The sequence below is a fragment of the Schistocerca piceifrons genome, chromosome 3 (genome assembly GCF_021461385.2).
Source record: "Schistocerca piceifrons isolate TAMUIC-IGC-003096 chromosome 3, iqSchPice1.1, whole genome shotgun sequence".
In the NCBI taxonomy this organism is placed as follows: domain Eukaryota; kingdom Metazoa; phylum Arthropoda; class Insecta; order Orthoptera; family Acrididae; genus Schistocerca; species Schistocerca piceifrons.
Window position 1 is genome coordinate 888,914,033 of NC_060140.1, and position 144,179 is coordinate 889,058,211.

The following is a 144,179-nucleotide window of genomic DNA, read 5'->3' on the forward strand; positions in this document are numbered from 1 at the left end:
AGTTCACAGCAGCCTTGGGGTTCATGACAGCTTCACGCAAAAAAAAAAAAAAAAAAAAAAAAAAAAAAAAAAAAAAAAAAAAAAAAACAGGTCCAAAGACTTTCTGGCAAGCCTAATTTTGTTGGTGCATGCACTGAAAAAAATGTAACGCCGTTTTGGACCATAACTGCACCATTCACCCTCATTACCTTGGGAAGGAACAGACGTCGAGGAAGGAGACGACACACACTGATTGAAAAAGTAAATAATGTAAAACATGAACGCAGCAACTCAAGAAGCGAGAGCTCGTTGCCGTGGCCATTTTAAGATCTATTCTAGTGTGGACAAACCAGCCAGATGGCTGAATCACTGGTTAATGAATATGCCCAGTCTTTATTATTTTCTCGGAAAAAGTAATGTACGGTGCCAGCCGTGCCTCGGTGGTGTATGTATCTCTCTCTCTCTCTCTCTCTCTCTCTCTCTCTCTCTTTCTCTTTGCTCCTCCTCTTGCCCCTTATCAGGCACACACTGCGTGAGACTGTGGTAGGTGCCGCTCGGCTGACCTTGAGACTCCGCAGGAGGGATACCATTCACAGAGGAACAGCTTCGTCACGACACTGTGGCGTGCAGCCTGTCTGTTGCCTCACGAAACGCAACAGAGAGCAACACTGCCATACTCTACGGCCTGTAAGTACTCCAGCACACTTGCGCTGTGACAGGTACCTTAAATAACAGGGAATACTTGGATGTGTCAGTGTGTCCGTCAAATGGGTATAAAACGCATCAAAAGCTTTTGGTGCCTGGCCAAAATCGACAGGTATCTCCACAGGCCACAATACGCTTTTGGTAACATTTATCAAGAGGTGGAAGACATTCGTCGTCCTCAGCTCCAGTCACTTTATTTATTCATTCGTTCGTTCACACACTTTGCTCCATAAATTCCATCAAGATTAGTAGTTTCACGCACTGATGAATACAGCCACTTTCTTTCAGAGGGGATGCCACGCTTGACATAAGGAAAGGGCCGAGAGAGGGAGTGTTATAACCTTCAGATTTTAGTGATACCTTAATAAAAAAAAGGAGGGATGGATCTAATGACTAAAAATTTCCCTTGATACTTGATATATAATTAAATTGGGCGTAAGTGCTAAACAGGCGCGGCCTAAATTAATTAATCATCTTAAAGAAAAAAAATAGGATCAATAAAATAATTTCATCCAATAACTCACATTTACAGCAAACTAATGCGTCGAGGTTTTTCTATAACGTATCTGTTGACGAGATCAGCAATGACAGTTTCCGTAGGTTCCTCGTTCCCTTCTCTTGACACATTCAAACAAGCATGATGTGTATCCTGACCCATCCTATTTCTTAATTTTGTCAACACCCTATTCACTGTGCTGAATGTCCTTTCTACACTGGAACTGGAAACAGGAATGCACAGCTCACTTTCAGCGAGAGTCCTTAATGCTTCGTACCCCATTTCAGCCCTCAAGATAAAGGATGGTAAACGTGCTGAAAGGCTAACAAATAAACATCTAAACATGAAAGACGAAATTTTTGGTTTATTGTGAGTAACGTACGTAAAAAAACGCAACTCTGCTATAACAGTGTCAAAATTCTTTTCAAGTCCAAACTCACACACAGTTATTAACAGTCATTATCACTAAATACTTGAAGTGTTTTAAAAACCTGTAAAATATGAACTTAATTCAGTCGTTTTCACAGCCTTATCATTGAACTATTGCTCAATTTCATTAATCTTCACAAATTTCCTTACGTTCTTCATAGTTTGGTTCCAGTCCTTCATGAAAAAAATACACTTTTAACTTCTGTTGCGTCCACTTGTGACTTTTTAAATTTTATTTAGTGTTTCGTTTTCTACACTTCACTTATCAATGCACCTGTCGTCTCATTGTATCCTAGATGGCGTTGTGTTGCAGGAGAGACTTGTTTGCATTCGTCATCTGTCTGTCTTCAACGTGTCCATTGTGTATATGTAGTACAGGTTCTGAGTTAACTGGAAGTGCTCCACGTTTCTCTTCACAGGACATCCACAACTCTTATTCATTGCCAATGATGATGAAGTGCTCCGTTCGAACATGGCAGGACATTCATTCTGCGAGCAGGCAGACATGATTTTTATGTACGACTGCACAAATGGTAATGGACACAAGGCTACACAGCTACGAGACCGTAGCACCACAGACTACTGACCAAAGAAGACCATGTGTTACTCGTACATCTGGCCAGGAAGAGCATGTTCTACAGGATGTCGATGAAGAGCCAGGCATCAGTGCAACACAAGCGGCCATGCCATGTGGTACATCTCCAAGTTCAGTATGGAGGATAGCTACTTCATGAGCATGTCAGGTATGCATGTCATCTTCATGTGCAGTGCCTTAGCCTTCCGATCACCCACCACAAGAGAACTTTTACCAACGGGTTGTTGCACAAACTGTCAATCCATTGTTTGTCTCTTAAGTTTTGTTTACAAATGTGGCTACATTTGTAGGAGATGGCAAATTTCCACAACCAAACACTTATGGGCTGATCACAATCCTCACACTATATTACAGGCTAGACATCAGCATTAATTTAAGATTAATGTGTGGGCTAGAATTATAAGCAACTGCCTGTAGGGTCATATGTCCTACCAGCAAGTCTTGCATGTGCTATCTATAGGGACTTATTCAGTACACCGTCCAAGAGGTAATAGAAGATGATGATAACAATGCATGATGCAACTCATGCATACTTCAATCTCCATGTTTGAGATGCAATGACTGGTTTCTACCACAACAGGTAGGGAAGGACCAGTTCCATAGTCTGCATATTCCCCCCGATCTCAGTCCTGTGGATCATTATCTCTGCAGTACCTTAAGACACTTGGTCTATGCAACATAACACACGGATGCAAAAACTCTTGATTGATGTGTCATGGAAGTCTGCAAAACCGTTCAAAACAGTATGGGAGTATTTGAAAGGGTGCAGCAGTCCACGATTCAGTGAATGCATGCACCATGGTTAGAAGCAGAAGGAGCACTTTTTGAGTGTTTATTATGAGTTTGTGTGTTGATGAGTTTCAATGCCCTAATTTATAAACTTTCAGCACTAACTCGAAAATGGAGGATTTGTGGACATATGTCTGCACGGGCATTTTTATTTGTTTTGGTGGAAGGAACCTGTCCCAAACGTTTATAAAGGTATTTTTTACAACACCCCGAAGTTTGTACAAGTATACTTGAAACACCTTCACACACACACACACACACACTATCCCGTTGCATTACTGTAACCATGTGTCAAAAGTCTGAATAACCCTTTTTCGCAACACACACCACTCGAGACATGCAGGAAGAGTATCAATGAGGTTATGGAAGGTATCGTCATGGATATGGAGCCATACTGACTCCAGTGCCAAGACCAGCTGTGTTAGGCTTCTCGGGTGAGAATCCATGGCGTGTGCAGCCCGATCGAAGCGGCCTGACGGATTATCGATTGGGTTTAAATCCAGGGAGTATGGTGACCATGGAATACGGCAAATTCATCCTAGTGCTGGCTGAAGACATATGCTTCTTGCCCCATTTCCAGATCTTCTTCTTCTTTGACTGCTTCGCATTAATGAGAACCACAGCTCCTTTCTTCGAACGCCATCAGCTGATTTCTGATGACCGGAATACAGCGTGATGTCTCGTGGCTGTAGTTCAAGACTTAGTTCTGATAATAATTCTTGAAGGCCGTCAGAGATTAGACCTAAGTTGAGAATGAAATCAGCTTTAATGATACCCTTCAATGAACCTTCATATACACCTGTCAGTTGACTACCTACTTTAATCATCTTTTATAGCTGTGAAGTTTTAAGATTTTCCATACTGTTGACACTCTTCTGACATTCGACACTACACATGTGGTGCCCAAGATTCAGTCTATTTTCAAAATTTCAGTTTCAAGTAGCTCTGCATGCTGCTTTAACTCGCAAGCATTCTTCGGTGACTGGTGACACACTGAGTATAGCTTGTCTAAAAAAGACCTGAAGCAGAGAGCCTACATACAGAGTGAGAGTGACCAGTGCTCCTTTACAGGCTTCTAGGGCTAACAGAAATGGGGAAGATAGTCTATTGAGCAATGTGATGGATGTTTCTATGGTCACACAACCACGACTCTTTGCAAATCCAGGGTGTTCCTTTCTGTTTTGTAGCTTTGAAAGTCGGCAGAGGCCAATTCAAAGCACCGGCACATTGAAGATTTATCACAAATAATTCTTTCTTTTTTTACGAGATCTTAGCCAAAGATTTTTCAAACTTTTTGACCAAACTACTTCATTGGAGTTACATTATCATAAAATTTTTCGTTGTAGTCGCTCGGGAATGGTTGCTGAGTAGTTAATTATCTGTACAGCGGCATCTAATTTAATGTTGGTGGCGAGCACATAGCTTGAAAAGAAAGACAATTGGAAATATTTGTTTGTGAAACCGTGGATAGCGAGAAGAGCTCAAAGTGTCCACCAGAATTAGCACCATTAGCTAAACGGCGAGGACATAACCACGAAATCATTTGATGATGAGCGAATAAACTTCAATTTTCCCTTATGAAAGTAGCCCCCACTTTCGTAAACAAGATACCCATTCAAAAAATATCATTTCTTAATTTCAATCATCATAATCGATGTTTTTGGAAGGCGTTTCCTGGGGATAATTAACTTCTACTGCCGCCACATACCACAAGCATCTACCATTCAGGTTCCGCTCACAGAAGCCGCATATGGAGAAAAAAAAAAAAAACGCCAATGACAAATCGAGAACTGAAGTAGACTACTGACACGCAGACAACCTTCAAACAACTAGAAGATAGTCTCATCTGAGCAACAATCCTGGCACACCTACTTCCCCATGCACAATTAACAACGGAAGATGCGAGCGACCCTGCAACCACCGCGGTATTCCAACAAGGTGCAGCAGGGGCCCAACAGCCGTTTTCTTTTCTTTTTTTTTTTCCCCCTCGGATACTGACTCCCTCCGAGAGCAAATGGTCAGCCCACAACCATGAACTCCTCACAGTCCACGAGACAATCCGTCAGTTTAAGGACCATGTGGAAGGCAGACCATTAATCATCTACATGGATCATTGGCCACCAGTGGAATCAATTCATAATCCATTGAAAGACTTGTGCTCCAGATGTTTTCACCACATCGGCTACATTGCACAATTCACAAACAACTTATGTCACCTGAAGGGTGCAGACAAAGTCACTGCTGATTATCTAACACAGATTAATGCTATCTCCACACAAATCGATTATAGCGAATTTGTGGAAGTACTAAAGGAGGATAAATGGCTCCAAGACCTACAACTACAGATCTCAAGATTGAACACCACCTATGATGTCTCACAAAATCGAACTTATCCCTTAGTACGTCAGCCATTATGCTAGACCATTTTTGGCTAGTTACCCCCACTTCTTACCAATGGCATGACCTATCACAGATAATTTTGAGTGGCCAAACATCACATAACACTACAAAGAGTGAGCACCCGCAAAGTGGGATGCCATGCACAGCCACCACACAGAAAATTTACAATAGCAAAAGAACATTTCCAACATGTACACCTTCACCCAGTGGAACTCCTCCCTGAATCTGGCGTTATCAATACATACTCTCATTCACTGACAGCATAACGTGATAGGTAGAGACCATCCCACTATGCAACATATTGGCAGAATCAACAGCTAGAGCATTCATTGGCACTTGGATTTCCTGAACTGATGCCTGGTTCCATAAGCACCAACTGGGGCTGGCAGTTTACTTGCATCCTGTTTAATGAACTTTTATCTGTGGTACCCACTGTTATCAAACTACTGCTTACCATCCACAAAGTAATGGCCTTGCAGAATGGTAGCATCACACATTAAAAGCCGCTCTTATGTGCCACAGAGGAAACTGGACAAAGGCTTTGACATGGGTGCTTCAAGGCATACACAATGCCCACAAGAAGGAACTCTGTGCATCCCTCATCAATGCCTTATACGGCAAACTACTTGCTCTTCCTGACAATTTCTTGCTTCAAGTGTCGCCAGTGGAAACCACTGAACTTCCTGCATTTGTTACAAGAGTGAAAGAACATGTCACATGTTTTAAAATCCCTCCGCCACAACCACACATCACTTCTAAAGTTTTCATTGATGAAGCACTTGTAAACTGCACTCATGCTTTGCTGTGATACAATCTGCTCCTTACTAAGGCCCGCACAACGTGCTAAAATATAGCGCACATTGTTTGACATACTCCTCAACAGAAAAACTCGCACAATATCGGTAAACTGTTTGAAAGCTGCGTGGATGCTTCAAGACGATCCACCCACCGTCAACCCCCACCAATCTCCACGACAGTGCGGCCGGTCACGTCGTACCCATTGCTGACTTCCTGGTAAAGCTCGAAACTGACGACTTCCATATCGATGGCCTGAGCATCAAACTAACTGACTAATTCCCTGTCAACGAAGGTCAACACTCCGAATGCAGTGAGTTCGTCAGCCTCCGCTTCACACATTCTTACATACTACTCAATGATGTTAACACAGCAGTCATCACACCAAGGCTATCTCCTTACAACTTTCTCACCATGGCCATCCCCAGAACACCACAACTTCTGCTGCTGCAATGAAGGAGCACAAAGAGTACCCGCCACAAGCCAACCCCGATGTAACTCACCTGCAAGCTGACATCTCACCACAATCTCACTATGGTCGCACTCGGCATCTCCCTGCATACCTTCAAAACTATAATCTTCATTACATGCAACCACCTTCCCTCAGAGCTGTGCCCTACGAGGTGGGGTGGGGTGGGGTGGGCTCTGTGGGGACACATGTCATGTAACCTCGCTGACTATCGATCTGGCTAGACAATAGTGGATCTCTGGTATTGTCTGTGAAGGTTTAGTGAATTCTGTGCTTTCATATATCCTTGAACCGACACACGTCTTATTGTGTACTGGTTTATGTAAATGAAGTGTGTTCTTGTAGCACATTGTGTTTTATATCTATTATACCATGCCTATACCACACACACACACACACACACACACACACACACACAACAAAGATTTTGTGACTTATCAAACGGGAAAGCACTGGTAGATAGACACAATAAAAAAAACACACACACAAAATTTCAAGCTTTCGCAACCCACGGTTGCTTCATCAGGAAAGAGGGAAGGAGAGGGAAAGACGAAAAATATGGGTTTTAAGGGAGAGGGTAATGAGTCATTCCAATCCCGGGAGCGGAAAGACTTACCTTAGGGGGAAAAAAGGACAGGTATACACTCACACACACACACATATCCATCCACTCATATACAGCTGTATCTGATGAAGCAACCGTGGGTTGCGAAAGCTTGAAATTTTGTGTGTTTTTTTTATTGTGTCTATCTACCAGCGCTTTCCCGTTTGGCAAGTCACAGAATTGTTGTTTTTAATATATTTTTCCCATGTGGAATGTTTATGGTGGGTGGGTGGGTGTGAGAGAAGCATTTAAAACTGTTTTTGGAAATAGCTGGAAAATTGCAAATCCGATTAAAAAAAAGAGTTATAATACAAACTGTTCATCACGAAGAGGGCATCCCATGACAACAAACTCGACCCTCTGGCCCAACCCCTAGTGATGGGAGGGGGCTTGAACTTTGAAGTTTTAAACAGAAACCCCTTTTTTATTGCAGATTCAGATTTTCCACGAAAAAATAGGCAAGTTTTGTATATAATGTTGCTTTCATTACATGATAGATGGCACTGACAACAGAAATCAAAATGGGATAAAAACCGTTGAAAATAGGTAAGCAAATATTCAAAATAGCGATCATTTTCTGAGATACATTTTTTACCATTCAAATTACCGTCTATGAAGCAAGGATTTGATCGTGCATCACAGTCCATGGTCGGACTCTTACTGTAGGTTAACACTTCCTGTTTCAAGGAAGTAGTCCGGAGTGCGGATCTGGTCATACCGTGAACTGTGGACAAGGGAAAAGTAGCGCAAAGTGGTCGCTTTCCACTTTACTTCAAGCATTCGAACTGCAAACATCTCTTCCTAATTGTTCTACGATGCTGATTATTGCAGGGAGAATAGATATGCTTCCCTCTTACTTTCGAGTCACACAGGCATGTAGAAGATTGTCTAAGACATGTGAGCCTGTTCACTGATAGGAATGTTCCTTCTGTAGTGACTCATAGCAGTATTATCCATCTGTTTATTGAAATTGAAAGTGTTCAAACCAAACACAAGAATCTGACCATGTGCTGTGATAAATGAAAATGCTGAAATGAATGTTTTAGCTGTAGTTGTTCCAAATCCTCACATTAGTTCTTGGCAAAGGGCACAAGTTTTAGGAACTTCGCAGAGGGTTTGCCCATACTGCATGAACACAAATTCCATCCACATCACTTGTCGTTGCATTAAGAACTACATGGGGACGATTTGCAAAACTGCTTGAATCTTTGCAGTTGTATACAACTAGCAGCTTATGATACTTTTATTTCACAGATACTTCTCTGATGAATCAACTGTAATGAACTGTGGTTAACTGAACCGCATTATCAGTCAGTGGAGACTCCCTGTTGGTTAAGGCAAGTCGAGTACCAACGTTAGTGAAGTGATGATGTTTGGTGTGGTATTTTAGTTACTCGGATAATTGACCTATACCTTACAGACAGTAACGTAAGGATGACTCACCAGCGGCTAACCATGGGGTTGGAAAACCTTTAAAATATCCTGCATTTCAATATTACCCTGCAAAGTTCGGCTATCGTCTTATTCAAGAATTTTATAGAAAGTGATTATTATGATTGCCTTCAACTGAACGAGTATGACAATGAAAATATTTTCAGCACTGAAGTCATATTTTCTATCTGAAAACAAATGCCAATTGTACTGAAGCAGCTTTTTGATGGTCCTGTGTCAGAAGTGTGGTCGCATTTTTCAAGTAACTGGGCATACCTCTTTCACACTGCTATAAATGATGTGGGACAGCATGTTATCATGGTAGATGCTTTTAAAACACTTAAAGGCTCTATTAGCCTTAATAACACACACAGAACTAGGAATGCTGGAGAGTCAAGGCCAAGTTAGCGTTTCTGATTTTAGGAGGCAAGTGGAAGCATTTTATTCCACTTGTATTCAATAATACATGGAAAGAGGAACTACACCTGAAGTGAGGAAAGTGGTGTAGGGACAACAACACTGTACAGATCGAGGGAAAAGATGTTTTATTGTAAAAGCTTCTACATAAGTATTATCCTAAAGAATTTCAGGCTTACTCCAAAGTCGCAAATTAGAGGAACCACCAGAGTTGCAGCAGTCAAATAAATGCACTGAGTTAGGACATTATTAATAAACAGATAAGTCTGAGTTTTGTGTACTGGCCAAGAATGAAAGTTACATGGTTTAAAGGATTGAAGTGTCGCACCAGTGTTTGGCCGGTGGTAATGAACTACTTCTGCATCGATTTCACTGAACAACATCACAGGGCAGAAATCCTCATCAGCCAGATAGACCAGGAGCTAGGGGCAAGAACGCATATTCAGTACGAAAGAACATTCATTCAGAAAGCCAACGCTGAGGAGCACACTGCCCAGCATCTCTGAAAGCCAAAGCTGTGACACCTTCCAGCACTGGTGGGGCAGTTGGAAGAGCTGACTAGACTAGAAAACTGGTCCAAATGAATTTACCATTAATGAAGAAATTTTACTCTCAGTAAAGTATGTGCTATTATGAAACTTGCTGACAGATAAAAACCGTGTGCCGGACCGAGACTCAAACTCAAGACCTTTATCATTCAAAGGCAAGCAGTCTACCGACTGGAGTTTGGAAGGTGAGAGATGATGTACTGGCAGAAGTAAAGCTGTAAGGAGAGAGTCACGAGTTGTGCTTGCATAGCTCAGTCAGTAGAGCACTTGCCCACAAAAAGTAAAGGTCCCAAGTTTGGGTCTTGGTCTGGCACACAGCTTTAATCTACCAGGAAGTTTCCCGCCGAATTCGCCATAGTTATGGCAGGGTGCACCAGCCTGTTGTGGTTTCTGGGGTAAGAATGCTGCTGTTGGAGAAACACTAGCCAGCCAGCCCACATACATACAATTTACGTGAGACCCTCATTCTCAATGTTCCTTGTGCACAGAAGGAACCAGGTGTATGTGGTATACTGAATGACAAATCTGTGCCAGCTAACGACTACGAGATGGAGACTGTTACAGAACAAGATGACGCACCACCTGCACTAGTCTGCACGAGGTTAACTTGATGTTTTCGCACCACTGGGCAAATACCTTCTGCTGTCAGCCATCTCTCTGTTGGGCTTAAGAGTTCAAGCCTGGGTTAGGAGCTAAATTGTCACTGTTCTTTGAAGTGTGTGAACCTACACTGTTGCTAACCATGGCTGGAGAAGGCACACCCATTGTCTTCAGTCATATCAGGCACCACAGTTTAAACACAGTCCATGTTGTACGCTGTGGCCATGAAGCGAATGGTCAACGAGGCGTTGCCTCTCACATCCACCAACAGCGGCACACTGCCTTACATCAGCACTATGTGGCTGCACTGATACCACCACTGCCATCATTAGTGTACGATGCCTGCCTGGTGCGAAATGGTGACACCTGCACGACAGGCAACTGATGCTTGCTATATCACAGACGACAACAACAACCTTCTCTCCAGCAAAAATTCAGTCCCTGTAACCGACACGAATAACTCCTTTCTTAATCAGGGCCGGTTTACTTACACTTCACTGTTCAATATGTCATCACCACCTCCACAGCCCATATCGACAGGGAAATGGCACTCGATCGCAACATGCCATTAGCCAATTTACCAACCTCTGTAGGGATTACATCCTGGCCTCTACAGTAGTATACAAAATTCAAAAGTTGCTAGCTGCTCAAAATGTAACTTAACCAGCTACTCTGCAGTAACGTAAAATAATAAAGCTCGTACAAGACAGTACAAGTTACCTATATTGAGGATTAAGAAAATATACTGAATGATGCTGTATCCCAGGGAAGAAAAACACTATAAAAGTATCTGAAATGACTGAGTGTTATACAGGGTGTTACAAAAAGGTACGGCCAAACTTTCAGAAAACATTCCTCACACACAAATAAAGAAAAGATGTTATGTGGACATGTGTCCGGAAACGCTTAATTTCCATGTTAGAGCTCATTTTAGTTTCGTCAGTACATAGTGTACTTCCTCGATTCACCGCCAGCTGGCCCAATTGAAGGAAGGTAATGTTGACTTCGGTGCTTGTGTTGACATGCGACTCATTGCTCTACAGTACTAGCATCAAGCACATCAGTACGTAGCATCAACAGGTTAGCGTTCATCACGAATGTGGTTTTGCAGTCAGTGCAATGTTTACAAATGCGGAGTTGGCGGATGCCCATTTGATGTATGGATTAGCACGGGGCAAAAGCTGTGGCGCGGTACGTTTGTATCGAGACATATTTCCAGAACGAAGGTGTCCTGACAGGAAGACGTTCGAAGTAATTGATCGGCGTCTTAGGGAGCACAGAACATTCCACCCTATGACTCGTGACTGGGGAAGGCCTAGAACGACGAGGACACCTGCAATGGACGAGGCAATTCTTCGTGCAGTTGACAATAAACCTAATGTCAGCGTCAGAGAAGTTGCTGCTGTACGAGGTAACGTTGACCACGTCACTGTATGGAGAGTGCTACGGGAGAACCAGTTGTTTCCGTACCATGTACAGTGTGTGCAGGCACTATCAGCAGCTGATTGGCCTCCACGGGTACACTTCTGCGAATGGTTCATCCAACAATGTGTTAATCCTCATTTCAGTGCAAATGTTCTCTTTACGGATGAGGCTTCATTCCAACGTGATCAAATTGTAAATTTTCACAATCAACATGTGTGGGCTGACGAGAATCCGCACGCAATTGTGCAATCATGTCATCAACACAGATTTTCTGTGAACGTTTGGGCAGGCATTGTTGGTGATGTCTTGATTGGGCCCCATGTTCTTCCACCTACGCTCAATGGAGCATGTTATCATGATTTCATACGGAATACTCTACCTGTGCTGCTAGAACATGTGCCTTTACAAGTATGACACAACATGTGGTTCATGCACGATGGAGCTCCTGCACATTTCAGTCGAAGTGTTCGTACGCTTCTCAATAACAGATTCGGTGACCGATGGATTGGTAGAAGCGGACCAATTCCATGACCTCCATGCTCTCCTGACCCTCTTGACATTCATTTATGGGGGCATTTGAAAGCTCTTGTCTACGCAACCCCGGTACCAAATTTAGAGACTCTTCGGCTCCTATTGTGGATGGCTGTGATACAATACGCCATTCTCCAGGGCTGCATCAGCGCATCAGGGATTCCATGCGACGGAGGGTGCATGTATGTATCCTCGCTAACGGAGGACATTTTGAACATTTCCTGTAACAAACTGTTTGAAATCACGCTGGTACGTTCTGTTGTTGTGTGTTTCCATTGCATGATTAATGTGATTTGAAGAGAAGTAATAAAATGAGCTCTAACATGGAAAGTAAGCGTTTCCGGACACATGTCCATATAACATATTTTCTTTCTTTGTGTGTGAGGAATGTTTCCTGAAAGTTTGGCCGTACCTTTTTGTAACACCCTGTATATAATACTGATTGTACCCAACCAGTAACATACAATGGAGGAATATTTTGTGGAGTATAGTTTTACGTATAAACACGTCTCTTTACAAAATTCAACTGAAGGCTTCAAGATTAAAGTTAAGTGTGTAACTGGCTAATAAGTCGTTACTGTAAATTAGTCCACATGTTTTGATGAATTGAAGCAACATACAGATAGATTATGTAAAGTTATTTTTATGGTGTGGCTACACTTACCGAATTTAAGATTGAATAATGTGTGTGTTCACTTTGGAGCAAGGTTCAAGTAGCTTCCAGACAAAGTACCCTAACATTGGTGTCATAACAGAAAATAACAGTTTTCAGGTTCTAATTGAAATGAATAATTGTTGTAATGGTGTACATAAAAAGATGATATTAAACTAACATATAAACTGAAAGACCAATAGTTCAGATATTGGTAATGCTGAATATTTATGTACATTTCTGTAATTGTGGTGACATCATCTGTCTAAGTGGGAGATTGTGGTGTAACAAATCACTAGGCAAGGTGTTTTGTAATCCTACGACCACCTAGCCGACAAACGATGGTTGTGCTAGTTAAAACCATATATTTGTTCTATAATTTAAAACAGAAAACTTTGTGGCTTTTTTGTCACCTTTTCTGCATGTAACACTTGTACAAATGGATGTCGTATCTCTTCAAAGTGGGACCCTGACTGCAGTATTATCATGAGTTGCTGTTAACTGTGAGGGGTTTGTGTCCTAGTTTGGAGTAGTGTGGTGTGCCACTGTCATAATGCATTAAAATATCACAGCAGAACAGAAGACGTCTAGAGGACTATCAAAATAGTCATTAGTCCATGCACAATCTGAAATTGTACATAAAAACATGTTCCCTGTTACTAAATGTTGTAATACAGTAAGTGATTGTACACTGGAATATGATATAACACTGTTATTAAAAGAATTAATTCATACTCTATTCTAAAACACGAATATCGTTAAAGTTCATAAAATTCAAAGGACAAGCACAGCTACATCAGTAACGAAATTAATCAAGGTTCTCCAGCACAGTAAAGAAGAAAGTTTTATCGCACATGCAGCCATTCAGAACTTCAAGAAAATTACAAATTTGAATCTGAATGCAAAAATATTTACAGGGGAATGCTGCAAGGAAAAAGTTGTTTTTACAAGTGGCTACAGCACAATGGAACATTTGCAAGTCGTGAACAAAATTATAGAACAGAGCAATGAGCATTGTTATGTACTGGGGTCCAGTACTTACAGATGAAACAGCAGTCAACTAGCCTGGGAGTGATAACATGTTTATTCAGGACATAGTTACAGGAAGATACAACACTTTGCAAGTAACCACCTCGGGAGTTACTATATGACACTAGTAATTCCATTGTAGGATGCTGGAGCACTAACAGTGAAGCGTAGTCCAAGGCCTACGCCTGCGAGGCCATGCACCAGCCTAAGTACTGCTGTGGCAGAGGTATACAGGATGGACTATTTTCAGGCATGTGACTTGCAGAGAGAAACAGTCCTGTGCTGGCTGTGTCTCCTGTTTTTGATTAGAATACCACCAGCAGTGGTGGCATCCTGAGTTCTCTGTGATAAGAAGCTGTACTGTTATTGGAAGTGTTGTGGTCGCAGCTGGCACGCAGATGCCTGTGCAGGAAGTACACGACACCTGTGGTTGGACCACCCACGGTATGCAGGAGCGCATGTGGCTGCTCTCCTAGCGGAGTGTGGGTGCAGATACTGCCAAGTATCATGTACTAGCTAAAAAATATTCTACAGTCAATATCACATGAAATATTCCTTTATTTATGCAACCCATTTCGACAGACTTTGCTGTAATCTTCAGGACTTAAAAATCTTTTTGTTGTAAAATGTGTTCATTTTAAGTTGAACTTCACGCTGAGTTGTCAAATGGATGAATGTACATGACACTTTTACAACAAAAAGATTTTTAATACCTGAAGATGACAGCAAAGTCTCTTGAAACCGGCTGTCTTAAATAAAGAAATATTTCATGCAATCTAGGCTGCTAAATGTTTTTCCGCAAGTAAAACAGATTGCACCATCAGTATTTTCAAAATGAGAAAATTCAATATTATTTACTACTTTGTCTGGGATTAATAAATGTAAAGGAAACTTTTGACTCAGTTTTACCACAATCGGTTCTACCAGTCAAAGAGAAACAGGCAATGGTTTACCTATATGAGTACACTAAAATGCTATGCTTCCATTACATTGCACCAGAATACTGAGAAAGTCAGAATTTAAAGAGGAATCAGACAAAGATATTCCATTTCTTCTCAGTTATTCTTAGCAGTCCTTGAGTGAATTTGCAGATTCTTAAACTGTAAAAATGAGGAAAGAATATGGGTTAGCAGAACATGTCTGAACTAGCTTTCTTTTGCAGATTACATTTTACTGTTTGTCTCTATTGTATATAAACTTCAATAAATTCAAGAACTAGGAGCAAGTTTGAAAGAAGGCTCAATATTAATTGCAATAAGAGTAAAGTAACGTATAAGGAACATATCGAAAAGAAAAAGGCAAATATTAATAATGAAGGCACACATCAGTAGATGAGTTTTTGTATTAAGGGCCTTGATGACAATGTCTGAAAGCGCTAAAAATAAATAAACGAACAGAAGAGTAAAAATGGTGTGAAGTGATTTTCGCAACAAAATAGGGTTTTCAAAACTAAGCTACCAATGCACCTGAAATGGAAAGTTTACAATCAGTACAGTCTAAAAGGTTCTGACTTGTGACAGTGGCATATGAACTTTAAATATGAAAAGCAATAAAAAACTAGGGATTCATTAATGAGAAACAGATACGTGTATACTGGGAAAGAGAGGAAAGCCAGAAAAAGAAAAAAAGGCATCAGGTGACAGAGTAACAGAATGACATAATTCTGACTATGATCGAAATTTAATGGAAGTGGTTGTGAATGAAGACAAGTGAATGGCTAGTAGGTGGGATAAATAAGTGTTTGGCTGGATTCTCTGAGAAAAGAAAAGGTTGAGATGGCAACCAAATGGGAGGTGGGTAGATGACATTAGAAAACATGCAGGAACAACATGGACGAACAAATTTGAAACTATCATGCACTGAAAGGACTATAGCAGACTTAAATTAATTGCATGAAACATCTACTGCTCAAATTTTCAGAAGAATTCCTTTTGCATGCTCTTTTCTGACTTACATTTTCTTGGACACTGGAGCAAAACAATTTAGTTAGTACTGATGTAAAAAATCACTATTTTTATTTATATATTAAACATTTAATGTATTTTATTGTTATTATTACTAAAACTGTAGGCCCTTGTTGAACTCTAAATGCAAATGTCACAGTATTTTATATTTGTGTCAGGAAGGGGTAGAGAGTAACAAATGGTGCCCCCCCCCCCTTCCAGAACCAAACCATGGCTCCATGTCTGGTCAATGGACAATGGTGAATGACTTAAAAGGTAAGACAGAACTCTAATTCACTTGAACAACAAAGTGGAAGTGGTTGTTGAAGAAAACATTTATAAATCACTTCATGTGACTTGGATGACACTGGAAACCTATTTTAGGATGGCCTTTCAAATACCTGTTCTCTGGTTCAGTCAAAAACCAGGAAGTTGAAGCTTTGTTACTGTGTGGTCCTTACAAGAGGATTTTACTGCCCAATTCAACTGAATATGAGAATGATACTGATATATTAGAAAGTGATAATACAAGTGGACATACACTTCATTGTATATTAAACACTTTTGACTTCACAATGGAATTGCTGGCCGCTCTACCCTTGTGGCACAGCAGAAAAAAATGACTGATTGAACTCCTTGCTATTAATTACAGCCCAAGCACTGAATCTTGTTCGTCTATGAGATCCAGAGTGCCATAGACACTGACATCGAGGTTGATGGCATGCCCCTTGACTTCAGCAAAGCATTAATTACAATTCCATAGTCTTACTTAGTGAACAAAATATGAGATTATCGAGTATGAGAGCAGATTTGTGACTGGATTCTTAGTACACAGAACTCAACACACAATTCTTAGCGGGACACGGTCAACAACTATGATAGTAACTTCAGTGATATCACAAGAAAGTGTTATTGGGCCTTTACAATATATACTAGTGATGTGCTGGATAAAATCAAAATTCCATGATGCTGTTCATAGATTATGTTGTCTACAGGAGTAGCTACGCCAGAAGACTATAGAGAAATGAGATAGGCCTGGACAGGATCAATAATGGGTGCAAAGACTGGCAATTGTACTGATTGTAATTAAATGTAATATATTGCATCCATTACTGTTCAATTACACTATTGGTGTCAAATCGTTGGAAGTGGTAACAATGATAAAATACCAAGGAGCAACCAAAAAGAACAAATGAAAGTGGAGTGAACATATAAAACTAATATTCATGTGAAGAATTTAAAAAAAAAACTGTAATTGATCTACGAAACACTTGGCTAACAAAACATTATATCCGGTTACTGAGTTTTCTTTAGTCAGGGTTCCTTATGAGGTTGGATTAACAGAAAAAGGCAGAGAATATGCAATGAAAGTGGCAAATTTTGTCATGGGAGCATTCCAGTAGCTGACACTTATTTTAACAAAGACATCACTTATCACAGAGATGTGTACTGTTTAAATTCTCAGAGCATTCATTTGAAGAAGAGAAGAGCATCACATTATTTCCCCCCACGTCTCACAAGCTGACCACATTGAAAAAAAAAATTGCAAGAAATTACAAGTCATAAGGAGGTTTATCAACAGTCATTCTTCACATTCAGCATTTGCTAATGGAACCGAGGAGGAGGGGAAACAGTGGTACCACAAGTCTCCTCTCCAACACAGTGGAAGACGTCTTGAGGAGTATAGATTCAACTGTAACATTAACATCCCCTCCAACTGTTCAGACACACGTAAAGAGAGATGATATAGACCTCTAATAGTTGGTTGGTTGGTTTAAAAGTGGGAGAAGGGACCAGACTACGAGGTCATCGGTCTCTTGTTCCTAATAAAACAGTGCCACAAGTTTGAGAATAAAACAGATGAAACATATAACACAAAACGGAAAGAAAGGAAAAGCCACAAGAACGAAGGGAAGGCAACAAACACTAAAAGAAACAAAAGAGGACAAGAAAACAGAGACACTACAAATAGAAGAGAGTAAAACATGAAAGCAGATTACAGTGGCTCGCCAACCATGAGAATAAAAAGGGGAAGCCAGCCACTCAGCAACACATTGAAACCTCTACCCTAAAAGCATTAGGGTGGAAGACACAGAGGGACAAAGGACATGCACTAAAACCTATATAGAAATATAAAACCCACTCTCACGGATAAAACGTAAAACTAAAGCTGCTGTGGAGGCATTGTCGCCCAACACCGAAGGCAGGGTGCTGGGAAAGTTAAAATTCTGTCGCAGAGTGGCTAAAAGTGGGCAGTCCAGCAAGAGGTGGACGACTGTCATTTGGGAGCCACAGCGACACTGAGGTGGCTCCTCGCGACGGAGTAGGTATCCCTGCATTAGCCACATATGGCCAATGCGGAGCCAGCAGAGGACAACTGATTCTCTGCGAGAGGCCCACATGAAAGACTTCCACACATTCATAGTCTCCTTGATGACACGCAGTTTGTTATGCGTGCTGTTATGCCATTTCGTCTCCCAAAGCAGGAAAACCCTGCGGTGTAAGACAACACAGGTCAGCTTTGGAGATGCCTATCACCAGAAGCGGTTTCCGCGTCGCTTTTTTGGCCAGCCTGTCGGCAAGTTCGTTGCCGGGGATTCCGATGTGTCCTGAGGTCCACACAAACACCACAGAGCGGCGGGACTGTTCCAGGGCATAGATGGACTCCTGAATGGACGCTACCAGAGGGTGGCGAGGGTGTCACTGATCGATAGCTTGCAGGCTGCTCAGTGAGTCAGTACACAGGAGAAATGACTCGCCAGGGCATGAGCATATGTATTCAAGAGCATGAGATATGGCCGCCAGCTCTGCAGTGAAAACACTGCTGCCAACTGGCAAGGAGTGCTCATGAACATATGTGAAGCCTAACGTGACCATCAGCCATTGAGCCGTCGGTGTAAACCACTTCAGAGGCCCGGAACATGTCCAAGAATCGAGAGGAAGTGACAGTGGAGAGCGGCGGGGTTAACGGAGTCCTTAGGGCCGTGCAAAAGGTCCAGACGAAGCTGCGTACACCATGGAGGCGTATGTGAATGGGCCGCAAGCAGAAGTCATACAGGGAAGAACTCCAGTTTGCAAACCGCAATCGTTAGCGCCAATCTGGGCTGCCGATGTGGGAGATGGACTGCCACGGGTGGGAAAAGAGGACGGTTTTTCGGATGTGCAGGGGAACTATGAATGTGTACTGCGTAACTGGCGACCAGTTGCGCACATCTGATCTGTAGTGGAGGGACACCAACCTCCACCGGTACGCTGGTCACCGGACTAATCCTAAAAGCTCCTGTCGCTAGTCGAATCCCACAGTTGTGCACAGGATCGAGTAAATGCAATGCTGAAGGCACTGCCGAACCATAAACCACACTCCCATAGTCAATTCGGGATTGGACAAGGGCTCTGTAGAGCTGCAGCAGCGATCTACACCCCAACTGGTGTTGCTCAGGCAATGGAGGTCATTGAGGTGCTGCCAGCACTTCTGCTTAAGCTGACGAAGATGAGGGAGCCAAGTCAATCGAGTGTCGAAAACGAGTCCTAGGAACTGATATGTCTCCACTACAGTGAGTGGATCATCATTAAGCTAAAGTGTGGGTTCCAGATGAACGGTATGACACTGACAGAACTGCATGACACAAGATTTTGTGGCTGAAAAATGGAAGCCGTGGGCTAGAGCCCATGACTGCGCCTTGTGGATGGCTCCCTGGAGGCGCCGCTCAGCAACAACATTACTGGAGCAGCAGTACAAAATGCAGAAGTTGTCTGCATACAGAGAAGGTGAGATGGAGGGCCCAACAGCTACTGCTAGACCGTTAATGACCACTAAAAATAGAGAGAGACACTCAATACAGAGCCCTGCGGGACTCCATTCTCCTGGATATGGATGGAACTATAGGAGTCACCAACTTGGACACGGAAAGTACAGAGCTACAGGAAGTTTTGGATAAAAATCACCAAGTTGCATCGCATTCTTAACGTAAGTCAAAAAAGATGGCAATCAGGTGTTGCCGTCTGGAAAAGGCTGTTCGGATGGCAGACTCAATGGTCACAAGATTATCAGTGGTAGAGCGACCCTGGCAGAAGCCGCCCTGACATGGAGCCAGCAAGCCACATGACTCCAGGACCCAACCCAACCGCCGACATACCATACGTTCCAGCAGCTTACAAAGAACATTGGTGAGGCTGATGGGCCGATAGCTATCCACATCAAGAGGGTTTTTACCAGATTTGAGCACCGGAATGATGGTGCTCTCCTGCCAATGCGATGGAAAGATGCCATCGCACCAGATCCGGTTGAAGATGACAAGAAGATGTCACTTGTAGTCAGATGAGAGATATTTAATCATCTGGCTGTGGATGCGATCAGGCCCAGGAGCTGTGTCAGGCAATGTGCAACGGCTCTGAGGACCTCCCACTCTGTAAATGGGACGATATAGGATTCACTGCAGCGTGTAGTGAATGAGAGGACGTTCCCTTCCCGCCGTTGTTTGAGTGTGCGAAAGGCTGGGGGTAATTTTCCGACGCAGAGGCTCGAGCAAAGTGCTTGGCAATCGCGTTTGCGTTGGTACATAACTCGCCATTTATGGTAACACCAGGGACAGCTGTTGGGGCCTGGTACCCGAAAACACGTTTGGTCTTTGCCCAGACTTGGGAAGGTGATGTGTGGCACCCAATGGTGGAGACGTATCTCACCCAACACTCCTTCTTCCGTTGTTTGATAAGGTAGGGAGCGTGGGCACGGAGCTGTTTAAAGGCTATGAGGTGCTCCAGAGAAGGGTGTCACTTATGCTGCTGTAGAGCTCGCTGACACTCCTTAATTGCTTCAGTGACTTCCGACGATCACCAAGGGACTGCCTGATGCCTTGAACACCCTAAAGAGAGAGGGATTGCATTTTCTGCAGCAGAAACAACTGTGCTAGTCAGCTGCTCAACCATCACATCGATTTTACCGTGTGGGGGAGATTGAGCGGTGACAGCAGAGGTGAAAGTTCTCCAGTCCGCCTTGTTTAAAGCCCATCTGGGTAGGCGTCCGTGTGCCTGACGCTTGGGCAGTGACAGGAAGATGAGGAAGTGGTCACTAGCACACAGGTCATCATGTGCTCTCCAGAGGATAGATGGGAGAAGTCCTGGGCTGCAAACTGATAAATCAATGGCCGAGTAACTACCATGAGTCACACTGAAATGTGGGGCGGCCCCAGTATTTAAGAAGCAGAGGTCGAATTGCGACAGTAAAGTTTCATCATCTTTGCCTCAACCAATAAGCACAGTACAAACCCACAAGGGGTTATGGGCGTTAAAATCTCCCACAAGTAGGAAAGGTTTTGGGAGCTGTTCAATCGGTGCAGCTAATACAATCAGGGGTACTGCACCATCTGGAGGAAGATATACATTGCAGACATGTTCACTACAGACTGAGTTTAGGACATAAACACAAACTCTAGCTGACACTTGATTATAGTCACTACGGTTCCTGTAACATCCCTTATAGCCGTGGAGGGCAGGGATCCGCATTGCTGGGAACCTGGTTACCTGGAGGGCAATGCAGATAGCAAACGTAAAGCTTAACAGTTGCCATAGCTCAGCCAGGCGGTGGAAAAAAAACTGCCGCAATTCTACTGGAGGATGACATCGTGATACTGGGAAGGCATGGAACATTCAGTGAGGCAGTTAACGCCTCAGAGTCACCTGCTGCCACCGATTTATTGCCTGAGCAGTTTATATCCATTGTGTCTGAGGGTCCGGCGATATCTAGGTCATCTCCACCCCGTCCTCAGCTGCAGAGCTTGTAGGTAGCAGTGGTGTGGGTGCCACCGCAATTTCCTTGGTCTTAGGGGTTTCTTTTTGGATTTCTCTTGCTGCTCCTTGGGTTTCCCTGGCTGGGAGGACTTCACTGGCTCAGTCTTCGGGACTGAGGATGAGTGTGAAGCCGTAAGACCAGCTGCTTTTGGGCTCTTCACCTGCTGGCGGGTGTCGTCTTTCCCACTAGAAGAAACCTGGGGAGGGAGTGACTCGAGGGACCCCTTCCTAGCGAGAGAAGCTGAAAAAGACTTACGCTTCTCCAGCTTAGAAGTGGGGACGAATGTCCCCGATGGTTGGGGGGGGTGTTGCTCCCGAAGTAGGTGGTGCAGGAGCAACATGGAGGGAAATGCCCCCCACCGAGGGGGCAGGCGTAGTCTTCCGGCTCTGAGAGGTGACCTGGGTTGGCGGAGCTGATGGTGCCAGAACTATTGTAGCAGCGACATAAGACAATGTCATATGCATAGGATGTAAACGTTCAAGTTTTCTCTTAGCCTCAGTGTAGGCCAGTCTGTCCAGGGTCTTGTACTCCATGATTTTCCTTTCTTTCTGGAGAATCCTGCAGTCAGGCGAGCAAGGAGAATGGTGTCAGTTGACACAGATGGGAGGCGCCCCACCTCCCATCTGGAGTATGGGGATGTGATGGGCGTCCGCAATCTTGGCATGTGACGCTGGAAGTACAGCAGAAGACATACGGCCGAACTTCCAGCACTTAAAGCACCGCATCAGGGCTGGAATATAGGGCTTTACATCACATTGGTAGACCATCACCTTGAACTTCTCGGGCAATGTATCGCCCTCAAAGGCCAAGATGGAACCACTGGTAGCAACCTGATTATCTTTCGGACACCGTTGGACACTCCAGACGAAATGTACACCTTGCTGCTCTAAACTGGCACGCAGCTCATCGTCGGACTGCAAAGGAAGGTCTCTGAAATATGATACCCTGGACCATATTTAAGCTCTTATGGGGCATGATGGTTACAGAAACATCCCTCAGCTTGTCAAAAGCGAGTAACTCCTGCGACTGGGCAGAGGATGCTGTTTTGATCGAGACTGACCCAGATCTCATTTTGGACAAGCCCTCCACCTCCCCGAACGTGTCCTCTAAATGCTCAACAAAAAACTGCGGCCTCTTCGTCCTGAAAGATTCCCCATCAGCTCTCGAACATACAAGGTACCGGGGCGAATAAGATCTGCTGCCATCCTTAGCCTGACGGCTAAGGATGGCAGGGGAGGGAAACGATTTGGGGTCGTACTTCTGTGCACAGAATTGAGCTTGTGATCACTTAGAGACTGCTGGCGTTGCACCACCAGCAAGAGATGATGGACTACACTTCATGGCGTGTCATCCGCCCTGATGCCACCCACTCCGACCAGCGGCCCCCCCACGGGGGCCACCCAGCCGCAGCAAAGGCCACCTGGCAGGATGGCCTCTGCCGGGATTCCCAATGCCCCAGGGGGATGGGCATCTACACCTTGGCATACGTGGGGAGTTAACAGCGATCCCTGTGTGGTCAGGGGCTACAACCAACAGGGTACATGGTGGCCCCACCACAACGGACTGGCTACCGTGCTGGATATCAGGTGCAATGAAGTCCATGGTCATCGTCGACGCAGAAATCGACACTGCACAGTGCATGGTGGAAAACACATCCAGGAAGGTGTCCTTGCCCAAGAGATGGAGAATGGGCAGGACTGCAATGCGACAACGAGTAAGTGGGCTAAAGATCTCAATGCACGATGGACACGATGCACCTTGTAAGGCGGCCTTCCCCAGTTGGCTCGCTCTTCGGAAAAATTTTTAAGAATGGAGGTCAAACCCAACAGGGGACCATCACATGAAGGCCGAAACATGTGAAACTCCTTTTAGTCACCTCGTACGACAGGCAGGAATACCTTGGGCCTATTCTAACCCCCGGACCCGCAGTTTCAAAAAACATAGGGGTTTGATGAATCTGTGATGGTTGCTTTTGGCGCTTTAATCGTTTATAGGTTCGTGGTTGATATTACTAACCACACCACAAAGGTTCAAAATCTCTGTAATCTGAGGCTTATACATGACTATCACATCCAGCTACTGCATGGGATCGATTTGTGACCAACAAAGCAACCACAATGAGCTTACATTGTTTTGTCAGCAATTGGTAGCACTTATTCTACTTTATAGTCAATAAAGTTACCACAGAGATGTCTCAGTTTTCAGTACACAGATTGTCTCATAATTTTGCTGGTAAGCCTTTGCATTTACAAAATGAAGTCGATCTATTATTTTATAGTGTAATGTAAACATGGTGACATTAATCTACCTATAGTTTCACGGAGAAATGATGTGTTTTTTTTTTTTTATTTTCCTTGAGTTTACATAACATTTCATTTATAATCAAATACTTTTTGCAAAAGTTATGTTATTATGGTAACTCAATATTTACTTGACACATTTATCAAACTCTTCTGAAATACAGCACTGTGATCAGATTTTATAGGCAATTTTACACGACTCCCACATTAATATAGAAAGGTCAACCTTTTGTGGCAGTTAACCGAATAGAGCACGGGAGGCCGAAGAAGTAATTTTCAGTCACTACGTTTACATGAGACACATCTTTCAAAAGACAAAAACTGAATTTCGGAAACCATTTATTGCTGTCATGTTTACATGTTAAGATCTGAAGCGGATTTGCTAGCCCAGTTAAATATGGCACCTGGTAAATAACTTGTTAAAGTTTCTAATTTAGTCAGCACAACTGCTATTGCTCTTCAATTAGACAAGGCATAAACAGCTTCAGTCAGTCCATATTAACTAAAAATTTTTGAAAGTGAGATGAAACCTGACTGCCCAAGCACGTTTCAAAACCAGCTGAATTTACATGCGAGCGAAAATCAATTGTGGAACTGTAAAAGCGACAACCAGAAGCAGATTTCCAGAATTGATTTTGAAGTGTTTACATAACCAACCAGAAACGGTATTGGGAAATCAGTTTATGAAATCCAGTTTTGGGAGCCCCATGTGATCGGGATGAGTGTAAGGATTGCATTGAATTTTGTTGATAAGTCTTTACAAAATTAAATTAATTTATTATAGTGTAATATACACATGTTAAACAATAATAATGCCTACAGTTTCACAGTATCTAGTGCAAATTGCTGTGAAATGAGTCTTTTTGTCTTGTGTCAGCAAAAATATGTTGTTGTTGTTATGGTCTTCAGTCCTGAGACTGTTTTGATGCAGCTCTCCATGCTACTCTATTCTGTGCAAGCCTCTTCATCTCCCAATACCTGCTGCAGCCTACATCCTTCTGAATCTACTTAGTGTATTCATCTCTTGGTCTCCCTCTACTATTTTTACCCTCCATGCTGCCCTCCAGTATTAAATTGGTGATCCCTTGATGCCTCAAAACATGTCCTACCAACCGATCCCTTCTTCTAGTCATGTTGTGCAACAAACTCCTCTTCTCAACAATTCTATTCAATACCTCCTCATTAGTTATGTGATCTACCCATCTAATCTTCAGCATTCTTCTGTAGCACCACATTTCAAAAGCTTCTATTCTCTTCTTGTCCAAACTATTTATCGTCCATGTTTCACTTCCATACATGGCTCCACTCCATACAAATACTTCCAGAAACGACTTCCTGAGACTTAAATCAATACTCGATGTTAACAAATTTCTCTTCTTCATAAACGCTTTCCTTGCTTGCTATTGCCAGTCTACATTTTATATCTTCTCTACTTCGACCATCATCAGTTATTTTGCTCCCCAAATAGCAAAACTCCTTTACTACTTTAAGTGTCTCATTTCCTAATCTAATTCCCTCAGCATCACCCGACTTAATTCAACTACATTCCATTATCATCGTTTTGCTTTTGTTGATGTTCGTCTTATACCCTCCTTTCAAGACACTGTCCATTCCGTTCAACTGCTCTTCAAAGTCCTTTGCTGTCTCTGACAGAATTACAATGTCATCGGCGAACCTCAAAGTTTTTATTTCTTCTCCATGGATTTTAATACCTACTCCGAATTTTTCTTTTGTTTACTTTACTGCTTGCTCAATATACAGATTGAATAGCATCGGGGAGAGGTTACAACCCTGTCTCATTCCCTTCCCAACCACTGCTTCCCTTTCATGTCCCTTGACTCTTATAACTGCCATCTGGTTTCTGTACAAATTGTAAATAGCCTTTCACTCCCGGTATTTTACCCCTACCACCTTCAGAATTTGAAAGAGAGTATTCCAATCAACATTGTCAAAAGCTTTCTCTAAGTCTACAAACGCTAGAAACGTAGGTTTGCCTTTCCTTAATCTTTCTTCTAAGATAAGTCGTAGGGTCAGATAAATGTTCCAACATTTATACGGAATCCAAACTGATCTTCCCCGAGGTCGGCTTCTACCAGTTTTTCCACTAGTCTGTAAAGAATTCGCATTAGTATCTTGCAGCTGTGACTTATTAAACTGATAGTTCGGTAATTTTGGCATCTCTCAACACCTGCTCTCTTTGGGATTGGAATTATTATATTCTTCTTGAAGTCTGAGGGAATTTGGCCTGTCTCATACATCTTGCTCACCAGATGGTAGAGTTTTGGCAGGACTGGCTCTAATGGAATGTTATCTACTCCCGGGGCCTTGTTTTGACTCAGGTTCTCCAGTGCTCTGCCAAACTCTTCACGCAGTATCATATGTCCCATTTCATCTTCATCTACATCCTCTTCCTTTTCCATAATATTGTCCTCAAGTACATCGCCCTTGTATAGACCCTCTATATACTCCTTCCACCTTTCTGTTTTTCCTTCTTTGCTTAGAACTGGGTTTCCATCTGAGCTCTTGATATTCATACAAGTGGTTCTCTTTTCTCCAAATGTCTCTCTATTTTCCTGTAGGCAGTATCTATCTTACCCCTCATTAGATAAGCCTCTACATCCTTATATTTGTCCTCTAGCCATCCCTGCTTAACCATTTTGCACTTCCTGTCGATCTCATTTTTGAGATGTTTGTATTCCTTTTTGCCTGCTTCACTTGCTGCATTTTTGTATTTTCTGTACAACCTCTGGTTCTTTCAGTTTATCCAGGTCCCATCTCCTTAAATTTCCACCATTTTGCAGTTTCTTGAGATTTAATCTACAGTTCATAACCAATAGATTGTGGTCAGAGTCCACATCTGCCTCTGGAAATGTCTTACAATTTAAAACCTGGTTCCTAAATCTCTGTCTTACCATTATATAATCTATCTGAAACCTTTTAGTATCTCCAGGGTTCTTCCATGTATACAACCTTCTTTTGTGATTCTTGAACCAAGTGTTAGCTGTGATTAAGTTATGCTCTGTGCAAAATTCTACCAGGCAGCTGCCTCTTTCATTTCTTAGCCCCAATCCATATTCACCTACTACGTTTCCTTCTCTTCCTGTTCCTACTGTCAAATTCCAGTCACCCATGACTATTAAATTTTCATCTCCCTTCACTACCTGAAAAATTTCTTTTATCTCATCATACATTTCATCAATTTCTTCATCTGCAGAGCTAGTTGGCATACAAACTTGTACTACTGTAGTAGGTGTGGGCTTCGTGTCTACCTTGGCCACAATAATGCGTTCACTATGCTGTTTGTAGTAGCTTACCCACACTCCTATTTTTTTTATTCATTATTAAACCTACTCCTGTATTACCCCTATTTGATTTTGTATTTATAATCCCGTATTCACCTTACCAAAAGTCTTGTTCCTCCTGCCACCGAACTTCACTAATTCCCACTATATCTAACTTTAACCTATCCATTTGCCTTTTTAAATTTTCTAACCTACCTGCCCGATTAAGGGATCTGACATTCCACGCTCCGATCCGTAGAACGCCAGTTTTCTTTCTCCTGATAACGATGTCCTCTTGAGTAGTCCCCGCCCGGAGATCTGAATGGGGGACTATTTTACCCAAGAAGACGCCATCATCATTTAATCACACAGTAAAGCTGCATGACCTCGGGAAAAATTACGGCTGTAGTTTCCCCTTGGTTTCAGCCGTTCGCAGTACCAAAACAACAAGACTGTTTTAGTTAGTGTTACAGGGCCATATCAGTCAATCATCCAGAATGTTGCCCTTGCAACTACTGAAAAGGCTGCTGCCCCTCTTCAGGAACACGTTTGTCTGGCCTCTCAACAGATACCCCTCCATTGTGGTTGCACCTACAGTACGGCTATCTGTATCGTTGAGGCACGCAAGGCTCCCCACCAACGGCAAGGTCCATGGTTCATGGGGGGAAGCAAAAATATGTACATAATATTAATTAATAATACGTATTTATTTGCATCTGAAAATATTATGATAAAGTTGCAGGAAAAAAATATGTACATAATATTAATTTCCTGCAACTTTATCATAATATTTTCAGATGCAAATAAATACATCTGCACAAGTTATTTTGTGTTATTATAGTACCTCTGGATTTACTTGATATTTTAGCAAACAGTTTAAAAATAATAGTATTGCACTAGTAAACAGTTATAATCTGCATTCTTGCTTCTACAGGGTGATCAATCATCAAGGCAATGACTTTCACAGCGCGTAGCTGGCCGGTGACACCGGCTGCTGTGTCCATGGTGCAGGTGACAAGAGACCCGCAGTAAATATAGGACTGCTTGTTGCGAAAGTTATTTCTAACACACATAACATAAACACTTAAAAAGAAAAGTAAATTACTTGCATATGTTACACAAGGAGATGCTCGAACTACATCCCTTCATTGTTAAGTATGTGGATTTGATTTGTACACTCTCTCTTTTAATCCCCCCTCTCCCCGGAGACAAAAACTGCAAGGAGTTAAATCAGGAGGAATGAGGGAGCAACATGTTGCTAGTGATGTGGTAACTCTACATCTTGAAATAGGTCATGAGTTTCCTGTAATTAGAAGTTGGCTGTACTCGCCATAGCAGAGCCCTACTGAAGGGTCGCAAAAGCATGTTCTCTGAGTTAAGTAGTCACTGGGGCCTATTATTCTTCCACTATCATAGCACACCAAATTCCTATTTTCTTCTCAAGCAGATGTTCCTCATGCATTATTACGCTTTTCTTAAGTCCAATAAGGGTTATTTGGTGAATTAATATATTTCTCTTAGGTGGAACAATGATTCCTCCAAGAAGAAAGTTAAGTGAGGGTCAATTTCTCTGTCATGCACCCAGTACAAAATCCATTCACAAAACCACATCCTATTTGTAGGGTTCACGTTCACGTTCTCACACTGCAGTTATTTTACTGGGTTGAAATTTCAGTAACTTTGTAGCCATTTGAACAGAGGCATAGCAACTTCCTGTTTTATGAGAAAGATTCTGAACTCCCATTGTAGGAGACCTTTCCACAGTATGTCCAATGCTATACAGAGTTTTGTGAGTACTATATATAGTAGTCTAAGTTTCCTGTCAAGAACACAAAATTTGTTTACCTGTTGATGAGTCATACTCTAATTATGAATTGAACACCATGAAGATCCTCTCGAAATAGTCTCCTTACTGCATGTGCCGATTCTGCATGCACGTATGAATCATACAAGAATACTCTTCGGTAAATAGAATACTTATATTTCCCCACTTCACTTGAAACACTTTCACTCAATACACTGTATTGTGTCGCCTAACAAAGATTTGCAGAAAATCATGCTTGGGCCCTTCTGAGAAAGAACATTGGCTCCAATTGTGAGTATGGAAGAGACATTGGTGCAAATCAAGTGACATTATACTGAGTGCACTATCCGAAAATTACCTCGAGCAATTAAACAGAGAACCGACTCGTGGAGATAACATCTTGGACCTACTGATAACAAACAGACCCGAACTTTTCGACTCTTTAAGTGCAGAACAGGGAATCAGTGATCATAAGGCCGTTGCAGCATCCCTGAATATGGAAGTTAATAGGAATATAAAAAAAGGGAGGAAGGTTTATCTGTTTAGCAAGAGTAATAGAAGACAGATTTCAGACTACCTAACAGATCAAAACGAAAATTTCTGTTCCGACACTGACAATGTTGAGTGTTTATGGAAAAAGTTCAAGGCAATCGTAAAATGCGTTTTAGACAGGTACATGCCGAGTAAAACTGTGAGGGACGGGAAAAACCCACCGTGGTACAACAACAAAGTTAGGAAACTACTGCGAAAGCAAAGAGAGCTTCACTCCAAGAGAAGATCCAAAGAAGAGCGGCGCGTTTCGTCACAGGGTTATTTGGTAACCGTGATAGCGTTACGGAGATGTTTAATAAACTCAAGTGGCAGACACTGCAAGAGAGGCGCTCTGCATCGCGGTGTAGATTGCTCGCCAGGTTTCGAGAGGGTGCGTTTCTGGATGAGTTATCGAATATATTGCTTCCCCCTACTTATACCTCCCGAGGAGATCACGAATGTAAAATTAGAGAGATTAGAGCGCGCACGGAGGCTTTCAGACAGTCGTTCTTCCCGCGAACCATACGCGACTGGAACATGAAAGGGAGGTAATGACAGTGGCACGTAAAGTGCCCTCCGCCACACACCGTTGGGTGGCTTGCGGAGTATAAATGTAGATGTAGATGTAGATGTAGGATGTTGTAGTAGGAACTTCCAGGGACACCAGTGACCACTAAACACAACTGAGTTTTGATGGAGTTCAGTCAAACAGATTCTGAAATTTCCAATATCCCTGTAGTTACCCCATATCAGCAGTTTTCTGAACAGGGAGTGAATCCATGTTATTTTCAACACCAAAACATTTTTACTACCATTCAGTACTAGAGTTCCTGTGAATTTGCGTTCTCCTCCAGGAGTGGGTGGATGAAAATTTTCAATTACTTCAGGGACATAGCACCAGTAAATGCATTCATACTTTATAAGGATGTTAGCTTCTTGTTCGGAATACTAAACCTCTGTCACGTTTAAAATTTAGAAATATTCTGGATAATGAGCTAATGGAAAATTTCTGCTCTAAATCTAAAATGAGACCAACACCGAGACCACACACAGCAATCAGTAGGTCACAATTTCAAAAAAGAGCTATAGGATTCCAAGGGATGCAATTCAGGAATGTGACTGAACATATGCCTACACCAGGTACAGCGAGGAGGTGTGTATTTTGCAGCACATGAATCAAACCTAAACGTTGTTAAGTTAGCACGCACTACTTGCAATGTAGCTTTGTGCAGACATTGCTTTGGACCCTTCCACCAACAGAACAGATTTGGTTATGATTTTGTGCGTATATATTTTGCGTGTAATTTTATACGCATATAAAACAACAAGTAAATCTTTGGTTTCTTCTGTTTACTGCTATCTTATTGCAAGACCCTCTTTTCACAACATGGTTAAATTATCGACCACAAACGAAATGGATTGTAGCCAATATTTTGATTAGCACAAAAATTTATAATAATTAGTACCACAAGATTGTTCGAATCTTGATTATTTTTAATGTATCTGGGTATAATGAATAATGTAACAAATTACATTTCAATGCTATCATTTACAAAAAAAGTTTTGGCCTATAAAGAGTTAAGTAGTGTCTGACCAAACACTGGCAACCACTGAAGGACTTACGACAAATGTAGAAAGTTTTGACTTCTGCTGACAGCGAGGACTGTGGATTAAAGAAAAGTGTACACATGGTACACAATCATACAAATTTGCGAACCCACACACATGCAAATACATATCAATTTGCCAATCTTCTTCCAAATTAAAGAAATGGACAATACCACATGAACTCTCACAAGAAATATGATTGTCTTTCATTTTTCTGTGATATGAAAAATGAGTTTTATTATAATTAAATTTTCAAACTGTAATTTTTACTTATGTTTGTTGTAAACATCATTTATCAAATATGTAAAGATTGTTACTTCAAGAATAATGTATACAAGCATTGTATAAATGGTTAATGTTGTGGGGTTAGGTGGAATAATAACTTCATTATGCAAAGATAAAAGATTCTCTCTGTGATTAAGAACAGCAGCTACAGGAAGCATCTTGGTTATCAAAGCTGGCAGGGCATAGAGTGTGCACACAGTGTTTAAAACTGGGAGGATCCTGATAGGAGTTGTCTTACCAAGAGATTGTGGAAGAAACAGGCTTGGATGCCATAGCATAATGCAGACTTACTGTAAAGTTCACTGAAGGATTGGTAGCACTCGCAGTTGGTATCAACTGGCGTCAATGAATTCAGTGGCAATATTCAAGCAACTTTGATTCAAACACTACCAAGTGTTAACACTGTGTGGAACATGTGAACAACAGTTATCAGTGCTTGGTCATGACTCCCTGCCTCTTGCCTTCATCATAGCAAGGCAATGGATAAGCTCCCAGTGCTACCGTATTAGGACATGGACCACTGAAAATATAATTATGTTAATATATCATAAAAAGTGAACCCTTTGGCATTTCATTTACCTAGAAACATTATACTGTTATTAGAATCCTGCACCTGATCAGTACACAGTGTTACCTAACACACATACTAACTTTCAATCTGAAGTTTTTACCTGTCTCATTAATACAATTTTCAATGTATAATTTCATTTCATGCCTTTTAAGTTACTTACTCAGTCTCGAGTTGCTGAATATTTGCTGTTCAATTGTGATATGTTACTCTATTAACCAGCTTGCGTATAAGTTTAAGTTCTTTTTACACCAATCTTAAAGTTGTGGTGGATGAAGTTAATGTTAAGTCTCATTGAATAAGGGTTACCTAAGTGTGCAAAGAGGTATACATTAATACAAGGTAAGCCATCCTATCTAAATTTCACAATTAGTATTTTTGCATAAACGTAAGAATACATTTGAAATAAAGCAGTTTCGAAGCTTATTAAAATGTGAGCAAACAGAGAAGTTTCAAAGTAGTCTGAGCACTGGTTATCTTAATGCAGGTGATTATTCTTTCTTTATAGTGAAAGAAATTTATGCTGATAATTTATTAGTTCAAAACAGCATGTGCCCTCAAGAAATGGTGACTGTTCTTATCATATATAAATTAAAATATTACGGAGTGAGAGTGTTACAGATCTCCCATTTTAATACACTACTCTGGGTGACAGCTCTAAATGAGTCTTACCCACTGCAATTAGGCAAGACACAAGATGGTCATTTCCAACTAAAACGGGTATGTTCGACAACACAGAGCTACGTTACTTATTGAACGTGAGCAATAAACTGGTAAGTATGTTGCACACACCGTTCTCAGTCACATGTTCTGTCATATTTCAGTGAGAGGGTCCATGTATCTGCAATTTCTACACAATTTCATATATTAACGATAAGAAGCAAAGGCGAAGTAAATTACGAAAAAAATTAAATTTATTTAAGATTCAGAAATACAACACTTAGATGAATGTGATAAAACTATCAGCAAAATTACAATGGAGCAAATACACATTTTACTCTTTTAGCGCATGCAAGAAGAGCAATGATTCTTCAATGTTACTGATAAACAATCTCAAAACAACAAGGTTAACTAGAGTGCTCTTGATGCATGTAATAAAAGACACAGATATATATATACATATATACTAACATACTAGTAACGCGTCAATCATTAAATCCATATCACAGACATTTATCACAATTATACATTCATGTTGCATTAGAAAGCCACATTATCACAATAATCTGCATGCTTACTTTGACTTGTTTATGGTGTCATACATTTATTTAGCTGTTTTCTTTCTCAACATGGGCACTGAATATCGTTATTTAATGTCAGAGCTAGGTACTACTTTCCCTCCCTTCATTTTTATTCACGTTCTGGTCACTCATTCTGAGTGACATTTCCTTTCTGGCTCTAAGTTTCTGTTGGATTTCATCATTTCCTCCTGTGCCCATTCTAGCAGACCGTGAATCTTTTGATGTTTGCTGGTCATCGGTCTGGGCAAGTTTAAACCGTCTGTTAAATGAACTATCTTCTTGTTTTACATGGTCTGAACCACCTTCATGCCTGTATTTTCGAAAATTCTGATTAGAATATCCCTTCTTATATTGTTCACCCAAATTATCAGATGAATAACTATCAGCACTGGAATCACGATTCCTGTTATAACTGTGGTTCCTGTAAGCCTGTCGATTACCTCGTGAGGAGTCTCCATAGCTCCCTCCGTCATTCCTCTCACGATTGTAGGAAGGTCTTTCACGCCAATTACCCCTGTTCCTTGGACTGTAATGGTTTGGCTTATCCTGCCTTTCATAGGAAGGTTCTCGGACAGCTGCGCCCTCTCTCCAATTAAATTTGGTATCCCTTTGAAAACAGTTGCTGGATCCACGCATTCTGTCATAATCTCCATCGCGGTCCTGGAACTGTCTTCTGCTACCACCTCTTCCCTGAATGGATCCTTGGCTTCCAGTGGAATCACAGCTCGAATCGCGATCGTAGGAGCCACGATAGCCGCCTCCTCTTCTAAATTCTTTCTGGCTCGTACGATTTCTTGAACTGCTTCTGAACTCATAATTTGGCCCTCTGCTTTCTTCTTCAGATGGTCTCCTATTCCTAATTGTCCTCCAATCCTTGCTACTATTGTTGGATTCACAGCTAGAGTCACGGCGATATCTTCTCGAGCTACTATTTGATTCACAACTAGAATCTCGACGATTACTACTGTGGTAATATCCTGAACCTCTACCTGTTCCTCTTTCACTTGTACCTCTTCCTCTCCCTCTATAGTCTTGATAATTGCCACGCCCTCTCCCTCTACCTCCTCTATACTCTTGATAATTGCCACGACCTCTCTTTCCACCTCTTTCTCTTCCTCTCGAGTTAGATGCACGTTCTTCTTCTTCCTTCAACACACTCTCTGATTCTTCCAATATCTGCTGACGGTGTGATTCTGGCGGATTATCCAGTAGTTCAGTGCCTTCAAACTTTGAAATCAGTCTCTCATACAGATCTCTTTCTTCAAATGGTACATTCTCTTTACATAGAGCCAGTCGTACCTCATCCAATGCGACTTGAAGGAGATCAAATGGTTTCTTTATAAACACACAGACTGGCTTATATGCCTGGGAAAGAGAGGATTATACATTACTTCAAGATCCAAGACATTGAATGTAATTACACAAATAACGCAACTGTTAAACACCAACAAAAAAAGTACATAAGTAATTCATTAATTTTACTCATTAGTATTTGAATATTTTGATGTTATAAGGAAAGGCGACATTTTACATAGACCAAAATATAATTGAATGGAAATATAATTTGTGGTGATTACCAAAAATTTTCAACAGCATTTGCATGGATGCTGTACTCTTTCTCAAACTGATGTTTGGTTCAATCTTAACTCATCTTAAAACTATTGTTTCTTTTACCTTCATTGTCCTAGGAGAGCTACTGCTCTGGCACTTAAAACCACCAGCATTTTACCAATCATGACAGTGCCACCGTCTTCCATGTTTTCTGCTATCAACCAAACCAGTTTTACCTCCTCTTTCCTGTTAAGGTGAAGGTGACGCCTAGAACAATCTCATTTAATAGCAGCCTCAACAAGCAATCATATTGATGTGTGACCCTACCCCAAGCCCCACAGTAACTCTCTGGACAGATGACTTCATATGAGGTCGATTATAGCGGCTTAGAACAGATATAAATTAAAAATTGGTATACCTCAATGTTGATAATGTTTTTTTTATGTACCATGCCTCTGATCTTGAAAATTGCACCAGTTCAGCAGTGAAGAGAACCCCAAGTTTCTTCAGGTATGCCACATCCAGTTGAACCCACTCACACATCACTGATCATCAGATCCCACAGAGCAAGCTGTTCCATCATTGCCTCAGGATGCACAGCCACCTGCGAGAGCCCATCAGCTCGTCTATGGGCAGCAGGCACAGGTGAAGTTGGCTACTAGCCAGGTGGCCCTCTTCCACCATGTTTACTGTCTACGAGCTGGAACAGCCACTCATAAAACTATCAAACTGTGGGGATTTGATTGCTACATTTAACCTGCTGTTCTAAATAGTTTCAGACATTTTCTATATAATAAAGATTGTATGATTTAGTAGACCAGTTAAGGTGCAATAGGGTGCCTGAGTTTTTCTGAAACCAGAAATAGATGCACGTAGCCTTGTGAACACAGCCGTTGGCATCTTGGAAGATCTGTCCACAGCATACCCATCACGAAGATGAAGACAGAGCAATACTGGGTCACCAAAAATGTTGGAACAGACATCCTGGTTCACCTTCACAGTAACCCGAAATAGTGCTTCCACATCCAGTAATCCTGAAGAGTGCATCCAAATCAGTGCATGAAAAACATCACAGAACTACGCCATCGACACACTGCACGTTAAATGTCTTTTTAAGGCTTTGGTGCACTTGAGGCCATGCATCATTTGAAAAGATGAAAAATCACAACTCTTTGGGTCATACTACATGCCTCCAGTCAACTAGTGTACAGTTTTTGTTTTGTTTGTTCCACCGAAGGCAAGCAGCTTCAAACGCCACTGCAAACAATGGCCATTTGCGATGCGTCTAACTCAAAAATCCATTGCATGCAGTTTCCTTCACAATTCGCACTCAGAACTGGTAGGGGGAATGCATATAACGACAGCAGTAACTGCTGTTGGGTCTGAAACTGTCACTTTTCTCTAGTCCCTGTCACACAGGATCTTTTTTCAACCACTGTTCCAAAACAATGTAACATGATTGTGAATATTACATTTCTTGTACTCACAATAGACAGTTCATATTAAAAGACCAACATCCTGGACAATTTCTTACATTATGTAGTGATGGGCAAACACAACAGCTCTTATAAATCTGCCATTCTGTCACATTTCCACACTCGCCCATGGCTGTCACATAGACATCACTTCACTGATATGATATTCGCCACCAATGGAGAGTCATATGACTGCCTGGTACCAGATGCACACCACATAAAGCATTCCAAAGTGACCAGCTTGCTCTTTTTTAAGGTGGTGACTAATATTGTGAGCTTATTACTTATTGCCACTTCCCAATTATCTTTAGTCTTCTCCCTTCTTAAGACTATCAACAGAGGAGATTATAATGTTGCACATTTTCTCTGGAAACAGTTATTAATACCATCTGTGAAACCAGTAGCAGGTCACATGTAAGTTGAAATGTAAGTTATACGTATATTACTCACCAATTAGAAAAACCTTATCCTCTAGACAAGGCACACATTGGTAACTACCAAACTACACCCGTGCAAATTTAAATTAATTCTAGCCTCAAGAATTTTCGGAGAAAAGAATGTGACAGGTCTGTTATGAGATGGGGGCAGAAAATAACATATCAGTGAGCAGTCGCACTAGGTAGCTGATAACATAAAGATGTAGCATAAATACTGCATAGTAACACACATGATGTTTCAACAGAAGTTGCTCATATTCCTAGAGCTTACGGGGTTCTCCAAACTGTAACCTACTGCACCGTTATTGCTTTGTGGAAACTGGTTAAATTGGAAAATTTTGATGTTGCTGCACCAGAGTCACTGTGGGTCGACTGACTGAAGACACCCACCAACTTCAGAACTCTGTTGTAAAACAGGCAGCATACTGATTTGTCTGGCAGAGCACACACGAGGGAGGATCGGAAAATAACGCAAAAATATCCCCCCTCCCGGTATTGCAGTTTGAATGTTGAAATTTCACGACAACATAGTTTGAAGTTTCTTTTTTTTTTCCACATGGCATCCACCAAGTGAAATTCACAGGAACATGCTTAGCATGTGCAAGGACAATTGTATGGACCACAGCAATGTCTCCAGGTGATGGGCATTCTTCTAACAGGGCCGTGTGGACCTTAGTGATTCGCCACACTCTGGGCAGTTGGTAACAGCTGCAACACTGCAGAATGTCAGAGCTATTGAGGTAGCAATGTTGAATAACAGGCATGTGCAACTGCGAACCTTAGCACAGCAGTTCAACGTTTCGTAAGGTGCAGCGTATGATACTGTTCATGACATGTTGAAATTTCGTAAAGTTAATGTTCACTGGATGCCTACGAAGCTGACAGACAAATGGCAAGCAAATGACATGCTTGTATCACTCAACATATTATGCCACAGAAGGGTATGACTTTCTGAAATGAATCATACTGGCGATAAATTGTGGGTGCACCACTATCTGCCCGAAACCAAGTAAGCTTCCATGGAGTGAAAACATGCTGGTTCCCCAGTACAATAAAAAAAAATCATCAACCTGCTAGGACAGTGCTTGTGGCATTATTCTGGTATATGCATGTTGGGTTATTGGCGGACTTTTCTGAACATGGGACTACTGAGAGTACTGCTGCCTACATTAAAACTTTGGTTAAGTTGCATCGTGTCCTTCATGACAAAACCCACAACATTAATACCAGTGGTGTCAAACTTCATCATGGCTAGGCTCACCTCCATGTCGCTACTCCATTTAATAATAAAACTGCCAAACTTGGATGGGAATTGCTCTAGCATCCACTGTACAGTCTGGACCTTGCACTGTCAGCCTTTCATCGCTTCTGTCTTATGAAGAAACTTCCGACCCACCAACGCTTTGCGACAGATGTGGAAGTGAAATCAGCAGTCCACAGATGGCTATACTGCAACCAAATGGGCTTCTACGAACAGAGCATATGGAAACTGGTACGATGATGGGAGAAATCTGTTGAGAATGTTGCAGAAAAGCAGGTAAAACATGTAAGTTCACTTAAAATTATTGTGCATTATTTTCTGATCTTCCCTCATATCCTGGTAACATTCTTTCACATTCTGTTCAATCTACAATATAGAACTAAAAACAGGCGCAGTTATTAGAACGATACATCTGAGACGGTTATGTAAATGGAGGCATCCTGGGAGATCAGTGGCATTTAATGATACTAGGTTTGGATTCATAATATATTACTTGTCCTCCAATCAAAAAGCATACATTCTCAAATTGAGGATTTCCATCATTCACACCTTCGACTGTTGTTCAAAGGGAGTCAGAACATTACTACAATAAGTGGCATATGAAGGAGTTGAACGAGACCAAGATAATCAAAAGGAACATACTCCAGAAAATTTACTGAGCATACCATCACATTAGTAAACATGAACAATAGGTGAGAGGCACGAACACAAAACTAATGGGGGAAGAACACTTTGACTTTCCGTCAGTAATGTCACCCTTTGTTTTGGTGGTTCTTCAAATACGTAAAAGAATCTCCATAGACAATATTACAGAAGTATTGTACTTGCAAGCCAGTTGCTGCTCATGAGACCAAGGCCCACTTCACTGGTCATGCTCTGTATCCCAGGCAGGAGTTGAAGGTGTATTGGGGGCTTCACACACACATGGGTACAAATACTGTTTATACCTTCTTGATAAGCTGTCTCTTAAACATACAACCTGTATGCAGAAGTGCTTATGAGAATCACTACCTCAGTCTACAAGAACATGTTAGCTTTCTGAACAGACATTTTCAGTACAATATGATTAATACTGAGAACATCGGAGACTGATGTTGCTTAATAATTCCACAAAACTCACTCTACAGAAAGTACTACAATTGTATCAATAGGGCGGGTAGTTGAGTGTTTAATTGTAATCTGGGAAATAAATAAAGTTACATAATCAATTTTTTGCTTATTTTTAGGTACTCTCGTCAGAAGTTATCAGGAACAACTTGATGCTATAGATCAAAAACAAAGGAAATCAGCATAAAAGTTTGGTAGAATGTATCAGAAAAATCAATACTCATATGTATGAAGTGATGGATAACAATTGTGCCACTGTAGCCATGGAAGCAGAACATTTCCATAAATTTTGGACAAAGCAGCAGCAACTGCGGCAAGCAGCTTTGGCTGAAATTAACTCGGTGACAAGACCAAGAGGGAAATGAGTAGTATATATTACAAAGGGTGTATCATAATTAATGGCATAAAGGCGTGCAGTTGTAAACATAGGAAACCAGAAGCAAGAAATGTCAGCAAATGTGGGCTCTGAATGCTTACCATAAGAGCTATGAGTACTTTGTCATGTTCAATACTGTGAAAACAGATTTCCTCTACAGAAAGTGCTTTGCATTCCATATTTTGGGAGCAACTAGTTTGGACCAAAACAAAACAAAAATGTCCAGTTAACATGGGCTCTAAAGCGCACACCTCAAGAGATCTGAACACATGTTCAGTAGAAAAGATGTGTTTCACAGTAGCAAACTTGAAGAAGTGCTCATAACTCTTCAGATATATACTTTATAGCCCGTGCTTACTACACTTTTTTCCTTGTTTTGGTCCATGCTACCATCTCTCAAAACATGCTTACAGTAGATGAGATTTGTTTCACAGTATCGAAGACGAAGAAAAGCTCATAGCTCTTAAGGCATGCAATTTAGAGCCCACCTTTATCGAGATTGTTTTGCTTCTAGTATCGGTACTTTCAACTCTATGTGCTTACAACATTAATTATCGGTATGATATAGGTCTATTCAAAAAATTCCGTAACTTTGTCCACCAAATTTTTCTACACGTATCTTTTACTTATTGTGCATGGTCTCCTTCGAAATACTCTCCTCCACAATTAATACACTGCTCCCAACATCATTTCCAGTTCCAGAAGCAGTATTGGTACGCCTCTTGCTCTTGCTGAATTGTGAAAAGTGGTGTTTGTGAATTTTGGTTTATCTTATCTATCATTGGAAAAAAAAGAAAACTCTCTGTCCTTTGGGGCCAGGTCTGGAGAGTAGAGAGGATGAGGCTGCACAGTGATTTCGTTTTTGTGCAATAGTCACGCATCAACAGGGATGAATGTGCAGGTGCATTATCGAGATGCAAGAGCCATGAGACCACATTTCATGCCGTTTCCATGTCACATTTTCTGGCAGATGTCACAACACATCCTGACAGTACTACCAATTAACGGTTTGTCCCTGTGGCATGAATTCATGATGAACTTATTCTTCAAAGTCAAAGAAAACTATCAGCATGGCTTTGACTTTTGACCTGACCTGACAAGCTTTTTTTGGTCCTGGAAAACCTTTCCCAAACCACTGTGAAGACTGAACGTTGGTCTCAACACCATAACCATAGACCCACGTCTCATCACCAGTTGATTCCCTTAAGGGACATCTCATTCTCATTTGCGCGATCCAAAAGCTCTTCGCAAACTGTGGGGCAAAAGTCTTTCTGGTCTTGACTCATTAGCTGTGAGACGCATTCGAAGATGCTGTGATAGGATTTCATGACATGACCCAACTGAAATCTTACATTCATCTGTAATCTCTCGGAGTCTTCGATCGGCACACACAATTTCGTTGACGTTCCTGACGTGAACATCGTCGGTAGACATAGAAGGGTGTCCTGGATGAGTGTCTGGACTTTCGTCCAGCAATTTTTTAACCGTGTGAACCAACCATGTGAGAATTTGTAACACAGAGTATGGTTTACACACTATCACTGTAGACTTCCTGCATCATCTGGTGTGTTTCTGTAAGCGTTTTCTTGAATTTCATGCAATATTTAATGCAAACACGCTGCCCCTCTAACTCTGCCATCTCAAAATTTGCAAACTGTGTGATTCAAAGTTCTACTCAATACAGCACTGAACAATAACTAAAGATATACAACCATGAAACTTACAGTAGTTATACATTAAACACAGGAGTGTGGAGGGATGCCAACCACATTTTGCTCCAACACACCACTGGCACGAAATTACAAATGCTCCAGAATTTTTTGAACAGGCCTTATACATCCTGTACAATTGGCTCTCCTGCCAACATTCAGCTGTTTTGTAGAAACAGTGGCAAAGGTGGAAACATTCGAAAATTCCATAGGCACGTGAAAAGTGGAATCAGGATAACACTCGCGTCTCTACACTGAACAGGCAGGGGGCAGTGCACCCACTGCACAATGCTCCCCGAAAGTGTGACCACAGGACACCCTTGTGCAAAATCAGAGGCAGACATTTGTCTAACTGGCTATGTAGAGAGAACATCATGTAAGTTTTTGTTGGATACAGAATCACAAGTATCTGTAGCGAGACAAGAGTATATTTGGTGCCAAAAGTCTGAGCCTACCGTGTTGTAGACTAAGTGCTCTATTCAGCACTGCTGCATTTCCGGATGAGGAAAAGGGAGTTCCAGGACTGTATGGAAGTTCTCCCTAATATGGGAATAAACTACAACACTATTCTTTGGCTTCCTGGTTTAACATCATGCTAAGGTCAATCTACAACAGTGCACAGTGGAGCTGGTTGAGACATCATACTTTATGCGTAGTAGAGCCCTTTCAGGGAAGCAAGGACTTGGATCAGGAACAACGTTTCATATGGTATAGTTCACCATTTGTGCAGGAAATTGATGAAAGCCGAATGGTGCACATCAGTGTAAAAAATTTTGATTCTAAAGAGATGAAGCTATCAAGAGCTACACTCATAGCTAACCTAGAAGGGTCAGTGGAGGAACACGAACTTCAGCATAGAACAGTCGATGCTGAGACAGTCTGTCAATTTAACCGTATCAAGGGGAAACATGTCACATCTGAAATGACATAGAGTGGACATGGAAAGATTACTGGAGAAATACAAGGACTGTTTAACCATCCTGGATCACTGCCAACTATGCCACTAGTTCGGCACTGAATTTCCAAGGAGAATGAACTGTCTGTACACAAAAAACCTGTACCGAGTCCCAAACCATCTAGTCATTGATGGAGTTTACTCATCAATATCAAGACACAGAAAAGCGCCCGTCAAGGTTATCCACCGACTTAATGCTAGTGGGTCCTTTCCAAAACATTTAGCTTCCCCTAAGCATGTTGCTCACCTAGAGATTAAGAGGACTTTTTCTGCACCATTCTTGAGACCAAAATATGGAAATTACAATGTCATTCATTGCAAAAATAAACATGAGTTTGCAATTTTAAGAACTGGGTAAAGCTAATAAGCCTCACCATCTCTAGGTGCACTTGAAGATGATGGAAAACAGGGTTCTGGACTAGTTTGACAATATAAATTCTAAAGATAAACTCACTTATTGACACTAAGAAAGAGAGTTATTAATATCAACTTACTCTTAGTCGAGCAGTATCATGCTTCTCATCTATAATTTGTAGCCAATAGGTTACAGCTTCCTTCAGTTTATTTTCTATAAGATAATAGTAGCACCCTATCTGTGATAATGTTCCGACTCTGTAAGGTTCCTCAATAAAAACTTCCATCATTTTTTTAAACAATGGCGCTGGATCAAACTTTGGGTTCGTTTTGAACTCCAACCGTAAATAATCCATGTATGCACCATATGCACCATACTCTCCTGAAGTTTTATATGAACTTTTTGCTGCCTCCAAGTCACCTATTCGCTCAAAATACTTTCCTTCTACATGATGAGCCATTGTGTTGTTTGGCGCCAATTTTAGAGCTTTATCAATGCAACTTTTGGCCAATTTTACATCACGGTATGGAAATGGCAGAGTCAGGAATCCCAGTGCACAACGGATATTAATGTGCGATGAGTCTGGTGCCATCATTAGGGACTTTCTGAAAAAGAAAAGGAAACACAAGTGTGAGGTTTAGAGACTTACTACTATGGAAGTACAATTTTGAGTATCACTGATTTTAATTTATCACCAACTTCACTTGTGACATGAATTCTAAAGAAACATTTCACAACAAATGTAAATTCATTTCTGCACATAAAAAGTAACACAGCAACTGCTGAAAGTAAGTTTATTACATTGCAGAGCAACTAAAGCTTTAGCTAGGATGGGAACATCAGCCTACATGTCACTAACAGCTAGTAAGTGGTATTTCACTGAGCCCCTAGCTGCAAATGAAAACTGCTGATGCAGTGTCACTTTCATTGCAACTGCAGCCCAACAAGCTTGACAAGAGACCATAGTTACCACACAGAGTTTATGTGGCAATGGCTGTGTGACGACTCCCTTCATTGACCTAAAATAACAGCAGCAGATGACACGCTGCACTCGCCAAACATCGGCAGCCAATGAAGCTTCTGTAAACTAGTGAACTACTGCTTTTCTCTAGTATCCATGCTGGTAACTTCCAATGCAGGTATCTCTTTGACATCCACGTTTTGTGGGAGCCACGCTCTTTTAACTGTCACCACCAGCCTTTTGTTTCCCCTCTGAGGAGACAACACGTCCTGGCTGTGGTCCAGGGTGGCTCGCAGAATGCCACAAGGTTTGTGCCCTTAACCACCGTGTCTCATCCGAGTTTATTCTAATGGTAAAGTTGGTTAAATTTCATACTAAGTCTCCATTACCTTAGTTTTCTCACAGACCAGTGAGCGAAAGGATTTCTATTGCATCTCTCGAGATTCATTTTAGAGGCACGTTTCCTCAGAAGACTCACAGTTCTACGAAGTTTGATGCGGGATGCCTGGTTCATCCCCTTGGTAACAGTGCCTGATTACTGAGTGTGTGGAGAGATAATCAGTGCAGTGACACGACAAGTGCTCCCATCGGGTGTGATTTACGGACATTAGCCAGTGGCCCTCCTATCTGCCCCCAAAGCGACAGGTCTTGCACCGTTATTTCAACTCAGTATCCTACAGCCTCATTTTTGGAACTGTAGACATTGGTCCAGAAATATCTCCAGAGTTTTTTTGTCATGTCATTTAGACACTGAAATAAAGTAATGTTTGCATTCTTAGAAGTCAACCCCAAGTTTCATTCCTACACCTGTAGGGTAACTGTCAGCATATTACACGTCCCACTCAGTGTAATTTGTATTACGTTGCTTATTTTCTCATTAGAGTCAGGAAGGAAACAAATGTTCCTTCAGCTGCACTTGGTTCACATGGCTGGTGAGCTCACTGCTTGCTGGTACTTAGGTGCTGAAGCAAATATCTATTATCCAATAGGCTTCTATTTTTGCTGAATGAGGACTAACACAAGACAGAGTGATGGAATTACATTAAAAAGATGGAGGGGATATGCCTTAGTTAAGTCTCTGGCTACCATTTTTGCTGTTCCCATGGATAGTTTTATTCCTACAACTTCGTACATACTGGAATGGAGTGTTAGACAGCCATTACTATCCACTAAGCTCCAAGAGGCTGTTCACACTTAGCCACTTTTTAACAACTATGCTATCTTGTATAGTTCAAGTTGCCCTTGCCCTTTGTGTAACACAGCTAGGTATGTGCAGAACTGATTAATAGGCATGGTTAAGGACAGAAAAAGTAAAAGTGCATAAAAACCACTTTTAAACAGTTACAAACTTCCCAGAATGAGGATAACCTTCAGACTACAAATCCACCAAGGAGGAGGCAAAACTAGCTCTTCCGGAGGCCACATCAAATCACCATCGAAACCAGCACACAATTAATGAAGAGGACAAAATCATCTGCAAATGGTCCCAAACATGATGTAGAGAAGGTCTAGATATAGAATGCTACAGGTGTATAAAAAGTGAAAATCTTCAGTGGCAAGATGATTCCGCAACATTGGTGAGAGCGTTTCAAGTGAAGTATCCAATGATATCAAATTCTCTCACCCATCAATACCAAACAGCAATGTCACAGTTTCAGGTGTCACAACAGATGAAGTCAAAGCTATCATTTATCATGTAATAAACAGGAAGGCTCCAGGCTACACGACCTTCCTGTAAGCATGTGGAAAATTAGGAACCTTGACAGTTTCACATCCACCAATTGGTAATCTATTAGGTTGGTGCATACTGTCATAGCATTTTTGTTTTGCATGTTGCTATTCTGATTGCTATGGGTTTATTTATAGATTGTAATTTTTTTTATTTTATAGTTCACTGTAGCTATTTCAGTTACCATATTGTCATTTAGAGATAGTGAAGGGAGCTTGTGAACGCTAGAAAATGGTGTGCCAAGTGAAGAAATAAGAACATTTCTGACATATCCTTCTGTTTGAGTCCAATAAAAGGGGTAACACGAACGGAGGCAGCCAGAAACATTTGCGCCATGTACGAGGATAATGCATTGGACAGAGCATGGTAACAAAATTGTTTTCTCATTTTAAGCAGGATTGTTTCGACATTTACTGACTCTCCATTTTCAGAAAGGCCTTTGGGATTTGACGAAGATAATTTCACACAATTAATCCACAATGATCCATGTCAGTGTACTCGAGAACTGGAAAACGTGATGAACTTAGATCATTCCACTTGTGTGACCTTTGCATGCATCAGGGAATGATCAAAAGTCAGTTGTATGGGTACCACATGTTCTCACTCAAAATCAGGTACCGCATGTTCTAACTCAAAATCACAAAAACCAGCTGTTGGCCATACGAGAATCTCTGCTTGCTCGCCATAAATTGGCTTATGAACAACACTGACCATTCCTATCTTGTAACATTACTGGTAACGAGAAATGATGTCTTTATGCATCATAAACAATGCTCTATATGGTGATGTAATGTGTATGTGTGTGTGTGTGTGTGTGTGTGTGTGTGTGTGTGTGTGTAGTTTATATGAAAATGAAGGGTCAAGTGCAATGCAATCCTTCCTCCTACATATCTGTAAAAAAAAAAAATCATGAAAGAAACATTAGAGAGATTTGATCTCGCATGGAGTCTTACCAGAAACCGTTCTTTCCGTGCACCAATTGCAGCTGAACAGGAAAGGAGAGAATTGACAGTGGTATACAAAAGACTATCCACTACACATCATAAGGTGGCTTGCAGAATGTTAGACGTAGATCTTCAAAGTTTTGTTCTTCACAATAGTGGCTGAATGTTTGAATTATGATCAAGTAGAAAATTTATGTCATGACAATCCATTGTGTGTAGGGTCCATGCTTAAAATGACCGTTCAAGACATGTTGACAGGCTGGAGAGTGTACGCAAGCCACATTGCCCCATTTGTGGTTGGAGACAGTAGTATGTTCCACTGAACCACCATAACAATGCAGGTACACTTGAAAATGAGCGCGCGTGCGCGCTTCTGTGCGTGTGTGTAGTTTATATGAAAATGAAGGGTCAAGTGCAATGTAATCCTTGTGCTATTCACCATTCTTAGCCTTTCATATCTACATTGTTTGACAAAAATTCACATGTACAAGTTGTGCACAATTAATAATTGGGACTGATTTTCTCAGTCAATTACAAGAAGTCGAGTGATGGGTAATGTCACACAAGGTAGGTGACACAGCTCTGTTACCTCCACATTTTTGGGGTGTGTAGATTGTTCCTGAAGCAAAACTGTGTTTAGTTCTCATGTCTCATGGCAAGACTCTGTGCCACCATAATTTGTTGTAGGGTCCAACAATCACCCGAAGATGTTTTAAGACTAACAAAGTGTCGGACGTCTGGCACCGACCCAAACCAATTACGAGAACTTTCGAACCATAATATTTAGTATAATGTTGATAATAATCCTGTACAATTTGATGGCCTGGTGCAAGTCTTTCAAGCAGGTACCACTTCGGGTGATGTGTGTCCTTGAACTGACAGCACCCTGTGTTCCCAGGCGGTCACCCATTTGAGTACTAACCTGTCCCGGCACTGTTTGTCTTCAGTGATTGGGTGAAAACCAGTATATCGAATATGGGAAGGCCACTGAGTGTGTGCATGATAATGCAAGAGTTTAAATTTAAAGAAATTCACTTTGTGTTGGATTGTGTCTGATTATCTAACAATGTGAAAGGTATAGTGCATGGTGAGTATTCTGTTAGATGAAAGAAGAAACACTGTAATGATTTGTTGTATATTGTTGAAATATTTGGAAACTGATTCAAATCCTTTTTTGTTCATTTTTAGCAAATCAACTCTTTGTATGTGTGTCTCCAACAAATTTTTTGTTATGACTAAGACTCAATTTCAAAAATTCCTGTGAATACATAATTTGCAATTACAAACCAAGTTCATGCAAGTAAATTATGAAAAAAAAGCACCTGAGAGGTCACAGAATGCATAACAATGACAAAACTACACTCTCAGTAGCAATGAAAGTACTTGCTTGAAATGAAAATATGATAATAATGTAATAAAACCCAGTAGCCACGAACCTACTATGCTGTCATAGTAGGAGGAGAGATGATACTCCTACGTGGCGTGTCCCAGGTGGCAGATAGGGAAGTCCTCACCGGTTTACTGGCGGACTTGAGTGAAATAAAATAGCTCTCGCGGACCAAACACACCCTCTGCGGTTAACAACTATAGTTGTAAATCGGAGCTTGCTCCAACTAAGATTGACAACCTTCGAAAGTCAAAAATGGAAAGGTCTTTTAGGAAAAAAATTCCACCGTCCTGCTCAAAAAGGCAGGAAAAGGCTACATCGGATTCGGTGGGTAATCAACTAGAAGACAGCAAAGAATCGGAGCATTTGCAACCATCCAAATGCACACTAAAACACAAAAAGAAGATTAAACATGAGCAAATAAATTATATAGTAACACACAACATAAACTCACTACTTCAGACTGGAAAACTCAAGGAGCTCACAGATGAACTAAATAAACAAAAAATTTTAATAACAGGGATCCAAGAAATGAGAAACACAGTAGAGGACCCATTCGAATCACAAGGATACAGAATTTATAATGGGAAACCAGGACCGAGGGCAATGAAACAATGTCCCCAGTTTGGAAAAGGGTTTTTAGTAAACATAAAAATAATAGATTCAGTAACGGATTTCCAAGCAGTACCACCAAGAATTGCGACTCTAAGCTTTAAAACAATGAATAAAACCTATACAATAATAAATGCTCATGCCCCAACAAATGAAAAAAAAACTGTCTAACAAAAACAAAGGAAGAGGTAGATAAATTTTGGAACCTTCTAGAACAAACTGTGAACAGAGTAAATAAAAAGAATGTAAAAATCTTATTGGGAGATTTCAATGCCCAGTTGGGAAAAGAAAGGAAATATAAAGATATAATTGGAAAATGGTGTCCACATAAATTTACGAACAAAAACGGTCAAAGACTTGTAGAACTCTGCAGAGAACACAAACCTCATATCTAAATCAACATACTTTAAGAGGAAGCCAAGTAAACTTAAAACATGGAAACATTCAGACTGGAGGAAGGGCAAGTGGCAGCTAGACCATGTCTGTATGGACAAAAATTTTCGTAAGGAGATCCACAATGTTAAAGTACTGAGAGGAGTAGACACAGGCTCAGACCATTATATGGTTAAAATTAAAATCAAATTCTCTCCGTTAAAGAAGAGGACCGGAAAAACTAATAAAATAAAAAGGAGGGTTGACCCACATCAGCTAATTAAAAATAGTAAGTACCAACAAATAATGCAAACCATCAAATTAACAGATGATCTAGAACAACTAGTGCCTAATCTTAAGAAAGAAGCAGAGAATCTAGCTCCCTTGAACCCACAAAGGAAACATATATGGTGGACATCAGAATGTGACAAATTCCATGAAGATAGACACCAAGCACGGTTAAAGTTTCAAACACATAAAACTGAAGAAAATGCCATCAACCTAAAAAATGAAAGAAAAAAATTCACACATAATATCAGAAGAATCAAGAGAGGATTTCATAAAGATATTATAAACTCTATAGAAGGCAATTACCATAAAACCAACTCCAGGAATTACTATAAAATCTTTGGGAAACAACTACAACAATATGAGGCCCCTAAACTAATACTGAAAGATGAAGATGGAAGAATGACACACAGTAACAAGGAAAACACAGAAATCATGGCAAAAGCATTAAACAAACTTCTAAATTGCGAGGAACCCAAAGAACCCTTACAAATCAACATAAATACCCCAATAAAAATCAAACCTAACAAACTAGACCCTCCAACTTTCCAAGAAGTATAAAAAATTCTTAAAGAACAAAAAAATTATAAGGCATGTGGAGAAGATCAGGTTTTTGTTGAAATGTGTAAATATGCAAGTGACACAGTCAAGACCTCCTTACACATAGCTCTAACAAAAATTTGGGTAACAGAACGATTTCCCGAACATTGGACCACAGCTATCATCCACCCACTACACAAAAAGGGAGATAAGAGCAACCCAGACAACTACAGAGGAATCTCTCTCCTAGATTGCACATACAAAATTCTATCCAAGATCCTATATGAAAGAATCAAGGAGCAATTAGAACAGGAGTTAGGGGAATATCAGGGAGGTTTCAGACCATGGAGAAGCTGTGCAGAACAGATAATTAGTTTAAAATTGATTATGGCATACTACAAGAAACGGGACAAACCTCTGGCAATAACATTTGTAGATTTTAAGAAGGCATATGACTGTCTCCACAGACCTTCAGTATTAAAAATTTTAAGAAATCTAGGACTACATCCAAAACTAATTAAAATAATACAACTCACTCTAACCAACATCAAATCAAAAGTGAAGTTTAGAGGAGAAATTTCGGAACCATTCCTCATAAAAACAGGCTTAAGACAAGGTGACTGCCTATCACCATTACTGTTCAACTGTGCACTGGAATACAAAATGATAGAATGGTACAAGGACAATCAAAAGATGATAAGAATTGGAAGTGCAAAAGACGATATTAGCTTAAACTGCTTGGGATTCACTGATGATCTTGCTCTCCTAGCCAACACCGTTCAAGAAGCCAGGCAACAAGTGAAATCACTACAAGAAATAGCAGAGAAAGTAGGCCTTAGAATATCATTTGAAAAACAGAGATTATGCTAACTGATCCACCACTTGCAAACAAAATTACAATACGAGAACAGGAAATCAAAATTGTTGATAAATTTAAATATTTAGGCAAAATAATAACATACAATCTAAATGAGAAGCCATCATGGCAGAATAGAATATAAAAACTGAACTACGCAAATTACACTACCAAAACTACATACAACAAAAAAAGTCAATCTATAGATGCAAAATTAAAATACTATAAAACAGTTACACAACCAGAAATAACGTATGCAGCTGAAACTATCTTCAAAACAACTAATACAGCAGAAATTGACAGAATACTAAAAGTAGAAATAATAATAATTAGGACATGTATAAATTAACAGTATAAAATAAATGGACATTGGAGAATAGCATCAAATGAAACAGTATATAAGAAAATAGAACCAGTCATGAGCACAATCGGGAAGAAACGCATCTCATTCTTTGGACATCTGATGAGAACTCCAGAAAACAGAATTAGTAACAAAATAATACAAAAATTGTGGAATAGCAAGAGCGACATTAAATGGATCACAGAAATTAAGGAAGATATAAAAGAACTTCAAATTACAGTAGATGACCTAAAAAACAAGACAGAGGAAACCAGAATACTGCAAGACCTGCAAACCAGACTACAAATGAAATCGAAATCAATAAACGGAGGACAGGAAGAGTGGTCTCAGATGAAGAAAGAAAGAAAATATCTGAAAGAATGAAGAAATATTGGGCAGACAGAAGATCAAAACACCTTTCATATAAGAATAGACTCTAATAATTATATTACCTAAATATCATATTAAGTTATTGTTGAACCAAATTGTATCCCTGTGTAACAACTTGTTTACAACTTTGTATTTTTGACTAGAGTGGTCCAATGAAGGCCATAAAATAAATAATAATAATAACAATAAAAAAACCAGTAGCAGTATTAAAACATTGAGTGACAAGGGTAAGCTGTCAAAGAGGAACAGAAACCACCAGAAACATGGGAAACGCCACATAGAAACTTCTGCGATCCAAACATGGAAAAAAAGAATGCAAATAGCACAGTGCACAATGTCACACCAAGATGCTTTTTCATCATATTCAACATCTGAAGACCACATTGCACCTGAAAATATGATTTCGGATAGCAAATCGCTATTCAGCACATTCCAGAGAGCCTACTGCAGACAGCATTTGGAGTGTTAGTACCAGCTTCAACTCCTTCAGCTTATGTAGGACGTAAATGCATATCAAAGTTAAGACAGTGAAAGTACAGAAGCCATACAGACAAAAAAGAATATGTTTTTTATTTGCTGAGGCACTAGGTCGATAATTCTGTGGTAGTGGTGGATGAGAGAACACCAGTGAAGACAGTAGTAACGTATCAAAGATTATAGGCATGAACCATAGTAAAAATCTGGCACCAATATGAAAATGTCTCTGCTGACAGGTCCTTCTTCAGTTGTCACAGCATCCCCACTGTACATGAAATGTTTTACAATCACAAATATCTATGAAAGTCAGAGACTGCCATATCTGGTGAATAGGGTGGATGTTCCGACAATTTCTGCTTAGATCTCTCAGTTTTTTCAAACCAGCCCTTGTGGTCAATACTTCCTTCTAATAAAAAGAAGTTCTTTTTCTTTTCCATTCCAGGTCACTATTCAAGTATTCTTCATCCAGTTGAATTGAATAAATGTGTAATGTTTATCAGTTACCAATTACAATTTGACCTTTGCTCAGTAATTAATGCAAAAATTTTCTTTTGTATCTCAGAAAACAGTTTTCTGGCCAACAAATTATGTTTTCTGCAAAGGCCGTAACAGCTTCCACTCACTTCCCTCGATTGATATTTTGTTTCTGGTGCAAAATGTTGGACCCATGTCTCATACATAATGACAACTCGGCATACAAATTAAATTAGATTATTGCTTAAATCATCAAATCATTATCTAGAAACTGCTTTTGCCACACTTACATAGAACAAAGCTTTTTTTTAGTTCTTAATGCATAATTTACGATACCCCTTGTTTCTAATATGTACAAGCATCAGAGCTATTTCACATAAAATTTATTTGCCAATCATCAGTAGGACATTGTACATGTAACTGAATTTTTTATCTGTTACTGTAGTTCTGGAACATCCTTTAAATCGACCATCATGAAAAGCGGCACAGCACTCATTCTCTAACTTTTGGAAATGAAGAAGCAAACTTCTTATAAATCTTTCCAAATTAGAACGACTTTCCATCAGCAATAATCTGATTTTTTTTTTTTTAATTTTATGACACTGCATGGTATTTAAGCTTATCAATTTGAATAATAAACAAGTAACATTATAGTACAAAGTTTATATGCCTATTATCTTCGCATATGATTAAGAGGTTGAAAGTATATATCATGAGATAATAGAAATTATTCATATCATTAAGCAAAATTAAAATTTAACTGTGATGTGGGACTGAAATTCAATAGTAGCAAAAGCAAGAGGAGGAGGAACAGCAAGAGAACAAGAACCAGGGAAAAGGAATAAAAGGAGACTCCATCTGGTACAGTTTTGCACAGAGCAACATTTAATCATTGCCAACACTTAAGTTTAACAATCATGAAACAAGGGCATATATGTGGAAGACACATGAAGACACCAGAAGATATCAGACACATTACATAATGGTACAAAAGAAATTTCCAAATCAGTTGTTAAATTGCAGAATATTTACAGAGACAGAAGTGAACTTTGACCTTATTTTGTTGGTTAGGAACTGCAGATTACAACCTAAGAAATTGCAGAAAGATATAAAATAGGAAATTTAGGAAATGGAGCCTGAATAAACTGAAAGAACCATAGACCAGTAAGTGTTTCAATGGGAGCATTAGGCTATAATTGACTCAAAAAGGGGAAAGGAATATATAAGAGAAGAATGGGTAGCTTTGAGAGATGAAATAGTGAAAGCAGCAAAGAGGATTATACGTACACAGAAGCAGAGTCCCTTGATAAAAAGCAATTTATTGAATTTAATTGATGGAAGGAGGAAATATAAAACACAGTAAATGAAAGAGACAAAAGGGAATACAGACAACTAAAAAATAAGACTGATACACTGTGCTAGGTGACAGACTGTGTAAAGTAGGAATGGTTAGAAAAGAAATGTAAAGCTGTAGAATTATGCTTGACCATAGAGGCAATAAATGCCATCTATACAAAAATTAAAGAAACATCTGTCAAAAAATTAAGCAGCTTTATGTATATGAAGAGTTCAGATGGCAGGCAAGTACTAAGCAAAGAAAGGAAAGGCTGAAAGGTGAAAGGACTATGCAGGACTAACCTCGAGTGTGAGGTTGCAAAAGGTCAATGATGTTTATGGCATTCAATACCCTACATATTGTCTACCATGCAACCACAATATTGGCTGCTAATGGAAAAAAAGGGGACAGGACTGGAAGTATCCCAACTGTGAGCACTGCATGAGGTTACAGAGTGTAGCTGAGCTGCTTAACTGACAAGTAACTCACAACTGTGCTAGGGGTGTTGACACAAAGCAGAGCTATGGCAACAATAAACAAAGCAAACACTGCAGTGTAGCTATAACAACAGTTGTCAAAGTTGGCATTTTGTCAGAAAGGAACTCAAGGAATTTGTCAGAGTGATAGAGAAGTAGCAGAGGAAATATTAGCATTTTGGCAAGATGAGTTAGTGGAATTTGTAGTGTTGTATACACTTAACCGGGTGGACAATGCACATGAGGAGCACAACAACAATGACAATATATGCTTAACATATTATGTACATGGAAGATCATTCTCAGCGTAGTGTGTGTGTGTGTGTGTGTGTGTGTGTGTGTGTGTGTGTAAATTGTGAACAGATTTCGAAAAAGATTCAGCAATATGATCATGTAGTGCATAATAAAAACGACGGATATTCAAGTGAGGATAAGGTGCACTTGTTGCAAAAACTGGTATTTACATATTTCAAGGATGCTCAATAAAATTTACAGGATGTGCATGACAGTGTCCTACTACATTACACACATCAACTGTGTACGACACAGCTAGAATTATTGAAAGGGAAGCAGAGAATGGTTATGTAACTTTAAACAGTGCAACATAATTTAAAGACATAAGATAACGAAATTTCAAACATTTACTCAACTCGATGGTGCACAGCATTCTTCAGAATCGGTCCAAAACTTTGTTGATGAGATTAAACAAACTTATCCCACTATTCAGTAAATTTGTTTTCAACTCCAACCAATCGGGATTTTAAGAGGAAATGCATATGAAAAGAATCCTGGAAATTAGAGGTACCAAGAGAGTTGTAACAAGACCAACCAAGGATGGTGAATTGGATGGAATGTTATTTATTGTGCTGTGACAAGTTGGAGATGCTCTGCCCCCTGCGTTTCTTTCTAGTGTGTGTGATCTTGCAAGGACAGTGAGGAATATTTACATCACAGCAAGCAAGTCAGGAAAATGGGTGTAAGAGAACTATAACTATGGTATGAGCACTTCTTTTGGTATATAGTTGGTCAAAATAACTTTCTTTTGTTTGATAACTGGTCTACAAACAAAAACCGTACTCCTTTACAGCACACCATCCCTCCTGAAGTGTGTGACATTGCAGTTGATACCACCTGGAACCACTGAACAAATCCAGCCTATGGATGTCTGCTTTTTCCATGCCTATAAAACATATTATCGCACTACCTGCAGCTATGCATTACAGGGTAGTCAATTTCACGATAAGCTCCATGAAACATTGTTTCACATTCGGTTGCAAGCCATCACATTCCATCAGTTCTCATCACCCTGTTACGACAATACAATTCTATATGCATTCTTTGTGAGTGGATATGTAGCTGAACACCCAGCACAGTTTGCAACCGTCAAGGTGTTCCCTTTGATCTCGATGGTGCTAACCTTTTTTGTTACTGTGGTGCACCATTTTCATTTGGTTTTCATGGTGCAAGTTAATAGTTTGTTTTGAACGTTTCTTGAATGTCAACGATGTCCGAAATGTGATGTCCCCTCCTGTTGCACATAGTGAGTCATTAGCAGCTAATATGTTTTCTATCATAATTGTTAACACAACACTTTCAAATGAGCCTTACTAAAAACTGAACATGCAGCCTCGGCCTCAAACTCGAGGGTTTCCTTGCCAATATGGCACACAGTTTTAATCTGCCACAAAGTTTCATAATACCTTTGTCATGGAACATATAAAACTAAGACACTATCAAACAGTTGCAATGCCTGAAACACTGTGAGCAGCAAAAAAACTTAAAACTCACACGAATTGGGAATCTTGAAAAACTGGAAAAAGTTGAAAGAAGAATTCCAAGTAAAATATGGAATCTTAAAGTAATAGTAGATCAAACAGATGAGTTGTATTTGGAAATGGAAAAGCTAACAGATGTAATGAAGAAAAGAAGACTGCAGTTCCATCAGTTCATAAAACGAATGGATAACAACAGACTAACTAGGCAGATATTTCAACTTACTAAACACTTAACAGTATTTAGAGAAGCAAGACAGAAGGCAAGATTTCAGGACAGAAAGAAGTTTGCAAACGGTGGGAAGTGGACCCAAGATGAAAACAAAAGACACGAAGGATGAAGGAAGTCTGGGAGCAATGAAAATTAAGCACAACAAAAATAAATCAAAGCTGATTTATTGTACCCTCCAAAAGGGTTATTCGAATAAATAAATAAACTGAGTGTCAAACCTCAAATAAAAAAAAAAAAAAAACACCAAGACAATAATCAGAATTCTTTAATTTTTAAAATCACAAAAACTGCATATATTTCAAATACCATTACATTAGGGAAAATAAAGTTCAAATTTTCAAAGCTTATACTTAAGAATATGGAATATAATCTCTTCCTCTTGTAGAAAAACAATACAATCAATAATGCAAATGCTCGAAAATCTCTCATGCATGCGGTTAGATAGATTGGCCACTTCTGAACAATTTTTCCACAGCATAATGTGCTACAATCATCAAGCTACTCCTGACAACTGACATCATGAGCTAGAGAGTGTGGTACACATATCTGCTTCCTCGCTCTCCCCACTCCTAGCCCGTGCAATGTGCTGGTTGCAGTGGCTTATTCCCTTCGACCTCTTGTCTGAGCTTCACCTTTGTCCAGCTCGTTATTCTGCCTTTGCTGCATTTAGAGCATTTCTATTACTAGCTTCCAAATGGGTTTCCTGGCACTGAAGCTGCTCCAAACACACCAAGGACAAAACACTGGGCTTGATGAAGGCAGTGTGAGGTTCACCACTTGATTCCTGGAAGCGATCCATCCTGACCAGAGCATCACCCACTCAACACTTCGTCCAGGAGATATCAGTTCAAGTGCAGCAGCAAGGAGGCGCGGAAAGTACCTACAGCCCACCATCAGGCAGATGACGTCTGTCGGCCGTAGTAACCTGATAATGGTGTCACATTATGACAGTGAAAATTCATCCAGATCAAATACTCCATTTAACTACATGCCCATGAGACTTTCAAGTATCTTACTCACTAGGAAAAGTACAAATACTACTAAATGTATTGAAAGTTATGTCTGGAAATATCCTGACAGCGGCTAAGCGAATCTCTCTATTGTGCTACTAGATGTGTCAAACAAAATAATCATCAAGCCACAAAACATCACCTTGTGACCTGATGGAGATATCATAGACCAAAAGTAGTAGCTCAATAAAGAAAATCACCTAGCAGCTGTCTGAAGTCTCCCAATATGACTCAGAAAACACATTACAGTTCTGGAGCACCTATTGAAAATAAATAGCAAATCAAATGTATTAAATACCTGTAATATTCAGCTGCTTTCTCATTCATGATGTCTAATGTTTGCTTAAAGGGAGAAAGATCATTTCTGTTTAGTGAGTAAACTCTGAAAGCAGTCTCTCTATAGGTCTGTGCCAAAAATGTACAATATCCTGAGCACTGTGACATTTCAACAGCTTTTTCTAATGCTTTTAATTCCCTTTTGTCCGGAATTTCATTAAATGCATTTAATCTCCTCAATCGACGAAGAGATTTTCCAAGCAAAAAGTGCCACTCAGCTGAAATTTAATGCAAACTGAAATAAACACAATGTATACCGCTATTAAATATTAATTGATTACAAAGAGTAAATATTTATTTTAACATACATTTATAATCAATAAGTAATAATACATCTCCATTTTACATGGTATAGCACCAACAGTACTTGCATCCACAAAAGAGAATGTGAGCTCATTCAGATACAAAAAACGAAAAAGCGACTGCAGCAGTATGAACATCAGTGAAGTGTATTTAAAAACCTATACGTGTAAGTGAAACATTAGAGTAATGCAAGCTCCAAATTGCCCCCTTCACGTTGGTTAAGAGGCCATTAGAGATGAAGCTTAGGCTCACGCAAAAAGACAGCAAAGGATTTTAGCCATGACCTTTCCACAGGAACCGTCCTGCCTTTTGTCTTAATTTAGCGTATCAGAGAATACATAACTATGGATAGTTCGGATAAGGTTTTGAGCAGTCAATTACCTTAATCATTTAACCACCTCAGTCAGATAGGCAGATGTCAGATAATTGACTGCGTTCATCACAGTTGGGAATGAATAAATTCAATGTCTTATGTTTCATGGTCCATGGTCTTTAATGCTATTAAATTAAGTCTTTAATAAAAGTGAACATTACTGAGGATCAGAATAATTGAACAGGCGTTTTCCTGCAACTTCTACTCCTTTTCCTATCTTCTTCCCTAGTGACTGATGAAGTGTATTTAGCTACAAATAGTTGAAACTGGCTGCCAAATTTCAACCATTTTTCTTCACACTTGTTCCTCCAATGCACGAAATTCTGATTTCTTTTTCTGTAGCTTGTTATCACATTCAGTCTCCCATGGGACCAGATTTCAAATATTTTAGGTATTTTTACAGTAACATTTTTACCTCCAATTATTTTATTTATTTCTTAGTTTATTTACACATTGTTCTAGTTATTTTGTAGCACTATCCTGGCCTATGAATAAACAAACTTCTTACTATTTTTTCTAAAACTGAAAAAGAACTAATTCTGTCACTGCACACTACATGCTATCCAACTCTGTGGTTTACTGGTATGTCCTAACATTTCGAACTATAATCATTCAATTCAATGAGGATATTGTTATTACCCTACAGCTGACTATCCAGTAGTCTCACTTCCTATTTCACTTTGGTAATCCTCACTAAATCCTAGTTACAACCCCTGAAACAACTGTACTTTTAATGTTCCATATATTACCCCTAAAACATGAGAAACATTGTGGATTCTTCTCTTGACAAGGTAATCCGATGACTGTTGCACTACTTCAATATTTATGGAAAAAAGCCACTATTGCAGCATTAAAATAAAGAAACTATGGCCTGTTACTTCAGTTTCGCAATTTTAGTGCTGTAACTGTAATCGCTGACCTTTAATGGGATGTAGGGGAGGAAATGCAAGAAAACAATGCTGAACATAAAAGCAACAAAATAGAAATAACCCAAAGTTTTTAGTTCACCACTAAACAGTTTCTATTTTCAGGACACAACTTTATTAAATAACAGTAAAATTCACACGGAACAAATTTTAAAATGCTTTTATGCTACTGAGATAATTCTCACTCACTCAGTTTAGCAGAAGAAATTCAGGGACACATAGAATGTAAAATTTGAGGACCATATGCACATGGGCTGCCCCATGAACTACAGACAATAAAGAGGTGGGGGGCTTGCATGGCTCAACAAAACAGAGAACAGTACCATAGGTACAAGAACAATGGAGGAGTACCTGTGGAGAGCCCAGACAAACTTATGGTTCACAATGAGTAGCAGCAGTCTTATCAAGCAGTCATAGGGCAACAGTCTACATGACTGATTTGACTTTGTAACATCAGCCAACATGGCCTTGCTGTGCTGCTACTATAAATGACTGAAAGCAATGGCAAACTACAGCCATCACTTTTCCGATGGATATTTAACTCTATGGTATAGTTCAATGATGATGGCATCCTCTTGGGTAAAATATTTCAGAGGTAAAATAGACCCACATTAAGATCTCTAGGCATAGATTAGTCAGGAGCATGTCACCATTAAGAAAAACAAAATGCCTTCTAGAGATCTTAGCGAGGAATGTTACAACCATCATTCGGGTAGGTGGGTTAGAAAGTTTAAAAAGGGAAGTGGATAGGTCGAAGTGGATTTAAATACGAGAAAATGAAGTAGGGGTAGTGCAGGACTAGGTCTATTAATGAGTAAGAAAATAAGAATGTGGGTAAGCTACATAAAAAGCATTGTTAATGCATTATCATAGCCAAGATAAACATGAAACCAATACCCAAAACACTGAAACAATTTTATTTGGCTACCAGCTCCGTAGGTGATGAAAAGATTGAAAGAATTTCTGATGAGACAAAATAAGTTATTCGGATAGTTACGGGAGAGGAAAATTTAATTGCAATGGATCACTGGGACACCGTAAAAGGAAGAAGAAGAGAAGGAAGGGGAAAATTAGTAGGAGAATGTGGTCTGGTGGAAAGGAATGAAATACGGAGCACCTGAAATAATCTTGCACAAAGCATAATTGAATCATCACTAACACTTGGTTTAAGAATCATAAAACAAGATTGTATATGTGGAACAGACATAGGAAAGTTTCATACTGATACATAATCATAAGAAATTTCAGAAACAGACTTTAAACAATTAAAGGAACAAGATCATAAAACACACGAATAGATGAGGCCTAGAAAAATCCTTTGATATCACAGGAGATACTGAACTTCATTGCTGGAGGGAAAAAAATATAAAATGCAGCCAATGAAGCAAGCTAAAGCGAATACAAAAGCCTAAAATACTTATATGAATTATTTACAGAATGGGAAAAATGGTAGAAGTCGACCTTGGGGAAGATCGGTTTGAGTTCCAGAGAAATGTTGAAACCCTCAAGGCAAAGAAATCTTTTGACAATGTTAACTAGAACACACTCTTTGAAATTCTGAAGGTAGCAGGGGTAAAATACAGGGAGAGAAAGATTACATACAACTTGTACGGAAACCAGTGAGCAGTTGGAAGAGTCAAAGGGCACGAAAGGAAAGCAATGTTGAGATGGGAGAGAGGCAGGATTGTAGCCTCTCCCCAATGTTATTCAATCTGTACACATCGAGCAGTTAGTAAAGGACACCTAAGAAAGGTTTGGAGAAGGGATCGAAGTTGAGGGAGAAGAAATAAAAACTTTGAGGTTGCTGATGACATTGTGATTCTGCCAGCAACAGCAACAGCAAAGGGCTTGGAGAGCAGCTGAACAGAATGGACAGTGTTTTGAAAGGAGAGTGTAAGATGAACATCAACAAAAGTAAAACAAAGATAATTGGTAGTAGTCAAATGAAAACAGGAGATGCTGAGGAAATTAGATTAGAAACGAGACACTAAAAGAAGTAGATGAGTTTTGCTATTTAGGTTATAAAATAATTTTGGGTGTAAAATAACTGATGATGGTCAAAGTAGAGAGAATATGAAATGTATACTAGCAATGGCAAGAGAAGCATTTCTGAAGAAGAGAAATTTGCTGACACTGAATATAAATTTAAGTGTTAGCGAGTCGTTTCTGAAGGCATTTTTCTGAACATTAGCCTAAGTGAAATGTGGATAATGAGGAAGTACTGAATAGAACTGGGGAGAAAATAAATTTGTACCATAACTTGACTAAAAGAAGAGTTTGGTTGAAAGGCACAATCTAAGACATCAAGTAATCATCAATTTAGTATTGGATGGATGTAGGTTACAGTAGTTATTCAGAGATGGAGAGGCTTGTATCATGACAGAGCAGTGTGGAGAGCTGAATCAAACTAGTATTCAGTCTGAAAACCACAACAAAAACAAAGAAACAAGTCATTCATGATGATGTCTGGGATCTGCAAAGGACTTAACAGTATGGTTATTAGTCACTTACCATGATACTCCGCGAACCAACACATGCATTTTGTGAGTAAAGATATAATTCTGTCACAAGAAATGACTTACAAATGGCAGTAAACTGAAAGCATCAACAAAGGAGGGCGTAAGACATGCACAAGTGAGGTTATAACTGTCTTTCTATGTATCACAGGCAATATGGACAAGTATAGGAAGGTAAGATATGGATTTTATGGCTGGGCAGTGGTGTAGCTGAGTGGACTCCATCCCCACTCCCATACCAAGTGGCCAGAGATGTCCCCTCCACATAAATCTACTACTAAAATGCATGCTTTATGTCCAATATTAATATCCACTTTCCCACAGGTAGGTCAAAATCTAAGTTTCTTTTGTTGCATTATCAGCTAGGATTTATGGCACAAACTTGCCAAAACGTAATCTAAGCTGGCCAAAATATTATCCACACTTTAAGTCAATTACAGACCGCAATGCTAAACACAATGTCATGCTGTACTGAGTAGTTCTGAAAAGCATCAAGCAAAGCGGAGACAGGCCGAGCCTCAGCTTCCAAGCGGCCCACACATCATGCTCACAGACAGTTTGGCATGCAGTAGCTAACCCTGATCAATGCTGTAAGTCAAATGCGTATGGACATGCTTCAAAATTGTGGATGACTCTCACGGTCACTGAAGAGAGACACTGTGGATGGTTCTCTAACCATGGCATGCAGCAATGTATGAGGCAGATGTAAACAATATGGAGGTGAGATACGACATCATCTTCGGTTCAGATGTTAATCATCCAATCTTCTCCCCATTTTTTTTAAAGATATGCAGATGCAGATCATCTTCTGGGATTTGTATTAGCAGCAGACTCATTGCAGAAGCTTTCTGCACTAACGGAATCAGCATGATCATTGGTCAAATTATCTACAAGGTTTAGCATCCAGAGGAACACTATGGAATTTAGTATACTGTTGAGGTCATACAGAAGTTCGTGAAAGATGGAGAGCAAAGGATGAGACAATAAGTAATTTTCAGTCACCTTCAAATTACTGAAGGAGTCTGTTTATACTCTTCACGGGTATGCTGCCGGATATAATAGTGTTCACTACACGATATTTCGGTGCTCCATCTTCAGGTGCGATCACTGAGTACACAATCACGCTAGAACTGAATGAAACAGCGGCTCCTTTATACCCTGGGTCCAGGCCACTGTGCCTGCACAATAAGCAGAAGAGCTGCCCCCTGCAAAGCGAAGAATTCCACCGCCGCTGGCAGTAAACTGGTGAAACTGATAAATCGCAAATTAAAATGCATCGGGTTGAAAACCAGACCGTTGTTGTTTTATATCTGATAAGATAGGGTTCCATATCCTGCCAAACAATGTATATATCATCCACTTATCTCCAAAAACATGTAGGTTGAAGAGAAGAAGTCCTGAGTGCGATATCTTCAAAATCTTCCATAAAAAGATTGGCGACAATAGGGGAAAGAGGACTCCCCACAGCCACACCGTCAGTTTGTTCAAAAAATATGTCATTAAATAAAGAACATGTCGATGTCAACACATGGCGACTCAATTCAGTAGTTTTATCATCCAACTTTGGAAGAGTCCCTGTTAATTGGTCAACTTTTGGATGATAAAACTACTGAGCTGTGTCGCCATGTGTTGACATCGACATATTTTTTATTTAATGACGTATTTTTTAACAAACTGACGGTGTGGCTGTGGGGAGTCCTCTTTCCCCTATTGTCGCCAATCTTTTTATGGAAGATTTTGAAGATATCGCACTTAGGACTACTTCTCTTCAACCTACATGTTTTTGGAGATAAATGGATGATATATTCAATGTTTGGCCACATGGAATGCAAGCTCTTAATTGGATTTTAGATCATTTTAACTAACTTCATCCACGCATCAAATTTTTGACGGAAATTGAAAAGATGGAAAATTACCTTTTTTTGGATGTTCTAGTACACAATAAAGAAAATGGTACCTTGGGACATGGCGTATACTATAAAACCACACATCATATCTTCATTCTACAAGCAGTCATCCACCACATCAGCACATAGGAGTTCTACGTACGTTGGTCAAGGGAGTTAATGCCATTTCTGATTCCGAAAAATTGTGACAGGAACTGGATCATCTTAAGGCTGTCTTCAAGCTCAACGGATATACCGATCATCAAATTAATCGTGCTTTTCAGTTTGGACCATCAAGAGAACCAGCACTGGATACTAGAAATTAGTTGCTTTTCTACCCTTTGCTGGAGGTATTTCTTCAAAAATTTCTAGAAATCTCAGGAAATAAGATATTAAGTGTTCTTTTGCCTTTGGCCAAAACTAGAGTCCTATCTGCATCTGCTAAAGATGATTTGGGATTGAGAAAGCCTGGAATTTATAAAATCACCTAGCATTGTGGAAAGGCCTATATTGGACAGACTATTCGCACTGTTCGTGACCGATGTGTGAAACATCAGCGTCACACACGTTTGTTCCAGCCTGGAAAATCTGCTGTCACCGAACATTGTCCCAATGAAGGGAATAACAGACATTTAAAGAGAGACAAATCATTGCTCCGGCTTCTCATTACAGGATATGTGTGCTCAAGGAATCCTTCAAAATACGATTATCTGATGACATTATAAATAGAGATAAAAGTTTTCCTTTAAGCAGGATATCGAACCCTATTTTATCGGATATAAAACAACAATGGTCTGGTTTTCGACACGCTGCATTTTAATTTGCCATTGATCACTTTCACCAGTTTCTACCACCGGCGGCGCTACAATTCTTCGCTTCACAGGAGGCAGCTCTTCTGCTCCTCACGCAGGCACAGTGGCCTGGACCTGGGGTATAATGGAGCCACCATTTCTGACGTTCATTCAGTTCCAGCACGATTGTGTACTCAGCAATTACACCTGAAGATGGTGGCCAGATGGATCGCCGAAATATCATGTAGTGAAGACGATCAAATCTGGCAGCATAACCGTGAAGATCATAAACATGTAAGATGCCGGGAAAATCTACGGGCTCACATACTGAGGGAGTCACTACACACGAGAATATTTCTGGCAGGTTGAGGATATACATCTGAGAAAGCTCTTCATATTGCTGATAGTTTTGTTTCGTAGATGCTGCATACTGTAGGAAGGGAATGTCATTAGAACATTTCTGATGATAAAGGCATAGCTCACTTTGTCACAATCAGCAGACATATATGTCTGACGTCAGTGCTATACACAACCAGATACATTTAACGAGTGGCCGGTGGCTACTAAATTTCAGAACATGCTTGCGTCTGACAAGTGAAACATCTAAAATAAAGGAACGTTCTATGTGCCTAGTGGCCACTCCACAATTTTATTTCACGTAGTCTTTGGAGCTGTCTGTATATATTGCACAGAATGTCGCATAGTTGTGGAGGACCAAATAGAGCCTATGGTGATGAGTATTAGGGTCTGTGTGATCCTCAATGCCATACTGGAGCTCCACTTGTACTACAGGTTAAGGAACACAGCATGGGTAATCTCCATCTGTGGGGTAGTTATCAGGAGAAAAAAAGAGCTCCTGAATCGTATGTCCCTTAGTCTACCCACTGTTGTCCTACTCGTTTTCGAATGGGTCATAGTTGGGATCTGGAAAAGTGTCATGTTAACATGGATGTTCAGGCCTACAGTAAATTTTAACTGCATAATTAATTAATAGAGTTGCTGGTGGCATGTCTTTAAAGGTAATTAGTTTCTGTCACATGGTGGCCTCCACTGTGGTGCAGAGGGTCTAGCAGGCCAAAGACAGGTGCTGCTTACCTGAAAGCAACACATCCACAGTAAAATCACATTAAAAATCTACGACTGGTAGAATTTTACTAGAAGATGACAATCTACTCCTCAAGAAGCATGTTGAGTTTAATTTCCACATACAGGTTGTCTTGAACTGCTTTATGGGAGGTAATCATATCAGTCTGCAGTTGAAAAGCAGTCCTAATAAGTGAAAGTTGTCTACTACTTCCAGCCATTAGTTGTCCTAATATAAAAGAGCGCGACTTACAGTTTTTGTAGGTGAAAAACTATACCCACGATTCTGGACCCATACTTATGTTTTATTTTTTAAGCAAGTTAACCAGGTTTCAATATTAATACAATAGTAATCTCTGTCCACTAGGTGAGAAAATGACCCCTTTAGGCAAATCTTGTTAAACATCATCAGGATAATTAGTTTTCAACAGTCAATAAGTGGTGAAGCATTCAGTTGTGTATTTATGGGCCTGTGTGTGTGTGTGTGTGTGTGTGTGTGTGTGTGTGTGTGTGTGTGTGTGTGTGTGAAGGAAGGGGTTGTATACTTGCACTGTGATAGTATACTGCTGAATTCCCTGTATGTACAATGGGTGTTATAGGTCTCTATCTGCTGCATCTCCAAAGACAGACTACAATCTTTTATTGGAATTCAAAGCAGAGTAGAATCTGGGTGGAAGTTGTTTAAAGCTGACACTTCTACGTACTGTTGTTGTTGTTGTCGTCTTCAGTCCAGAGACTGGTTTGATGCAGCTCACCATGCTACTCTGTCCTGTGCAAGATTCTTCATCTCCCAGTACCTACTGCAACCTACATCCTTCTGAATCTGCTTGGGTATTGATCTCTTGGTCTCCCTCTACGATTTTTGCCCTCCAATACTAAATTAGTGATCGCTTGATGCCTTACAATATGCCCTACCAACCGATCCCTTCTGCTAGTCAAGTTGTGCCACAAATTTCTCTTCTCTCCAATTCTATTCAATACCTCCTCATTAGTTATGTGATCTACCTATCTAATTTTCAGCATTCAGCATGTCCACGTACTATACCACCAATAACTTTGATATGTTGAACATACTGGTATAATGTACTCATCAGTCTAAAGCACCAAGTGTTCCAACAGGGAAAAAACATCCACTGGTAAGCTGGCTGTCCACTGGTATGCTGAATGCCTGTTGTTGCAGACTTGGCCACACATGGATATCAGTTGTGTGCATGTTCATTGAAGCTACACATTGTTCCCACAACTCCACTTCCATTGTTTGAATGTAACATGCTTTTGACATAGTAATGGACAGGAAAAATTCATTTAAAAGATAAAGCAACAAATAACACGAATTTGGTGGTTTTTTAAGGAAATAACGCGAATTCAGCAGTTTTTAAGGAAGTAACACAAAACGGCGTTTTTCCAACAAAATTTCTCTGGGTCCTTGTAAGATGTGTCGTAAATCTAACGATTTCAGTGACATATTTAATGTCGACACGTTCCATGTTCAACTGTCGTACTACTTTCTGCAGTCTCGACGTCACTAATGGCCTTTCGACTATTGACTTGTGCGAGCGCGTATGAACAACCACTGTGTGAATTTCGATTATTTATTTCTTCTGTGGTCTCCACAGCTCAAGAACGTATGACGAAGCACGAAACATGTCATGAATAAAATATCTGCAACATACTGTTATTTTCATTTTGTTGGGAATGATAGTTGTCTGAACTGTATGTTGTGGTGCCACAAAAAAATGATATTTTCATTTTTATCTTTGGTATTTGTTTCCAAATAATTATTCGTGTCAAAATATTTTGTTAAAATAATTTTTCTTTACACTTGTATCATGTTTGGCCCACCCTATCTTAGGAATAGTTCCATTTTCAACACAGCATTGAAAAATGGTTAAATATGACAAAAGTATATAACTGATAATAGAAAAAGCTTGCCAGAAAATGACACTGATGAATAGCACCAAAAAGGGCAAAAAGTAACACTGATATTGACCATAAAATAACACCAATTTTTTCCTGTCCCTACTCATAGTTCTTTGTACAAAATTACATTATTAGTGAAGAGAAATCTCCTGCATTGCTGTAACACACTTCGTGTAACTCCTATGGCCTCCAACGTTTATAGAGACCACCATGGTACAGACTTGGGTCGAAATGGTCAGGAACGTGTATAATGCTATGCATTGGGTGGATAATCACACTCATTGTTTCATTCACTATCTAGTCAACATCCTTTTTTGTGGCACCACAACATACAGTTCAGACAACTATCATTCCCAACTTGGTTTTTAACAGGAATCACTCCAGGTCACGTGTCAGTGGGTGATGAATATTATATTGATAAAATTATTGGGTACTGATTGCTGTTGCACAAATCACTGTGGAAATTTTATCGCATGGTAAATGCAAGATTATGACTGCAGGGCATTAAGTCAATTGCAAAGAAGGTGCCCTTGGTGGCGATAATATGTGACTGGGTCCCAGGATCCACTCCTCTTCTTCAACTCTACCACACCACATACATTTGTGGGTGTTGAAATTATCCAGAAGGATGTAGGGGAGGGGTAACAATAGTTCTTCCATTTACTGATAAGATAAATATCTGCCTTGCAGGAGGTGTAAGCTGCAAATTGTTATCAAGACACACAGATGGATTCTAATGGCTGTGACCTTCACTGTGGTACCCAGTAGCACACGTTTGATAGAAGTGGATAATTGCATCACCACGCAAAATCCTTTTAAAACTAATCACATTATTTCAATTGTTACTAAAATGTGACAGTTTTGGACTGTAGGCATGTGATCTCCAATAACTGCAATTCCTGCAAGGCAACACATATGTGTAAAGGTGGAACATCAATGTTGAAGTTCAGCCAGGTGGCAGTAATAAATGTTGTAATTCCATCGCATCATCACAAACCAAAGAAACAAATAATAACAATAATAATAATAATCTCTGTGTGCGGCCTCTCCAGTAACGCCACAGAAAGATAAAAAGGCCACCGTTGGTGGCTGCATCAGCAGAGAAGTCTCCACTGGCATAGTACATGTGTTGTTCAAGAAGGTGTCAACTTCTCCCACAAATGGTTTATAAGTTTCAAACGTTATTTACTACTTCTAAAAATTTGTTGTTACATCCACTCCTACTTTTTGGGCTTAAAAATATGACACATTATCAAATATCTCATAATTCTGTATCTCCTTTTTCTTTTTAAAAATCAGGCAAAAATGTGACCAGGGGTGCTGATGGCCCACACTGTTTGTACACAGTGGAGGTAATTCACTGAGGCGATCGTCGTGTGAAGACCTGCCACAGATTCCACAGACGGCTTCTAAAATACCATAATATGATACACGAGCACACTGGCTACGTCAGAAGCAAGTTGCTCGTGGGTGGTACGAAATAAGCATAGCTATATATAATGTCTTTTACATTTTTCCAGTTAGATGTGTCCTTCAAATGCTTATTTGAAGGCTCCTGTATCACCTCCATTTTCTTTTGGTCCTCTGTATATGTGCTACACAAAATTAAAAGTCATGACATTACAAGTTTGGTCTGAGTTCTTTGTCAGTTTGGAACATTAGACCTTTGTAATAAATAAAGCCTTACATCACATCAAGGCTTCTATGTGAAATAATAGTGACAGAGGTATCACCCTACTTGGTACAGGCTCAAAGTGCTAGAGATAGTGTTTCAGTTGCTACTTTTAAACAATAAGAATCAATTCTGCATTTTTAGCACTACAGCCACTTCACCAAACTTATTTTTTATTTGCTCCATGAGAAACATCAGTTAATACTTTGTGAAAGAATATCACCATATGTCCTAGTTCTAACAAGGGAACCTCCCCATCGCACCCCCCTCAGATTTAGTTATAAGGTGGCAAGTGGATAGACCTTGAAAAACTGAACACAGATCAATCGAGAAAACAGGAAGAAGTTGTGTGGAACTATGAAAAAAATTAGTAAAATATACATACTGAGTAGTCCATTGCAAGATAGGCAACTTCAACGACAGTATGAGCTCAGGAGCGCCGTGGTCCCATGGTTAGCGTGAGCAGCTGCGGAGCGATAGGTCCTTGGTTCAAGTCTTCCCTCGAGTGAAAAATTTAATTTTTTATTTTCAGACAATTATTATCTGACAAACTCTTATGATTTCATCACTTTTTGAGAGTGATTATCACATACACAAGAAAACCTAAATCAGGCAAGGTAGAAGAATCTTTTTACCCATTCACCAAGTGTGCAAGCTAGGTGGGTCGACAACGTATTCCTGTCATGTGATGCACATGCCGTCACCAGTGTCGTATAGAATATATCAGACGTGTTTTCCTGTGGAGGAATCGGTTGACCTATGACCTTGCGATCAAATGTTTTCGGTTCCCATTGGAGAAGCACGTCCTTTCGTCTACTAATCGCACGGTTTTGCGGTGCGGTCGCAAAACACAGACACTAAACTTATGACAGTGAACAGAGACGTCAGTGAACGAACGGACAGATCATAACTTCGCGAAAATAAAAAAATTAAAATTTTCACTTGAAGGAAGATTTGAACCACGGACCCCTCGTTCCGCAGCTGCTCACTCTAACCACGGGACCACGGCGCCCCTGCGCTCATACGGTCCTCGATGTTGCCTATCATGCACATGGACTACTCAGTTTGTATATTTTGCTTATTTTTTCATAGTTCCACACAACTTCTTCCTGTTTTCTCGATTGATCTGTGTTCAGTCTTTCAAGGCCTATCCACTGTGCCAAATTATAACTAAATCTGAGGGGGGTGCGATGGGGAGGTTCCCTTGTAAGTACATATTGATTTAACCCTCCCGCTCCTTATGTCTTTCACTCCATGGTAAGCTGTAGAAGAGAAGATTGAGGGATTGTATGTTTCCACATTAAATTTTCTGCTTCCTGTCTCTAAGACAGCCTGTTCTATAGGGTCATTCATTGCTCGAGTGAGTTTTAGTAATTTTAATTTGTGAAGTGTTCACCATGACATCGTGCATTCCAGTTGAGCATTCTCCCCACAGGAACCACCCAGCCACTGGAACGTCAACCTGGATTGAAAGGCCACCATTCGTAGATAACACTCTAGCATTACCTGTGTAGCCCTTCATTGTCAGGGGCATATGGTCGACAGGGTACACGAGGACCGCACCGGTTTGGATTGGCCACCATATTGGCAGAAGCAACTGTCTATTTACTGAGAATCCACAATGTATGATGACTAATCATAGGGCACCATATATGTTGTCCTCCTTCAAAGAGCTAGCAGCATTTTCGAAATTTATGAAAAAGAAAAAAACCTGAAAATGGTGACTAGATATTGACTGGCTGGAAGTGTGATAAAATAAATCAAAGGGAGCAATTTGATTCAGAATATAAATAATAATTAGGATAACATAAAGACTTAACACTCGGGCCAATGAAAGTCAAAGAAGAGATAGTTGGAGGAGGAGTAGGAGCAGAAAGGGAGGGAGGGCAGGAGGGGAGGGGGGCGGAGGAGTGAAAGTGTAGAGCATTTAAGGGTAACTGTAGCACCTATCTGAAATTTTAAAAAGGTCACATAGGTAGGTCTTTAGATGTTTGTTGTGAAGAACATTAGAATCTAGACAGAAATAAAACATCTAGTCCACAATTTAAAAAATGTAAAGGACACAGATCAACATCTGAACGTCTGTCATTATGTCCCTAAAGGTTGCCAATCTGATACACTAAGAAGTTTGAAGTTTTAACTGATTTTAACAACTTCTGTAACAAAGACTTTTTGGATGTATTTCTATGTTATGATGTCTCTTCTTGCTGTGTTCTGCCATATTCTTTATGGGCTTAATTTTTCTATCATTTCATATTTGTCAAAAAGTAGCTTGATCAACAGTTGTTTCATTCTAGCTGTTTTGTGTACACTGAGTATTTGTTTTAACTTGGGACAACCAAATATCTAAAAAAATATGCATTGTGAGAAAAAAATGTTCCAAACGAAAAGTTAACATATTCAAAGGAGACATCTGTCTGTGCTAAAAGAGGCCATCCTGCCTCCTGTCCCCCTGGGAGCTCAACTTTATATTTTCAAATGGGAACCCCACGTCTTGACTGTAGATTCAGATTCAATGTCAGAAAATATCTACAGTTTACCTGAAATACTTTTTTCCACCGTGGTCTAGGGGTAGCATCTTTGATTCATAATCAAAACGTCTTTAGTCATGGGTTAGAATCCCGCTGCCGCATAAATTTTGGTTAATAATCAGCATTAGTGGCCGAAGACTTCTGGCGTAAGAAGTCCCCCTCATTCTGCCAACGGTCTTGTCAAAGAGGGTGGAGAACCGGACAGAGGTTCAGGGCACTTTGTCCTAGGGGTGGGAAACTGCCCGTAAAGGCGAAAGAATCAGCAATATCAATGGCATGAGGATGCAGAAAGCAATGGAAATCACTATATTAAAGACACATAACGTGTATCCACACGACGTGTGGCATTAACTGGAGAAGTGTCACGATGATCTCTCCATTGGCAAATGATTCTGGAATAGTCCCCCATTTGAATCTCCGGGAGGGGGCTGATAAGGGGAAGGATACCATGAGAATTATCAGAACTGACAGCAAACCAACACAGACAACAATAGCTGAAGATGAAGAGATACAAGAAGTGTATGACGATATTGAAAGGGTAATACAGTATGTAAAGGGATATGATAATCTAATAGTCATCGGAGACTGGACTGCAGCTGTAGGGGAAGGGGCAGAAGGAAAGATTACAGGAGAATATGGGAAAAGAAACGAGAGAGGAGAAAGAGTAATTGAGTTCTGTAACAAGTGTCAGCTAGTAATGGCGAATACTCTGTTGAAGAATCACAAGAGGAGGTGGTATACTTGGAAAAGGGCGGGTGATATGGGAAGATTTCAGTTAGATTACATCATCGTCAGAGATTCCAAAATCACATAGTGGATTGTAAAGCATACCCAGGAGCAGACATAGATCACAATATAGTAGTGATGAAGAGTAGGCTGAACTTTAAGACATTAGTCAGGAAGAACCAGTACACAAAGAAGTGGGATACAGAATTACTAAGGAATGATGAGATTCAGTTGAAGTTCTCTGAGGCTGTGATACAGCAATAAGGAGTAGCTCAGTAGGCAGTACAGCTGAAAAGGAATGGACATTCTAAAAAGGGCCATAACAGAAGTTGGGAAGGAAAACATAGGTACAAAGAAGTGAAGAAACCACGGGTAACAGAAGAAATACTTCAACTGATCAATGAAAGGAGGAAGTAAAAAAATGTTCCAGGAAACTCAGGAATAAAGAAATGCAAGACGCTGAGGAATGAAATAAATAGGAAGTGCAGGGAAGCTAAGACAAAATGGCTGCAGGAAAAACATGAAGACATCTAAAAAGAATGATTGTTGGTAGAACTGACTCAGCACACAGGAAAGTCAAAACAACCTTTGGTGACATTAAAAGCAAGGGTGATAACATTGAGAGTGCAACAGGAATTCCACTGTTAAATGCAGAGGAGAGAGCTGATAGGTGGAAAGAATACATTGAAAGCCTCTATCAAGGGGAAGATATGTCTGATGTGATAGAAGAAAATCAAGAGTCAATTTAGAAGGGATAGGGGATCCAGATCTAGAATCAGAATTTAACAGAGCTTTGGAGGACTTAAGATCACCACACAACTCCGAAGATGGAAAGAGCTGACAAGTACGAGACTTACCGCACGATCAGCTTGACAGCTCATGCCTCCAAGTTGCTGGCAAGAATAATATACAGAAGAATGGAAAAGAAAACTGAGGATGCCCTAGATGATGATCAGTTTGGCTTTAGGAAATGTAAAGGCTCGAGAGAGGCAATTTTGACGTTGCGGTTAATAATGGAAGCAAGACTAAAGAAAAATCAAGACACATTCGTAGGATTTGTTGACCTGGAAAAAGCGTTTGACAATGTAAAATGGTACAAGATGTTTGAAATTCTGACAAAAGTAGGGGTAAGCTACAGGGAGAGATGGGTCATATACAATGTGTACAACAGCCAAGAGGGAATAATAAGAGTGGACGACCAAGAACGACGTGCTCTTGAATGAATATTTGTGTGTTGAGCACTTTAGAAAGAGGCCTATCAGCCAAAAGCTCACTTGTTTAGCAGTCTTTTTGTTGTGCCTGAATGCGACTCACCATCTCTGTTATATGGTGAGTAGCAAACAATCATTTCAATATTTTCTTTCTTCAGTAGTAAATATATTTATAACATGATAAATAGTGCTATGAGATCATGGCCTATAAGCAAAATGTTTGGCATAAAGAGCAACAACACTAACCAAATTTCTTGTGGCCTTGCCATAAATTAATATTATTTCAATTTTCTCTTCTACAGATAAAGTACCCCTCACTTCAAATGTGCCAGAAAATGCTCTGGAGAGGAATGGTGCACAGCCATTTGGTTGTCGTGCTTATAATGGCTTCAACACTGCAGTGGGGCACTAAGCAGTGGGTCGAGTATGTGGGAGAGTTCACTCAGTATGTTTATCCGTGGCAGGTGTGCCTATCACTGCTTTCCTTACAATTGTTGTAGATTGTATTCTACCAGTAACTGCATAGTGACAGGCATAAGTGTTGTGGCAACTGGACTGAAGAGCAAACCGAAATCATTCACCCTGATGATGACTTATGAGGGAACTCATCAACTGTTTAGAACAAAAAGTTTACATCTTTATCACAAATGAAACAAGCAGTTTCTTAATTTGAGAAATTGGAAAAAATTGACATTTATCAATTATAGTGTCGTTTACCATAAATGGAACAGGAATGTTTCAGGGAAACTCTAGTTACTTTATGGCGTAGAATCCAAATCAGAAATAAAAAGAGGATTCCCATTTGAATTAAATCAGGGGTTGCGATTTAAAAATAAGAAGCTGATTTCTCTGTGGTGGAGGGGGGATTCAGGGCAGCCAGTTTTGTCAAAAACAGAGGTTCCCTTTGAAAATTTTAATTTTTGAACTGGAACATTTTTTTCACAGAATGCATATTTTCCAAGGCATTTAGTTGCTCAAGTTAAAACAAATACCCTGTCCTTGCAGCCAGCAGCTGGAAGTTTGCTACTCATGGATCGCGCCTTCAGGTGGGCTTCCACTGTCCTGCTTTTAGTGCACGTCTAGCTGGCCTACACCAGTAACTTATATTTGTGATTTAATGGGTTACCAACCTGATACTACTATGTAGCCAACTGTGGCATTCATTTCCATCAGTGTGGACACATGCTGCTGACACTGCAACCACCACTCCTAATCTGTTGTGAGTTACTGTGTAACAGTTTTAAGTGCATACATTTGTGTATATATGTTAGTTTGGTTTCAAATTTAGATTACTAGCATTTTACTATTCCCTATTTTCTTTCTTTTTGAACAGAACATCTAAAAATAAAACTAGCCCAATCAGGATACTATTTGTTTGACTCAAGGCTGAGAAATACAATAAAAGAATTTAGAATGAAACAATGGAAACTCCAGGATGGAATGTAACAATACCAGAGAAGGAAAGTTGCCATTCATCACACAGCGGAGATGCCGCGTCGCAATAGGCACAACAAAAAGATTCACACAATTATATCTTTCGGCCATTAAGGTCTTTGTCAGCAGGAGACACACACACACACACACACACACACACACACACACACACAACTTGCACACGCGCCTGCAGTCCCAGAGATCTGAAACCACACTGGAACCACACTGCAGTGTGGTTTCAGTTCTCTGAGACTGCAGAATTTAGAATGATTACGACATGGATCTGGTGTCCTGATGTATTGTACTTATGATTGTAATAGTCTCTTTATACTCCTTTTTTACATATGAGAGCACCTGGTGAAAAGGAACTACATGTATGATATCATAAGCAGGGACAGTAGGGACACAATCCAAATAATACTTGAGAATCATACTGAGCTCATCGGCTAGAAAAGGTAGCTACAAAACAAAGTCCGATTATCAAGAGTTTAGATTAGATTAGATGAACTTCTCATTCCATGAATATGTATGTGGAATAAGTACGATTTTTTCATTATGTTATTTTAATTTTAAAAACACTAATAATAATAGTAATGATACATATAGTACATCAACTGGTGCTGTTTAGAAGTTCATCAGCAGAGTCAAAGTGGTCAGCCACAAGTAAGTCTTTCAGACTTCTTTTAAACTGACCTTTATTTGAAGCTAAACTTCTTATGGTTACTGAAAATGTGTGTTCCTTAATTAGTGGGCCCATTTTTGGGTTAAAGGAATTGACTTAAACTATTTATGTATATTGCCCTTGTTCATACTACTGATTTCATGAACATCCTATTTGTTGGAAAAAGCAATATACTATTTACAACAATTTTCATGAAAAAACAAATATACTGAGAAACAGTAGTTAGTATAAAGAATTATGTGAACAAGCTTCCTCAGACTGCTCACAAATTCACATTACCAATCATGTGTGTTTACACGCATTTGGACTTGAAAACTTTTCTTTGGCTTGAAGAGTTACCACTAAATACCATATGACATTTTATGTTACCTACGTCTGACAACATTCACAACGCACATACAGATTTGCCTAGGCACTTCGGAAGTTCTTTGGTATGCTCTTCCCAACTGAATTTATATTATCATGTTGTAATCCTAGGAACTTAAAACTGTCATTGGTGCTTTTTAATAATTTATGCATCTACTGGGTGAAAACCTCTTTCGTAATCTGAACTGCATGCAGTGAATCTTTTCGAAACTTAACAAAAGTAAGTTGGCTGTAAATCATGTATAAATGTCCATGAAAATGTTATAGGCATTTTCTTAAATCTTGGAAGTTCACTGTAATTATCTGCTGAATAGTGTTGGTTATCAGCACTTGTTTTAGTACTGGAGATTATGCAATTTGAAATAAGAAAGTGCTTTTACAGAGCAGTACAGAGAAATGGGAAAATGTGAATTAATCAGGGGAAATAAGGAGGAAAGTTACAAAACAGTATTTGACGCTTAAAATGTATTGTATAGGTATGGAAATTGCATTGGATATGAGAGGCCTTTACAAATGTCTGCTTGTGTCTGTGTATGTGCGGTTGGATATGAGTGTGTGTGCGAGTGTATACCTGTCCTTTTTTCCCCCCTAAGGGAAGTCTTTCCGCTCCCGGGATTGTAATGACTCCTTACCCCCTCCCTTAAAACCCACATCCTTTCCTCTTTCCCTCTTTCCTGAAGAAGCAACTGTTTGTTGCGAAAGCTTGAATTTTGTGTGTATGTTTGTGTGTCTATCGACCTGCCAGCGCTTTTGTTTGGTAAGTCTCATCATCTTTGTTTTTAGATATATTTTTTCCCACATGGAATGTGGACGAGAATACACTCGCGCACACGCACACACACACACACACACACACACACACACACACACACACACACACACACACACACACACACATCCATCCACACATATACAGACACAAGCAGACATATACAGAGGCAAAGAGTTTGGGCATTTTTTCCGCATGGAATGATATAAGTTTTAAAAAGAACTTTGATGTGCAGCAACATGTACACTGTATATTTCCATATTACGAAAGTATAAATTTGAATTCCACCAAACACTGCTTGTTACTTTCCGAAGCATTGAAATCGAGATTGTGATGTGCTTTTGTGAGCCAGCCATAGCTCATGTCACATGGTCTTGCCAGCCGATGATAGTGGATATTCAGAGCATAGGACACCTGATGTAGTCAGCCAACAGCAATATCACTGTTAAGTAGCACTTATACAAATTGTAAAAGTTAATATACATATACATAGTGTTGTTACAAGAAAATCAAAGCTTTCACATATAATATTGGTCTCAAAAATTAATAAGCTACAATAGAAGCTAAGCTTTAGCATATAATATTGATCTTTTTTGAGCATGTTACACTTTTTAAGATACATCACACAAATGTGCCACTAAAATTTTTAATAACAACATAAATGTCTGATCTTCTGGGCTCCAAATTTTTCTAAATGGTCGTCCTCAAAGAGTTGATTTTTAAATGAGAGTCAAACACTCCCTGATTTAAGAAATTCATTGTACATTCTCGCATATAGTTCAGCTTGCATAAAAGGAAATTTACTTTCAAAAGTAACGCTTTTCAAACAACCATTTGCAATATTTTCCCGTGACCTGTTAGAAATAAGTTTGTTTCAATAATTGCCACGAGTACCAGATAACAGGCGTCACTGGGCTTGCACAGCTACAATGATGCAGGAAGCCCATATATTCGTACGTGTAAAACATTAAAAGATCTTAACAGTATGTCATAAAAGAAACAAGACATCAGATGACACTCCCAGAGCATTGGAATTTCAGGAACCATACTAAAATGCATAATTTGGCTTACAGTGCACATTCGTATGTCCAAATTTTGATGTAAATTTTATTGGAGTACCAGTACTGTATTATCTCATGTTTGGCTCTTCATTACGGCATAATTCCATACGTGCTAGAAGATGGAAAGATGTGCTTTTGAAATGCAGCGAACAGTTGAAACTCGCCAATAGTGTAAAATTAAACACTTTTGAAACTCGCCAATAGTGTAAAATTAAACACTTTGTTTCAAATAAAATGACTGCCTCAGCGGAAAAGATTAATAAAAGCCAAATTTCTTTAGCAAACTGATAAAATTAACTTCATTGGTCTACAGGGCGATTAATGCTTGACTGTCAGAAAAGTGGAAATAAAATAAAATCTGAAACTAATAATATATTTTAGCCTTCCATAATTACGTGAATGTATCGTAATTCACTTGATAGCTCCCAGCCACAGAAATCCACTTTGTTTTCATTTGACATGTGAGTAATAAACAAAAAAGAAACAGCAAAATCACTAAACGTAAACACAACGATACTTCCAGACTGTGGCAATACTAGATAGTGGTGCCCCCCCCCCCCCTCCTCCTCCTTAGAGCATTTGAGATTTGAGGTAGGACATCAAAAATTTGTAAAAAAAATGGACTTTTCAAAAATATGTTCATTTTGGAGCGCACATCTTTCTGAAGAGTGTGATATATAAAACATGTGTTCAAGGAAATGTAAGACTTGTCGTTTGGTCTTCAGTGTGCCAAAGTGGAAGGGGGGGAACACTCGCAATTAATATTGGCTGGGATTATTTGTAACCCAGAGAACAAGAACTCTTCAGAAAATTTGCACTCTTTATTGCCTGTTAGCTAACAGCTTGCTTTTTTGTGTAACATAAAATTAAATATAGGATACATGAAACCAAGACAAGTACACATTTCTTCAATCCTTTAAGTCTTAGAAATTTTTTCTCTCTCTAACATTGCTACAGCTTTACATGGCATGCTTTCCTTACTGTGAAAGGATCTAAAACCTCATCAAACTTCATCAAAGGTTTTGCTACATGAAAACACAAAATGTCGTCGTCTAATACTGAAAAAGCTGTTAATACAAACAGTACCCAATACTGGTGTGGTTTCTAGCAATACTGGTGTGGTTTCTAGATCTGATTATGTGCATTTTGTCACTGTCTGCTAGGTAAAACGAAATAGACTTGTCCAATACTGCAGTGATTGTAACACACCATTCGAGATACAATGGGGATTCCCTCGCAGAGACATTACGTACACTATGCACGCAAAAATCAACTTATGATTCATTCAGAAATAAACTTAAGAATATGTTCAAAAAACCAACAGTTGTGCATTTCCAAATCTATGGATAATCGATACACCAACGTGTGCTGGATACTAGGCGCTTTGTGAAACAAGGTTCCCACCCCCCATTTCTACCATGCTGACATAATGTTCAGAGGGCACCGTGACTGCATCACCTCATTCATCCTATATTTTTTAAAAGAAAGAAAAAAAGGCTGGTGAAGCTGAAAAGGTTTTCCTAAAACTCAATAATGAAAGTTCTACTTATTAACATAACCATCTACATGAAAACGGGCTTGATCGGATTTCCAAAAAATTTGAATGAAGTTTGTACCCTAACTGACTTAGCCATCAATTAACAAATTCTACATTCACACAATATTAAGTCTGTAGAGGTGAAACTTAAGTTGATGCGAGTATTTTTTGAATGCTTTGACAGTCGAGCTGCAATGACAAACCAAGTTTTTGTAATTGAACAAGGACTCTTTTCTGTGGCAGCTTGCACGAATCAACATTTTTGTGTACATACGAGCGTACAACCACATTCAAAGCAGAAACAGTCTCTTTGAGGTTTTGAATCAACACTGAGACTGTGTTTAATGACAGATCTTTACAGTGTGGCATCAAAACTCTTGTCAAGCTGATGTCAAACAGTCACAATGTTGGAAAAACGCACATACTGAGACTGCACGGTCTGCATCACTCCACGGTACCTAAATGCCCTTACAGCCACACAATTTGATACCTTACACCCCACTTCTGCTACCAATGCGGTACCAATTTCAAATTTTATCCCATCCCTGTGTCATCCCCTGTTAGTGTTGATATGCAGATGCTTCTTTAAATAACTTCCTTATTCTTAAATAATGTAATGGAAAATTATTAGTGAGGTATAAATAATTAGCACTGCAGCTTGAATAGAGTGAGGGGTAGGGCAGGTGGAGAAAGGAAACAGGGAGGAGGAAAGGCATTGGGGGCGAGGGAGTAGCTGGTCACTGGAAGGGGGAATGTCACATCTGCAAGTTTACGACAGCACAAATAGCAAGAGATGCACAATGACAAGGAGAAGTGGATTGGGGGGGCAGAGAGAGGTTGTGAGTGTAGAATGAATCAAGTGTGTGTATGTGGGGGAGGGGTGGAGGGCGGGAGATAAGACAAAGGGGTGGAGGTAGAAGTGGGTGTCAGACAGGGGTTAGCAAAGGTTCGGGCCAGGAGTATTGTGGGATTGAAAGATGCAGTATTTAAATAGCTATGCAAAAATGGTGAACAGCACAACATCAAAGCTCACTAAAATGTGGTCTGGCCGCACCACTACATCATTTAGTTACCAAACAAAATGTGCTGATCAGCCCACAGGTATTTATAAAATTGTCATAAACTTTGCAATTGAGTGGGCAAACAAACAAAATCCATTTACTTATCAAATATGTTCTTTATATATTTTAAACACCTCTTATAGACTCGGTGGTAGTATAACCAAAGTGGCTTGTTTTAGTGTTCAGATTAATTGCAGTTTTGAGCTCTACATTAGTGTGGCCTTACTCAACTCCCGGTTCATCTCTCTCTCTCTAATTGATCTCATGCTGCGACTGATACAATCAAACCTAGTGACTAAGGAGAATGATACAATTACGCCCTTTTCAGACATTTTCTAGCTTTTCCCTCATCCTCAGTAATATCACTTTTAGATAGCTCCACCAGTGCTAATACACTTACTGCCTCCGAGCAAACTGTATCAACTACTATCAAGCCTATACTAATGAAATAGCCAGTTTTGCTATAGTTTTCTCTATGTACACAAACTGAAAAGAGGAAGTGCGCCAGACTTCCATAGAGGGCTGGTAGGGATAGTGTGTGACAACAACCAGTATATCCCAACTACACTCAAATTTCAGAAACACATGATTTAAAGTCCCCGCATAAATGTACCTTGCTGTAAAATTTCACTTGACAGCAGTAAGCCACTGTGTGCTGTGGTTCAAAGATACGATCTCCACCACTTCTAAAGACGTTCTCTACAGACAGAGAAAGAATATTTGGCATACCAAGTAAGTTCAGTCCACAACAGCATATCAACAACAAAATTTTAGAAATTATGAAACTGCTCTGAAAGCTTTCACATTACAATAACAGGTCTTGCTGTAATATATTACTTTTTTATGCAAAGTAAAAATTTATTTCAAGAGATCCATAATTTTTTATGAAAAAATATGCAACCAATATGTGCATATCCAAGCTCTACTACACCTTCAAAACTGCAAAACCTGTTCTTTTAATGACAAACATGTTGACCACTGCAAATCAAATAAACAGATAAACCAAATAAAATAATTTTATTGTACAGATAAAAAAATCTACTCACCAAGCAGCGACAGAACACACACATAAAAGATGGTTGTAAATGGCAAGCTTTGGGAGCCAGTGGTTCCTTCTTCAGGTAGAAGGGTTGAAGGGGAAGGAAGAGGGGTGAAGGAAAAGGGCTGGAAACGTCCCAGAGCTCTTCAGTCCTTTTCCTTCACCCCTCTTCCTTCCCCTTTAACCCTGTCGCCTGAGGAAGGAGCCACTGGCTTCCATAGCTTGCCAGTTAAAACCATTTTTTGTGTTTTTTCTGCCACCGCTTGGTGCCTAGATTTTCTATCTAATCAATAAAATAATTTATCTAAAAACAACGATGATGTGACTTACCTAACGAAAGCGCTGGCACGTCGATAGACACACAAACAAACACAAACATACACACAAAATTCAAGCTTTTGCAACAAACTGTTGCCTCATCAGGAAAGGGGAAGGAGAGGGAAAGACGAAAGGAAAAATAATTTCATACACTAAATAAAGATGTTTTCTGAATCAACTGCCAATTAATGACAAGTGGTGAAATATATAGAGTGAATGAGACATTTTACTGGAAGTCGTGTAGGAATCCAATTCCTATCTTGCTTGGGGTGTTAAAAGAATTTTAGTGGGAAGTGGTTTGTAATCTCTTTAAATTGCCTGTTTCTAGATGAAGTAGTCCACGGTTCTGAAATGCTCTTACTCGTTTACATTTCTGATTCTTTTACCTTCATAAGTCTAAATTCTGATTGAAGGTTCTCTTTCAAGCTAACAAGTTACACTTTGGATTATTACACACTGTATAGATACTGTTAAATGTAAATGAAAAAGCAATGATACAAGTACTTTAATCACAGTACTGACCACTTGATGGATCCAGTTCTAATGCTTGTTCGATGTATGGTACTGACTGGCTTGTTCCCTGATATCCATATTCCATTAGAACAATCCCTCTCATTCCAACAACACAGGCTTTACTAACATCATTAAGTTCCTTGAAAGGAATAACTTTCTTCAGTAATGTGCGAGCATCTGAGACTATTCCTGACAGATACGCAAGATGTACTGCACAAGATCTACTAATATGTTTCAGGCCATCCAAATAAGGAGCATCTTCATTTTCTATTAAACTGTCACAAGTGTGCTGGCGTTCACGAGCTGCAGCAATATCGCCTTTATACCAGTTCTCGTAACACAAAGCAAGCTGCAGACCGCATTGTCGCAGCAATAAAAATGCCCCTTCTTCACCATCTAGCTCCTCTTCTTTCTCCTCTAACCTACAAATAAAATGAAACAAATCATACATTACTAGTAATTACATATGAAATATGTAATAGTAGTAATAATAAGAAGGAGAAATTGCACCTCAAAATTAAGCTGCCAGAATGCTTTTACATCCTACAGAATGTTCATCAGAAGAATGGATCATGTACACTTTACACAATATTAACAAAATTGTAACTGCAATGAAATCAATAAAAGTAATTATAACTGAAGAGAAGTAACTACAGTACAAACACATTAGCTGGTGCTCCCACAGGAATATTCAGATTTTAATAGAATGTGGAAATTCCAGGATGGAGGCAGGAAACAAACCTGAGGAAAGACAATTACCATCCTGTAGCCGACTGGTGCATGGCGAATGTCACCAACTGACTGTGTCTCTCTCTCTCTCTCTCTCTCTCTCTCAAAAAAACACCACACACACACACACACACACACACACACACACACACACACACACACTAAAATTGCATCCTTCACCAGGAATTTAACTACCACTTGCACTCTACAAAACCTTATAATCTTATCCCTAATGTGATATTCCATTGCTCAGTAAATATATCAAGCATCCTAGTCCCTCCTTGCACCACTGCTAATATCTTGCAATCTCATGTGCCATCTGTTCACATGCAGCCAAGTTGCAAAACAATCCCTGCTGCAACCTAGTCACAGAAACTCCCTAAACAATTAAAGAAGGGTCCACATACAAAAAAAGCACTGTTACACACGTCATATGCTGTCTACCAACATGAATAGTCACTGCCGAATTACCAACTTGACCACCTGTTTGCTGAACATTCTGCAAACCAGCCCACCAATGACCTCAACAGCAGCATCAATACCCATCCTGTTGTCTTCCCAGTAAGAGCTCTTTGGACTTGCATGGGTGGGAACACACTATTCAGCACACGTAACACTTCCGCACCACCTAAACGATCCTGTGACAAATGGTGTTCCACTTCGTCATCTCTCTATTAATCCATTTAAGGTTGCTCCAGATGGTTAATCTTTGATGTTTTACAGTAGATACTATTTCCAGCAAGCAATCTTTCCATCAATAGTGTAGTTGTACAGTAGTGGATTTATTTATCCTCCTATGCGTGCACTGTGTTACAGTCATTTACAATCGGAGTCAACCGTTCCCACAATGTTCAAGTCCTCTATGAGTCACTACAGTCTTCTGGTATTGCTGCCTTCTTAAAGACAACTGCATCATCTGTGAACAGCATTATGAGGCTTCTGACTTTTTCTATTACATCATTTATATTTACGGCGAACAGTAACTTGGGGGGGGGGGGGGGGGTTGGGGAAGGAGACGAGACAGCGAGGTCATCGGTCTCATTGGATTTGGGAAGGGCGGGGAAGGAAGTTGGCCGTGCCCCTTCAAAGGAACCATCCCAGCATTTGCGATTTTAGGGAAATCACGGAAAACCTAAATCAGGATGGCCAGACGCGGGACTGAACCGTCGTCCTCCCGAATGCAAGTCCAGTATCTAACCACTGCACCACCTCACTCGGTAATTGTCCTACCACACTTCCTTGTGGTACTGCTGAGATGACCTGCAATTTCTTCCAGTCACTTGCTCCAGTGACCAATGATAAACTGCTGCTAGAAGCAGAGCCAGTTCTTTCGCGTAATGTCCATAGAATCTCACAGGTACCCCATCTGGTTCAGAAGCCTTTTCACTAGTAAGCAAGTGTAATCGCTTTTCTATTCTGTGATTGTTTACCTCAATAGCTGCCATTTTGTCATCTGTATGACGACTGAAAGATTTGAGCGTATTTTGATCTTCCGTTGCGAAACAAATTTAGAAGATCAGTTTCAGTATTTCGGTCTTCTCTCTGCCACCTTCTGTTTCAGTGCCAGTATCATCACTGAGTGGCTGAATCAACTGTTTCAAATCACTTTCTGGTTTTATGAAACACTAATATCTCTTAGGGCTTTTAATCAGATCAGGTTGCAAAATTTTACTTTCAAAATCATTGAATGGTCCTCTCGATGCTCTCCTTTTGCTCATTTTCGCTTCATTCTGCTGTTGTTCGTCAGCTAGGTTTTAAATTCTTTTAAATCTGTGATGAATCTGTCTTTTCATACAAAGCCATTTTCTAATGTGGCTATTGAACTACTGAGTATCTTCACCATCCTTTAAGACGTTGTCCAGAACGCACTTGCATCTTGAACAATGCTTTTGAATTTTTTCCATTTGTGCTCCAGATTGTTCTCAGCACTGAATATTCGATGCCAACTACTCAGATACTGAGCAATTTGTATCCTGGCACACACTTACTAAGCAAGAATATTGCCTTATCTTTCTTAACAGTCCTTATAACAGCCGTATTCATTGATGCCATCACTGCCTTATGACCACTGGTGCCCTCGTCTACATTAACTGCTTTGAATAGTTCAGATTTGTTTGTTGCTAGGAGGTCAAGACTTTACATTCAAGAGTTGGTTCTCTAAATATCTGCTCAAAGTAATTTTCAAACAAAACATTCAGAATAACATCACCCAAATCCCTGTTGTTAGCCTCCCTTTTTCATTCTATATCTGGCAAGCTGAAGTCACTCCCTATTACAATAGCAAATTTATTCATTAAATTCAAATGCTCTCTGAAGTGATCAATCACTACAGCTCCTGAAAGAAGCTGTCTACAAAAGCAGTCGATTACCGTCTTTGACCCAACTTTGAATGCGTAACTTCACACACATTAATGCACATCCAGGATCATGAGAAAAATGCTAGATATTATTGTGTTCTTTACTACAATAAATATGCCACTACCACTGGCATTTAACCTAACCTTATGATACATTCAAACAACAGAAAAAGACAGACATCACACACACACACACACACACACACACACACACACGACCACCACAGTCTCTGGCTACTGAGGCCAGACTGCTAGTAGCCGCACATGATGGAGGCAAGCAGATGGTTGGGGTACGGAGGAGGCTGGGGCAGCGACAGGGAGAGATAGCAAGGTAGGGGTGGGGGACAATGAAGTGCTGCTTGTGGAAGCGTAAGTAAAAAGACTGAGGGTGTGTGTGTGTGGAATAGAGGGCTGTGTAGTGGTGGAATGAAAACAGAGAAGGGGCCAAATGGGTAACGACAATGACTAGCAAAGGTTGGGGCCAGGAGAGTTATGGGGAGAGTTCCCACATGCTCAGTTCACAAAAGCTGGTGTTGGTGAAAAGGATCCAGATAGCACACGCTGTGAAGCAGCCATTGAAATGAAGAAAGTTGTGTTGGGCGGTGTAATCACCAACGGGATGATCCAGCTGTTTCTTGGCCAGTTTGTCAGTGGCCATCCATGCAGACAGACAGCTTGTTTGTTGTCGCGCCCACATAGAATGCAGCACAGTGGTTGCAGCTTAGCTTGTACATCACATGAGTGGTTTCGAAGGTAGCCCTGCCTCTGATCGGATAAGTGATGCTTGTAACTGGACTGAAGTCAGCGGTGGTGGGAGGATGTATGGAACAGGTCTTGCATCTATGTCATTTACAGGGATATGAGCCATGAGGCTAGGGTTGCGTGCAAGGGTTGTGCAGGGATGGACAAGGATATTGTGTAGGTTCAATAGGTGGCAGAATACCACTGTGAGGGGAGTGGGGAGGAAGGTGGGTAGGACACTCCTCTTTGCAGGACATCACTAGAAGCAGTCAAAACCCTGGCAGAGAATGTGATTCAGTACTATCTGGTACTGAGTAATGAAAGGAATGATCCTCTGTGGCTGGATGGTGGGAATTTGGAAGGTGGTGGGCGACTGGAAAGATAAGGCATGGGAGATCTGGTTTTGAACAAGGTTGGGAGGGTAATTAAGGTCTAAGGTCTAAGTCTCTCGGTATATTTTGAGAGATGCAATGCCCACGGGTGGCTAGGTTATATGGAATGGCCTACTTGGGATAGATTGGTTGACAGCTGTCGAAGTGGAGGTATTGCTGGTGGTTGGTAGATTTGATATGGACAGAGGTACTGATGTAGCCATCTTTGAGGTGGAGGTTAACATCAAGGAAGGTGGCTCGTTGGTTTGAGTAGGACCAGGTGCTTGTTCGGTTGAGTAGGACCAGGTGAAGCAAATAGGGGAGCAGGTGTTGAGGTTCTGGAGGAATGAGGCTAGGATATCCAAACCCTCAATCCGGACATAAAGATGTCATCAATGAATCGGAACCAGGTGAGGGGTTTGGGATTCTGGGTGTTTAGGAAAGATTCCTCTAGATGGCTCATGAACAGGTTGGTACAGAATGGTGCCGTGTGGGTGCCCATAGCCGTTGACTATGACGAATGTTGAACCCTCCCTAATTCAGTTCACTCCTCCATCCAACCATGACCCACCCCCACAGCCCCCAAATCACCCCCTGTTAATTTTCCAGAATTTCTTAATCTTGAACCTTGCCTCACCATCATTCCCCAAATCCCTCAACATGCAAATGAGCATTCACTACAAACAAATCTGGGGTACAGCTATGGGCACCTGCATGGCACCATCTTATGTCAAACTATTCATGGGCCAACTACAGGAATCTTTCCTAAAGGTTCAGATTCACTGATGACACCTTCGTGATCTGGATCGAGGGTGAGGACACCCTATCCACATTCCTCCAGAACCTCAACACCTTCTCCTCGATTTGCTTCATCCGGTCCCACTCAACCCAACAAGCACGTATTCAACCCAACAAGCCACCTTCTTTGATGCTGACCCCCACCTCACAGACGGCTACATCAGTACCTCTATCCATATCAAACCTACGAACCACTAGCAAACCTCCACTTCAACAGCTGCCACCCATTCCATACCAAGAAATCCCTTCCATATAGCCTAGCCACCATGTGTAATGACAAGCGGTCCCTCTTGAAATATACTGAGGGTCCCATGAGGCCTTCATAGACCGTACTTACCCTCCCAACCTTGTACAAGCACAGATCTCCTATGCCTTCTCTCTTCAGTCAACACCACTTCCCCAAGTCCCACCATCCAGCCACAAAGGAGCATTCCCCCATGACTCAATACCACCACAACTGGAGCAATTGAATCACATTCTCTGACAGGGTTTCGACCACCTCTATCGCACCCTGAAATGAGGAATGTCTTCCCACTATCCCCACCCCTCTCACGGTGGTATTCTGCCACCCATTGAACCTACACAATATTCTTGCCCATTCCTACACAATGCCTGCTCCCAACCCCTTGCCTCATGGCTCACGCCCCTGTAATATATCTAGATGCAAAACCTGTTCCATACATCCTCCCACCACCACCACCACCACCACCTACTCCAGTCCAATCACTTATCTCATCAAAGGTAGGGTCACTTATGAAACCAGTCATGTGATCTGTCCGACAAACTGTGGCCAAGAAACAGCTGGACCACCCCGCTGCTGAGCACGCAGCCCAACACATTCTTCATTTCAATGACTGCTTCACCCCTGTTCCCATTTCAGTTCTTCACAGCCCACTATTCCACCAACACACCCTCAGATTTTTTTTTACTTCTCCCCTTTCCACTCCCCACCCCCTCTCCATCTAACCTGCACCTACCTGCCCTACCCTGTCTCCACCTTGTCCCTGTATGTTCCCACAAGCAATAACCCACCAACCCTACCCCACTATCCCTCCCCAACCCCACCCCAGCCTTCTCCTTACCTCCATCAACTGGTTGCATCTCCCATCATGCGCTATTGCTCACCATCTGGCCTCAGTAGCCAGAGACTGTGGTCGTGCGTGTGCGTGTGTTTGTGTGTGTGTGTGTATAGCATATTATTAACAAAAGCCTTGTTGGCCATAAGTTCACTTTCTAATGGACTATCCTTATGATAAACATTCAAATCTGAAGTTAGTATCTCATTACTATTCACTTCCAGCTGCAACCAACTTCCTGTTCCTAATACTATCTGTGGACACGATTATCTTTAATATGGAACACTAATTCTGAGACCTCACCATGGATGTTCCTCCAGTTTACCTGTATCATATAACCCTTTTCTATTTCCAATCTGTGAGGATGAGCATTCTCCGAGAATAATGTGGCTGAGCTCTCTTCGATATCAGCCAGCAATTCATCACTGATCCCAAGGGGGTGGTGGAAGGTACACTTGAAAAAAGTGCAACTCTCCACCCAATAATGGAGGTAGAGAAATTTACGTGAGATACCATCGCAGAATCGTCTGAGCCTCTGGTTTAGACTTTCCACTCTGCTCCAAACCAAAGGATCGCAATCAACTCTGGGTATGATGCACAAATAATGAGCTTAGCCTGCATCATCAGTGGTAACTGCCTTCATCGAACTGGTCGTCAGCTGGAAGGTACTGAGAATGGCCTAAGAACCAATGCGGCAGGTGTCATTCACGCTGACATGAGCAGCAATTTGCACCCAGTACGTTCGATAGCTGACGGCAGAGCCTCCTCCGCGTCTTGAATGAGATGCCGCCAACTTACAATATAAATGCCACATCCATAAAACTACTGATCATTTATCTGACCAATCATAAGCAGCGTACAAAGCTGAATTATGAAATTAATTATCAGATCAAACATTTCCAATCCAGCTATGAAACAATAAAACGTGTACCTCAGGGCTCCATATTGGGCCCTTTCCTTTTGCTGGTCTACATTAATGATTTAGAGGCACCTCTGTACTCCCAATTAGTAAGTTATGCAGATGGCTTAAGTCAAATAACTACTTACATCCATGATCAAGGTCTAATCAGCTGTCAAACGAATATTGCCGCGGATATAAACATGAAATGAAGTACGATGAGGCCAGCAACATGGTGCAAACACTCAGTTTCCGGGACAGCATAATTAAGGAATGTATCAAAATAAAGATGTCAGAAAACATAACAAACAGAGACAGAGTGAAAAGTGATCACGAAAAGCAACTGCCAAAAATATGAGGGTAGTTCAGAAAGTAACCACTATATGATGGTAAATAATACTCGCAAAGAAAAAAAATTATTATATTGACCTTGCAACTACAACTTTCTGTTATTTTACAATTATAGTTGGTGGTGACTTTAATTTACTCTCAATATGTTGGCAAAAATACAAACAGAGTACACATAAAACATCATCTGAACTTGCACTAAACCCATTCTCTGAAAATTACTTCAAGCAGTTACCCACGCGAATAGTAAATGGTTGTAAAAATACACCTTGACCTCTTGGCAACAAATAATCTTGACCTAACAACGAGCATCAAAACAGACAGGGATTAGTGAACACAGGGTTGATGTAGCAAGATTGAATACTGTAACCCCCAAATCCTCCAAAAATAAACGAAAAATATATCTATTCAAAAAAGCAGATAAAAATGCCTTCCTGAGAGACAAACTGAGAGACCATCTCCACTCCTACCAAACCAACAATGTTGGTATACATCAGATGTGCCTTGAATTCAAAGAAATAGTATTGACAGAAATTGAGAGATTGATATCAAATAAATTAACAAACGACGGAGCTGTCCCCCCTTGGTACACAAAACAGTTCAGAACACTGTTGCAGAAACAATGAGAAAAGCACGCCAAACTTAAATGAATCCAAAATCTCCAAGACTGGCAATCTTTTACAGACACTCAATGCGAGATGCTTATAATAGTTTCCAGAATGAAACTTTGTCTCGAAACACAGCAGAAAATCCAAAGAGATTCTGGTTGTATGTAAAATATGCTAGCAGCAAGATGCAGTCAATGCCTTCTCTGCACAATAGCAATGGAAAAACTATTGACGACAGTGCTGCAAAAGCAGAGTTGCCAAACACAGCCTTTCAAAATCCCTTCAACAAAGAAGACAAAGCAAATATTCTGGAATTCAAATCAAGAACGCTTAATAAAAGCAAGTCTTCTGATCTAAACTGTACACCAGTTAGGTTCCTTTCAGAGTATGCTGATGCAATAGCTCCATACTTAACAATCATATACAACTGCTTGCTCGACAAAAAATCTGTACCCAAAGATTGGTATGTTGTACAGGTCATACCAATATTCAAGATAGGTAGTAAGAATAATTCACTAAATTACAGGCCCATTATCATTAACTTCAATATGCACCAGGATTTTGGAACATATACACATTCGAACATTATGAATTATCTCAAAGAGAACGGTCCATCGATACACAGTCAACATGGATTTAGAAAACATTGTTCTTGTGAAACACAACTAGCTCTTTACAAACATGCAAGTGTTGAGTGCTACTGACAAGGGATTTCAAATGGATTCAATTTTACCAGATTTCCAAAAGGCTTTTGACACTACACCACACAAGCCGCTTGCCGTGAAATTGCATGCTTATGGAATATAGTCTCAGTTATGTGAGTGGATTTGTGATTTCCTGTCAGGGGGGAGTCACAGTTTGTTGTAATTGATGGAAAGTCAGAGTAAAACAGAAGTGATTTCTGGAGTTCCTCAAGGTAGTGTTACAGGCCCTCTGCTGTCCCTTATCTATATAAATGATTTAGGAGAAAATCTAAGCATCCGTCCTAGGTTGCTTACAGATGATGCTGTTATTTATCATCTAGTAAACTTATCAGAAGATCAAAACAAATTACAAAACGATTTAGAAAAGATATGTGAACAGTGAGTAAATTGGCAACTCACCCGAAATAAAGAAATGTGAGAGGTCATCCACATGAATTCTAAAAGGAATCCATTAAACTTTGATTACGCTATAAATCGCTTAACTCTAAAGGCTGTAAACTCAACTTAATACCTATGGATTACAATTACAAACAATTTAAATTGGAAAGAACACAAAGGAAATGTTGTGGGGAAGACAAACCAAAAAAATGACTTTTATTGGCAGAACACTTGGAAAATGTAACCGATCTACTAAGGAGACTGTCTACACTACGCTTGTCCATCCTCTTCTGGAGTGCTGCTGCACAGTCTGAGATCCTTACCTGACAGGATTAACGGACTACATCGAGAAAATTCAAAGAAGGCCAGCATAACATTTCTGTCGCAATTTCCTCCACAAAATACATTCAGTTTCAGCGAGACTCTTTCATGTTCAATGGCGGCTTTTGCGACCTTCAAATTCTTACATTATGGTGATTTACTTTACCCGATACACAAACCGTTGATTTGCTCAAAAAGACGAGTCATTCAGAAAAAGGTTCTCTGCCACATCCTGGAAAACTGAAATGCAAAACTCGTACCTGATGGTAACCTCCCCTCAACCACCAGATTTTCTGAACTGTGCAGATGAGAGTTATCCTTGCAACACTCTCTGCTCCCAAAATTATACTGGCCTCAACCTAGCGCTCACACCCTCTATCCAACAGTTTCCACCACCTCTGTCCTATAACCTCCTCCCTGTTCCCATCCCCTCACCCTCACTGTATGCTGCCTTCTGCCAAAGCAGTTGCCTGTCATTCCCATTCCCTGCTCCCCTCTTTTTCTGCTCCCTGCCTCTGCTATCCCTCCCTCTTCCCTGCCCAACTCCAGAATCCCGCTCAACGTGACGGTTGCATTCCAGTTCAAGCTAATGGAGATAGTGTGAGATTTGCTTGCTTATGGGAATATTTTCTTTCTGAAGGAGGCTTTGGCCAAATGCTAAATGTGTGACAGTCTTTATGTTGTGTCTGTCTGCAACTTAATGTATCATCTTTACTGTGAGTCGGAATCTATACCAACAATTTCCATTACTTGAATGCACGAATTATGTTCATTTACAGCTCTGGTTCTGTGTAACCTGAAGCCATCTGTTTTACATTATATAGTAGATTGTTGAACTGTACCTTTAACTGTCTTGCAGCTAGCTTCAAAAACATTTACTTTAAGAACCATACCTGCCAGAAGACATGGAAACCAACAACGTCTTTTCATATCAAACAGCCAAAGAAGGTTCACTGGCAAATTAGTGTCTATAACTTATCTAATATTGTTGCAAATACCCCATTTTATAGATATTATTGTAACTGGCTGGGTAAGTCACTTCCAAGGAAGGGGGGAAGGGAAAGTAATACTAGCTCCAATAGGACCACAACTAGAAAATCACTGAGGTCTTCAAGCCAACTTTCACGCTGAGGCCAGCTTTTACTTAATGAACAGTACTTCACACGTAGCATTTCTTATCGTCAAAGACTCACCACCTCATTATTTCCCATTAATCACCACATCTGCAAAAATACGAAGTACCTGTCATCAACTCTCTGAGTTTATGTATGATTTTATTTGAGTCTGTGAAAATTACAAGTAATTAAGATACCAGCATTTATGCCTGTGCACGGCAAATACAATACCTCGTTATGACATTTACTGGCGATTTGTGAATCAGCATATCTTTCATTTCCCAAGTGAATGGGCACTGCAAGGCATCGAGCTGGTGCTGAAGCTCATCACCTAGGGATATCTTCTCAACTGAACCAATAAGTTCATCAATTTTTGAGTCTGCAAATGTGAACATATTAATGTTACATCTCCAACATTACCATTTTAAGTCAAACGAGAGGTATAAACTTCAAAAATTTAAAATATGTCACAACAACAACATAAAAATTTTCTGTGACACGGGTGAAAAAAACAATATGATACGTCAATACATTACTACTCACCACACACAGGAGGTAATAAGCGAAACACAGGCAAATGTAAAGTACACTTAAAAATACAAATAGCTATCAGAGAAGGTCCTTCCTCAGATGCAAGTGCGCGCATGCACACGCACACACACAAACACACATGGCCACTGTTGTCTCTTAACACTGAGGCCCAAATGTGATGAGCAGCCAACTCTGGTGGGGTGCGTAGTAGGGACACAAAAGAGGCACGGGTCGGGGAAGGATAGCAGGGTATGGGTAGGGAAAGGTGCTATAGTGCTGCCTGTGTAAGTGCGCAGTGTGTGTGCAAAAATGTGGAGGGAACAGGGCAGTGGGCTGTTAGTTACAGCTTAAGGATGACTGGGAGGCAGGGGGGGGGGAGGAGGATGTGACAGGAGAGAGGGGAAAGGACCACACAGGTATGTTTGGGGGACAGCAAGTGTGTGAGGCTGGAGTGGCAGAAGGTAGAGGCAGGTTGAGGACAGGGACTAGTAGAGGTTGAGGCCAAAGGGGTAACCTCCACGCCGTACAGTGGATCACACAGTATCTATGTCAATGCAGGTGTTATGAGAACAAGGGTATGTTTGTAGCAATTCCGGGATGCACAATTCTGAAAATCTGTTGTTGATGGGAAGAACGCAGATAACAAAGACTGTGAAGCAGTTGAACTGAGGCATACAATGTTGTGCAGGGGCAACTGAGTGCTTCTGCTGTCTATCACCATTTGGAGCTGACCTTTCATGTGGGCAAGCCTGAACTGCCCACTACAGTCCTGTCAGAGGCATCCCTTACCCCAATAAAGGCAGGACAATCTGTGAAAGCAATCATGAGGCCAAACAACTTAGGTGCAACTACTGTGCCACACTCTATGGGGGCATGGTAACAACAATCTGTCTGTCTGGATCAATGGCCATAGCCAAACTGTGACCAAGTGACAGCTGGACCATCCTGTTGTGAACATGTCACACAACACTATGTGCTTAACTTCAATAACTGGGACACAGACTGGGCCATTTGGAGTCCTCAAACCAACTACACCTTTTCAGAATTGCGCAGGTGGGAACTCTACCTACAACATATCCTCGTTTCTGTGACCCCTCTGGCCTCCAGTCTCTCTAGCCCCTGTCTCCATCTGCCTCTATCCCCTTACCTGCTCCCACTCCATCCTCACACATGGTTGCTACAACAGCAGCACACTTTCATAAACCTTTCCCTTCCTTGCCTCTCTCCTCTCCCTTTTCCATTCAAGCGACAGACTCTCGATGCTACAACCCACTATCCTGTTCCTGCCACATCCCAGTACACTTCCACAGGTAACTTTACACAAATACATCACCATTTTCACCTCAGTCTTCACTGCAGGTACATCATTCCACTTCAAAAGCAGATTTCCCAGGCCATCACATCCAATCCTGGTACTGCTTATCCCTCCAAAGAACAACTTCAGAGCACACCACTGGTGACTGTATTATCCTGGTCTGGAATGTACTGATCAGCTACTGTGATAACACCATGCATTCCTAGTATCATGCCCTGAAATGAGATCTAGCCTGACTGAAATTTTGCCCACCACACCTAGAATAGCTTTTTGTAACCGCCCCAATTCCCTCAATGTTCTTGAAGAACCCTATGTTCCTTCTGGACCCATTTACCCTATGGCTCCTATCCTTGTGACCGTGCAAGACTTGCCCTATGCACCCTCCTACCACAACCTATAGCCACATTGTAACTGGCAAAGGTGAGCCCTTGTGAAGCGGCATGTCATATCAGCAGTTATGTAAACACTGCCCAGCCTTTACATTGGCATGACTACCAACATATTATCAATTAGGATTAATGGGCAAAGGCAGAGGGTATATAATAGGAACACACAATATCCTGTTGCAGAGCACACTCTAAAATATGCCAATCATGACTTCAGTGTCTGTTTCACCACATGCAACATCTCGATTTTTCACCCAGACACCAGTTTCTCAGAACTACCCAGGTGGGGACTAGCACTACAACATGTCCTTGGATCTCGCCACCAAACTGGCCTTAATTTATGTTAATTTCTTCCACTTCAGCATTTCTTCACAGTAACTACTCTTTTCTTCACTCTGTTTCAGTTTTCTACATCTTTCACTGTCTTACCCATCTATTTTTCATCAACCCCCTCCCACCTCTGTTACGTACAATGCAATTAGCTTTTCACTCTTATTAACTCATGCACGATGTTTAAGCAGTAACCTCTGTCTTGTATATTACCCTGTATTCCACCTTTAAGCTCTCAGGTTTTCAAATCTCGTCCGATACCGAGTCTTTCCTTCTCATTCCATATAGTAAATCTCCCCTGATCTGCAGTTCTGGGTGGCTCTCCCGAAATCTACCCCTTTTCCTAGACCTCTCCAGTCCTTTTGCTTCAACCCTCTTCCTTTCCCTCCCTCAACCCTTCTTCCTGAAGGAGGAGGTATTAGCTCCAAAAGCTTGACTAATTACAACCTTCTTTTATGTGTGTTCTCCCGCCAATGCTTGGTGAGTAGATTTTTTATCTATATAATTAAATTATTTTGGCAAAAATTGATTGTTTTTGTTTTTATATTAGAACAATTTGTCTGCCACAAAAGCACCTACTTGGGTTAAAAACAAATGTTTTGTCACAAACAGTTGTCAACTCTTGTGAATGCCTTAAAAAGTATGTAGTAGGTTTTCCAATATTACTTAATAATGTCACCACAACTAACGCAATTCTCAATTAATCAGGCACAACTCCGAATTCCCAATTCATCATGCACAACTCCACGTATGACCCTGATGGCTAATTTTTTGCTAAACATTGCCTTCCAATTTACTACCCCATATGACACCAAAAAATTTATGCATGCAAAGTAAACATGTTTTGGTGAATTACTGGGGCACCTACATCCAGCTTCTACAAAATGTCATGAAAATGTGACTTATACAATAGCTTGCCAATTACCATCAGTCACAGTCTTCCAATTCTTTAATTTATGTGCAAACAGAGTTGCATCTAACAAATTGGATTTATTAATATGATGCTGCAAAATCCTGACTGGAATGTAAATTGTGGAACGGTAATCACTCACCAAACAATGGAGGCATCGAGCAGTCAACAGGCATATAAAGAGATTGAAATCCTTGTTAACCTTTTGCTTGAAAGCTAGCAAAAGTTTCAATCTTGTTTACGCTTCAGCTGCAAAGTTTATGACAGTCCAATACTAGTGCAAAATATTTCAGTAGGTGTGCTGGTTTTGACTTATGAGCCATTTTCAATAAATGGTGAAATGTTTCTTGGTCAAAAGGCATAATTCCACATAGTCAACATCTGGGTAAAATAAAGCAACATATGGCCAGTGGCACTATAGTATGTGGCACCTGGCAAATTACTGTCAACCACATGAACCAGCTGTTGACATAACATTTTGCATCTTGTTAGCAACTGTCAGTCAGTGGATCCATACAGCTTGCTGCACATGATATGCAATGGATAACTGAAAAGGTAATTTCATTTACTGAAGATTATAGTAATTTACACGAGTTGTAGGATATTTAAAGTAGTAACTACAACACAATAGATTAAAGAAATGATATGCTTGGGCAGAGTGCCATGAATGTGGTTGTAGTATTTTAGAAGCAAAGAAAAATATCAAGAATATAGACAGCATACAGTCACAAACATAATAACATCAACGGCCAAAGAAAATTTGAACATAACCTAGGAAAGGAGGAAAATGGTTTACATATGACCTAACAAGTTTGTTATATGGTGGTAATTAATAAAAAAAAAATATATCTTTAAACAGGCAACCTACGTCATATGACATCTGGCAACACATTTTCAGGGTAACAGCAACCTGTCTGAGGATGCATCAAATTATGTTGGGGGTTACCATATTTGTAGCCTTCGGCCAAAACCATTCTGTGAAATTGAGAAATCTGTAACAATTACAGTAACTCACAACTCATCACTACTTGGTTTTCACAAGTGTTTTCATGAAATGTATTTCAATTACTTCTGCAACTTTTACAATCTGTCAACAATTTCAAATCACCCTCTTTGTCATCTGTCCTAAGACCTACAGCTATGTTGCTGAATTCACAAATAAAAGTTAAATAAGTCTTATTTGGACAAATCTGTACTAATGGTGAGTACAGTATATCTACGACAAAAATCACTATTGAAGATAGTTAAAAAATATTCAGGATGCTAAGTGATTCTGTGGTAAATTACTGTGTTTGACTTTATGTACACTGTGGAGCAAACTATGGAGACGACAAATGTATGAGGTAGTCTCACAAATATTAGTAATTACAGCATTAGTGTTAACAAACATTTTTGCATTTTTTCTTTGCTTCTGTTCCTATAACTAAAATCCTCTCATCAGTTAATAGTTATCCCCTAAGCCATTTTAAGAGAAACAGTTTTTAATCAAGCATGTTGTAGGACGTGCTGCATGAAAGAAAGAGAGAATCCTGTCCCACATAGACAAGTGATTCCTGTATAATTCTGGAAGGCATGAAATGGTTCAACTCTCTTTTGAGGGGGGAAAAATAAACAAAAATACAAAATATAAACAGAGCTGCAGGGTAGTCAATCTTGACCCTACCGCACACTATTCTGCATTCCAGCTTTCATGGTGGATGGTACGCAGTAGAGGCTTTAAAAACAGTTTCATTAGGTTTTCATAAAATTTTGACAAAGCATTTGATAAGTTACAAGTATTATATGCACTGACTAGCTGTAACACTGCTTTACAAATTTTGTAAAGTAAATTAACTTCCCTACTCCACGGACCACCATAACAGTGGAACAGGTGGTTGGTTAGAAAATTTTAAGGGTGAGTGCTATAAAAGTATTTGAGAACACCTGTCATTACTATTGAATCTACAGTTTTTGGAGAGTCTATGCTGAGGAGTGTCACATCTGCTGACATTTTGCTCCTCTATATGAAGACAGGATATGAGTGACCCAAAAAAGAAAAGGGCAGATGAGTAGTGACTGTCATAATGATGCTTTAGTTCAAGTTTACCCGAACAAAACATACACAAGTTACAATTGCTGGAACATTTCAGCAACAATGAGAATTCCTTGGCACCTTGAAGAATGAAATGTGAAATTAAATATCGTAGATCGGGTTCACTGCAACATGGTAGATCAGAGATCAGGCTCAACTGCCACCACACAGTCTTTTACTTAACTCTGCTGTTGTCCTTGGGTCAATATGACCCGACAATAAATTTATCTTTCTATTACTAGGTTAATGCCTGGTGCTTGTAAATTTATGTATTTGTTTCTATTCGTAATTACCTCTCAGAAACCCCGGCGTTGTTGAAAAACATGACCCTGTTTTTTAATAACTGAAATATGTACACTTGCATTCCTTGGATCATAATGACCCAATTGCTTTTAAATACTCATTTATACACTTGTTTACGTTCCATTATATCCAATCCACACATATATCAGTTAACATAACCATGGAGTCCACTGCTTGCTTTGCAACAACAGACACTGTATTGCTCAAGACGTTACATCCGACTGAGCATTAAAGGAAGACATTATATTTTTAGCTCTTGCACTAAATAGTGGTGTATTTTTATCATAGCCAAATACTGCCTGTCTGATAATAAATTAGAAACAATAGGCAATGCATCTAATAGTTGCTGTTGTTGTCTTCAGTCCTGAGACTGGTTTGATGCAGCTCTCCATGCTACTCTATCCTGTGCAAGCTTCTTCATCTCCCAGTACTTACTGCAACCTACATCCTTCTGAATCTGCTAAGTGTATTCATCTCTTGGTCTCCCTCTACGATTTTTACCCTCCACGCTGCTCTCCAATGCTAAATTTGTGATCCCTTGATGCCTCAGAACATGTCCTACCAACCGGTCCCTTCTTCTTGTCAAGTTGTGCCACAAACTCATCTTCTCCCCAATACCTCCTCATTAGTTATGTGATCTACCCATCTAATCTTCAGCATTCTTCTGTAGCACCACATTTTGAAAGCTTCTATTCTCTTCTTGTCCAAACTATTTATCGTCCATGTTTCACTTCCATACATGGCTACACTCCATACTAATACTTTCAGAAACGACTTCCTGACACTTAAATCTATACTCAATGATAACAAATTTCTCTTCTTCAGAAACGCTTTCCTTGCCATTGCCAGTCTACCTTTTATATCCTCTCTACTTCGACCATCATCAGTTATTTTGCTTCCCAAATAGCAAAACTCCTTTACTACTTTAAGTGCCTCATTTCCTAATCTAATTCCCTCAGCATCACCCGATTTAATTTGACTACATTCCATTATCCTCGTTCTGCTTTTGTTGATGTTCATCTTATATCCTCCTTTCAAGACACTGTCTATTCCGTTCAACTGCTCTTCCAAGTCCTTTGCTGTCTCTGACAGAATTACAAAGTCATCGGCGCACCTCAAAGTTTTTATATCTTCTCCATGGACTTTAATACCCACTCCGAATTTTTCTTTTGTTTCCTTTACTGCTTGCTCAATATACTGATTGAATAACATCGGGGACAGGCTACAACACTGTCTCACTCGCTTCCCAACCGCTGCTTCCCTTTCATGCTCCTCGACTCTTATAACTGCCATCTGGTTTCTGTACAAATTGTAAATAGCCTTTCGCTCCCGGTATTTTACCCCTGCCACCTTCAGAATTTGAAAGAGAGTATTCCAGTCAACATTGTCAAAAGCTTTCTCTAAGTCTACAAATGCTAGAAATGTAGGTTTGCCTTTCCTTAATGTATTTTCTAAGATAAGTCGTAGGGTCAGTATTGCCTCACATGTTCCAACATTTCTGCGGAATCTAAACTGATCTTCGCCGAGGTCGGCTTCTACCAGTTTTTCCATTCGTCTGTAAAGAACACGCGTTAGTATTTTGCAGCTGTGACTTATTAAACTGATAGTTTGGTGATTTTCACATCTGTCAACACCTGCTTTCTTTGGGATTGGAATTATTATATTCTTCTTGAAGTCTGAGGGTATTTCGCCTGTCTCATACATTTTGCTCACCAGATGCTAGAGTTTTGTCAGGACTGGCTCTCCCAAGGCTGTCAGTAGTTCTAATGGAATGTTGTCTACTCCCGGGGCCTTGTTTCGACTCAGGTCTTTCAGCGCTCTGTGAAACTCTTCACGCAGTATTGTATTTCCCATTTCATCTTCATTTACATCCTCTTCCATTTCCATAATATTGTCCCCAAGTACATCGCCCTTGTATAGACCCTCTATATACTCCTTCCACCTTCCTGCTTTCCCCTCTTTGCTTAGAACTCGATTTCCATCTGAGCTCTTGATATTCATACAAGTGGTTCTCTTATCTCCAAAGGTCTCTTTAATTTTCCTGTAGGCAGTATCTATCTTACCCCTAGTGAGATAAGCCTCTACATCCTTACATTTGTCCTCTAGCCATCCCTGCTTAGCCATTTTGCACTTCCTGTCAATCTCATTTTTGAGACGTTTGTACTCCCTTTTGCCTGCTTCATTTACTGTGTTTTTATATTTTCTCCTTTCATCAATTATATTCAATATTTCTTCTGTTACCCAAGGATTTCTACTAGCCCTCGTCTTTTTACCTACTTGATCCTCTGCTGCCTTCACTACTTCATCCCTCAGAGCTACCCATTCTTCTTCTACTGTACTTCTTTCCCTCATTCCTGTCAATTGTTCCCTTATGCTCTCTCTGAAACTCTGTACAACCTCTGGTTTAGTCAGTTTATCCAGGTCCCATCTCCTTAAATTCCCACCTTTTTGCAGTTTCTCCAGTTTTAATCTACAGTTCATAACCAATAGATTGTGGTCAGAGTCCACATCTGCCCCTGAAAATGTCTTACAATTTAAAACCTGGTTCCTAAATCTCTGTCTTACCATTATATAATCTATCTGATACCTTCTAGTATCTCCAGGATTCTTCCACATATACAACCTTCTTTTATGGTTCTTGAACCAAGTGTTAGCTATAATTAAGTTATGCTCTGTGCAAAATTCTACCAGACGGCTTCCTCTTTCATTTCTCTCCCCCAATCCATAAGCACCAACTATGTTTCCTTCCCTCCCTTTTCCTACTCTCGAATTCCAGTCACCCATGACTATTAAATTTTCATCTCATTTGACTACCTGAATAATTTCTTTTATCTCATCATACATTTCATCAATTTCTTTATCATCTGCAGAGCTAGCTGGCATATAAACTTGTACTACTGTAGTAGGCATGGGCTTCGTGTATATCTTGGCCACAATAATGCGTTCACTATGCTGTTGGTAGTAGCTTACCCGCATTCCTATTTTTTTTATTCATTATTAAACCTACTCCTGCATTACCCCTATTTGATTTTGTATTTATAACCCGGTATTCACCTGAGCAAAAGTCTTGTTCCTCCTGCCACCGAACTTCACTAATTCCCGCTATATCTAACTTCAACCTATCCATTTCCCTTTTTAAATTTTCTAACCTACCTGCCCGATTAAGGGATCTGACATTCCACGCTCCAATCCGTAGAACAACAGTTTTCTTTCTCCTGATAACGACATCCTCTTGAGTAGTCCCCGCCCGAAGATCCGAATGGGGGACTATTTTACCTCCGGAAAATTTTACCCAAGAGGACGCCATCATCATTTAACCATACAGGAAAGCTGCATACCCTCGGGAAAAATTACGGCTGTAGTTCCCCCTTGCTTTCAGCCGTTCACAGTATCAGCACAGCAAGGCCGTTTTCGTTAGTGTTGCAAGGCCAGATCAGTAAATTATCCGGACTGTGGCCCGTGCAACTACTGAAAAGACTGCTGCCCCTCTTCAGGAACCACACGTTTGTCTGGCCTCTCAACAGATACCCCTCTGTTGTGGTTGCACCTACGGTACGGCCATCTGTATCGTTGAGGCACGCAAGCCTCCCCACCAACGGCAAGGTCCATGGTTCATGGGGGTAGGATCTAATAGTGGGGAGGACATTTCAAAAGAAGAAAACCTTACTAATGAAGATAGCACTCACCCTTACATCAGAATCAGAAGAATTTGCTTCAGACAATGAGGTTGGTAGTGGCAATTTGCAGGCTGTAGAAGTAGTTAAATTGAAAGGTACAAGCATCGGTCGGAGTTTGGTACCCTTTCCACATAATGGAAAGGCATTCAGTGTAAACAAAATGAAAGAAACAGCTGGTCCCACTTGCTTTTCAAGTAATTATGAACAAAACTCTCTCCACTACTCTGTTGCAAATGACTAATATTGAAGGCCAAAGAGTGTATGGTGACAAATGGAGAGATTTAGATGAATTTAGTTTAGAAGCATATATTGGTGTATTATTGCTTGCTGGTGTTTAATCGTATGTTGAATCAATAGGCCACAATCAGGCAGATCAACTTTTCCTGCTACAATGTCATAAAGATGTTCTTTCACATTTCTCCAGTGTCATGTTTTGATGAAAAGTCTGACTGGCAGGTGCAAAGAACGAACGACAAACTAGCACCTATAAGGTTCAATGGCTGGAAATAATTGCAAAATTTTGTAATCCTGAATTAAATGTTGTTGATGAGCAACTGGTGGGCTTTAGGGGTCACTATCCAAACAATATATTCCAAGCAAACCAACCAACTATGGGATAACGATGCAGACACTGTGCAACAGTGCTAGTTCGAATCCTCTGCAAATACAAATCTACACAGAAAAACCACCTGGTGTACCACTTCAGAAAAGCCAAGGCATGCGTGTCGTTATGTATCTGTCATGAGCTAAGAGAACAGAATGTTGTATTTGGTAATTCTTTTACACACAATAATTTTCACATCCAATATCTCAAAAGAATGGTTACAATGTTGGGTACACTCAGGAAAAACAAGACTGTAAGTTATGCCAAGACATCCACAGTTCAGAATTCTGTTTCTGATTAAGATACCACAATAGTTTACTAGAATCCAAAGAAAAATAAGTATGCTGTTCAAAGGAGCACAAATCAGCAACAGAGAAGATGAAAAGGTAAAAGTTATATTAGATTGCAATGCTACAAAAGGTGCAGTTGAAATGCACTACCAGCTTACTGCCACATAAACATGCGAGGAAAATACTCATCACTGGCCTGTAATTTTATTTTGTAATATGCTTGACACCACTGCCTACAATGCTTTTGCACTGTGGAAAGAAATCAATCCAGAGCTGAAAATAAATATTCTCCTCAAAAGAACAATATTCCCCGAGGATCTAGGAAGACTTCTTGTTACTCCGTACACAGAAGACAAGAAATGACTGCTACAAAATGCAATAGCCACTGCTATTGTGAGATAGATACAAACACAGGACTATTCCATATCAGGCTCTATACCAACAAGGATCGAATTATATTAAATTTCATGTAATAATATTTTAATCTCCTAGAGTTTTGCCAATCAAGTCATTATGACCCAAAGTACCAAGATCATATGCTATTTTCAAGGAGAATAGCACAGTTAAAGTGATGTCACTAATTACTTTACTGAAGGTCTTCAGCCTGCCAAAACTTTGGAATTCCTACATTACAGCCTGCCCAAACTTTTGAATTTTAAAGAGTTATTTGTAAAGAGGGTGCTTTGTTAATTTACACTGCAATGCTGCACGACAAGCAATTTGACCAGTGTAACTCCTACAATTACACCTGCCCCTAACAGCTGGAAAAACCGAACACTGTGGTTGATAGCAGATGTGGTCTCTGGCGATATACCCTAGTTGGTCACAGAAATTTCAGTCATAAAGAAACCACACACACAACATAATGACAAATCCATTTAATCATTTTCAACAAGTTTTCTTTCTGGAAACAAAGTCTATTGGTCTGACCAAAAAACCTGGCCCTTGCTAGACTAGAATGTGGACCATACAAACCCCTTTAAGAATAATATGTTGGTTTGAAGAATGGAGTGCATCCTAAATGTGTTGTATAACATTTGTCCTATTAATTTCTGTGCTTTTTGGTTTGTATCAGTCAGAAAAATTTTACAGTTAACCCTGGAAATTTTGCGCAAAAGATTTTTGGGTGTCTGTTGAGATCTAGATTAAAAAAGAAAACTTACTGAAAATAATTAAATGGCTTTTTCCTTCTTGTGTGTGTTCTCTTTTCCTGTTTATGATTTTTGCTGCCAATTCAAGAAGAATTGCCACATCAGAACGAACAGAGGAAACGACGGTGGCTCCTCAGAGTGATGCACTCACTAACACAGAAGAGAACAATGAGATATACATGGGGCCTCAGGCCCCAAATACGAGTAATAATAATATTGTTATTATTATTTAAATTCTGGAAAGAGGCAGTCTTTTTTAGTCCATTGACTTTCAGATGATGTGACAATCAACCAGTCCATGCCAGAATAGGCCAAATCGTCAGTAAAGCAGCCTTGTCAATCAAAATCACTTTGCCGTATCACCTGACGATTGAGACTAAGGACTCTTCAACACCACGACCGAAAAAGTCTTGCTGGCTTAGTTACTCACCTATAATTTTCGCTTCTTCTTCAAGCTGGGCATCGGGCCACTGGAATTAGGTTCTCTTGTTCCCCTAGCAACCCTCATCATGTAACCCCCGCCCCATGGTTTCCTTTTCTAAACCTGAGTACCGTGTATTAATTACATGCCCACATCACTTTCCAATCTTGATTACACTGCTTTCTTATCCTGATTACACCTCCGAGGGGTTGTACAAACTGGCACCAGAAGTGACATGCCAAATTCACTCTCAGCTTTGAAGTGCTGCATACAAATTACTAAGACATGAGCAGATGCATGAAACCATTGTGTGGACATTTGTTCTGAGTGACAGTAGATGAGTGCTTAACATATTTCGTCTGGGCTGACAGCCCAATCTACCGAGAGCTGCTGCCACCATCACTGCTGGCTGCATGAGGCCGCTCGGACACGTCCATCACCTATGCCGCCCTCGCACAGTGCTACATTGTGGGAACAATGACCCAGTGCCAGCCGCCGTGTCACTGCCCAATGCTATGATGCTGTCTGTCAATCAATAAATGTGATTTGCGAGTTTCAATTTCAGGGGGAAGATGCAACCTGCATCCAACACTGCCCAAGATGTTGATGAGAGCTGCCACCAAAGCCGTTTTGTTGGTATTGATGCATGTAATTTAAGCCGATGCCCAAAATTTAGGTCACAGGAACAGCTGGACATCGATCACAACAAGCATGCAAGGCTTGAGTAGCTCACTTCCCCATTTCCACTTTTTCCACAGCCGTTTCTGTCCCAGCATGTAACTGTCATTGCAATGAATTCGCTGGTTTCCACCTTTGCGGTTAAGCCAGGTAAAAATTTCCAAACTGCCATACAAAATGGGTGTCCCACACAAACTTCCCTGATTTCAAAGACACAGGGGAAAAAACCACAGTAGATATGACAATGAAAAATGCACCACATTGTAGAGCTTCTCAAAGAATTTATTTATCATCACTACACCTCTACATGTGAACCATTTGCAGCATGAAGAATATTGAGTCTATATTCAATTTCTTGCCAAGTTCTTTGTAACATTTCCTCTGTTATTGTTGCAATCGCATTAGTGATACAATGTCGTGACGAAGGAATATCATCCACTTTGGTTGCATACATGCTGTCCTTCACAAATCCCCACATGAAGAAATCAAGCAGCGTAATGTCTGGTGATTGTGGTGGCCAGGCAATGCGTCCTCCATGTCCGATCAAACGATTGGGAAATTTCCTATCCAGGAACTTGCGAACAGCTGTTGACCAATGCAGCGTAGCTTCATCTTGTTGAAAAATGATGTTGCGTTGCAAGTCTTGTATCTGAGGGTACACAAACTACTCCAACATTTCAAGATACAGTGACCCATTTACTGTTTGTTCCACAAAGAACGGTCTAACAATCCTGTTGTGCATTAGCCCACACCAGACGTTTAGTTTAGGGTTATCACGAACATGTTCAATGACAATGTGCAGATTCTGCAAACCCCAAATCCAAACTTTATGCCTATTAACCCTTCTGGATACATGAAAGGTTGCCTCACCTGAGAAAAAACGTCTTTCCATGAAGCTGGCATCCATATCAATACGTTGCAGCATATCCGCAGCAAATTGTTGTCGGCATGGTTTGTCGTCTGGCATAAGATGTTTCAGAATTTGCACTTTGTACGCATACATAGAAAGATGCAGCTGAACTACACGATGCAATGTTGATCAAGGTACATCAAGTTGCTTAGACACTTGATGAATTGACTTATGTGGGTTTCTGAGAAACGTTTGATGTCCTCGACTGTCTCTTCTGAAACTCCATAACGTGCACTGCCAGAATGTTTTAGAACACTTCCTGTTGCCAGAAACTTCCTATACCATTCCTTAATTGTTTTCACATCAGGTGGATCGCATTCAAACACACATGGCGATAATTTCTTTGCACAGTAATCGGCGATTTTGTTTCTGCAAACAACACTACTCCTTGCGCGCGCTGCTGTGGAGTCGCCATTATCACTTATGTGACCATGGTGCACTCTGGCGACAATACTTGACACTTCTGACGCAGGAATATAAATTCTTTGAGATGCTCTACAATGTGGTGCATTTTTCATTGTCACATCTACTGTGGTTTTTCTCTCTTAGGTCCTTGAAATCAGGGAGGTTTAAGTGGGACACCATGTATTATAGAAAAAATATCAAACAACAATCAGATGAGAAGAGGATAATTTGTAACAGTAATGTTATTCGTTTAAAATTTGTAATGGTAATGGTTGTGGCGTTACAATGAAATATGTATTGCAGATACCTAACATTCAAACATAAAAACACTATTTGAAGGAATGAAATATGATCTTATTTTCATGGAGTATTTCTGAAAAACCTGAATTTTATATTCTACTATTTAACCTTAATGGTGTTAAAAACCTACCACTGTTCTCATGTTTTCTTTGTTTGCTGCCCCATAGCTACCAATTTCTATTTGATTAGCATACTAACCTTTGCTTATTTCTGCCTGCGGCGCTTCTGGATGTCTTGTAAGAGAAGAACATTCTTTTGAATCACTGCTCTCATTCTTTCTTACACTTTCTCCTTCAACATTTAGCTGTGTTACAGCATTTGATTCAGACATTTTCTTTAGTTGCTTTGAGTAGTTGCCTTCAACTTCCTGCTGTGCAGTTTGTTTTCACTGTACCTGAAAAATATTAACTAAAGTAAAGAAATAAATCTGTGCTCATTAGATTAGATTAGATTAATACTAGTTCCATGGATCATGAATACGATATTTCGTAATGATGTGGAACAAGTCAAATTTTCCAGTACATGACATAATTAAGTTTTTAACAACATACATAAGTTAATATAACAACTTTTTTTAATTTTTTTTGTTCTTTTATTTTTTTTACTTTTTTTAATAATTTTTTCCCCTTAATTTATATCTGAAAATTCCTCTATGGAGTAGAAGGAGTTGTCATTCAGAAATTCTTTTAATTTCTTCTTAAATACTTGTTGGTTATCTGCCAGACTTTTGATACTATTTGGTAAGTGATCAAAGACTTTAGTGGCAGTATAATTCACCCCTTTCTGTGACAAAGTTAGCTTTAATCTTGAATAGTGAAGATCATCCTTTCCCCTAGTATTGTAGTTATGCACACTGCTATTACTTTTGAATTGGGTTTGGTTGTTAATAACAAATTTCATAAGAGTGTATATATACCGAAAAGCTACTGTGAATATCCCTAGATCCTTAAATAAATGTCTGCAGGATGATCTTGGGTGGACTCCAGCTATTATTCTGATCACACACTTTTGTGCAATAAATACTTTATTCCTCAGTGATGAATTACCCCAAACTATGATACCATACGAAAGCAATGAGTGAAAATAGGCGTAGTAAGCTAATTTACTAAGATGTTTATCACCAAAATTTGCAACGACCCTTATTGCATAAGTAGCTGAACTCAAAACGTTTCAGCAGATCATCAATGTGTTTCTACCAATTTAATCTCTCATCAATGGACACACCTAAAAATTTGGAATATTCTACCTTTGCTATATGCTTCTGATTAAGGTCTATACTTATTAATGGCGTCATACCATTCACTGTACGGAACTGTATGTACAGTGTCTTATCAAAATTCAGTGAGAGTCCATTTACAAGGAACCACTTAGTAATTTTCTGAAAGACAGTATTGACAATTTCATCAGTTAATTCTTGTTTGTCAGGTGTGATTACTATACTTGTATCATCAGCAAAGAGAACTAACTTCGCCTCTTCATGAATATTGAATGGCAAGTCATTAATATATATTAAGAACAACAAAGGACCCAAGTTAAATTACCGTGAAACAAGAAACAAACACGTTTACAAAATTTAAGCCTAAGCGCGACTTCGCGAAGTAACGATCTTTTCGTGTTTTCCGAAAAAATACGCAAAGAAAAGTCAAACCTTCAACGGCAAGAGAACTTACTTTCATTTATTCACTAACACATTATACTCCATAAATACCTTCATGAAGGAAAGCCTCCAGGTATGTGGAATGACTGAAGTTTACATTAACAGGCAGAAGTAGCAACTGCTGACTACAAATTATGACCAGTATCAATTTAATCCAAATTATGACCCAAATTTAATCGCACTGACAAATCAAACAATGGAAAATCCAGGATGGAATGTAACAATATACTGAGAAGGGAAGTTTCCACCCACCATATAGCGGAGATGCCGAGTTGCAGATAGGCACAACAAAAAGACTCACAATTAAAGCTTTTGGCCATTAAGGTTTTTGTCAACAATAGACACACACACACAAAAATGCAACTCACACACACGACTGCAGTCTCAGGCAACTGAAACCACACTGACAATTATTAAAATTATTTTACAACTTTTGTAAGTATAGTGGAATACAACCATTTACTGCTTCTTATCTTCTAACCAGCTACTTCGCATTACGCATTTTATGTAACTTCAGTGATTTTCACAGACAACTACAGATGTCTATGTACTGAAATTGTTGAAAACCTTGCAGCAACAGACATCAATAAACTCAATCACTAGTTGTCAGCTGATTTGTTCGGCAAAGCTGTCAACACAGACTGTGTGCTGGTTCTTTGCTGTTGTATGATGTTATATAATTGTCTCTTCTGACAAAATTCTCTACTATTCCGCTAGCTCGGACAGCACACGGACAAAACGAACAGCTATATCTTTCTGTACAAGCTCTGATTTCCCTCATTTTATTATGATGATTGTTTCTTCCTATGCAGGTTGGTATCAACAAAACATTTCTGGATTCGGGAGAGAAAGCTGATGGTTGAAATGAGAAGATTCTACCTCAATAGAAAATGTTTTTGTTTTAATGATGTCCACTCCAAATCCAGCATAAGTCAGTGACACTCTCTCTCTCTATTTCACAATAATACAAAACATGCTACTCTTCTGTGAACTTTCTCAATGTTCTCTGTTGATCCTATCTTTTAAGAATCCCAGACCACGTAGTAGTTCTCCAAAAGAGAATGGACAAGCGTAGTGTAGGCAGTCTCTTTAGTAGATCCGTTACATTTTCTGCCAATGAAGCATAATCTCCAGTTTGTCCCCCTCCCCCCCCCCCCCCCAAACATTTTCTGTGTTCTTTCCAATTTAAGTTGTTCCTAACTGTAATTCCTAGGCATTCGGTTGAATTTACAGCCTTTAGGTTTGAGTGATTTATCATGTAACCAAAGTTTAATGGTTTCCTTTCCGCCTTCATGTGGATGACCTCACACTTCTCATTATTTACAGTGAAATGCCTATTTTCACATCACACAGATATCTTTCCTAAATCATTTTGCAATTTGTTTTGATCTCCTGACAACTTTACTAGACGATAAACAACAGCATCATCTCCAAACAACCTAAGATGGCTGCTCAGATTGTCTCCATCTCCTAAATCATTTATACAAATACAGAACAGCAGAGGGCCTACCTTGGGGAAGGCAAGAAATCACTTCTGTTTTACTCGATGACTTTCCCTCAATTACTATGAATTGTGACCTCTCTGACAGGAAATCATTCAATCATATAACTGAGAGGATATTCCCTAAGCACACAATTTCACTACAAGTCGCTTGTGTGGTACAGTGCAAAAGTCTTCTGGAAATCTAAAAATTTGGATTAAATTTTAAATCTCATATCAATAGCACTCAGCACTGCAAGAGTGTAAAGAGCTGGTTGTGTTGCACATAATCTCCACTGTAAGCAGAAGCTCCACTAGAGCACCATACACTTTCTGGATGCCGCCTACACTACACTATAAGACTCGTGGACGATGCTCCGCTCTTCCTGAGGGGCTTGGTGTAGGATCATACGTCGAGACACTCTGATCACAACTTGTCAGCTAGTGCGTTCAGCTAAGCTGTCAAAACAGTTTGCACGCTGGCCACCAAGAGCACTTTGATTAAATTTCAGTGCGATGCTCTATGACTGTTTGTTCCGACAAAGATTTTGCTCAGTTACCTATGAAGCTTGACTGATATATCTACTTGTAAACTATCATTTTGCCTCATTTCATTATATGTTTGGATTGTTCTGTCTGTGCTGCAGTGACCCAATTTATTATAAGATAAATGTTGTTCTTGATACACCAAAATTAACATTTCACATCTCTACCCGGCAGACTTATGAGCACTTCATATTCAGTTTGGAAGTCTATCAACTAGTCTTGTGTCAACCTCTTTCATATGAATATTTGTATTAAGGGACTTATTTTTTTTATTGATATTCGATGATTTCCATTCTTCTGCCCAGTATCTACTGGGAATTTGTTGTAGGCTTTCGCACCAGAATTCTTACATTGAGATATCAATACATTTACTGCCCATACATCACTAAAACGTTTCATTGACTCAAGTGATATGGGCAAGTTATCAGTTTAAATGCATTTCTTTCTTCGGCTCCAGATGCTCACTGTGTAGCCTATTTTGTAGGTATGCGCAGAGTCATATAAGATGAAGCAGATTGCAACAGTTGTCAGAAAGAAGGTCAAATACAGCCAGTAACAATGCCCCTGATGCTGACATCTGTCAATGAAAAAGTTCTTTTATTCAATCTATTAAGGTATTTGTGGTTAACAGTAGTAATGAATTTGTGATGAACTGTGAAAACCACAACCAAAGTATTTAAAGTAAAAATAGAAGCCTTAAACAATTCCATATTAGAACACTGGTCAACTGACAAATATTTTTTGATAATTTTATTTAGGACCAAAAACTATGGCGGTACACCTCCCACAGCCCTTTTGTGAGCTGTTATTTTGGTAGGAAGTATTTCCACAGCAGAAAAGAAGCAACTTTTTTCAACTTTACAAGTGACAACAGTGGTGCCCTAAAGACAAACAGAAATTGATTGTTGTAGCATCTCCTTCCCCCCCCCCCCCCCCCCCTGTTACAGTGTACTACCACAAGATGTCAGGCACATCAGAGGTGGTACTCCCAAAACATTTGTAAAACCTGTAAGTTTGTGGCAAGTATGCAGTAAGTATAGCTCCCAAGCCCCTTGGCGGAACTACTTGGGTAAGAAGCAGACTTCCCAAGAGCTTTAAAAATAATAATATTTGATGGGATGCATACTTCCCTTGGCACTAAAAGCCATCCCTCACAACAAATAGAAGTTACAGTTGGTGTACAGGACTACCACTAGACGCTACGAGTGTACCGAAGAGGTACAATGCAAAGAGTTAAGCAGTTTATTTGAAGACATCAGTAGGAAATTGAAAATACCAAAATAGTGAAATACATGTTGGCAACTCCTCCTACAAGTTATCAGAATACTTGGACTCAGGTATGTAAATTCTGCTTAATACTAATGTATGCACATTTATTTAAATTAATATATATATTTTTTAAAATTCTGAGTATGCAGATGCCTGATAGTGTTTCTGAAGCATTAGATAAAAAACAACAGCTCAGTGGTATGTGAAGCAACTGTTTTCTGCTATAAAAGATAGTATAGATAAGCATGTATGTAAATGTCTGAATACATAGATTATGTTGTTTGTTCTTAAAATGTAATACCACAACAAATAAAATATTCTTATAAAAATGAACCATGAATGAATAAAACTACTAGACCCTAACTTCATTCTGACTCATTCAACATCCCTGAAGGCTTTATTTCATGATGTGTTTGGAGAGAAAAGCCTTTCAGCCATGAGCAAACAATTCACTGAGGGTACTGACTGATTGGCTAGCAGAAATAAAATAAGTTTATTAAATAAAAAAACTGTAGCCTCGAACTTTCACAAACACCACACAAAGCAAGAAAATGATCACTCTTTGAAAATCACATCAAATGTCGAAACTATTTGAAGATGTCAAGCTTTTAGGTACATCTATGCAGAGTGATCAAAAATGAAACACACACTTTCAAGATCTCACAGCTACACTATCAACTATCTGCTGTACGCTTCAAGTGCTAAACACTAGGTGCAACTGACAAACACTGTTACAGGCATATTATGCATACTTCCAGTCTGCAATTAGGTATGGAATAATAATCTGAGGGAACAAATCTTGTAGTCAAACTGCATTCAAACCCCAAAAATAAACTATCAGACTCGTTTGTAACATAAAAGTGATACGATTCATGTCCTCCTCTTTCTTCCCTGCACTAAAAATCCTGAATCTTCCATACTTGTATCCACTTGAAACAACAGTCCTTCTTAGAGACTATTCAGTAACAACCAGTGCATCTTGGCATACTATGTCTGTGCGTAAGTATATAACCATAAACATTAATAATACTCATGTCTCATGATCCAGAACTTCTGCATATCAGAATAGTATTTTCATAGTAGAACATAATAATACAATCACCTACCAAACAATATCCAATTAAATATGTTGCCTTTTGTTTTTGAGGACCCCCTCCAGTTGCAGTTTTACAAGTAATATGGGATTTACTCCACCTTTTGAAACAGTAAAGGATTCTTAGTTGGACCAGCCGTGTTTCGCTTTAGTTCAAGCATATTCAGTGGTAATGAAAGAAAGCCTACTTAAAAATGGCTGGAGTTATTTCTGATGGACCACTGCTTTTAAACCATAAGTGAATTCATTGAGAAAAAGTGGACTTCTTATTATGTAAAATTATGTCACATTAACTTAAAATATTGTATTACTGTTGTCACTTACTGAATTGTACTTGCAAATATTGTTTGTGACAATACAGTAATTTATACATGTTTAATGTCAAACTCATTGTCTATAGTGATGACATCATAAATTGCATTGGCATTATACTGTCCATATGTAATGTTTAATTATGTACTAACTTGTACTGTGTATCTGTATAAGAGGTCAGTATAGTAACTAAATAAAATGAGTAATGATATTTATGGAAGACAATGTGTAAATGAATGAGAGATAAGAACAGAACTACTCAAACTGTTAAGTTAATTCCTAAAGAAGAAAATGAATGCAGTGGTTCTGTAAATATACTCACCAACACACATAACATAGGCCAATACTAAATCATTGTGTCATATGGATCACAGTAACAGGTAGAACCACCGGGAATGTAAAACACAAGACAAGATATACACCCACTACAAGCGAATGAAGCAATGACTAACATTCTGTAGACTACTTTAAAAAACATAACCAACTTTAGGGAGATTATTTTATCAGGGCCATCAGCCATACTATATTTGCTCTTGAATGGTAGCAAACTATATCTTGCATAATTATCAGTAATGTCACTAATTTGGCAGTTATACTACTCTACTTCTGTCCAACAACCTGTAACATTATGTGCCTGCATTCGTTACTGATGAGAAAACTGTACTCACATACTATATGCATGATTACTTATGTAGAATTACTACATTGTTTGTTACATTGCTAACACAGAACCCAAAAATTCAAATAACCTCTACAGGAGTGTTTCGTAAGGAGCTTCCTTATAATCTGCAATGAATAAAAATAATGTCTGTGTGAATTTATGGACTTACGACATCCAACAGTGAGGTTATTAGCATCGTGCTAACAGTAATGTGAATATCTACAACAAATTAAGTGTAAGAAATCAAAGAAATTACTGTATAGATTAATACACATTTTGTAACAACTCGTGTATGCTTTCCAAGTTGAAGGTCATGTTAATTAATCTAATTTTTTAAATGCAATCATCAACCACGGTACTCTGAAACAAACTTTTGAGACTATGTAGATGACAAGTAGCCACATCATGAGTTAAACATAAAAGCAATAGAGATTCCACTTTTGACCATGAAGTATCAACATTGCAGCCTTGATGAAACAAGCTGGCTAAAAGTACCTGGTAAATGACAGTACTGTGTTTAAAATATAAAATTACTCTGGTATTTGGCTGGGATAACAAGTGGGATACATCAAGTCAAAACTGCTCAACAAGCAATGTTTACAAATAGAAGAAGCCACATAAGCACATAACTACTGAAAAAGGAGGAAATCATACTGATGATATGATTACCAAGATCATCTGGATTGAAAATTTTTCTCTTCCCACAAGGAATGGTGTGAAGCAGTGAATGGTTAACATGAGTAAGATGGTACAGTTTGTAAAGCCGATCTTACAAAGGTGGGATGAAAATTGAAAGGAAAAAATGTAGAACTAAAATACATTATGCTTCTGCATAATGAGTCAAATATGAAAAAAGAGAAAGAGGGAGAGCAGGATTCAACAGCAACTGCACTTGATCTCTTGGAAGATATTGGAAATACTATGCTGAATGCAAATTTGTCTTAAAAAAACCGATCTATGGAAGTAACGGGTCTTATTAACATGATAGAAAATTTTTCAGATGTGGTACACTGCCGCATCATGAACATTTATGAATTCCAATACAGTTTGAAAGATTATTGTAGGCCTATAATTTTTTTCCTCACAATCTTTTGATGTACAGTGAAGTTAGCATAACTTTTGTCGAGGAATACATAGAACTGCCATGAGTAAACTGACAGTATTTTAGCATGTAATGTATCAAATGAGGCAAGCGAGAAGGTTCCCTTCAATTTTCTTTTTACAAAGGCAAACAAATCAGTTTCATTTGCCAAAGGCAAAACAGCTGCTGTACAGAAAAACAGTGCTTGTCTCTTGCCCCTGAGAAGTCAGCCGAAGATTTGCATTTATACAGTAAAGCAAAAAGTTAATATTCAAATACAATATGAAGACTGAAACAACACATAATAACAAATACAACTTAAAACACAAATCTGGCATCTGCTAATGATTCCATATCATCAAACACTTCAACGAGGTTGGGATGGACATAATATAGCAGCCTTGCTTCGAGCAATGGTGATCAGCACAATACCTTCTCTGTACTGCATCTGATTTGCACAACTTCTTCAACTAAAATGAAAATTGCCTTAACATAAACACTTACTGTTTTTTGGGCATTTTTAAGTATCAGAGACACTATAATACAACAATATGTCAAAATATTAAGCCATTTCATTGTTAAATAAAATGAACAACCCTGACTTCTTTCAACATTACACAGAACCCTCTCCACTGAATCTCTGTAATGATTTACGACATAATGCTGTTGTAGAATGATCTACAGGTTAACTGATGGTTGGTAAACAAGTACTCCTACATGAAAACGAAAAGGTTGTATAATATATGGACTATGTTTAAATTCCTATTTCGACAGTAATAGCACTCCAAACACAGTATAATGGTGGGCAGTTACTGTATATTACGGATATTTAGTTATATACATAAAACTGATGAAAGTAAGCATCTTGAGCTGTAGATCGTGAATCAGTATATTACCACTTATTTTCTTTTACAGCTGTAACTGACACACAAGTTTTACAATTGCACATTAAAGCTTCCCGGTATGCCAACAAATTTTCCGTCTACTAGTTACATCTTGTCACCACGTCAATTTTTAAAAAAAAAAAAAAAAAAAAAAAAAAAAAAAATTACGCGGGCACTGAATTAACAAGCTACGAGATTCCACCAACAATTGCAAATCATCTAAAATAAGGCAAACTTTATTGCTTCCCTTAACCGTTATTAAAATCATAACTCACACAAATCCGCGTCGCGACAAGGTTTTTAAGGCCAAGACGAGCAAACAAATGGAACTAAAGCACTAACTTTACTGTATCGTACTCGAATATGACACACCTTTGTGATATATATATATATATATATATATATATATATATATACATATATATATATATATCAATGCAGTGCTTCTCCTTAGACGCTCTGCCACTGCCTACACTCCGTATTCCTTACTTTACAATTTATATTAAGCAGGACTTTCCCCACAATTACTACGCATTCACGCCAACACTATTGCTAAGTATACGGCCCCAGTGTTACAAACACTGACACGAGATGTGTTATCAAGTTTTAATTATAAATCAAACTTCTATTTAGATATTTCTGGTTGGTGTCAACACTAACTGCGAAACTGATTATTTAAAACAACTACGCTCAAAAAATATAAGAAGACTACAGTTGTGCTTACCTTCCGCTTTAATCAATAATGTTTTTTCTATTTTTACTACGTTACCGGGGAATCCCAGACAACCCCTTTTTCACTTTGAAACAACCAATTACAATCTAACAGCTGTATTTTAAAAATATACATGAAATCAGATCACCTGCTGAGTACATGGATAAGCTGTAAACCAACAGCTGTTTTTAGTGTCAACGTAATAAAAACATTAAATTATAATGCGCAGTTCCATACATCATTTTTATAAAGCCGCACTCTCTGACACTTCCAAAGATGCTGCAACCCGAAGTGGCTTTTTGAAAAAGGATTATCTTTGACATAAATATACTATATTCGGTTGTAACAAATAATTCAAGCCCAGACCACAAATTTTATATAGAGAAACTCATATAATGTCATACTTCTTTCTAAAAACCTGCAAAATACTGTTCTATTAATGTGCAACAAAGTGATAGTGGCCAACCACTGTAGAACCGTGTACTGCCGGACAAGAAAAACCGCTACACAACACAGTCAGGTATCAGCAGACATGAATTTCTTACACGTGCAAACTCGCCCCACGCCCTGCATGCGTAAGTGAGCATACATGTGGAAACATATACTTGCACACTGTCATACCAACTTCAATGCAAGTTACGATAGTTGAAAGCAGTTCTACTTTCATGCTCGATGTCGCTTTCCCCAGCATCGCCTGCGAGCTTTAGCATCTGCCGATAGGTGGATTTGCTCTCATTCTGCTCTGGTTCGTACGGGAGCATTTATCTAGAATCGTTTATGTACGTGGAAAGTTAGCACCGCATCAAATAATTAACTTAGTCTTCTGCTAAGAAAATAAATATTTTCTAAAGCGGCAAAATGTTATCAAACAGTGCTTGAGAAACATCATCCAAGCCTTCTGCCATTCCTTACATTCACTTAAATGGAACAGTGTTTGAAGTGATGAAATGGATTAAAGAGGTTGGTATTATTGCGGAATAGTCAATATGGTACCGTACTTATTTTTGTATTTCAGTATAATGGTAATAATTTTTTGTTTCAGTTTATGAGTGTACATATTACCGTGAAATGAGAATTTATTTGTAGCTTTAGACATTTAAAACTACTCTTCACACTCACAGAATTCTATAAAAATATAACAGTTTCGTATTGGCACTATCATTCAGTGATAACTGTTCTGCACAGTAGTACAGTGTTTGGTTACAAAATTAAATACAATACTGGTAAGAAAAGATATATATTTACAGCCTCTGTGACCCATCAGGACATGACTAACTCTGAATAGAAAAACAAAGCCGAACTGTTGCACAACAACCCAACTTTCTGGTGTGCCTTCAGCATCTCGTAGATAACATAAAAATTTAGAAATAATGCTCTTCAGAATGCAATACAATTGCAATGATACCAGTTGCCAGATTTTACAGTGGTACTTGTAATAACAAGGCATCTTGCATATTTCTACATTCTAAGACAAAGAAGTGACATACATCTAAGGAATTATCCAAATGGGACCGAAATCAGTAGATGTGAGCTTCGTGTACTGACAAACAAATGCTTACAGTTCCGGGAAAACTGGATGATTTATTCAAGAAAAAGAGCTTTGTAATTTTGGAAAGTCAACAATGTGATGCGCCACCTCTGTCTCTTCTGCTAGCAGTTAAGCGAACTGGCACTGACTGATAGAGATGCTAGATGTCATTTTAAGGAATATCGCGGCAATTCTGTCTAATTAATGAGTTATATCATCAAAATCCCGAGATGGTTGCGGGGCCCTGCCCATAATGCTTCAAACGTTCTCAACTGGGGAAGATCTGTCAACCTTACTGGCCAAGTAGGGTTTGCGAAGCACGAAGGCAAGCAGAAGAAACTCTCGCCATGTATGGGCATATCCTGCTGAAGTCAAGGCGCAGTATGGCTCGCCACGAAGGGTAGAGAAACAGGGCTAACAATTTTGTTGACATACCACTGTGCTGTAAAGATGGCGAAGCTTAGAACCAAAGCTATCCCATTATTAACAGAAATAACACCCCAGACGATTACTCCTGACTGTCAGGCCATATGGTAGGTGACAGTCAGTCTGGTATCCCACCGCTGCCAGGGCATCTACAGTCTCACCTTCACTGGTCATCAGAGCTCAGTCTGAAGCGGGGCTTATCAGTGAAGACAATTCCACTTCAGTCAATTACATTCCAGGCCAAATGTGCCCAATACCACTACAAACGGGCTTGGTGTACAGAGGTCAAAGGCAGTCAACACAAAAGCACTGTGGCTCAGCCCCCTCTCCGTGAGCTGTCTGTTAATGGCAGTTGTGCTCACTGAAGCACCAGTTACATGTCGGACTGATGGCAATGACGTTTCTGGGGCTCAGATTGCCTTTCTGACGATTCCTCGGTCCTAAAGTTCTGTCATCTATCTGGAACGACCGTTTCCTTCTTGATGCCCCATGTTTCTCTCATTCCTGCCAACACTGTTGGATAGTGTCGTCACTCCTGTTCAAATGTCGAGAGATTCACCAGTTACTCAAACTGGCTCAACCAACTACACTCCTCCCTCAAATGTCCTCCCTCAAACGTGGACATCTGCAAATATTGTTTATGTGAGTCTTTGCGAGGATTGGTTACTGTCCACCCGAGTACACGGTATGAAATTTGCAAATACTTTACACCCTGGAATCAACATGTCCGTGTTTATCTCTTTTGCGAGCAGCTTGGTGGAACAGCACTGCAGCGTCACACATTCATCCATAGAACGCCAAAGTTTACGATTTTGCACTTCTGGTCGATATCAGTATGAATATCGATTTTTTTGTCTTATAGTGTATTAAACATTTGAATAGAGATAAAAATATGACTCAAAAAGGTTTCAACATTGATCTTACACATTGTTTTCGAACGAACGAACGAAAGAAACGTCGTTCTCATCAGATAACTCCCTTATTAGCGGATGATGTTCCAAAATGATTCCTACAAGATGCCCATTTCCATATCCAACATCTCTGGATCCAATTTTTCTTCATCAACATCACTCTTCGGTTAAATGCTGAAATGAATAATTTCACTTGTCGCCATCTTGAAAGCCGCATAAGTAGCATTTCCAACTCAGACATGTGGAAATGCCAAGGGGTGTGCAAGGGTAGTGGGGTGGGGGGGAGAAGGGGAAGGGGGATGCACGTGAAAGTAATTCATGCTTGTGGGCACAATATGTAAAACATTAACATCTAGACATAGCTTTAAAAATAAATCAGAATATTGCAGAAAATGACACAGGCTTTTAATAATTGTCTTGCACTTAGAAAAATATGAATCAAACATTTTGTACAATAAGCCTAAACGTACTATCACTTCAGATTGTTCCAGCTGGGAAGGACATGTAGTATCTGATAAAAAATAACAAAAGGAATTTCATGTGTGGTAAAAAAATGTACATGAGATTGATTACAACACCATTAAAGATGACTTTAAAAATTTGTGTGATGTAAAAAGGTGTAGGGCTGAAAACCATTTCACACTGGCCATCATTTCATGTCATGACATGTCAAAATCTGCGGTTGTTTGCTGATGACGCCATGGTGTATTGTATGGTATCGAAGTTGAGTGAGTGTAGGAAAATAAAAGACGACACAGACAAAATTCACAGTTGGTGTGATGAATGACAATTAGCCATAAATGGGGAAAAAGTGTAAGTTAATGCAGATGGTTAGGGAGATCAACCCTGTAATTTTCGATACAGTATTACTAGTGTCCTACTAAACAGAAAGAGGTAGTTTAAATATCTGGGCGTAACTTTGCAAAGTGATGGAACCGGCATATAAGAATCGTGGTAGGGAAGACGATTGGTTGACTTCAGTTTATTGGGAGAATTTTAGAAAAGACTGGTTCATCTGTGAAGGAGACCACATATATGACACTGGTAGGACCTATTCTTGAGTACTGCTCGAGTGTTTGTGATATGAACAGCTCAAATTGAAGGAAGATATCAAAGCAATTCAGAGGAGGGCTACTAGATTTGTTACCAGTGGATTCAAACAACACACAGGTGTTATGAAAATGCTTTAGGAACTCAAATAGCAATCCCTAAATGGACTTTCTTTTCGAGAAACAGTATTGAGAAAATTTAGAGAACTTCATTTGAAGATGACTCCCAAACGGTTCTACTGCTGTCAACATACATTATGCATAAGGACCACGAAGATAAGATACGAGAAATTAAGGCTGATTCGGTGGCAGACAGTCGTTTTTCCCTCCCTCTACTTGTGAATGAAACAGGAGCCAGTAGTGGTACAGGGTACCCTCCATCACATATTGTGGAGTGGTTTGCGGAGAATCTATATAGGTGTATATGTAGAAAACGTTCCACAATGCATTTCAAATGGCGGCATTGTTGATCACATGATCCCTAAGCTCATATCCACCCCATGCACAGCCAAGCATTCATCCTCCATATTTCATTTCACTGTGCTCATTACATTATGGTTTTCATAGTTGATATCAGTTGTTATTCTACATCATTGTTTTTCGTTCTTGTTATTTGTTGTTATTTACTACAGAGTCGAAACAGTTGTGGACAGTAGTGTGAGTTGCACTCACATGATTTGATGTGGCATTATGTGATGGACAATGCGAATAGCGAATGAGACAGGAACTTAAATTGAGGGTACCAAAGCAAAAGCTGAAATGTTTAATTCCATTTCCAAATGTTCCTTTACAAAGGAAATCCCTGGAGAATAGCCCCAATTTAATCCTCGTACCATTGAAAACATGAGTGAAATAAGTATTAGTGTCAGTGGTGTTTGGAAACAGCTGAATTCTTTAAAATTGAACAAAGCTCTAGGACCCAATGCAATCCCTATCAGATTCTATACTGAATTTGCAGATGACTTAGCATCTCTTCTAGATGTCATATATCTTGAATCTGTCGAACAAAAGTTTGTGCCCAGTTCTTGGAAGAAAGTACAGGTCACACCCATTAACAAGAATGGTAGTAGATATGATTTACAAAACCACCATCCGATATTGTTGAGATCGATTTGTTGAGGAATCTTAGAAGATATTCTGAACTCAAACATAATGAGGTACCTTGAAGGGAATGACCTACTGAATACCAGTTAGCATGGATTCAACAAACATCGATCACGTGAAACCCAACTTGCACTCTTCTCACATGATATACTGAAAGCTTTGGATCAAGGCTGTCAGGAAGACGCAGTATTCGTTGATTTTCAGAAACCATTTGACTCAGTACCACACAAACACTTACTGTAAAAAGTAGAGTCACATGGTGTATCAAGTGAAATTTGTGACTGTATTGAAGACTTCTTGATAGGGAGGACACAGCATGTTATCTTGGATGGAGAGTCATTGTCAGATGTAGAAGTGTGTTTGGACCCTTGCTGTTCATGTTTTATATTAATGACCTTGCAGACAATATTAATAGTAACCTCAGACTTTTGGCAGATAATGCAGTTATCTACAATGAAGTAATGTCTGAAAGAAGCTGCATAAATATTCAGTCAGATCTTGATAAGATCTCAGTGTGGTGCAAAGACTGGCAACTTGCTTTAAATATTCAGAAATGTAAAATTGTGATTCTCAAAAAGAAAAAAGTAGTATCTTATGACTATAATGTCAATGGGTCACTACTGGAATAGCCAACTCATACAAATACCTAAGTGTAACATTTCATTGGGATATCAAATGGAGTGATCACATAGGCTCAGTCGCGTGTAAGGTAGGTGGTAGTGTTACGTTTACTGATAGAATATTAGGCAAGTTTAATCAGTCTACAAAGGAGATTGCTTATGAATCAATCATGTGAAAAACATCAAGGCTGTCAGGAAGACGCAGTATTCGTTGATTTTCAGAAACCATTTGACTCAGTACCACACAAACACTTACTGTAAAAAGTAGAGTCACATGGTGTATCAAGTGAAATTTGTGACTGTATTGAAGACTTCTTGATAGGGAGGACACAGCATGTTATCTTGGATGGAGAGTCATTGTCAGATGTAGAAGTGTGTTTGGACCCTTGCTGTTCATGTTTTATATTAATGACCTTGCAGACAATATTAATAGTAACCTCAGACTTTTGGCAGATAATGCAGTTATCTACAATGAAGTAATGTCTGAAAGAAGCTGCATAAATATTCAGTCAGATCTTGATAAGATCTCAGTGTGGTGCAAAGACTGGCAACTTGCTTTAAATATTCAGAAATGTAAAATTGTGATTCTCAAAAAGAAAAAAGTAGTATCTTATGACTATAATGTCAATGGGTCACTACTGGAATAGCCAACTCATACAAATACCTAAGTGTAACATTTCATTGGGATATCAAATGGAGTGATCACATAGGCTCAGTCGCGTGTAAGGTAGGTGGTAGTGTTACGTTTACTGATAGAATATTAGGCAAGTTTAATCAGTCTACAAAGGAGATTGCTTATGAATCAATCATGTGACAGGTTATAGAAGTGTGTGGGACCTGTACCAAATAGGACAAACAGGGGACATTGAATGTATACTGAGAAGGGCAGCACGAATGTCACAGGTTTTTTATTTGTGGGAGAGTGTCAGACAGATACTGAAAAAACCGAACTGGCAGACTCTTGAAGATACACAGAAACTATCCAGAGAAAGCCTTCTAACAACATTTCAAGAACTGGCTTTAAATGATGACTGTAGGAATATACTACAACAATATATCGTTCACATAGGGATAATGAGGATAAGATTAGACTAAGGTTACATCACACACAGAGGCGTTCGAACAGTCATTCTTCCCACTCTCCATATGTGAATGTAATAGGGAAAACGCCTAATAACTGGTAGAGAGGGATGTACCCTCTGCCATGCACTTCACAGTGGTTTGCAGAGTATAGATGTAAATGTAGAGTGCAGTATCGAAATTGAGGAACTTACAACAATAAAGTATATTAATGGCCAAAGCAAAGTTCATAACATATGTTCTTGAACAGTCTTGTGTAGAAAGTACTGAGAAGCGAAACATTTCAAAACATTGACATTTATATGATAGCGAAAACATATGCACAGAAACATACCAAACAATATTTATAAGAGAATAAATAGAGCTGTTTAACCAATCAATTATGGTTTTTTCTCATTTAACTAATAATACAATAAACATCTATATTTTTCACCTTCATTAAAATAGACATTTTCATTTAAAATTTTATGCTATGAAAGTTGCTTGATTAACTTATGTTCTTGTTTATATACAGTGTGGGCATTAGCTCTGTTGTGCTATTGTGAAACCTAAACCATTTTTCACTTTCAGATACATGACCTCACTTGTGGAAGAACACTACATGGAGAAAATAGCGAAGTTATCATTAACCATTTGTTATTTGCAACGAAAGCAAAACAGCAAAGCAAAATAAAAATTAAGAAGAAGTAAATGCATGAAATTCACTACCCAGAGGCATACAGAGTTCATCTTGCACCCTGGACAGAATTGCCAAAGTTTCGCCTCCCTCCTCAGAAAAAGTACTTTTTGTAATATTTTCCGCACAAACACAAGAACTTTTATAATTTGTTAAGGTAGGTTTAATAATAACACATTACTTAAATAAGCTAGACAAATGAAACATATTGCATATAGTAAATTAAATGTATCATTGCACTAAATAAATAACAAACTTTGTAACTTTAAAAAACTAGAAGTAAAACCAAATCTGTGTGTTATTGCTTATGGTTGCTACCACTCACTGATTTTAGTGCATTGTTTAGAAAAGAACTCATTTTAATTGATTTAATTGATATGGATTAATTATTAGTATTAACTGTAAATAAAAGAAAACAGGCTATTATTAATAGTTAAAAACACATTCCTCTCCCAGACTGTATTTTTATTATATTTTTACTTTCCATTTCCTTGCTTTCTAGTGAAGCAATCCTATTGATTAGGCCACTCAAAAATTTAGTGGCTGTCATATTCTATTGACAAGATAGCTGAAGTTGACAGTTTCGTCACATACATGCTATCTGAAGTAGTTTTTTTATCATCTTTCCTTTCTGAAATTGCATTGACAAAATGCTTCAGTCACTGAAATTATTCTAAATATTCTTAGAGCTATTTCGATGTATGGATAAGCATCTCATAACCCATACTTTGTAGAAAGAACAGTCTTTAAAATGTTCAAAATGCTAAGCTGTGTCTTCATCCGCTGCTTCTACTGGAATTTGAAAACTGGTATTTCATTAACTAGGTCAGCTATATCGAATATTCTGTTATATTTGGTACATATATCTTATGCATATTTTCTAAAATAAGATAAAGAGCTTTCATTTATGGCGTTCCTGACAGAAAATTAAAGTGAAATGAAATGTTGTGTTATATGTGAGATGTGTTTCCCATTCCACATAATATTCCATCATTTTTAACACTCTAGGTTAGACAGTTTCACTGCACTCGTCAGTTGGCAGATATTGGCAAAAGTCAAAAGCCTTCATCAAATAACATATTTCCTTCAGCACCTGAAAGCCAACTTTGAGTTCCTATAATATTGCAGCTAAGTAAATTCAGTTGTTGAACATGAACTGGCTCTGTAGGAAGGAACTGTATGAACCATGCACACTGTTGACACATATCCTTTGTGACGCCTGTTCGGCAGCAGTCATTTTTTATTAAGCTACTTGGAAAAAATGACGCATTTACAGCCTTGAGCCAAGGGAAAGGGTTTTTCTCGCTGACAGAAGTCATGTATACAGGGGGCACGTAAAACTCACGTACCGGGTTACTTCTTAACTTGTCTTCCTTTTTTCTGTAAGTTTTTTCACCTCTTCTGTAACTGCACCCTTGACAGTGGCTCGCCGCGCCATGGCCTCAGTATGGCCCTTCCATTACTATAACATGAGTGGGTCTGACGAAAATAGTTTAACTGCCAATGTTGCTAGACGACAAGAACATAAAAGCTTTCTTGCTGAGGAACCTTCAATGGTTTCAATAAGCAGTATTTTAGGAACAGCTGTGCACCATTCTTTGAGCTTCTGTTGGAAACAAGTACAGTTTTGTTGCCTACACCGTACAAGTAGCTGTTACTTGCTTTTCCTCCTTGGTCTTTCGTGTAATATCAGAGAATAAATATAAGGAACAACCATAAATTTTCTGTTGGTAGGCTGTACAGTCCTGAATCGGTATGCCAATCAGGCAAAATCCCTGTGGGCATTGAGGCAATCATACCACTGACACACCTAGTGGGAGATACCTGTTTGGTAAAACAATATTATGAAAAAGGTAGTTGCTACTCACTCTATAGCAGAGGTGCTGAGTTGCAGATAGCAACAACAAACAGAAATTGGCAGGAAGTGAGCTTTCGGCCAACAAGACCTCAGCAGTCAGAGACTGTTATCGTCTATGTGTATGTTGCATTGGCTGAAAGCTCACTTTCTGACAATCTTTTTGTTGTAGTGGCCATCTGTGACTCAGCATCTCCGCTATCCTTTTCATAATATTGTTACATTTAATCCTGGATTTTCCATTCTTTGTTTGATAATATACCGTGTCCAGTTGTGTGAAGAAGTACATCCCCATCTGCCGCGATTCGTCAAACCTTCAAGGCCTTTTTTTAAGGGACTGAAGGCGTGATAACGGGGAGAGAGCAGGACTGTAGGATGGGTGCTAGAGTTTATGGATTAGGCTAACCTTCCAGATCGACTGGTGTCATGTGTCGAATAGTGAGCAATACAGAATGTGGCACATCGCTCCACAATGGTGGTTTTTGCCAGACATGCTGCCCCATATACATTCGTCATGGATGTCTACTGGAGATTGTCCTTCAGCAGCCAAGAAAAGAACAACAGCACATAGGTCCTCTCTGGATGCATTTGGTAATAATATCACCACTTTTCCACATTTAACACATGAACATCAGAAATACCTAAATGCCACACTAATGTCCCTTTCCTACATCTTGTTGGTTATATACCCACATCGAAGTGTATGTAGGCTGCAGCAATGCCCTCAAGTAGCAAATTTTTGATCGCAACCGTCTAGTTTTGATTGTATTCTGGCAATAGGGTGTATATGAATTTCATTCATTTCTACATCAACTTTATAGTCTCTCAAATGAGTGATTGGAGTCAATATACAATAGTTTATGGACCCTGGTAGAGATCAGTAATGTTCTTCCATAGATAAAATATTGTCTATTCTGATAAATCAAGTTGACTAGTATCTGCATTGCATAAATCATCATTGCCTTTTCTTGTGACTTCTTGTATTTCGCGTATATTCAACGAGATGGTGTCATATTTTTGTTAAAAAATCAAGATTTATTTGTTGAACTAACTGAACGAATCTAAGGTGGCTTTTGGTGGACAATCACTGATAAACTTTGAAAAGTTGACTGCTATGGCAAACTATGAAGATTGGAAATTTACGACTGAAATGTATCTGAAACATAAGAGACAACTGCACATACAGTAAAGAGTTGAGGAATATTCAGAAAGTATTATTCATAATGTATTTAACCATAAATTTATCTGTATATCCAAAACTTTGTGGAACAGTGAATGCTAAAGAAGCATGGTAAAATTTAATATCTGAATTCAAAGATAAGAGTATATGTATTTATATCAGGCTGCAAGAACCATCGATCATACAATGTGGAACATATTTGTCAATAATTACCCACTTGCTCAAACAATTCGAAGCACTGATAAGAAAATGGACGACGATTTGGTAGTTGCAGGTATGTTAACTGGCTGTCCAGAAGATTTCCAACCCATGATTATGGCAATTTGGAATTCAGGTGTGAATATTACTAGTGATTTAACAAGTCAGCAGTTAATTCAGGAATCAATGAATTATCGATCTGCTTCAACAGATGAAGCCAAAGATTCGACTCTGGCAGCAAATAAGCAGAACAGTAAATATCAGAAGTCAAAGATAAATTTTCATGCATGACATTCCAAGTAGTTCAAATGTTATAAAAGTTAGAAAATGGTCTTAAGCCAAGTAAGTGTAAAAGTAAGAGGAAGCCAAGTACATCTTTATATTCTGCAAATACTGTGAAAACTAGAAATGAAAACGCATTGATTGTTCTAATGGCATATTCATATCGTTGTGATGGCTGGAATGTAGATTCCAGATGTACATGACACAAGACAAAAAGGAGACTAGTTCAACAATTTGGAGCTGACCACAAAAGTAAAAAATACAGTAGCAAATAACAGCAATCTTGAGGCGATTGTGGAGGATAACATTCATCTTGGAACTGATGTCAAGAATAAACAGATAACTATTAATAATGTCACATATGTTCCAGGCCTGGGAGGCAACCTACTGTTGGTTAATCAAACAACAAGACATGGATTGTGCATGTTATTCCATGAGGTACAGCATGGTATATACAACATAAGTGATGTAATTGTCTCTGAAATTCCTATGGCAATTGCTGCTCAACACATGGCATGCTTCAATTAGATAAGGTTTCTCATCATGCAATTGCTGTAGAAAACAACTATTTAAAATTGGCACATCCAAAATTAGGACATTTGAAGCATGTAAGGATGCATATAGTAAAGCAAATTATGCCTTATGGGCTGGATTGGACGAACATCAGTTAAGGTCGATGCATTTCTTGTAGAAAAATTCTCGATAAGCATTTTCTAAAACATGAAACAAAAGAGCAAAATGTTTTTTAACATAGCATGTTCCTATGCTTGTGGACCAATGAGCATAACTTCATGAGGTGGACTGTGTTACCTACTCACTTTTTATACATGGTACGCCAAGAAAGTCACTCAGTGCATAGATAAATCAAAAAAGAAGTTTGTAATCCTTTCATTGAGTTCTAAATATGAGTAGAAAACGAACTGGTAGAAAAACTAGAGAACTTAGAATAGAATTTTGCATTTAGCTTATGAAGTCATTCTAAAGGCAAATGGAATTCGGCAAGAAACGACAATTCGTTACACACTAGAACAAAATCGAGCATCGTAATGCCTGAATCGGATGATCATTGAAAAGGTAATATTGATATTGACACATGCAGGATTAAGTAAGTTAACACAGTAATGTATCTGAAGAATCAATCTCCAGCCAAAGCTGTTCCAAATGTTGCTCCTAAAGAGCTGTAAAATAGTCGTTGAGTAAATCTGAGTCACTTATGAATCTTTGGATATCGAGTATTTGTACATATCCTGAACGAAAAACGAACAAAGCTAGAACAGAAATCCAAAGAACTTGTGTTTGTTGGATATTGATCCAAGGAACTTATCTTTGACTGATTGACCCAAAATCAGCAGAGACGACTGTGAAAGCCTGCGGTGTGCTAGCCATCGAAAATTCAAAATAAAGCTATCAGGACAGGATCATGAATATGAATTCGAATGACAACAATGATATGGGCAGCGCACAGCCAGTGTCTGTACATGACATCGCTGAAAAATCAGCAGAAAAAGCACAGCCTGCTAATGTTGACAGAAATGTAGTTTAACTTGAATTGTCACAAAGAGACGATAAGCAGACAGTGAACTGCGACACAGAGAATGGCACTGATTAAACATATACAGATTCTGCGCATTCAGAAATTAGAAAACCATTAAGTGAAAGAAAAGTTAACCTAAAATGTTTTAATAAATATTTTGCTTGTTTTGGATTGTTTCTGTGTCAAATTCGTGCAAAGAAGCAATTAGTCGTGACGATTGTCAAAAATGGAACGAAGCCTTAAATGATGAACAGAAGTCATTACTTGAAAACAAGACTTGGACCTTGGATTGATTTACCACCAGGCAGAAAGGCAATTAGTTCTAGATGTGCATTCAAACTCAAATAAATCTCAGATGGTGAGACTGCACGTTATAAGTTTAGTTACGTAACTGGTGTCTTGTCATGGAAGTAAAACAAGGGACGATTGGCACAGATCGAAGTAAATACAGTATACAGCGAACATACTTAAGGAATTTGATATGGAAGATTGTGCAATTCAGCTGCACATCCTCTCAAACCTAGTTTGACACTTCAGGAGTGCAAAGAAAAATCTAAAGAGGAGTAATAACTTGCACTACACGACATTACTTATCAGCAAGCTGTTGGGCCGCTTTTACATTTGATCCAAGACACAGATCTCGACTCTACATATTCTATGTGGGCTGTAAATAAATTCAACCGCAATTATTAAAAAAACCACTGAGAAGCAGGTAAACGAATTATGAGATTTATCAAAGGCACATCTAATGTAGGGATAACCTTCCGAAAACTTGGAACAACCGAAATTCAAGACTTCTATGATGCCAGTTTTGCATTATATCTATCAATGGCGAGCAGCGACTGGCTATATTTTTCAGTTCCATGAGACAGAAATTTTATGGAATTCAAAATGACAACAAACGACTAATCTGTCACCTACAAGGCCCTGTCAACAGCAGCACAAGACACAATATTGGTCAAAAACTACTCTCTGAATTTTATTTTTTAAGTGTGTCCTATTGTAGTAGAGGTGTCATTGCACTGAGTCACCTCAGTGTGTAGGATGCTCAAACAAAACCCACTGACGTTTATTACCACTATATTCATGAGCTAATTAACACAGGAAAGTCGATCAGCACCAACAAGCAACAAGAGGATTTTATGACAATAGCTGGCACTGCCAGAAATAAGCATCGATGGTGCTGCCAAGCTGCAGGATTTTCAGCATCTCGAGAACTACTGGGTTACTGGGAAAAACTACGTTTTTTTCTTTACTAGCACCTTGTACAATAGAACTGCATCTCGATAACGCTAAGGCACTGAGTTTGCTGACAACATAGTGCATCTTGATGCGAGCATGAAAGTCGGTAACAGTCGTATATCCATCGGATATGGTCGTTTTTTCATTGTGTTTTGTAATAGATCTTTTAAGGGAAAAGAAAAAGTCTGCGTAGAATTAATATGCCTAGTAGTGGCAAAATATTAATTTATATAGATGAGGTAGGCATAAGAGATAATGTCTCAGATAAGATTTATTTCTAAAACAAAAGACAAAAAATTTCTATTATTATTCCTCCGCTTTTTCTCATAGAGTTTTGAGAGGAACGTCTTAGCGTAATCTGCCAGATGCTGTATAATTATTTAGTTGATAAAGTAAGTCTCAAAAGTATCAGTGTTTTATTTAAAATGACAGTACACCGATCCTAATTGCTTCTGTTATAAACAATTTATGTTTGTTTTATAATATTTCGCAATTATCAGCATGAACATAATTGATGAAGGATAAAGGCCATTAACAAAAGTTTTATTAGCGGTATCGAATTATAGTATGTGTCCTTTCAAACCAGTAACCAGTATCTTTTAAATATCGAAGTCTGATGTTTTCTTGTACAGTGACAGTATGTTACAAAATGACATTTTAGTTGTTTTGATTATGAGAACCACTATTCCTACATGGCTTTGCAAAATTGCTAGTAAGTCACCATAAAAGTCAAGCATAGTTACATTATAGTGGGTTTAAAATAAGTTGCGATTTTTAAGAGTTCAGCATGGTGTGAGTAGAGGGAAGCACTGTTGCCAGCGTGTGTAGCACGCGTCAGCAGATGACCAACACATGGAACATGGCAGGGTCACTTGACTGCTTGAACAGCAAGCTGGTCGATCTGCGATATTTCTGAAACGCTTTTAAAGGAACTATTGGGTAGTAAACTCTCAGTCTCTCACATCCTACAGTTTATGTCGTCAGCTTCATGGTGTACCACCTGTCATTTCGTTAATGGTCATAGTTATTGTGATATTTCGCTACTAGGTAAATTACTACAAGGAATTCTTAGTTTGCAGTAAAAATTGGTGTCACTATGATTTTGTGTTTGATGTGTGTTAGGTTACATGTGGCTGTGTATTAAATGTAGATAATATATTGAATTAATCTTTAAACTCGCCAGGATATCGCTTTCTGTTTCCAATCTTGAGAAAATGGAATGTACATAGAGCGCTCTAGCACGAACTCATGCATCAGTGAAAAAACTAGAATGCAATATTCATAAATTCCTCATATCTCATATATATTTTGAGATATTGAAACAAGATTTTGGTGAATGATAACGATAATGAGACTCTTTTGCCATATGATTAATATGTGGAATTTCCATATCACACAATGACAGTCAAGCGACTACAGATTTTTTCAAAGAAATAATCTAATTATGGTGGCCATGGTGAAAAGAGGACTGCTGTGGGTTTTGTAACAATATAAGTGAAGACGTTACACATTTATTTTTATACTGAGAACTTGCTGTTTCATAAACTACTGAACAGACTTGCACTCAGTTCTTAGCTTAATAATACACTATTACCGGATTATGTCAAAATTTCAACTGCATTACAATGTTAGTGAGAATGTTTCTAAACTCTGCTGTGTTTTGACAAGAGCAGAGTTTAAGGTGCCAGGAGGAGAAGTTATGTATTACTCAAATCTCGTTACAGTCCCTCACGAATCAATGTCTCCTCAACTACCTTCTTGGTATTATGGGTGACAACTCAAGACCAGCCCTGCCATGCAACATTTGCAGTAGCTTCTTTTCTCAGCATTTCAATCTCAGTGAGCGTAAACTTGTTGCTGTTTCTTGCCAAATTACTTTTCACTTAGGCCCATATACTCTGTCAGATGTAAATGAACATGATATGGATGAAAACAGATTAACCCCCACATGGTATCAGTTCTGGAAAAACATATTGTATGCCTGGGGTCTTTTTTTGACCACAAAGTGATTGAAGCAACTTTATGGCGATAAAATGTGACATATGTCCACAAAAGTAATTATAATTTATTGAGAAACATACACACAATGTTTATATTACAACACCATAGTTTATAATATAATTAAGTTAAATATAAGTTGTAATTATTTACTACATTGGTTTGAAATATGAAAACAAATTTTATTTAGTTTATTTATTTCCAAAAATTATTTTAACAAAAAATATACCTAGCCCACACACTATACAACAATACTGTGATTTATTAATATTGTATGTGATATCACTTATATGGAATTTTATTAGAAATACACTCCTACTCGCTTTCCGTGTCATTTGACAAACAAACATTACACAACACACTTATCCTAGCATGTTCTTTAGAGCTCATTGTAGCTCAAAAAAATAGCTAAGCCATACTCTTCTGACCAAAATTCACTCAAAGACTTCCCATGTGCCTCATTCAGGCCAGCTATTTTTAGTAGACCAAAGAATGCCTGTGGCTCTGTAGAATCAAGTTCAATCCAGCGATCAAGAATTGGGTACAAAATTTTATTATTTTTTGCATGCTTATCAGTCTGTATTACTATTATACTCTGCATGCGATTGGTGATAAAAAGTCCGAAACAATCTGCCCTTGTCTGTAATTGTGGTCTAAGGTGTTTTGGAATATAGACAGTTTCACATATTACATTCCTTGAAACCCCACATCAGGTGGTACTGTGTTATATGGTAGTTGTCCACTTTCAGACACAAAAGTAGATGCACTGGTTACCTGAATGCCATTATCATCTTCTTCACAGTCACTCATATCCAGTTCCTCTCTGAATTGTATATCTTCCTTTATCATATCTCCATCAACATCACTGTCGTCTTCATTTCCAAAAATTGATTCATTATCACAATCACTCTTCTGTAAATCTGCCAAAGCCTGCTTGATACTGTAGCCCCTTGCAAAACGTATTTCACCATCCATGACGAATAAACTATAACACCATGCCTTTCTTCCACAAAACTCAATTCCAAACTGCGAATTTGTTATAACAATGCAAGTGAATGTATTTTCTATTCATTGTTTACAACAATGTACAAATGAATTACTGTTTATAAGGTGTATTGTTGGTAAGATCTGTTTTCGTAATAAAACTTACATATAATGCTGAAAATCACATATTGTATACCTGTGGTATTTTCTGACAACACAGCAGAAATTTCAAATTGTTATACTACTTTTTGTGATACAATCATAAATATTTTATGCAGTTATAATAAAAAGTCCGTGAATAGCATATCTGGAGGATGAGTAGTCTACCCTCAATATAAAAATATTTATTTGTAGTTAAAGGAGCCTTGGGGTCTAAAAACCCCTGACATCATTCGAGGGTTAAACTATGTCCTTTATCGTTTTCCAGTTCGTGTGAGATTTTGGGTTGTACAACACTAAAAGTTCCATTAACTTCGCCTTATACATACTAGGTTAAACTTTATCTCATGGAACATTTATTTGTACCCAGAGCAAAATAATTGCTTTCGTCCATTGCATCATTGGAGCTTTATGCATCACAACAGCGTGGTATGCCGTTTTGTTCATTACTATTGTCAAATTCCGAAGAATGTTTTGCAGCAGAACGTTATCTTTCTGGCCAGTGAACATGTACATGAATAACACTTTTAGTGCAAATCTCGCATTCAGATGTTGGTTCAAATGGCTCTGAGCACTATGGGACTTAACATCTATGGTCATCAGTCCCCTAGAACTTAGAACTACTTAAACCTAACTAACCTAAGGACATCACACATCACGAGGCAGAGAAAATCCCTGACCCCGTCGGGAATCGAACCCAGGAACCCGGGTGCGGTAAGAGAGAATGCTACCGCACGGCCACGAGTTGCGGACTATTCAGATGTACTGGACTGTTGTTGTTAAAGCAATGCCAACAGAAAACATTTGTTCACAATACCTGATGACTACAGAACACTTCAACGACAGAAAATACCACTTCACTACGAGATCTGACAAATGTTGATGCATCTACAGCATGATACCGGGTGGTATTGTTTATCACGGTTTGGCAACAGGGGCGCTTTACCAGCCGAACTGCAGGCAGCATGGTAGAGAAAACCGACTCGCCATTGGTGTTGCCTAGGCAACAGCAGCACGTTGCCCTCCAGTCAGCCAAACGTCAAAACTCGCAATTAGTTTTAAATGCACTATAATATAAAAACCGGAATTCCTGTTTGAGACACCGCAATTCAAATCGGTAATACGAATATTTATGTGAGTTCACAAATGAGCCAATCTGTTTTGGCGATGTGCGCTAAAGGACTATTGTAATTGTGTACTAATATTTATTTTATTTGTTGTTTCACACTACAAAACTGTTGATGTTCAGAGAACCACTGGAACCGAAAAGTAAACTTTGTCTGACACGAAAATTGAAAGGAGAATTTACAAGAGAAGAAGCGTGTAATCGATTTTATAATGTGAAATGTTGTTTAGCTTGAAGATGAAGCAGGACTTTTAATTTCAAAATTTATATAACATACACTCACACTGCAATAGAGTATAAAAATAAAACATAGTACTTTGTTCTAACAAGGTGGCTTCATTTGGCTACATCATTCGTAAAATGGCGAGCCGCCATTGTGAAAATAATATTGGGGCAGCAAATATTTTAAATTTCAATTTATGAATTTTTGTAGCAGGGGACGACTAAAAATGAGGCATTTCTATCAAAATAAAATTTTGTTAATAGAATTTTTGTGCAGGGATGGTTAAAACATGTAGACAATTAGTAAATATGAAATACAACATTGAAAACTGAGATTTAGACACAGAGATTTAGACGCAGACAGTGTTGTAGGTAACGGAAATGACCAATGTGTGCTACAGAATATAACCATAACTACACAAAACATAGACAATATTGAAAATGTCTTAGGAAAGATGTTTAGTAGGATGAATGAAGAATGTCACGTCGTTTGATGGGGGCAGACGTATTATTGTTAGATGTGATGGCTACAGTATAGCATGCGCCCTTGTCAAACGTCACTGACCCATTGCAAATCATACTAAGCAAACTGTGCAAACTGGACAGCATACGAAATAAATTGAATAACATACAAACTGATCTCACTACTTTAAAAACTGGACTTGATGAGATAAAGGCAGAATGAGGCATACTGCAAAACAATAACACTGCACTAAACACCAAAACTGACAAAATAAATACTCAACTTACTGGTCAGGTTACAAGTTTACACACGCAGATTAAAACACTTAACGAGTGACAGGGTCTGTCAACTGCTAAAACTGAAACTTTGTTTAATCAGAATAAGAAATATGAGGATCAGCAAAAGTTAGTTGTATCTGATGTTGAGTAGTTGTGTTCTAATCATAATACATTAAGCACACAAGTGGTATTGCTGAGGTACACGTTTCTGTAAGCACACATGTGATAGAGCTAAATACCATCGTAGAACAATTCGAGCGAGCTTTTCTGAACAAATTCTGATCAGATTCGGTTCAGGAGAGGCTTCGCAAAATGGTGTTCGAACCAGAACCATTCAATTCAAGGCAAGGTAATCCTCGCCGTTACTTTGAAAAGTATTTGAAAATGATACATTACTGGCATGATCTCATGTCTTCGCGAGAAGTAATCCATGTGTTAAAAACACAATTACTATTCCACATAAGGGAAAAGTTAATACAGGTCCTAGATCATGATGTAGAACAGTTTCTTGTTGTCTTTGATTCACTTGGTATTATTAATGAAGACATGTGGAAAGCGCAAAATAACAGTTATGGCAGGCCTCAGTCAGGAATGCAAATAGCACAGGTTAGCCAACCTAACACACATGCAGAATAATGTCAACTGCATGGCACAGCAAAACTTGCAACCATATCAGAATGCATACAATAATAACAATGGCATGCACTGAAATGGATGCTAGCCAAACAAAGAATGAAAAGCAAGTAACCATAGTAACAGCTATCAATGTGCAAATAATCACAATTAAAACAATCTATACCCACAATACTAAATAAATAATTATGGACATGGCGGTTTTTCATACTTTAACAATCAGCTAAGTCATTGGCAAATCCCACAAAGTGTTACACAGCAAAACAGTAACTTAATGAATAATGGTCAGCTAAGCAATAATTATATGAGAAATCAAAACACAACGGCACACACACAAAGCCAACAAAACAGTGACTGGAACAAACAATATCAGACTGTAAATATTGTGGAGGTGCTGAGTGAAGTCACTCCAACAAACACACTTTCGACAAGCTAAATATGGTCACAACTGAGAAATGAGTGGCAGATGATGATACAATAATGGACATGTTTGACACTCCAAATTAAAAACAGTACACAGATACAAGTATAAATACCGATGTAAACTAACCAAAAATACTTTTGCTAAGGTACAATTATGATGTAAGTTTAGCAACCAGCCAGTTGAGGATCACATTTAGTGCCGATCAGCAGTAAAAGAGATCGCTCTAGTAATGACTTAAGGTGTTATAGGAGGTATACAGACCAGTATTATGGTCGATATGCGAGTGGTGATTAGCGCCGCATCTCACAATCTTAACTGTGGTTGGATGCAAATGGTACAATAGAATAGCCATTCCTTGCTGTAGAAAACATGGTCATAAATTACTTGACTGGGGTAGATTTATTAAGAGACATGTACAGTATAATTGCCTCTCATGAGATAAATGTGTTATGAAGCACAACGGCACTCAGATAGACATTAATCTGGATAAGCACACATTGAACCACAATAAACACTGTTTGGGATCCAAGATCCAGTTAGTAAGAGAACAATATGACACTAGTGGCAATGAACCTGTATATGATCATGAGGTGGAAGACCTACAAGCCCTAATTAATGATAAAGTAAACGAAACTACAGCGACAACAAGAATCACTACAAAAACTATCGCTTAACTACATCTACATATTTACAAAGAAACCAGTTGTGATCAATACATTTGTATATGACATGTAAATTAAACATCACAAAATCTTTTGTTGTAACACATATAACATTCCTCTGTCCAAGTAGTCTGGGGTGCATGAAGAAATCAAGCAAATACTTAAGTGGAACATCTTATAACCATCAGTATATCCTTATTGCGGTCTGTTATTGATTATAATCAGACTAAACGGAAATATACGCTTATTTCTGGATGCACATGCAATCAACAATATCGCAATGCCAGTTTGCACAAAACCAAAAACCTCAAAGTACAATTCCAGAAATTTTTAGGGATAAAGTACTCATCAACTGTGAATTCAAAAATTCGTTTTGGTAAGTACCGTTAAGCAAAGAGTCATTTTGGGTGGCTGCAGTTACCAATTTTGCGTACTATCATTAGGTGTCAATGAAAGTTCAGGTGTTTTCATTACTGGTCTAGGCACAGTTCTAGGCACAGAATTACTAGAAAAGGTAACACTGTAGGTTGATGACATCCTTATAACCACACAGACATGGGAATATCATATACGCATTTTAGAAAAGACATTATGTAAATTCGCACAAGCTGGTGTAACAGCAAATCTACAGAAATAAAAGTTTGTGCGATATGAGATAAACACTTGGGACACACAATCAGTTGTGAAGGATGCAATTAAGAATTTTCCTTACCTGCTATCAGAAAATAATTAAAATCTTTTCTGGGTTTAGGCTCATTTTTTAGGCACTTCGTGTCAAATCAATTACTCAACAACAAACACTTTTTCAGATAATAGGAACTGGGAAGAATCAAGAGGCGAGAATGAGTGATTTTGCTAGTCAAACTCCCAGTGAGTGCGAATGTACTTACTCAGCCACAGAGTTGGAAACCTTGGGAATTATATGATCTTTTAAGAAATGTAGCTATAATATTTTTGGAAGACGTATAAAGGCATACACTGACCACCAGGAGTTAACCTTTTTCATGACATGCAAACTCGTACACCCACGATTATCACGATGGGCAATGACCTTGCAGAACTACTCGTTCGAAATAGTATACATTAAAGGTAGAGATTATATAAGTGCAGGTGCACTGTAACGCCTACCTCAGGGACTGTCTCTTGACGTAGATGATCTGGAATATGTGATTGATCATCGCATCATGTTGATGCAGACTAACACTATTGTCAATGTTACCCCGATTTGTGTTGAACTATGTCAACACTGCAGAAGGCTGACAGAAGATGGAGCAAACAAATATCGTCAATAGTACACAACCCCTACCTTCCTATTGAAAATCATTGTAAACTACATCAGGACTTCTTATTCTACTGTTGACATTCAAACAGTACTGAATGGTGCATCTGTATTCCACAAGAATCAGAAGTAAATCTAATATGGCGTTTACATTTTACTAGGGGACACTACAGCACAAAGAAATGTATGGAGAAACTAAACACCTGCTGTTATTTCAGAAACGTGCAGAGGAAAATTCACAAACTTATGAAAACATGTACTATTTGTCAAAAGCTAAAGTCTGAGAATCTACGTTGTTAAGCTGAACTGCATCTGATTATTCCCAGTAAACCTAAAGAAATTGTAGCGACAGACATTAAGTGGACTGTATCTAGAAGCAGAGGTGGTGTCAAGTGTGAACTTGCTCTGTGTGACCTTTTCTCAAAATATGTTAAACTATATGCCATAAAATATACGACAGCCACCACAATTATTAAAAAGGTAAGTAGAGATTATATCCCTAGTGTTGGCAAACCTGTCGCCATTCTTTTGGAGAATGCATCATAATGCACAGGTTATAAGTGAAGGAAGTTTTTGAAAGATAATGACATGATAACTGTCCTTATCTCAAGATTTAGCTCTCAATCTAATCCATGTGATAGGGTATTCAAGGAACTAAAACGTCTTGTGCGAATTTACGTATCAGGGAATCATTTGAAGTGGGTGAACTTTTTGTCTCTTTTCGAGGATGTTTACAATAATTTGCCAATATATGACTACTTACACAGTTACAGAAGGAAAGTAACGAATCGTGTGATCACCATCTGAAGATTCCTGGATAACCAGTCTCTGATGGCAACAACAAACAAGATGTATTAATTACTCTAGCAAATAAGGCTAGAATCAGAAAACACGAATTTGAAATAAAAACTGTAAAACAAACTCAGGAAATTAAATAGGCATGCAAGTACTTTTGCATACTCACCCAAAATCTTGTGCACTGAAATGGGCGCTTCTTTGTTAAGGTCCATACATCATTGCTGACATTCCACGTGCTGGGTCATATTTGCTACAAAATCCTAGAACCAACAAAATATTTGTATTACGCTTTTGTACAGATTTAGACAAGATTCATATAAAAGCATAAGAAATTCATCAAGAGACAAACTGGTAAGTGAATCACAAAACACAAATGTAATGCAAAAAGCTGTGCCTACCGCTTACAAACATACAAAATCGTCTAAGATATTTTATTTCAGGTCAGCATCTTAGAAGAAAGAAGAGATGGCAAGGAAGAAAACTTTATTATGATTTAAATGATCTCTATACCAAAAATGATTTATTTAATTTATTATGCTACACAATGAATGTTATGCCACTCATTCAGGAAATTTCTATGTAAAGTAATGACAGAAGACTGAGCACATATGAACCTGACACAAATAGAAATCATTCCTAGATACGAACTAGGTTTCAAAACACAGAATGAAACCACATACTTTCAGGATATAAAGGAAAATGTGAAAGGAAGCAAACAAATGATGTAGATAAACGAAATTCTTACACAGCATTGGAAAACAGGTTAAAGTCGTCAAATACATCAAATGTTGTATCTTGTAGCTCGATTTAGAGCAATTTTAATTCTTACTTTAACTGTAGTATTTGATTCATAGATATGCATTTGGGCTCATGTGTTGTTCCACAGCTTGTGCTGGGCCTAATCTTTTCTTTCAGATTTCAGTAGGAATTGTTTAATTACAATTCCTATGCAAACATAAAAGAAACACAGAATTGCCACATAAATAACCATGTAGTAGAATGTTTAGAATTACATGACAACAACCCACTTGCCAAGTACAGCGTCCAAAACAGGGGTCGACACGGAAATTATGTCACTCTTCCACTTTGCTCTGTAAAGAACATGAGTGTTATAGGACTTGTTCCCAAATGAATCGCCATCACAAAGACCACCAGATGGATATCGTTGTGTGTGTGTGTGTGTGTGTGTGTTTTATTTTGCAAAAAAGAGCAGTGTGAAAAATAAACATTGTATGTAAAGCGAGGAATGGGCATGGATTATGAGAAAAGACTCCTTTAATAATGACATTGAATAAACAGTTAACTTCAGAAACACTAACGTTAGAAGGATTCTGAGTTTGTCGGGACACTTAGCATACACTGTGTATGATGGACAATCTGCAAAGATATTAAAAAATCTTTATATTGATGACATCAGTATATACACTGTAAATATAAGCAACATTTATTTTTTGTGTATTTCTGGGTCAAAATGTATGATTTCTGCACTTATTGATGATTTTGATGTAACAAGCCAAATGTTTAACCATGTGTGACAATGTACTGAGCAGCTGCACACTGTAGCGTCGAAAGACAGCGAGCTACTGTTCACATCAGAGACTGTTGGAATATGAATGTTGTGTGATGTCGGTTGTCACATTTTCTGTTCTCACTGAGACTATAATAATGCGCCAAGAAGCGTCGACCGAGAATTTAATTTTGATTATTATATATAAATGTAAAAGAGTACTTTTACATATATATATATATATATATATATATATATATATATATATATATGTTTTTGAAGAATATTGTAAACCCCTTGAAGTAAATAGTTCGACCGCAGTTTGACAGTCAGCCTCGCTATTAAGTGGGCAGTGTAATAGATCTTTTAAGGGTGAACAAAAATTTTGCGTGGAATAAATATGCTGAATGCTGACAGAGAATTAATTTATGTACATGTGATAGGCATAATATGTATTTATTTTTCGAGTACAGGACATAAAATAATAACAAAAACTATTAAGTATTGATTCACATAACAAATTTGCAAAATTAAATATGTACAGTAGAATTTATGACACACATTCAATAATATATACAAACAAGCAGCAAATAAACAAGCAGCAAGATGATTATATTTTTTGACGGGCCCAGTATTTGGCAGTTTATCATAGCAGTTTCGTTGGCTGCAGCAAGATCACAGACAGTACATGCAGCCAGTAGGTTCCTGCAGACTAGCAGATGTTGTTCGTCCTGTACGTCACCACACTGACAAGTTTCCTCCTCATTACTGAAGCCCCACTTCCTGAGGTTAGCTTTGCACCTTGACACCCCAACTCATAGTCTGTTCAAAGTCTTCCAGGTCACGTATGACAGGTGTTAAGCTACAGCTATATCCTCCTTGACCATTATGTGATTGTCTTCAGCTAAAGAGTCTCGCCAAAGCTCCTCTCTGTGAGTTAGATAATATATCAGATAATTTTTATTTCTACAACGTAAGCCAAAAACTTTCTATTATTATCCTTCAGTTCTGTCTGTTAGAGTTTTCAGAACATTTTAGCGTAATCTACCAGATGCTGTACAGTTATTCAGTTGATAAATTAAGTCATCAAAAGTATCGGTGTTTTATTGAAAATGACATAATACTGAACCTAATTGCTTCTGTTGTAAACAATTTATATTTGAGTAGTACTATTTCGCAGCAGTCAGTGCAAAGATAATTGACGAAGGGTAATGACCATTAAATAACATTTTATTAGCGGTATCATATTATAGTATGTGTCCTTTCAGATCTTTAAATATCAACGCCTAATGTTTCCCCGTAATTGAAACTTCCTGGCAGATTAAAATTGTGTGCTGTACCGAGAGTCGAACTCGGGACCTTTGCCTCTTGCAGGCAAGCACTCTACCACTGAGCTACCCAAGCATGACTCACAGCCCCTCCTCACAGCCTTACTTCTGCCAGTACCTCGTCTCCTACCTTCCAAACTTTACAGAAGCTCCCCTGCGAAACTTGCAGAACTAGCACTCCTGAAAGAAAGGATATTGCGGAGACATGGGTTAGCCACAGCCTGGGGGAGGTTTCCAGAATGAGATTTTCAGAAGTAAGGCTGTGAGGATGGCGTGTGAGTTGTGCTTTGGTAGCTCATTGGTAGACAACTTGCCCGCAAAAGGCAAAGGTCCCGAGTTCGAGTCTCGGTCCAGCACACAGTTTTAATCTGCTAGGAAGTTTCATATCAGCGCACACTCTGCTGCAGAGTGAAAATCTCATTCTGGAACATTTTAATTATTTAAGTATGAATCTATTATCCCTTTGAGCCTTTTAAAAAAATTAATAAGTCACCATAAAAGACAAGCAAAGTTACATTAAAGTAAAACTGAAATTCCATTTGAGAGACAGCAACTAAAACCTGCAATACGAATACTTATCTCTTTTCAAGAATAAGGCAATCTTTAGATCGTCATTAAGATATGTGTTATGACAGTAGGCAACGGCACATTGAAGATTTAACACATACACATGACTCTTGGCTTCATTATTCTGACTGGTCACTAATACACTCCTGGAAATGGAAAAAAGAACACATTGACACCGGTGTGTCAGACCCACCATACTTGCTCCGGACACTGCGAGAGGGCTGTACAAGCAATGATCACACGCACGGCACAGCGGACACACCAGGAACCGCGGTGTTGGCCGTCGAATGGCGCTAGCTGCGCAGCATTTGTGCACCGCCGCCGTCAGTGTCAGCCAGTTTGCCGTGGCATACGGAGCTCCATCGCAGTCTTTAACACTGGTAGCATGCCGCGACAGCGTGGACGTGAACCGTATGTGCAGTTGACGGACTTTGAGCGAGGGCGTATAGTGGGCATGCGGGAGGCCGGGTGGACGTACCGCCGAATTGCTCAACACGTGGGGCGTGAGGTCTCCACAGTACATCGATGTTGTCGCCAGTGGTCGGCGGAAGGTGCACGTGCCCGTCGACCTGGGACCGGACTGCAGCGACGCACGGATGCACGCCAAGACCGTAGGATCCTACGCAGTGCCGTAGGGGACCGCACCGCCACTTCCCAGCAAATTAGGGACACTGTTGCTCCTGGGGTATTGGCGAGGACCATTCGCAACCGTCTCCATGAAGCTGGGCTACGGTCCCGCACACCGTTAGGCCGTCTTCCGCTCACGCCCCAACATCGTGCCTCCAGTGGTGTCGCGACAGGCGTGAATGGAGGGACGAATGGAGACGTGTCGTCTTCAGCGATGAGAGTCGCTTCTGCCTTGGTGCCAATGATGGTCGTATGCGTGTTTGGTGCCGTGCAGGTGAGCGCCACAATCAGGACTGCATACGACCGAGGCACACAGGGCCAACACCCGGCATCATGGTGTGGGGAGCGATCTCCTACACTGGCCGTACACCACTGGTGATCGTCGAGGGGACACTGAATAGTGCACGGTACATCCAAACCGTCATCGAACCCATCGTTCTACCATTCCTAGACCGGCAAGGGAACTTGCTGTTCCAACAGGACAACGCACGTCCGCATGTATCCCGTGCCACCCAACGTGCTCTAGAAGGTGTAAGTCAACTACCCTGGCCAGCAAGATCTCCGGATCTGTCCCCCATTGAGCATGTTTGGGACTGGATGAAGCGTCGTCTCACGCGGTCTGCACGTCCAGCACGAACGCTGGTCCAACTGAGGCGTCAGGTGGAAATGGCATGGCAAGCCGTTCCACAGGACTACATCCAGCATCTCTACGATCGTCTCCATGGGAGAATAGCAGCCTGCATTGCTGCGAAAGGTGGATATACACTGTACTAGTGCCGACATTGTGCATGCTCTGTTGCCTGTGTCTATGTGCCTGTGGTTCTGTCAGTGTGATCATGTGATGTATCTGACCCCAGGAATGTGTCAATAAAGTTTCCCCTTCCTGGGACAATGAATTCACGGTGTTCTTATTTCAATTTCCAGGAGTGTATTTGGATGTTTTTTCTGAATTTCCGTGGATGTGGTTAGGCAGGAATCTAACAAATCAGCTTGAATGTTGGTAGAGATTTTTACAGGTCAAGTCACCAGGCGAAACTTACAGATTTTCTGCTTTTGTTATTATGATGTCAGAGACATTAGCCAAAAGGCAGTCAATCCTCTGGCAACTACGAGGTGCAGGTGTGCAGTAGTTGTTTGTTGTTTTTCATGTTTTGTCTGTCTTGTAATTATCACATAATAAATAGTTTTAATAACCTTTGTTCCTGATAGCATGGTACACAATGATACCCCAGACACAGGCGTTAGGTGGGACCAAGTGACAACCGTATAAGTCGGATTTGCGCAATTTGGGATCCAATC

General features: G+C 39.4%; 1 protein-coding gene across 6 annotated transcripts; it reads right to left on the reverse strand.

Annotated features, from left to right (window-relative positions):
- Nucleotides 1-32,958: 32,958 nt before the first annotated feature.
- On the reverse strand, nucleotides 32,959-116,421 carry LOC124787752. 6 transcript variants are annotated; one of them, XM_047254623.1, is made up of 8 exons: nucleotides 115,856-115,871; nucleotides 115,801-115,815; nucleotides 106,644-106,839; nucleotides 92,395-92,542; nucleotides 81,729-82,141; nucleotides 56,964-57,219; nucleotides 42,609-43,074; nucleotides 32,959-34,608 (listed from the first exon to the last, which is right to left on the reverse strand). In XM_047254623.1, exons 3-8 carry the CDS (start codon nucleotides 106,774-106,776, stop codon nucleotides 33,325-33,327), a joined length of 2,700 nt encoding a protein of 899 aa, XP_047110579.1. In that variant the 5' UTR covers nucleotides 106,777-106,839; nucleotides 115,801-115,815; nucleotides 115,856-115,871; the 3' UTR covers nucleotides 32,959-33,324. The 6 variants fall into 6 exon arrangements, with proteins under 6 accessions (XP_047110579.1, XP_047110575.1, XP_047110578.1 ...); XM_047254619.1 differs by lacking the exons at nucleotides 115,801-115,815; nucleotides 115,856-115,871 and adding an exon at nucleotides 116,289-116,421; XM_047254622.1 differs by lacking the exons at nucleotides 115,801-115,815; nucleotides 115,856-115,871 and adding an exon at nucleotides 116,153-116,286.
- Between the last annotated feature and the right edge of the window lie 27,758 nt (nucleotides 116,422-144,179).

Coding starts and splice junctions, on each gene's coding strand:
- LOC124787752 (XM_047254619.1), bottom strand. CDS start 106,776: ATGTCTGAATCAAATGCTGTAACACAGCTAAATGTTGAAGGAGAAAGT. Junction 82,142..92,394: donor CCAGTAAATGTCATAACGAG/GTATTGTATTTG, acceptor TTTTATTTGTAG/GTTAGAGGAGAAAGAAGAGG. Junction 57,220..81,728: donor AGAACTGGATCCATCAAGTG/GTCAGTACTGTG, acceptor ATTAAATTTCAG/CTGAGTGGCACTTTTTGCTT.